The 144,179-nt window shown below is 35.8% G+C and overlaps 3 protein-coding genes and 1 long non-coding RNA gene across 10 annotated transcripts; 2 read left to right on the top strand and 2 right to left on the bottom strand.

Annotated features, from left to right (window-relative positions):
* Positions 1-5,767: 5,767 nt before the first annotated feature.
* On the bottom strand, positions 5,768-26,000 carry hlfb (HLF transcription factor, PAR bZIP family member b). Of its 2 annotated transcripts, none has more exons than XM_015356595.2 (4): positions 25,610-26,000; positions 24,183-24,524; positions 10,641-10,855; positions 5,768-9,061 (listed from the first exon to the last, which is right to left on the bottom strand). In XM_015356595.2, exons 1-4 carry the CDS (start codon positions 25,722-25,724, stop codon positions 8,843-8,845), a joined length of 891 nt encoding a protein of 296 aa, XP_015212081.1. In that variant the 5' UTR covers positions 25,725-26,000; the 3' UTR covers positions 5,768-8,842. The 2 variants fall into 2 exon arrangements, with proteins under 2 accessions (XP_015212081.1, XP_015212082.1); XM_015356596.2 differs by having other exon boundaries at positions 5,768-9,058; positions 25,610-25,999.
* A 14,912-nt stretch (positions 26,001-40,912) lies between these two features.
* Positions 40,913-43,889, top strand: LOC138241270 (uncharacterized). Its single transcript, XR_011190481.1, has 3 exons — positions 40,913-40,958; positions 43,014-43,052; positions 43,560-43,889. It is a non-coding gene; the product is annotated as an uncharacterized lncRNA (long non-coding RNA).
* stxbp4 (syntaxin binding protein 4) lies at positions 42,041-133,552 on the bottom strand. 6 transcript variants are annotated; one of them, XM_069194502.1, is made up of 23 exons: positions 133,304-133,552; positions 121,212-121,285; positions 121,023-121,118; positions 120,795-120,864; positions 120,376-120,450; positions 115,890-115,975; positions 114,251-114,380; positions 113,403-113,535; positions 110,823-110,929; positions 108,146-108,371; positions 107,078-107,156; positions 96,244-96,341; positions 94,337-94,433; positions 93,436-93,560; positions 92,902-92,991; positions 91,530-91,595; positions 79,310-79,486; positions 78,148-78,264; positions 75,726-75,775; positions 71,546-71,694; positions 52,443-52,500; positions 43,483-43,615; positions 42,041-43,017 (listed from the first exon to the last, which is right to left on the bottom strand). In XM_069194502.1, exons 2-22 carry the CDS (start codon positions 121,276-121,278, stop codon positions 43,507-43,509), a joined length of 2,205 nt encoding a protein of 734 aa, XP_069050603.1. In that variant the 5' UTR covers positions 121,279-121,285; positions 133,304-133,552; the 3' UTR covers positions 42,041-43,017; positions 43,483-43,506. The 6 variants fall into 6 exon arrangements, 4 of the variants coding, with proteins under 4 accessions (XP_069050603.1, XP_015212136.2, XP_069050604.1 ...); XR_011190480.1 differs by lacking the exon at positions 71,546-71,694; XM_015356650.2 differs by having other exon boundaries at positions 42,041-43,615.
* Positions 133,553-133,644: 92 nt separating this feature from the next.
* cox11 (cytochrome c oxidase assembly homolog 11 (yeast)) lies at positions 133,645-140,100 on the top strand. The gene is made up of 5 exons (XM_015356653.2): positions 133,645-133,741; positions 135,906-136,303; positions 137,768-137,923; positions 138,855-138,980; positions 139,755-140,100. The coding sequence occupies exons 2-5, from the start codon at positions 135,965-135,967 to the stop codon at positions 139,941-139,943; spliced, it is 810 nt and encodes a 269-aa protein (XP_015212139.1). The 5' UTR covers positions 133,645-133,741; positions 135,906-135,964; the 3' UTR covers positions 139,944-140,100.
* Positions 140,101-144,179: the final 4,079 nt, after the last annotated feature.

Here is a 144,179-nt window from a genome sequence, read left to right as displayed (position 1 = left end):
GTCCTGGCTACTTGGCCATTAAATATTCCATGTCACTGTTCATAAGGGTATAGTGTCCTGGTTAAATTCCACTTTGAGCTTGTTCAAACTGACCTATTAAATTTCCCCATTATTTTAATGTGGGACATACTTGCTCACTTCTCTATCGGATCTATTGTACCATGTAGTGGAGAATAATAGTACATTAAATTCAGTCCCTCCTATATGTAAAGGTTTTGAAATTCTTTGGGATGAAAGGTATTGTATACATGCATAGAATTATTATTACCAATTATAAATTACAAATAATGGCTTAGTGAATTACCATGTAACACATCTATCCTTTTAAAAATGTCAAGGCTCATAACTGAAGAAGTGGTGAAAAGCAATTTCTTGTCTATTTCTGTTATGTTTTGGGGTTTTGTCCTTTCAAAAGGAGTTTTCCTTTGACATTATTTTTGCTCTGTGTGTCACTCAATGCCCTGTCTCGCTTTTGTAACACACAGAAAGGAAGTTCAAGCCTGTGAGAGACAGGATGAAAGAAGGGCTTGGTCTTTAATTCATGTGGCATTTCTGCTATTAATGTCTGATGAGGCAGGGAAAAGGAATGGGGATTAACAGAAATGACAATCTGCTCCCTCATGTGAATAAAATGGGTTTATGTAACCAACTTTTGATAAATGCTGCAAAACTCCTTACAGGAAGACATTTCTTAAAAAACATGGTGTTGTGTTCACTGTTAAGCTGATGAAGGAAGGCTGCAAATTTTATGGTGAGAGATCAAAACAGAAACTATTAAAATTGTTTGAAACTATACATGGCCAATAAAATTATCTACAAGCAAAACACAGAAAGCTAAAAAAAAGGTAATATTTTTGTAGGTAATGACTAAATTCACATTTCCTGCGTACGTAGATTTTTGCTGTTTTCCCAGCATATACCATAAAACACAGAACAGGAAGTGCTTTGACAAGCACAGCTGCTTTAAAATATAACAGGTCCTGTTTAAGCAGAAGATATATTAAATGGAACATTCAAAGACCACAGTGCCCTTTGGTTTATAACACCTATCAATTATTTATCCCATGTGTCAGGGTGTTACCTTGAGATTATGTCAATAATGAAAATTAAGACAGCCTTTCTATCTCATTATGTGTACAGATACTGGCAATAAAAATGTTGTCTAAAAAAGGCCTACAGGAGAGCATGAACTAAAACCTTCACACACATTGCATGTAAACAAGGAGCAGAATGTGCTCCATCTCAATTTGGGAGTGTCTCCATAGTGGTAGGGAGGGTGGATTGCAGTGGTTTCAAGACATTTAAATAACCTGTTGAACAACCCAAAAAAATGCGAATGCATTTTGAAGTGTATTTTGATCTATTATCTTTGCAACATCTAAATCATGTTAATCTTTTAGGTGCTAAAGGGAAACTGCAGTCCCAGTTTCTCAGAGTGGTTATTAAATCGTGGTAACAAAATGAATTCATTGATGATACAGAAAAAAATAACAAAGTTTGAATTGAGCGCAAAATCGTGAACTGTGAGTCGCCATGTTGACCCAAACCCCTGGTCTCGTCACAGGTGAGAACGGGAGTTCCTCTGAACTGTGCTATGTGGCGGCCCTTCCTGCTCGCTAGTCAATCTAATGACTAATGTAATGCCATGTACGAGCGAATTAAGTACAGGCTGTGCAGCAGATATTTCACTGCAGAAAGTTTCCAACTCGATATGCATGCACAGTTAACAAGTTACATTCATCAGCGAAATGTATTCTTTTGGCAAGATGTATTCACAAGCCTGCTTGTTTACAATATAATAAAGCCACTTCAGTCAGTTTGTTGCCTCGTTCTAAATCACAAAATATGTTGCTGAACACAGCTGGAAATGGTGTCTATTTTATGACAACAAAACTGTAGGTTTTACAAGTTACTGTGTACATTTTACTTTTATTGTGATTTGAAATGCCTCATCAATGCTGAATCTTTCTAACCCCGAAATATAAAAATAGCGTTGCTCTTGCCCTTATATATATATATTAAATCGGAATGATCTTGGTCTTGTGTTTGGAAAATAATTTTATGTTATTTCAAATTTTATACTTCTTCTCTACTGAAAGTAGTTTACAATCCTCTTTCATTCTTACCTATTTTTGCAGTTTGCTGTTGGTTGTGATTAAGTTAGTTAGAAGTAAGATTAAATGCATAAAAATCCAGTACATATGTTTTACCAGCAGTAATGTATTAATTAATTTTACTACGCAGTCTCGATATATAAATATCAATCTAGTTTCTGACATAGAAGTCAAAGCTTTGCTAGCGATCTCCGAGCGCCCCCTGGTAATGACACTGATAACTGCTCGCCGCTAACACTATTGAAACAAAATATTTACTGAAAATGCTGAATCTGCCCCCTGATAACTCCCATTGCATTACATTTCTTGTCGTATATTAACATATTATATATTACACAACTCAAAGTCCTACAGAACATACAAATTTATAACTTTTTATAACGGATGCTCTTTCTAAAAACCTGAAATATTTTTCAAACGAATAAAAGTGTATAAATGAAAACTAAACCAGACAAAAATGTCTCATTTGAAACATAAACGAAGCAAACAAGAAGGTAAATACCTTTTTCAGTTTTCAGATAGGCCAGTTCTTTGCGTTCTGATTCAAATTGAGTCTGGAATAAAACCGTTGTCCTAAACGCAGGTCCAAATTCATTTGCGCCAGACTTCTCTTGTGCCAGGAATACCAAGAATCGTTCACCTCAGTATTTTATACGCTACTAATGATAGTTTTAAAAAGTTTATATTTTTTCAACAAAAGACTAAACATTTCAATACTTCTTATCTTTTTAAACAAAAGCTAAAAATGAAGCTAACTACATTAACAAATTTAAAAACTGCAATCATTTAAAAATTCCAACTTAAAATTTAAACCTTAATGGAGTCCGGTGAGGTTTAGTTGCAGGCAGACTGTACAATATGTATCTTCTTCTGACCTGAAGGCTCCTAAACTTAATTTTCACTTGTGTTCCCAAATTCTTGCATTGTGGTACTGTAGATCTGGTAAGGGCATTTAGATCATGGATTTAAAATGTGTCATACAGAGAGACTTGACTTAACTTTGAAAACAAAACACCTGTTACACACCCCTGACAAAACGTGAGCTGAATACTATTTGGTAGTAGCTTAATAGCATACAGCATTGTTAAATTACAACATAGAAGAACACAGCCATCCTGTATTGCCATCCTTTCTTTATACAGAATCTAGCAGTTCAAAGTACATTTTCAGAGATTGCTGAAGCACAGTCCACATTTGCAATGGAAATTACTGTTTTTTGGATAGGTGACTAAATGTATGAACCAGAAGGCTTGAAAGTCTTGAATCTTATTGCACATGCCAGATGTTACAGATGTTTGGACGAAAATAAGGTCTCAGAGGCACCTCTGAGGTGCTACTTGGGCTATTGCTTTATTGCTTTATTGCTTTTTGATTTTTCTTTCATTTTGCAGTATATGATTACTGTGATCAAATTATATGTATTTAATGTTATTGCCTTATTTTTGCTGTACTCTTTATATTGCATTTTGCACTGTGAGAATGACATCTTGTTATTATATTATGTGAAAGATGCAGATATTATAACAAAGTTCAAGCAGGTAGCTGTGTTAGCATGCGCAAGCTGCAAAGGAACAAGTAAATGTTTATTCCATGCTGAAAAAAAGAAGAAAAACATGTTTCAGCTGTTGAGCCTTCTTCGGGTATTATGACGTACTTACCAATATAAATATACACTATAATATAAATCTTAGTTCCTTGTAAATAAATGTATACAGTATTCTTACTTCATTACTATCCAAATGTATGTACTTGGAAATAAACACAAAAACTAGTTACTCTGTTAGTAGATTATTCCATTAGAGGTATCCATTAATATTTTTTATCATGGGGAAAGTTCATGTAATTATAATATTTGACATTATATGTAATATATTATATGTTTAAGCATTTAAATAATAATATTTAATATTATTTTTAGTAATCAGCCATGTATAATTTCATTGCTGATTTAAAAACAAATGCCTTGATCTGCAATATACTTGGAAAACTGGAAGAATACATTGCACCTGCTGAGCTTTTAGAAGTGTCATATTTTCATTTAAAAATATTGAACAAGAATATGAACAGAAAATTAATTTTGAGGAGTTCCTGCTGTATCATACCTCTTGGATTTCTGGATCTACACTGGATCCAATCCAAACAAATTCCTAATTTCCAGGGAACTCCAAGTGACAGCTCTTTAAGCTTCCAAATCAATTTCACCGAATTCTATTAAACAAAGCTTTTACAAATTCTGATTTTTCATCCTGGGCATCTGCTGCTGTGATTTTCTGAAATCAGACATCCAGATTCAAGAGCCTCAATAACTCAATTACGCAGAATACTGACCAGAGCTGTAATTATAAAGTGCACTTTACTGCTTTAAATAGTACTGTGCTGCTTTTGCTAAAGGCACAAATGAAGAAACAGTACTCTGTGCTACCAAAAAGCATGTTTTAAAATGAAGACCACTAATTATCAACAGGGAAGAAGATTTTCTAAACCTCATTTTGTGTAGGTTAAAAATAAACATCTGTTAAACTTCAAACTGGCAGAAAATATTCTGACAACCTATCTTGCAGTGCAGTAACTGCTGCTATTACATTTGACATGGAATTTTCCATGGTTTTAAATACTCAAGTCCATAGTAAAAGTCAGGCATCAAAATGTTTCTTATCAAGTTATTTCATTTTTCTATGAAATATATGTCATGCAACAACAATTTTTAATTTTGAAGATGAATTCTATTTTTTGATGAAAGTAATTTATGAAACCACATAGATAAACTGTCTGAGATCACTGTCTGGGGTGGCTGATTTATTACAGTTTTTACTTACAGTTTTTTTACAGTTAATACTTTAACTTTTGGTTTTGATTTGCCAGAAATTTCTCTCTGTATATTCCCAGGTCGTACCTACAGTATCACACAAATACTGTACAAGACATGACCGATGACAAGAGATGACTGTTTTTTTTATTTTTGTAATTAGCCTTGCGCTCTCATTCTGAAGCTCCTGTAGATAAAGAGATTAGAGTTGGATGTATAGGTTATTCTAAATCATGTTTCTAAAGTTTGGTAACATTTGTCATGTTTGTTATCAAAAAAGCAAATTATTGATTCAGTTAAGGGAAGTCTGGTCCTTGTGGGCTTAAGGATATTCAAATGTTTTTTCCAAATGTTTTCCACACGACCTAATTTAACTCACTTGTTTCATTGACCAGAAGTAGGTTGTTCAACGTTGAGAGCGTTTGGAATTTTATGATGTAATATATCATATAGAACAGATACAAGACAAGATTGAAGACGTATTAATTATGATTGGTTTGTTTTGTTTTTAAGTTATATTTACTGTATATGGTGCATGCCTAGAGAGTACTGATCATCAATAAAGTGTAATAGAATTACATGACTTTTTCTGGAAATTTATTTTGTCAAAATCTTAGAGTAGCTAATGCTTTTCTGTCTTTGCAAAGAAGGACTCTTTAGAAATGGAAATCAAAGTTCATAGCTGCACTACTCTTTTTAAAACCAAAGAAAAAATCAGAATCTTCTGTCAGAATTGTTATAACATTCTACCCCCATCTTGAATCCTTTTAAAAAGTCACGTCAACATAAAGAATCACAGGTAACTACTAAAAAGTTGACAACAAAAAAACTGTCACATTCAAGAGAGTAAATTGTAAAGACTTTATTAAACACTAAGAATTACAGACATAAAGACGGCTTGGGCTGAACAGTAAATGCATCCATTTCATGACATACAAGATAAAATTGTCCTTAATGCACCCTTTAGTGAATCAGCCTAGTGGTGTTGCCAAAAATACAATGGTAATCTTTCGACTACAATGTCAGAGAAACAAAATGAGAAAATAAATTGGAGACTGATGGACTGGACAGCCCTTTAAGTGCAGTTCTGAGCCTTTCCAAGCCATACAGTATGTGAAGACTCAAGTTTGCATCGGTGGTACAACTCTTTATATTGTTCTGTTGACTGAGTAACAGTCATTGTATTCAAGGCACTTGAATAGACTCAGAATCGTAGTTATTTCCTTTATATGAGGTAGTGATATAAATACGAGGGGGGTAATGATAACTCATTGAAATATATTGTGTCCAATTCATCTTTAGTTCACGGAACAAACAGCATTTGCTTTCCTGTCCCAATGTAGACAATCACTGGGAAGAAATTCTGCTAAACTTTGTTCATATAAATCCCACTATTCAGAACCTTTAATGCAATTAAATGCTATTTGTTCCAACAGTGAAGTAGCACATAAAAGTTTTAAAAAACAAAAGAACTGTCAAATCACAAGCAGTTATTCATTACACTCCTGTTATAAACATCATAGCCTGCTACACAAAGGAAAGATTAATAATGAACATGTACTAGTTTACAAAAACAAAAATCTGATTAAGAAAAAATAAGCTTCTGAACAAGCACTGTTACTACAGCATGTGAAGTATGTAGAAATATCACTTAACAGCTTCACTTCACACTTTCCTTAGTTTTGCATTCTACAGTATACTGACTGGTCATTGTTTGGGAGAGAAATCCCAGCCAGATCTGAGTGGTTATCAGCCTTCCTACTGAAAAATAGTGTACTATTAAATACATGTAGGTGACATTCCTTTCTGTTTTGCCAACAATTTTGCTTTGTTAATATTCACAATCAAAGTGTATATTACGTGTAAATATATACAACTATTCAATGCTCTTAAAATGACTAAAGTGACTTTTTAAAGGGCAATAAAGGCGCACCTAGGTGAGTGCCATAGTGAAAATACAGCACTTAAAAATGAAACACAAATTTCAAATTGAAGGTGGGGGGGTGATCTTCAGTTGTGTCTCCCAATAAAAAGATCTGGCTGTCAAATACAGCAACAACTTAGAGCTCTGCAAATGATAAAAGTGACAGCTTCTGGATACAGGCTAGATTGTGTCTTTCTCACGTCCCTTTTGATTCTGTTGTGCTATTTGACTAAAGCCAGGCTGACCTTGGAAAAGAGTAATTTTAATAGTTGGGAAATGCTTAATTACAATTATTTTTTTTTCCAATGATATGAAGCCCAAATGACTGTTACTTAAGAAAGGATTTTGTAGTAAGGCCACTAGTGGGCCTACTGTGTGGTACTGTGGTAAAGACAGGCTAACAGCAGTTCTTTTTTTAACAACAGCAATGATTATATATTATATATTTAAGCATTTAAATAGCAACCCTATTCTTTGAGTCATATATATATGTATATTTGTTTTGTGCCTTTTAAAATACATTGTCAGTATTTGTATAGGAAAAATACTGTACAAAAACAACCTATAGACTTGCTTTGTATAAACATTAAAACTCTTTATAATCATTATATCTTTTGGTCTGTAGTAAACATTAATAAACTTGATTGGATTAGCCACAGTATAAGGACAACACCATCCACCTTACATTTTACGTCTATTACATTCATCTTACAACCATCTTTAAAAGAAGGCAAACACGTAGCTACAAAAATGACACAAAAATATATCCTTTTAAGCTGATTGTTCTAATTATTCATGCTCAGAAAAAAAAAGGTACTGACTTGCTAGTAAATGGTTTTTGATTTGCTTGACATTTGTGTAGTTAAACAAAAATCATGCCAAAATAATGTATCAATAATAATAACAACAATAACAATTCTAAACAATATATGAGTATTTAAAAGAGAATTTTAGATTAAAGCGGAACTGACATAAAAATCAAGCAGGTTTGAATCAAACATTGTAGAAACATTGCACCATTTCAGATTGTAAAACACGCAACAGTGCACAGGTACTTGAGGAGAGGCTCTGATTTACAGAACCGGTTTGAGTCATAGATGGAGAAACGTCTTTCACCACATCAGCATTACTCTCCATATTAATACTGAGCATGATCATGCTATAAACTGGCTCGCTGGTTCTGTTAAAGACGAGGAAAGTCTTACGAAGGGAGTATGTCTACAAGAAATATCCAGGCAGCATGTCTTAGCCTATGATAGGATTATTGCTTTATGTACTGACAGTGCCAGAAAACACGTTTTCTGTGTTCTATATGAAGTAATCCTATATACCAAGATGTGAGAAATTAAAAGACCTAAACGCTCGTCTGAAATAAATGAGCATATGTAGGGAATCTTGGATATTATTATTGTAGCTCTAGTTAACTCTCACAGCACTTTGTAAGTTTGACAACAAAAGACAAAGATCATCAATAAACTAAAGTACAATAATAGGATTGACAACAACAAAAAAACAAAAAAGAAAAAATCTAAAATTCTGCACTGTAGTTACTGGATTAACTTTTTGTCAACATCTGAAAAAGAATGTAATTGTACAAGACAGTGTACAATTAGGTTTCTGAATCAGTAAAACGATTATTCAGACACACAGAACAGGTTGGTAGGTAGCATAAGTACTTCTGAAGCTGAACTCCAAAAAACATAAAATAAAAAGGAAACAAAAAGTGCTACAACAGTTCCCAGTCCAGGTAATGTGTATAAAACATAAAAACAGGAAACAGACATGGCATCTTTTCACAGGACAACAAGGAGTTAAAAGGGAGGGGGTTCCGTTTAAAATGGGAAGTGCTGAACACCAAAAAAAATAATATAGCGATCTTTTTTCTGCTTCTGGTAAAGTGCCGAAGACAGAAATAATGGTGGGATTTGGGGTGGAGCTACTGAACGGGAGACACATTGTCCTTCAAACTCCTCCACAGTGGCTTGGCCCCTCCATGCTTCACAGCGGTCCATGCTGGGCTTCGTACTTGGCCAGAATGTTCTTGCACCGGCCCAGTTCCTTCCGCAAGTCAGCCACCTCCTGGCGCAGAGCAGAGTTCTCCTTCTCTAGGAAGCCAGCCCGGATGGCGATCTGGTTCTCCTTCAGCCTCCTTGCGTCCCGCGATCTCTTGGCAGCCATGTTGTTCTTTCTGCGCCTTGCCCAGTATTTGTCATCCTGCTCAAAAATGGCAAAAAAAGGAAGAGAAAAGTGTACCAAGTTATATTTCATAAGAAAGAAACAAATAAGTCGGGTTAACCTGAAGCACTCAAAGAGTAAATGGAATCGTCTTTTTTATTGACATGTCTGTCATATAAAGACAACTTCACTGTATAAGCAAATTAACATGCACTTAAATAGTGAAAAATGGCTAAGTAACTTACCAAACTTTGACTTTGCTTATTAAACAGTTCAGTGGAATGCTACAAAATCGTGATTGTGATTTTTTAAAAAAACGTAGAAACCTCAAATGTTGTCTTATACTGTCCACAGAATAACTGAAATAAGGATCTTCAGATTCTTGACTGAAATGGGATTGCCTTATTTACTGGCTGTGACAGACATTGTTCCAAAATCAGTTAATTTTCCCAGGCTGCTCTATGCCACAAAATCAGCTTTAAGCAATTTACTATTGAGCAAACCCAGCACGTACACACCATTATTTTAACAAATTGGAAAGGCAAATCTCTTAATCCCAACCTAAAAGAAGCGATGCTGGGAGAACTGAGAATCACATGACAGCCCAGAGACGATTGACTTGAGTTTAATCTTCTTACATCGTCCCCCTTATAGCCGGTTGGCTAATGGGCTCTCTGGGATAAAATGTCACCTGGGGTCAAGCACTGCAGTACGAAGCAAGGGCAAGCTTTTGTGATTATGAGGAGGCAGAGAGATAGGCTAGCCCACACAAATTAATTTACATCTCTGTGTGTTACCCTTTTATTCTCATGCAAATCACTGGATGGCAGATTTGAGGAAACTACCTGTTGCAATAAAAAACGCTATTTTTGTCCTTTGGCAAAACAGAACAGCACATTACTTTATGTATGTGATGTCTGTTAATTTTTGAAGCTAGATTCATCTTCTTCATGGGTTTTAAAATAAACTCCCCCTCCTTTGTATATCTTTTTAAATCCCATGTGCTGCTAATTTAAAACCTCACATCTCCTGTAACCTTAAATAGCCTGACAATGGCTTACCTTAGTGTGTCCCCATTTGAGAAAGACCTTTTTCTGTGCACATTTTATTTATTGATGTATCAATAGCAATGAAGTGCCAACTGAAATTATTCCTAACTTCCAATTAATTTTCACCACACCTTTGTCTACATCAAAATACATTTAATGCTTTTTTGCACACACCCAACTGGTTTTAAAAAGAAGTTTTGAAAATGGGTTGGGTGAATTTCATTTACTGTATATCTAAATCACTATCACAGTAAAACAATTTTAGACCAAAGCCATGAAATTACAAAATTATAAGACTTTACCGTTTGAACTATGACGGTTCTACTTTCTCAAAATTGCTAAATGGACATCAGATAATTAAAATCAAATTAACACTTTAAGTGATTTCACCTTTTTTCTCTGTAGTTTCAATTATTACTTTTCATTCTAGGGCCTGAAATGGATGGAGGGAATCCTCAAATCTAGTATTTTACTGCGCTTTCTTTCAGACAAACAGGAAAAGGTGTATATTTTTGATTAATTACTTTGTGTGCTTTGCGTCCACAAACCCCTGAAAACCAGCTCCAAATTACCTTCATATCATCTGGAATAAAGACCTTGCGGGCCTTTTTGATCATAGGCTGTGGTTTGAGCTCCTCCTCGGAGAACTTGCGCTTGCGGGGATCAAACATCTCCTGTCCAGGGACACTGGACAGGGCCAAATCTGCAGGGTCTGGCTCATAGCCCACAGGAACCTGAATGCTCTCGGGATCAATGGGGCTGGGAGTGTTGCGAGATGATGGCAATACTGTGGAACCAAGAAAAGGAAAAAACGTCAATTTTTTGATGGGTGATAAAAAACAGAAGGACATGCACAGAAGTACTGTATAGGAATTGAAGGCTTGAAGTGCCAACAATTTTTTATTAAGATTGATTATAAGGATTGTTCCCCCTGCCCTTATAAATAAATATATTGCAAGATTCAGTGTGTTCATTTTGTCAAAAGTGCTGACATTAGTAAGAATATTTGGGGGGGGGGGGGGGTTCTACAATAGGTGGAACATATTTTATAATGCTATATAACCACTGTGCTGATTTGTTTTAATGCTATTTATAAGCTGTTAAGATTGCTATAGTGTACAGTAAATCTCTGGAATTTAAAAGTACTTCCTTTACAATGTGCAAATAATAAACATTTACCATAAGTAAAATCTGATTTCCTCAATGCCAAATATGGCAAATGCAGTTTACTTTTTCTAATATCTTCCTCATCTAACAAATCCAAAAACAAAACTAGAGAAATCTGCTATCTGTAAGCTATGTTTTGGGCATACAAATGCATTATGGTTTTCATTTTATTTTGTTGCTTATGTACGGTGATTCCCCCTGCACAGAAGTGTAAGAGTTATCTTTTATCAGGCTACTTCAGAAAAACAACTCCTTCTTATTTTCCACCAAAGATCTCTGTGCACGAAAATATTTCACGTGTCGCTTCAGTAGTCAGCTTGTTACAACACAATTAGCAGTATCGAGAGCGCCGTGGCAAGGTTTTCCCGTTAGGGGGCGCACAAGGCGTACACTTCAATTAAAGTTAACTACAGATTTCTGGAATGAATTTTCGCTTGCAGCCTAGACTTTTGTCACGCAAAAAAAATAATATTGCATATTTTGTGGAATTCTTTTCAATGTTAGAAATGCAGCCTTGAATATAATTCTTTAAGAGAAAAAAATACTCAAGTTCGTACGAAAGAAACCATCCATACTATGACATGAATTTCTCAACACAGGCAACACAGTTATGCTTTGTTGTTCAAAATGATTGTTTTTAAATCATTTGAAACTCTGTCCAGATCTAACCCATTAGTGCAAGCCAGCCTCATTCAAATTAAAAGAGGGACAGAGTGACGGTAACAGAAAATGCTGCTCACTTCAGTTGAAATGAAATATTAATGAAGTTTGGTGTGAATTAGCTGCTTCTGTGTTCAGTCAGAAGTACAGTATCTCCGTCTTTCAATAATACTGCTTATGGAGTTGATTTAATTATTAAGAGATCGAATGAATATTGGATCTTTTTACAGTAAGATCTTTAAAAACATCATATGTACAAATGCTGATCAGAGCTTAACATTTTAATATTACACTGTGCTGTCTGTGGCAACACCACTTCCAGAAAAATATGCTCCCGAGGTGTTTATACATTCAGTACAATCTGTATCTTAAACTGATTGAACGTGTGGGACTAGGTCAGGCAAAGTGAGCAATTTCCGATCAGGAAGCATTTTCAAAATAAAAGCTTTGTTTTTCCTCATTTAAGAGTTCTTTCATCATCATCTGCTATGGAATTATGCAAAATGTACACAAGTTACAAGTATTACACTTCAGACCCTGGTATTCTTGTACCATCAGAATTTACAATAAGTGAACAGGGTATTTGACAATTTTGCTGGTGTGTATTATTTACATAAAATTACCTTATCCCTATTTTTTTTCTTTTCACTTCTAAACACTCATGTTTTTGTCATCTGATTACCAGGCACTACCCAACAATGTTATTTCTCACCTACCATATCATTGCAACCTTCCCTCAGTGCTTAAGAGCTCCCATAATGTATTGCAGACAAGGTCTTTTTTCACACTTATCATATTCAGTATATTCATTTCCAAGGTCACCTTTAACCTTCACTTGTGCTCAAACAGATTTCAGTGATTAGAATTTGAGGCTCTGAGCAAAAGATGCTTTTAAGCATTGCCTTAATTGCATCTACTGTATGCTTCCCCTTTCTGAGCTCTATCAAATCACACAGAAAATTACCTGACTCAAAGTGTGAGCATTTAAATACAATGCAAATGCTGCACTGCTTAGTGCTTGTGTTTCTTCCAAAAGTAATGTATCAGTGTTTAAAGAGCTTCCTTTAAAGATGATATGGAAATGAAGTATGGGGCTTTGTTAAAATTGGGGGATGTAAAACCACTATGTACTACTTATTTGTAAACTAGCTGGGACTTTTTTGAATTTGTGTGTGTTTGAAACCATATTTTTATAATTATTCAGAAGCCTCAACTTTGATGGTACCTGGAGCAGTAAGATATATTTGTCAACTCATATGAAAACAAATACATTATATCTCTCAAACAAACTATAACCATTTGCATGACGGTTCATTTAGAACATATTTCAATTTTTAATTTTTACCATACTGGAAGACCATTTCCCTGTTGCATCATATTAGCAATTAGAGGAAGGAACAACAACACAGTTCTTTTGAGAACAAGGTAATGTCGATTTGACCTTTTACTCCTATCTTAATTCACCTAATCACAGCATCAAGGCTTACTATCTCTGTGTCCTTTAAGATAATTGTTTAAAAATGTAAATATGGAAAAGCAGCATGGGTGCCAAGGTACTGTAGGAGAAGCCTGAAATTCAGTTTCAAGAGTTAGCCCTTGGTTCTATTTTCACTACTTTTTTCTGCTTTTGTTGAAAATCTGCTTTATAGTTCTCATGTGTATCAATTTAATTTGCAAATTCCCCTCAATGGTATTTAGCACAGTGTGCAACAGAAATTTGATTAATAGTTAGCTTTTGGTCAAGTCCAATATACAGTAAGCCATTCACCTTGAATACCCAGTAAACAAACACAGGACCTACAGTTCCCATACTCCCCAGATATCTCACATTCCATAAGTGACAAACCTAAAGTGATTAATTAACAGTAAAAAGAAATATTTATTTCAGCCTTGAGTAAAAGTTACAAAGGGCTTATCACTCATTCAATGAGACATACAGTACATGATTTGTGTACTCAAACTATCAAACGTCTAAGACAGTTTTAATGCTTTTCCATTCCATTATGATGTGCTCAACAGAATGTCATGGATCTTTTTGAAATAATCTGTAAAGTGCATGTCACTAAGGATAGAAATGGAGCAGTGGCACTGTGGCTAAGGATCTGCACCTGTTGCTGGAAGGTTGGTGGTTCAAATCCCACTACCAGCAGAAAAATCCTACTCTGGTGGGTCCCTTGAGCAAGGCCCTTAACCCCAGCTGCTCCAGGGGTGCTGTATAAATGGCTGACCCTGTGTTCTGACCCCAAGCTTCTCTCTCACTGCCTGTGTGTCTCATGGAGAGCAAGCTGGGGTATATGAAAAGACAAATTCCTAATGCAAGAAATTGTATATGGCTAAAAAAGTTATCTTATCTTATACTAATGAAAAGTAAATAAAATTCAGATACCTTATTGTTTTCTCTTCTCCTTTCTTTTATCATGACAGTTAAAGCAAGCAACTGCATCCAATTAAGCTTGGCAGTTTGTGATGAAACACTCCAATCATCCAAGATGTGTAATGTGTGAATATAATGCTTTATAAGTCAGGCATTTGTTGGGTCTGCATCTGTGAAATGTGATGTTACATGCTTATTAAACTGAGGAGAGATTACTGAAGCGACAGAAGGTATTTAAGTTTTTATAGAACTTTGTTCACTCTTAAAACTACAGGAGGAGATGAACTGCTTCACATTTAAATACCCTTACACCCATACTGTAACTCAATGGTCATGTTGCAAATATGACTTAGACCAAAGGCTTTCAAGGTCATCTGGCTGGATTAATGATTTTGAGGCTATTGTAAAAGGAACCCCCATTTTACAATGACACAAATAAAGGCAATTAAGAATGAACAAAATACTTAAGTTTTTAGGATATATTTGATATTTTTTATAATATACACTATCCATCCATTTTCTAACCGCTTCATCCAATTCAGGGTCACAGGGGAGCCAGAGCCTGTCCCGGCAAGCAACAGGCACAAGGCAGGATACACCCTGGACAAGATGCCAGTCCATCTCAAGACACAGACACAGACAGTTTTCCCACAAGCCAATTAACCTTACTGGTATGTCTCTGGACTGTGGGAAGAAACCAGGGCGCCTGTTTTAAATCCACACAAACACAGACAGAAAATATCAACTCCACACATATTATCACCCTAAGTCTGGAATTGAACCCAGTGTCCCAGCACTGCAATATAAGTAATTCACTATTCAAGTCAATACTATATTCTATATTCAAGTCTATATTAGATGTGAAAGATTCCAAATGATTCAGTGCCGAAATGACCATTCAGTGATTCTGCCGATCTGACACATCAGGGGAATCTGAATCTTTACAAACTTTTCTGCGGTTCCCTAACGGTGCCATTACAGACCACTTTGGGAACTATGGCTCTTCACCTCAAGCCCAAAATGATTGAATAAATGTACAGTATCTGTTCCTGCTTTGTTAACACAGACCCATTAATCTTGAGGAATCCATATCCACACTAATTGTAAATGTACTGTGTAGTAATATTTCTGAATGTCCCTGGCACTAGAAAGGTTAATACCAAAAAACTAAAAAGATCTATAGGAATGAAATCGTTCTCTGCAATACCTGTTTTGTGTAAAACAGCAGCCGCAGATACCGACAGTACATAAAATAAACTCAGACAAACTGACCAGATTTTGAAAATCTAAACTCAAAATTCAATTTCCTGGATCATTTACTAAGTAAGACTTACTTCACTTTCAGTAATCCATGTAAGAAATTGTACTTTTCTAAATATTTTCTTTATTATAAAGCTAAGGGAATGCATTTCCATGCTAATAAATCAATATCTACACAAATAATTTTAAGCTCGCATTCCAAACTGGACTGCAACTCATTTAAAAGTTCTACTCATATAACATATATGACATATATAACATGTAATCATACAAAACAACACCTCTACTTTAAAAATACTCTGAATGCACTAAAAAGGATTTTAGCTCAGCCGGCAAACAGTTACGTTTGCTCAAGGGAAGGAGAGATGAAGCATTTCAAATCTCCCGAGAAGAGAAGAAAGCAGGAAAAAGCAGTGGCTTTTCTTCAAAGCAATGTTCATAGGTATGAATGAAAGGATTAAGGGCACATGGACACACAAAAAAAAAGAACAGAAATCAAGTTTCAAAGCATTGCTTAATTATGTGAGAGCACAAGGACTGTCCATCGGGTCAGCTTCCCAATCACAGTCAATGTGGTGTGTGGGGCCCCCTTTCCATTTCTGTGCTATTAGGGATGTCTGACCTGTCACAGCAGTAAGTTTCCATGCACATGTATTTCACATCCAAACTGGCAACTTGCCACTCATTGCAGCCCCTGTCTGCCTCTGCCTATTGCGGTGGAATAACCACAGGCCCACAAGGAAGCTGGCAGTATGTGGGCGTACAGAACAACCTTCCTGACTAATCACACTGTGCCTCCAGAGGTAGCTCCTGAAATAGGAACGGGTTGCTGATGGACAGAAATACAAAGAAGAATTCGCACCAAACATAACGTGGGCATGTTTTTCCTGTTCTTGGTTCTCAAAGCCTAGCCAGTTTGTTCACACCAGCACCACAGGCTACCACCTTAAAACCTTATATTTCACTTTCAGCATAGAGGCTGCTAGCTGTATCTTAGTTAGACCTCAATCAAACCAGGAGCCATCTTAAATATAAGCAGAACTAAAACTGGGCCTTAATTTTGTTTTATTTAAATAATTTGCTAGATATAAAAACATTTAGAATTTTTTCCTGATATGCAAAAACTGGACTGACATGATACTTCTAGAATAAAGCGTTACACATTATTTCCTGGAATTGTTTTTTCTCCTGACTACCATTTATGTAAAGATAAAAAACCTATATTTAACAGTAGTAAAAAACACTATATTTAACAATTATTAAATATGTAAGTTAAGTAAGCTTGAGTGTAGATCTTCGATGAAACCTGCTTAACACATAACACTATGTGCAGTACGTGTAAGTTTACAACCTGTATGTGATTACTATTTAACCAAGATTTTCTTTAGAAAGAGCAGGACCTACCAGTTGTAACATACGGTCTTAGCTTTTAGAAGCTTCACTTTTCATTTGTATAATGTGGCTGTAGTGTTAATCTAAAATGTGACTGATTTCATTGGGCATGCGTACTAAGTGACCTTAGAATTCACACTAATTCCTTGCTGTCACTTTGCTGCTATCTGGTGAAGATATCAGCAATATGTTCTGGTATATATCTGAGCGGTGAACTATGTATGACCCGCACACAGGATGCCCGCCTTTGCACACAAGAGAGCTAATTCAACCAAGCCTTTTTCATGGGCAAGTACCACTACAACATCCCCACATTCGCATTGTCCTCACTGACTCAAAAACCTCTTAAAGACTATCATATGCCATTGTACTCTCATGCTAATTAAACTAGACCTGCTTCTGTTCCTTAATCACTGAACATGTTGATGGAAAAAAAACCTCCTGAGATACAACCACTTCAAAAAAATCAATCTTGTTTCCTCTAAAATCCTTAAAGGGATACCAGGGATTAATTTAGCACATATTGTAACACATCTTTCCATACCTGTCACTGCTGATGAAGATAGACAACAGAGGACAACACAATCCTTAAACTGCCCTTTCTCAGTCATTTTACCTTATAACTATTCTGCTTCCTTTACCACAAAACCTGGTGTAGTGATGCTAGACTAGAATGTTTTGTAAAAGGTTTTAATTTGAGATTCAAGACTTAATTCAATGCAAAGCCTATGAAGAAAATACATTTTTAAGTTTTAAAGTTGAACATTTGCATAAAAGTCAACAACATTCAATTTTCTAAAACAAATCATTTTAGTCAAATTTTGCCAAAGTGAGTCTTCGCTTATACAGTGTTTTTATTGGAAATATTATATCATGAGGCTGAATGCAACTGGGAGTGTTCTCAAAACTTCACTACCGTGTTAAATTGCTCGTTTTGTTGGGATACTCACAACAAACCTTAGACCTACACTACACATTAAACATTCTTGTCAATTTGGAAACAATCACATTTATTTTTAGACTTTCATTTTGTTTTGTTTTTTTTAATCTTTAATATCTGTCTGCACAAAATTCCCTAGGTATTAGTTCAAACCTATTTCAATTTTTTAAATGTATAAACGTATAAAGCAAACAACTTTTATAAAAACAAAACAGCCAAGTTACCAGAACATCCACGAAAGAAAGCAGACATAGCAAACGCTACGTTTAAACTGAAGTTATGTAAGGTTATGGAGACGTATCGACAAAGCTCTCCTAAAAATATTATTTAAAAAACATTCCTGCCTCTGCTAAGCCAATAGATCGGAACATACTAATATAGAGATTTCTACCAGAAGGGGGGCATACAGTACATTCACATTGTTCTCAGTAATCATTTCATAGGTCGTTGAATAACAAATTCTTAAATTGTTTCCTGGTATCCACATATAATTTCAAATAAGAAAACGGCCTACCCTTTAATAAGAGAAACGTGATCCTAACGTACCATTAAAATCTACTAATAATAACATTTAAGTAAAACATCACATAAAATTAGTAATGGACAATTCCGCTGCATAAAAGCAATATAAAAACTTTAATGTTACCATTTATAATGACCAGTTGTCACAACGAGTTGTAAAATGAAACAATTTTAAAGAAAGCACACTTGTAAACAAAACAATGTTTTGTTGTTGTATTTTTTAAAGGGAAATTATAATGGAAACAGACGCGCACAGACAGCTTAGAGATCAACAAGCTTGCGACTGCATTCCTCTTTGAGTTAGACCTGGGTATTCTGCCAAAACTGCCTTTTACACTAAGTCATTCTGGACTCGCATCTTAAAAATGCAAGAGCAATACGGGGCTTGATAGGAATTAAATAGTAAGAAAAAGAAGAAGACCATTTCCGTCCATGTCAATGTTACTTTGTTGTCCAAACTCAATATTTTCAGTTGCAGTCATTTGATAGTTGTTTACCAAATAGCACGTACACAGTACGATGACTTGATATAGTGGCTTGAATACGTTAATATATTGCTACGCATCCAAATGTTGTCAGGACTTAAATGGGAATATGACAGAAATGAAAAATACGGCTAGCCGCAGTTTGACAGCTTGGATGTTAATCTAAATGTCAGCTGGTGCGAGTATGGATTTTCAGTATGACTCTGGCCGGCAGCCCAGTGGTTTCCAATACAATAAGCTGCATTGCTTCCCTCAAACTGGTATAAATCGGTCGTGGCTCAAAGAGAGGTCAGGTTGAACACACGTGACTGAAGGAAGGCAGATGGATCAAAACGTTTTGCGCTGCATGCATCTAAACGTGACCTGTACCCTTCGCAGGCTTTAAAGTGAGTTTGCTGAAGCAATGAGTGCGAGCTTTAACACGGTCCTCAAGGACTTCTCCCGTGTAGGATAGCCGCAAAAACCTAGCACCTTAAACTGAACAATACAATGCAACATTCCAAGGTATATAAACTATAGTTCATAGGTTGTACGACGCAAAGTATAAAAAGAGCGTCTAGGGCTAACTGAATTAAAACTGTAATCTAGTAGGTGAAATCCTAGAAGCTCTTCAATTCAGTAAATACTAGCGGCTTCAGGCTACCTAAAAAGTCCAATCACGAGGACAACAAACTTCGACGTTCCTAGCACTATAAACAGCAATAATACAACTTCGAAGTACATGGTTTGTGCAAAACCAAACTACAGCTCTTGTCTTGACTATATTATGAACAGTTTTAAACTGCACTCCGAACAGTTGCTGAAAAGCAGGTAAATCTCTTGGGTATTTAATCACTAAAACACTACACTGGGCCTTATATATTGTAATTGTCTTACATTGCAGCAGTTTTAATGTCCCGCTATAGTATACCAAAAACGCTGTCCCGCGCAACCTAATGTCAACAAAATGAATAACACTTGTAACAATTTCATGTCATCAGATTTAACGATTATAATAAATAAAAGACATTAAAGCATTAGTGTTTATTTAGGCACTGGCAACAGTAATACTATGTTATTGCAGCCTGCTATGCAAGAGAAAGTTGCCGGTAGCTACTAAACTGAGATTTGCAGAACGCACGCAGCACGCGAGAGCGGCACGGCTCTGCCAATGTGATTGCTCTCGGTACAAACTGTCCTTTTTTTTTTTTCTGGAGGGATCTCTTGCGGAGACAGGCGAGTCTCCCAGCAAGAGCAGCACACGGCGCCTCCATGTGTCTGTCACGTGGTCCTACACGCCACAGAAATATGAGCCTGTTTCACGTGAGGTTTAATGTGCAAAGGAGGGGAAGAGGTCCGGAAGCAGACCGAACCAAACAAAATAAGGAAGGCGCACACACAAGGCAGGAAATTTCGTGAGAAAACTGGCTTTGCAGTAATCGGTGAACAAATGCTCACTGCCTTCATCCAAGGCTATTACTGCTATATTATATATTACCAAACACGAACTGACTCAACTCTATTATTTCACTCATTTGAACGGCACTTTTATATTAAATGAAGGATTTAAGTCTTAACCTAATACAATTATGGTTTATTGTTACTTAATAATACTAATTTAAGATGGTTGTGCGAGAGTTGAAAATATCACAGACTTCCCCGAGAGGGATAAAAATTAAACATTAGCAATTCCTGACATTTTAAATCTACATGCAAATGATAAAAAAAAGTTTTTCCAGTAAATCATTAAATGCGCTGTTTATTTTGTTTTGTTCAAAATTGTATAAAACCGATAATAACATATCTTACAAACTCGCATTTTCCGGTGTCAATACTATTTGGCAAGCAAACGTGTACCGTAATGAATTATCTTCTCGCTAGACGCTTTTTCCAAGACCATTATTTTTATGTAGAAAGGTAAGTTTGCTATTGCTGCTGTATTTGCATAAAGCTTGGGCAGGTAATTTCACTGTAATGTGTAATACACTGTTACATTGTTAATGCTCTCTTTATTGTGCTTCTGATGAATATGTTCACAGACTTACTCCAAAGACAGTAAGGCACTGGAAGGATTTAAGAGTCTCAAAGAGGTGTGCACCATTGGAATTGAACGGAAGGCTTAACGATGGTTTACTTCTAGCTAAAAATTAAATTAGACAAAATGGTTATGCTGTCAACCAGTGAAATGACTACACACCAAATTTTTCTGATGCAAAAATAGTTTTGCATTGCAGTTTACATTCCACATCTAAACCAACAAGACCTGTTTGAACTGATAACAAGGCTGTATAAAATACTCAAGATCACAGCACAGATAATACCACCACATCAACACCACATTTATTTGTTAACTGTTAAGGTACCCATAATCACAGCTACAGTATTGTGGTACAGTCCTACAAAGGCTGACTTTTGGTGGCATAGCATATGGTAATATATTTGAAATCAGAACATACAGTATGTTCTCTTTGCTGTTTTAAAGAATGCATTGAGAATATATTTTGCTTTTATTATTATTTATTTAATAATAAATAAATTATTTAATAATAATAATAAATATTATTATTTATTATTGAATTTCTCTGCTCATGCAGTATTATTCCTTGCAGCAGTAATCCTGAATTGTAATCCACATTTAGTTTCCAGCATGGATAGGGTGTGCAAGATATAAATTAAGATTATTCTTTTAACAGTTTAAAATGTTTGCCATTATAATTTTGAATGATAGGAAATAAAATGTCTAAAATGCAATAATCTTCTGATAATGTCACTAAAGAAACCATGTACTGAAAATGAACTAGTTGGTTAATACTTGGAAGTGTTCATGTGTGCTAATTTCAATGCACAATGCCTTTGAGGGATAATAGAATACCTTCATTAACATTGAAATGGTTCAAATTAAAAAAGAAAAATACAATAGGATAAATCAACTTTTAAAAAAACTTGTAACTAAGAAAACAAGAAAACCTTATAGTTTTCTTGTGAATTGAGCTGTGAATGAAAGTTACGATGAAGGTGGTTTAATGTATACAGGCTGCAGTTATATGCATATGTAAAATAGAAAGATTTGTCTTTTACAGAGACATAATACAAACATACAGTAATGCACAATCATTTTCATGAACGATATACACAGCATATTAATGCTGTGTTAGTAAGTGAGCTGCAATAAAATCATAAACAAAAAAAAACAATACATAGGTTAGCCCACTAAATAGCACCTCTTTCTGCAAAAGGCTTTTCAGACAAAGTAGGCCAAGCTAAATAGGAATTCCGCCCACATCAAAGTAGGACGCAAAGTGTACTGACAATAAAAACCTTTGAACTTGCACATTACTGTACCTCAGAATCAAACACCAACCGCAGTTCAAATACTGAGATTGATTTCTGCAGTACTGTGTAACCAGACTCAAAAAGTTAAAGTTTGAGCTCGTCTTCCAATTTGAACTGTTTTTCCATCACATAAATCTGTAAAGAGACAAGTCCAAACCATTCTCCTAGCTTTCTCTCATTGAAAAATCTAATTACTGTGGAACACAGCTGGAGCAGTCAACTGTCAAACATACATAGGGCTTACAATCCTAACATAAAGACATCATTGTCATTTCTAGGGTTTAACTAGAATTTCTTTTGAAACTGTACACCAGTTTTTGACATTCGTGGATACCATGCATCCTGAGGTTATCCTTTGAAGGTTAGTTACAGGTTCTTTTTTAATATTTTTACATAAATTGAATATTGTGAATTTAGTTACTAATGGCATGTGCAGATGGTTTCACATAAAGGCATGATCTGTCAAAGCTAGCACAAAAATGTAATACAAAGCACTGTTGTGATAGGTTTACATTCTGGATAACATTACACACTAATAAGATATATTCTGTCACCCTGCACAGTACTGTAGTACTGAATGCTGACTTCTGTTGCCAGTGATAGACCTATTCTTAGATTTTAGCATATTCATCTAGTCTTGAGTCACCCTGTAACAGTCCAAGTAAATAAGAACTTTAATGATACTTAAAGTTTAGAATGCACATTATATGTATTTTTGGAAATTCAGCCGTGTGTGCTTTTAAACCTAAGATAAATTCTTGGATTGGCGACATAAAAACAAATGGGTAATTTTATTTGTTTTGGGCTTGGTTGGTTAAATGTATGCAATTTAACAATTAAAACCCCTGCAAAAGGAAAAAAAACATGGATATCAGTACCTTTTTGCTTATTTCCAAATAACAAAATAAAATATTCAATAAGACCATGGATTTAATTATGCTGCAATAAGTCACATCCTGTTAATGTGAACAAATGATAGTAATACAAATATATACCTTTTATAAATAATATTTGAAAACAACATTTTATTAATCAAGGACAGACAACATTCAGTGTCAAGGATCAGAATGTAATAGTTGGTTAAGTTAAACTGAAGAACCATTAGAAAGTCTCTATGGATTTTTATTCAATCCAGAGCACATTAATCACTTGAAGAAAGATACTGTAAAACAGCCTAGAAATCGTAGTAGATCGATAAATATCTTCAAATGTCCAGCTAAGGTATTTTAAATGACTGTGTATTGTATTCTTCATACTGTAGACACAGATTGTCAGGGCACATAAAATACAAAATTGAAACGCTAATGCTAATGAAAACATTCTACTAATCTACCACCTAAAATTTATTTTAAGGCAATTATTTTAGATGAAAATAATTCAGTATTTTCTTTGTACTTCTTTCAAAAGTGTAGCTTTAGAACACATTTGAAAAAACTACAAATTTGTTACCATAGCTAATCAGTATTATTACTAGTAGATAATTACTTTATATCTTAGCTACCTAATCTACTGTAACTGTCTTCGGTTATCTTTTAAGTTATATACATACTTCAAAGTATCGCTAAAGATTAAATGTGTGTCAATATTTAGTTAATTTAAATGAGTGGCTAGCAAGGTAAAGGCTATTTGATTTTATATCAAATAGCATGTGATAAACCCATCATGACACGCTGGGCTCTGATCATGGTAAATCATAACTACCTACATGAACCCAAGATTTCTTTCAATTACATTACTAACCTTGCTTGTCTCATAGTCCTTGCTGGAAATTAATTACTTCTTAATGTCAAACTTCGCAATTGTCACTGAAGAGGATCCTGAGATACTTGTTTAACTTGTGTGTGGTTAAGTCATGCATGTGTCTATAGTCAAGATCTGTACCGCTTCCTTTTTATAAGATATTTTCATTTGTGAATTCCCGTATTATACTGAAGAAATGCACATATTGTATGCAGACAGAATGCTGTACAGTATATGGTTTTGCATAATTTGGGCACATTACCTGATCTGACAGGACTGTGAATGCAGTTTGGGGAAACCATGGGCGTGTGAATGGAGGTGGTGGCACGATTGCTCAGGTCCATGACAGAGGGCGCTGGCGGGGGCGGTGCTTGCTGCAGTGCTGGTTGCTGGTGTTGGTTTTGGTCATGTTGAGAGGGACTGGATGGGATACCATTTTCTGAGAGAAATTCCTCAAGGTCCATGTATTCCAACTGAAAAGTGTCTCCATCATAAGGCAGAGTCTTGTCCCACAGAGTTGGACCCAAGAAAGCGGACTGGGGTACATTTGTTCCACTGCCTTCATCGTCTATTTTCTTCTCCTTCTCCTTCTCTTTCCCAAAGCCTATAAAACGTGAAAAACCTTCATTGCACACACAGTATGTGAAGTGATATTGGCACAGCAACCTAAATCCAAGCATTCACTTTTCCTCTCCACCCAATTATCCCAAATGGAGTTCCCGGCAGTTTCTAAGGCTATTATGCAGTGTTTGACACAGACATTAAAAGATATAATGCAGTCCCACAAAATGAAGTTTAAAGCACCCTTCTAATCGGAACACTTGAGGTAACAGTTCACCAAGGGATTTCGCTGCCAGGCAGACTAACAAAATTGAAAGCAAGCAGTTAAAGAGTGCAGAAACTACACTCTTTACATTCTACGAAGTGTTGTCGTTTTTGACTATTATCGAATTTTACACGTTGCATTATTCGATATCTTTTTATGTGCTGTTTAAATATACGAGCATAAAGGCACGCCGATTAAGATATTTCATTGCCGAATAATTTTAGTTCCAAAGGTAGTTTCAAATTCTACCCATCCAACTCTTTGAAATAATGTTACTTGTGGAGTTGGCGTTTTCTAACCATAGTCAGAAACGTTCAATAAATAGTAATTAAATATGTGTATATTTAAAAGTGGGACGTCTTATGAATAAGACGCAGTTTCTGGATAGTCGAAGCACTCATTCTTATTAAACAGTAGTTTAGCAAACCAGTGTTGATGTCTGCCTTAATGCCTTAACTTATCTTCAAATAGTTACTCAATTACCGGAATTTTAAGATGCCCCCAAAACGAAAAAAAAAACCAAAGTACTAAATACTAAAGTTCTCAAGCTTTCCACTTGAACGTGGCACAGAAACAAAACATGCAGAATTTACATTAATTTATTCCAGAAGTAAGGACAGTCAAATTACTTTTTTAGTATTTCTAGCTATGCCTGTGTGCCTTAACCTTACAGTATGTGCATTACAGAATTGTTTAGCACTGGCAACTGAACGTTGTCCTTTTAATTTTCGAGTTTCTTCATCATTACCTTTTATGTTATTCATCATTAGCTAGACTAATTTGTAGCCCTGTTGCATTTAAAGCAAAAAACATTTCCAGTGAAAAGCTTTATTATGCACAGTACTCATACTGTTTTTATTTACCCTCTTCGTGATGAAGCGGCAGTTTCAAAGGATTCTCCAGTAGCGATTTCAGCACGCCATGGGTTGGAGGTAGGAAAGTTGGATTTACAGGGAGAGGTCTAGCCATTTTCTCCATCTTGCAAAAAGGAAAAAAAAAAACAACTCCTCTTCCAACAATCAAAGAATAATATATATTTAAAAAACGAAACAGGTGATCCCGGAAACAATTCGACTCGCTCTGCGACTGCAATCGAAGAAAGATTAGTCCCCCCAAAAGGTCGGGTATGTTTACGTTCACACAGGTTGGGACAATCTGCGAGACTGAATCCAGGCTGAAATGATTCGCAAATCCATGTGCAGATACTGACAGCTGTGACGTCAAACCTTTTGGCAAAACTCATGAATACGAATAAGGAGGCAGGAGAAAGACAACCTGGACTGGGCCGTGCGAATGCGTTTGCTTCGCGTCGCCTCCCTTGATGGAATTATTAGTTTTGCTTTTTGAAACTGCTGTGATATTATCATATTCGTTTATCTTTGATTTTTCTGATGCGTTACTGAGGTTCCGTGTCCATTGTGACTTGGAGTAAGCTAAGTGGTTGAAAAACATCAAACTGCAGAAGTGACAATGCGTAAGTTCATATATGGGCAAATAGTAGGTAATCAATTATAAACTGTAACTTCACACCTTTCTTCACAGTTATATTCAGTTCTTCAAGTACATTTTTAATCAGTAGTGCCAAAAATTGTGGAGTGCGCCGCTTTGGGTATTCAGATAACTTTAAACGTCTTAGCTCAATAAAAAAAACTTCAATTAATCGCATATTTTCGATTATTTTTTTACAAAAAAACAAGAAAGCCGTACTAAAGAATCTTTAAAATTGTAAAGGGGTGTTTTAAATAGTTTCATGAATAGCAGAATTTAACGCCATTTATATATTTAAAAAAGGTAGATTGTGCCTTATGTATTATTTTGCGATACAGTGTGAGGTAAGCAGGAATGTTTGCATGTCTGACTTTTTTATAAAAAAGGTTTTAAAACGTCTCCCAACATAAAGCGAGCATGCAGTTTTAGTATTAGTTATGATATTTTGATCTTAAAGATGTAAATATGGTGGTGGGGGAATACCAGCAAAGAAAACATTGCATGGCTTGAACACACTGCCTTAGAGGTTTAGAGTGTGAGCTTTGCGTGACAACACACGCGTGCACTTTATAAGCAGAGCTGGGTAGGAGTTCACAGAAGCCTACAGACACTAGTATAAACAAGACGTACTTGTTTGTAGAATAGAGCATTGAAGATTTTTTTTTTCCTAGATGTGGCGTTTTTGCAGTAAAGTAACCTGTGTATATACTTTTCTGTTCTGTACTTATTTAAATTTATTTAAAGTCTTATCATTTTTCATTGGAATTTATTTCTCACCCGCCTACTTCAAATACAATAGAATTCAACCCGTAAACCAAAAAAAACAACACAGCTTCCGAGGTGAATGATTTAGCTCTATCACACGTTGTCTGCACGGATACAGTACAGAGGGCTGCGGGAATGGGTTGTCACGTGAGGAGGCTGGGTTGACCTACTTTTATCCAATTGCAGCAGGAAAGCTTAAAACGCCAGTGTTTCTGATCCATGGTCATGTCACATTGAACTTCATGTGTTCAAGTTGGAATGAAAAATACCCACCACTCCCCCACCCCCGAAAAAAAGTATAGGCATTTTAGTTATCCCGAGTTGACTGTACAGACTCTCTGTTAGTACAGTTACAGAATCTGCACCAAGCACACTTTTGTTCTTAAGTTAATATCTTGATTTATCTTCGCTGCTGTTCATTATTTTAAAGTTTTTAACGAAACAAATGAGAGAGAAAGCACAATTCCTTCGTTGAATAAAATGAAAGCTTGGCTCCGTGATTTTTTTTTGTCGTGTATACCGTATATCTATCCTGTCAACAGTGGTAGTAACTATAGCAAGACGGTACTGTTGTGACGACCTGCGAAGGAACCAGAACGCACTGTGAGCCACACCTTACCTTGGTTGAATATTGCTGCCTGTAGTGGGGAAGACTGAATAAGCGAAAATCTTTGCTGATACAGTATGTCACAGCTTTTAGGAACACCTGACCTCAGTCATTAAAATAATAAAGTAGTTAAATATACTACACGCTTGATTTCACTTCACACAATGGCCACCAGGGATTATTAGACTCTACACCTGCGTTTTATACCCTGCAGAAAATACATTAAGCTTTCCTTCCACACAAATTAATCTAATTGTGAATTTAATTTGACAGAGATGAAATTGGATTTGAGAGGAAAACATCTGCCCAACTGTGGATTGCTTTTAAAAACGGCACACATTATTTACACTCTGTATTGTTAAAGATAATTAGTTTATTAGTCATACATTAACTGTCAGGGAAGCTTACTGAGAGTACAACAAACATAGATGGGGAAAATTATTATGACGAAATATTTTCTCTATTTTCAGTGGAAATAATAATAAAAACATGAATGAAAAAGCAAAGGAGTTTTCGAAAGCATAATAATACATTTTCTGTTACTTCCACACAACTGTTGGTAACCATGGAATATGTGCACTGCTTTGGAGTGTGTCTGGCAAATTCAAGTATAGCTGATACTGTTGAACAAGGGAACAAAAAATTATACATTACATTTTGTTTGTGGTGCATAGTAATCTGCAGTTGAATTCAAAGCCAATCTGAAAGATATTTATAATAAAATAAAGATCTAAAAAAATGATATTTAAATCAGTGTCTTTGACCCAGCCTGCAAAATATTTCCCATTCCTTCCGTAAAAGAAGAGTGTGGTTTTATGCTTGAGTGCCTAACATATTTTGATATATATGTGTACTTAAAGAGACATAATGAAAATGTGTCTTTTCATTTAACAAATGCTATATCATTTTCTTTATTCAGGCACCATTAGAAGGAAGCACAAAATCGGGGAGCTTACACTATGATATAGACATAGGCTTTTTGCCTGTAGTTCAAAACCAGTTTATATCCTTTGGAAGTACAGTCTTTGTGGTGCAGCAAAGTGATATTCTTACTTTGGTATCCAATGCTAAAATATCCAAATAATGTTTAATATCTTTGTTTTGAGAACTTAATTCAGCCTACAAATTGAGTAAACTGAGCTTTGTTAATTATTAGCATACTAAATTAGCATTTATCTTCGCTGCTGTTCATTATTTTAAAGTTTTTAACGAAACAAATGAGAGAGAAAGCACAATTCCTTCGTTGAATAAAATGAAAGCTTGGCTCCGTGATTTTTTTTTTGTCGTGTATACCGTATATCTATCCTGTCAACAGTGGTAATTAGCAAATTAACATTGTAGTTTACAAAGCAAGCAAATGTATGTGATGTAAAGTATATGTAGCAAAGACTTGGCACACTGCAGAGAAACCTTCTAAAACACTTTAAAAAATATTGCTATTGAAGTCTAAGGGCACTGTTTGCTATTGAGAAAATCTATTCATTTAACTGGTGTTCTTAATATTTTGGAAAATCAGTGCAATTATACTTACAACACTTTTGTTTGTGCTTTACAAAACTGCAGGCACTCCAACTGAAGCATTCTTCAAAATGCAAGGTCTTTGTTTAAGCTGCTTGTACTGTATCTGAGAACATATTACCAATAATAAAATAACATGAACACTTACTGTAGGATAACTGACTGATGAATGATCATATGCAAAGTTTCTCTCCAATAGTAATTGCAACTGATGTAGAAATAGTTTTCTTTTATAGTTAGCTTTATGTAACTAAAATAGTTCCAGCTTGTAGGTGTCTAGATGTAAGCAACATTGAGGGACTGGTCAAGGACGTATTGAATGAGGAGACAAGGGTTTTTATATTTGTGTTGAACAAAATCTTGTGAATATTGATTCAAATCAAATGTTCATTCCAGACTCTTCCACCATTGCTGTACAAAATGTGCCTGTGTTTTACAAACTTCTTTCAACATCACAAGACTGAGCATTGTTTTTCAGGACACTTATACTAACTGCTGAAATGCTACAGATCTGTCATTGGGAATTGTTAAGTGTGATAGGACATGAATCAGCCCTAATCCCCAAAAAGGCCAGACTTCCACATCTATGTGAAGATCTGCATGATCAAATTAACATATCTGAACCATGATGTTGTTTTCCTAAACAGAAAGCAGTCACATCATTCATTGCCCATCTCCTTTTTTCCTCTGTGTATTTCATACAGTATGTATTACTTAACTAATAAATAAACAGATAATGCTTGTAAAGAGGACTTGTATCATCCCAGGGAATATCACACTGAACTCAAGAATGTGATTTAATAAAAATGTCAGGTATCAAGTGTTTGGTATCTGAGATGAGTTAAACGTACCAGAATGAGACAATTAAGAATCTGTTAAAACAGCCATTCACAAAGACATAACATTAACTAAAGCATAGAATATTATCTCGCTTTTATTGAGTAATGAAGATCACCTGGTTGAGATATTAACAGAAATTAGTTAAAAGAAACCAGGAAGCTGACTCTGGGAGGCACAGGCTATGTTCCGGAAACGCCGAACACGCTAACACAGATCCATCTGTGTTATCATTGTCAGACTGTAGAGGAATTCCAGGGAAATAAAACAACCCACACGTCAGCATAAGGACTATAATCTGTGATCTGCATCGAAATGATCTGTGTGGTGCTGTCTGTTGATCTGTATGATAACACAATCGCTGTTTAAAAGTAACACATACAAAATGAAAACAAAAGAACACACTTCATCGGGCTTAAAATGAGCATATTATTAAGTTAGTATTGGGTGTGACCTGTCTGAGCATTAACACAATCCTGGATGCCTTGACACATGGACCTGTTCAGCTCTAGGTAGGCTGTTGTAGAATGTTCTGCCACTCTTCCTGTGGAGCAGCGACTTTCATCATGCTTATGAACACAGTAATTCCCCAACTTCGAACTGTCATTTTTCCATCAGGAAACAGTGTTAGGATTACAATGGAATGGAACAGTGGTTCGCATTGCTGCCTCACAGTGCTGTGGCCCTGGGTTCAATTATGGACCTGGGATGCTATCAGCATGGGGTTTGTAAATTTTCCCCATGTTCCAGGCATTACCAGTGTCTTCCAACAGCCCAAAGACATACAGATAGGTTAATTTGCTTCTGGGAAAATTGTCCCTGGTGTGAGTGTGCACCCTGGAATAGTCTGGTATCCCCTCCAGGGTGTACCCTGCCTTTCCCCCTTTGCTTGCTGAGATAGGCTCCGGTTCCCCCACGACCCTGAAACGGATAAAGTGATTAGAAAACAAATGGATGGATAGAATTAAAGGAAATAATGTCAATGTTTTGTTGTGGCTTATTTCTCCTGTCTCTTTGGACAACCTATCAATTCCATCAAATGAGACAACTGTGATCTCCCAACCTGTGCCAGCAGGTTGCTGCTGCACAGCACGAATGGCAGAATATGCCACAGCAGGCCGCCAGAATTGTGTTAATGCTCAGAGAGGTCACACCCATTACTACATTTGTAATGTGCTAATTTTCACAGTGTGAACTGTCAGAATTCTGCTCTGTTTCACACTGAAAAGATATTGTGATTGATTTATAATTTTTCCCAACATGTCCTGCTACTGTTTCTGACATCTACAAAATATTTTAATATTTGTGATGTACTGTCTACATTGTGTGGTGCTGTCTGTTGCACTGTGTCATCTGTTGTACTGTGTATGTCCTGAGAGATCAGTGCAAATATGAATTCCAATATACATGTACATATGGCAAGAAGCTCAGCTACTATACTCTCTTTGATTAAATCTATTAGAGCTGGATATTGCATTTCATTTAAGCATCATTCTATGACAGAAAATCAAAATAGAAGCACATCATTTGTCTTTATGCATGTTGTTATTTTGTGCGGTCTAGATCATTGCTCTGTGAAGTGCATTTTCACTTGTGTAAAACGTACCATTTTATTTCCACGACTCTTGTTTGCAATGAGTGTTATACAATGCACTCCCAACAAAAATACTTTCACTTTTGAAACATTTTGATGGATCTTAATACTTAATACAGTATCCTCCAACCACTTTGAGAACTCAGGTCTAAATACTTTGACTGAGCTGTTAAACTTCAGATACCTTTCTCTATAATGTGCAAGATTATATTCTATATTTAGAGTGACTTTTGTTATGCAACTGTAAAGCAGCCACATATTTGTATGGTAAAGACTGTGAATCATATGCCTAAAGAAACACAGTTAAGACCCTTGAGTTTTAGAAAATACAGGCAGATTTCTCTCTTGCCTAGCCAAATATTGATTGCCAGAGCTAAACTAAGTTTCAAAGAAATTATTCCCTCAACCTTGTGGCCCAGAAGGCCCTATGGAATAAAGAACATTAGGAAAAAAAGGTTCTCCATTTATACATATACAGTACCATATATCTGTTAATGCTTACCGTATAAAGGTTAATGCTTCTAAACTCAATAATATACTTGAAATTCAATGCACTTCAAATTTCAAATTGTATCTCTTTTAGCCACGACAAAAAGTCATGGTGTCAACACTAGGGATGTCCTCCCTTTCTGTTTAGTTTCATTTTTTATTATTTACACAGGATTTCCTGTTCCTAAAATATTCCAAGGCATAACAAAACCTAAAAAAGTCTGCTCTCTTATCATACATCTGTAATAGAAAGTATAAATCCATCCATTTTAAATAACAGCTAATATTCTGTAGTCAAATACAGCATCATAGTGAGTTGAAGCCCAACTCAACAGATGGTGGGTACAAGGCAAGATACACTCTGGGAGATCTAATGGAACAGATTCCTGGTCTTCCCATCATACTGACAAGTCCTACTGGGTTAACCCAGATCTCTTCTTCTCAAAGGAAGACACATCTTTTTCAGAATGGATAGCACCACTGTTGCGAGATACAACACCTACCAAGTGGGACTCCACTTGCCCATTCTCTTAGTGGTAATCTGTTAAGGTCCCAGCTTCCAGACACAAAAACTGAAGACACAGAAACACTTAACCAATCTGATCCCTCACTCACCACCACACCTCCGCCGTTTAGTATACTTAAACCTAGGCTACCTTTACCTCCTCGCTCAGTATTGGTCTTACCTAGTGAGCTACTCTTCCGGTTTGCGATTGCTCTTCAATTTGTTTTCCTGGTTACGGTTTGTGTTTCCCCTACTGACTTTGATCCTTGGATTATGGTTTGGACTTGGCTTTATACCTTCATTGGTTATTTGGACTCTTGGCTTTCGTTTCTTGGCTACGATTATGGACTGCCTTTTGGATTTACTCTAACCAATTCCACTTCCACATAGGATCCCTAAACTCATCTCTAACAGCAAATCACAAGCTCTTGCTGTGGGCTCAGTCTGGGCATTATACATTCCCCATGTGTGGAATGCAGTGAGAGATCTCCTGTCTGGGGCTGGACAGGACAAAGCCAAGGCACCAATTTCGACATGGGGACAGTGATATCTGTGATCCTTTTTGTGATAAGGCAATGAGTTTATCGTAAAACTGTATAATGCACTAGTAAGACTGTTGTATACACTTGACCACTGTTATAAAAATATATTGTTGTTCTAAAATCAGTTCACTGAACAGCAATCAGATTTAGGGCATGTCCTACACTGAAAGGCTAGAGAAATGAATCTTTATAGAGTTAAACAGAGCAGACTACACAGAAACATGTTGCAAAAATCCACAATTCTCAAAGGCATTGACAGTGAATAAACAGGGAAACACAAACCAGGGGACACAAATGGACATTGCTTGTAAATGCATTTAAAATCAAGAAACATGAGATACTTCCTAACCCACAGGGTTGTGGAAGAATAGAAAAAGTTCCCCAGCCATGTTCTAAAGCAGATACCCTGGCTTCTTTCAAGAAACATCTGGATGAGATCCTTGGATCAATTAGATACGAGGAACCACATGAGCTGGATTTGCCAAGTGGTCTTATCTCATTTGCAAACTTTCATGAAATTGGCAGTCTGTATTTACTAAACTCTGAATGACTGTCGATGTATGCAAAAAATATTATTGCCTTTGAAAAGGGAGCCGTGACAACAATACTTGCACCACAAGGGGTGAAATACGAGTCTCTACAGCAAGAAGAGCAAACTTGAATGATCGTTTGTTAAATATAGACATGGGAGGGCTAGGTAGAATATGTCATTGTGATGTCTGTAGGCAATGTGGTGATGCAGATTGCAGAGTAAATGGAGCAAAAGTAACAGCAAAAAGAGACCCAAGAATTTTCAAAAGAATTTTTCAGAAGAGTGGCTGTGATGATGAGTGACTATAACCAGTAATCCTTTCTCTTTAGGTAATCGGCGCATTAAGTAAACGATCATGTGTACTAATACACCACCGAGGATGGACTTGGAGCGTGGTCCAGGAACGAGAAAGAACCCAATTACTGGGTGCAGGGCAGCTGGGTTGTGCTCCCCAGCTTGCTGCAGTCTGACGTGCCGAACAGCCACACACCCAAACAGATACAGTACCACATCCAACCAGGTAAATCATGGGAACTCACATTGGACTAAGAGGCTTAATCCAGGGGTCTGGGTCAAATGATCCATCCAAGTTCAGAGACAGGCAGACACTGGGAGATTACAAAACATAGGGCAGTGGTTCCCAATCCTGGTCCTGGTGACCCACACACCTGTGTGCTTTTGTTCCAGCTAAACCCTCAGTTACCTAATCAAACCCTTTATTGAGTAAATATCAATAACAATAGTACTAATACAAGTAATAATAATACTACTACAGTAATTTAACCTGTGTGTTTCCATCTCTTAAACAGCTTTAATCACTGCGTTTTGTAAGTGAAATAAAATTCCAAACGTGTAACTAGAAACAAAGTGCAAATATTCCAATGAAGCACCTTTTTAGATCAAGTAAGGTTTCGATTATCTAATTAAGGTGGGGTGAAATTAAAACCAACAGGTGTGTGGGTCACCAGGACCAGGATAGGGAACCACTGCAGCATGGAATCTGAGAGAGATGTGAGAGATCTACAAAGCAAGCAGAGCTTAGTAGCAATAAGCGCAGCATTGAGAACAAACCAGGGAAACACATAGACCAAGTTCGAGGGGTTCTGCGTCAAAGCACAATGGCAGAGCCCCAATCCCCATTGGATCCAAGTCTTGATTGGACTCTACACCTGGTTGGAACATGGCAGTAAACCTATCCTAGGTGCTCAGGGACTCGGTTTCCATGGTGACATAGGCAGCTGATGTTACGCTGCTCACTCGCCCCACAAAGTGCCTGCCGGAGAGTTCATTACACCCTGTTACTTCTATAGACAGACTTTGAGAAATCAAGCTTGCTGCGTTGGTGCACTATGTCTAATTTAACTCAGACACGCAACTGGACACTACTCATCACAAAAGAACAATTGTGGTACATATGCTAGAGTTCAGTTTTTCTAAAGTGTGTTAGATGGTTTCATTTAATACTAGTCGTGTAAACTATGTTGTACCATGTAATTCGGTACCTATATTTTCCCTAATTTTTATTACTGAATATCTTACTTTTTATATTTGGAACACTTGTGTTTGACACACAAACACAAAAACCCTGAGTGACTCAGAGCTGAAGACAATTTACAGTATTTTCTATAAATAAGTAACAGAAAATATGAGCTGCATGACTAAGAGTGACCTACATTTGCCAGTCTGTTATGCATTAGGTACTGTACTGTATATCCTCTGGTGATCTCCTGTTATGCACCATCCTGCACAAGAAAATTCATTTCAGTGGCATTCTCTTTTTAATTTTTCTATAATCCTGATAATCCATGTAAGGCATACAGCACTCTTACAATTGTCTTACATAAGAACAACAATAAAGACACATATTCTTGTATTGTAGTGTGAGGTGCACTTTTCTATGTTTTAACATATTCCAAGACACATTCTTGTTTATCTGTGATTAGTTTAGTTTTAATGTACTATGCTAATCAAAACGAAACCTTAAACTCTTTATGTGGCATTTACAAACATCCATTTACTGTATGTCACTGCCTGAACAGAGCATGTATATGTCCTGTGTCCTACTTCTAGCAATGGTAGGTGTTTTCTCTGCTTAAACCCAGCATTTATGAGGCACTTCCCCAGAGGAAAATGAAATCTATTTTAAAATATATGCAGATGTGAGTGGTAAATTACAGTCAGACAAGAAAAAATGCTGCATTGCAAACAGATTTACCTGATTCCCTGACATAGTGACTAACATTAATCACTCTCCGTTCAAGATGTTACAGCATGTTCTGTTTATATTGCTAGGAAATACACAAAAATGGGTCATGTATTCACAATTTAAAGATAACGATTACAGTAGTTTATGGTCAGTAATTTTTACAAATATTTCAGTGGAAACGACCGATTATATTGTTATACTGTAGATATGTGTTGAAAAACGTATGTCAAGACAATGGAAATAATGGTTGAACCTTTCACAAAAAAGTCTGTAGTAAATGCAACAAACGTTTGAGAATACTGTGTTGTTAACACAAGACCACAGTAACAAACGAAATAAACTTTAAACAAGACGTTTCCCATTAAGATATCTTTAATAAGTATATACTGTAATATATTGTCACAACTGTCACAAAATAAAACGTGCTATCGTAACAGTATTCTACTCAGGAAAAAGTCGAATTGTTTGTTAATAAAAGGTAAATTCGTTATACCTTTTAAAAAAGCATCTTTCTAGTTATAATTTGGTCACCGAAAGAAAGTTTATGTTGTGTTTACCTATCTCTACGCTTGAAATAAATGATGGACTGTCTTTTGACAGTTAACACCTAAAAATACAGAATTGTTCATTTCTTGCCACCGTGAAATAATGTTCACTGATATTTGTAGGTACTTTTACTTGTTTTGTAAACTATACCGTTAGAGAAATAGCCAAAAGACTAAGAGTTTATTTCGTTAATTTTGTATGTGAAGAAGATTGCTCGTATTGGCGAGCGTACAACGTTTAACGTGCAAGTACGTTACAAGTTGTAGTTCATTGCATCAATATATATTTCACTACTCTATAGTAAGTACTGTTTAATTTTCTTTATTTTTTCTACGAACAGAAGGATAACAAATATGTAGGAAAAGGCGAACAACTGCATGATTTAGTGTCTGATTTGAATCCATGTACAGTATATTAGTTTTTGCATACTGGCTCTTTCTTGTGGAAGATGTATTGTACAACACAAAAGAGATAAAACGTCTCGGCCTTAGTCAATGGTCTTATTTAGTTTGTGACGGGTGTAACCTGGTTGTATTGAAACCTTTTTTTCTCGCAAAGCAAGTTTAATGTAAATATAGTAAAATAAGAAGACTACAGCCGTCTTTGTTGATTGCTTTCATTTCTGATATACTATTTTTATAAATTTGCCTGTTTCTGCTTAGTCTTAAATGTTTGTGTATTCGTTATGCCCGCAGATATGTTTACTGTATATAAATATTTTTGCCAGTTTGATTGATGTTTAGTCAGGATACCGCTAAAGTGTCAAATTCGGGATGATCCAAGGATAATGTGTTGGTCTGATATTGCAAAGCTTAAAAATCCTGTTTACTAAAATATGTAGGTTCTTTGGTTATTTTTGTTAATGTTGCGGTTTAAATTGAAATGTTTAATGTAATACAAAGTCCATCTGAATGTTGATATATAAATTCATTCCAGTCCTTTCAAATGATCACACGTTAATTGCAGATGCAAGGCGTCTTCGTCTGTTATTTCTGTTAAAAAGCCTTTTTTTTTTCAAAACGAAGAACTGCATTTAATTACGTCAATACTTAGAGATGATGTGGAACTACTAGGCTCAAGAAAAAAGTGGAATTTAACTTTTTCATAGAACATTTAATAGTAGTTCAGGTGGGTAGCTGCGTCAGCATGCGTAGGCTTCAAAGGAACAAGTAACAGGTTTATTCCATGCTGAAAAGAGAAGAAAACACAACGTATCGGCCGTGAAGCCTTCTTCAGGTGTGAGCCTTCTTCACACCTGAAGAAGGCTCCACGGCCGAAACGTTGTGTTTTCTTTCTGGTCTTTTCAGCATGGAATAAACCTTTTACTTGTACATTTGATGGTATTCAGATTGGTCTTTGTTTATTTAAAATCTATTAACCATAATGCAATTTTGGACATTTTATCTGGACATTTATTGGGCATTTTAGAGTCCTCAGTGACAAACTGCAATGTCTACAGCAATGAACAGTAGGTCTAGTTTTGCTTGGAGGAGAGGACTGTCCCGTAGTGATGTCACTGCAAGCATGCGTGGTTCACACAGGTGAAATGTAGGACACTCAATCCCATGACTGTTTTCCTTCATCTACTGTAGTTCAATTTCATGGGTTCATTTATTGTAGCTGAACCTTGCTGAACACAAAGGATAACAGTCAATTATAGCAGAAAATACTGTTAGTGCTGTGCAGCAAATGTGTCCAGAGGCATGGACAACACTTTAACATTAGAAATATCACAAAATAAGGGTCTAGTTGGAGTAAATATAGTTTCAGACTCGTGGTGCAAGGCACATATGGGGTGAAGATAGCTTTATTTACTGAAATGTGGTGAATAAGCAACTAAATTGCACTTAGAGCCAATGGTGAAAGATTACTTTTAAGCATTAATTTTTACCTTTTATATTAGACATCAAGCTTTTTGCCACAGCTAGCAGGACATCAGGGCGTCATTGCTGTCTTTTATTGTACCATTACCCTTCCTGGAGAGTATACATTTTTTTTATTTAATCCTTTAAATTTTGAAAAATTACATTTCACCACATTATATTTTATATCAGCCAAGTGAGATTAAATAAACAATGAGTACTCCCAGGTTCCGGCCATGGCTTCAAAGTATTAACCAACAGTTTGGTTTCATAGTCCTATGCCTCTTTATCAAAGCTGCTACCTAGACATTAATAGGACTCACATTCACTGGGGACACAGAGAGACATGGCTGACTAATTCTAACCTGGTAGGACAGAACCTTGTGTGTGTTTCAGTGATGAATAAAGAAGACCCCTTCCTTTATGTGAAATGCTTTGGGATGACAAGCATTGTATAAATTACAGAACATACACCTACAGCACCAGATGTAAATATTGTCTTACTTATTTTCAACAAATTCCCAAAGTGTCATAAAACAAATTTTGCTTCTGTGATTATTAAACACCCATTAATCCTAGTAGTAAGATAGTTAATTTATGACATTGGCTAGCGGTTCTAAGCCTTGGTCCTATATAACACTTGTGTCTTTTGTTTTTTGTTCTGAGCACTTGATCACTGAGGTAATTGAATCTCTTGGCTTGGTTTAAAAATATTCTGCTGCATGTTTGTAGTGAACTGTGTGGTGGAATCTGCTTCCCACAATAGTCACAACTGCTTACTCCCTTACCTCCTTTAGCACATGCTCAAGACTCAAGACACCTATTTAAACATCATCTTTGGTCTCGGAGCTCCCAGTTGCATTCTTCGGTGTGACCATAGCTCTCAGAATGGCATTCTGGTTTGGTTGTCTTTCCTGTTCACACTAGCCATGGAGCTTGATGGCCACACTGTCTGTGTACTGTTTCTGATCTTGGTCTTCCAGCATGTGCTGGTCTTATTTTTCATTTTGTTAGCTTGTTATACTGTATGTATACAGATGTGTAGAACTTGCTAATTAGGTGTTTGCTGTCTTTTTCCTGGCTAAACAACTGTTAATAGGTGACTAATTAGTGATGTCCAGTTACAGGTGGAAATTGTACTGTATTAAACACTCCCATAAAAGTCCAGTTATAATTGTTGTATATAACTGATGCTTATGAAAATGGTTTTAGGTTTTCCAATGATAATAATTTCCTAACTAGCACTTGCTTGCTGCTGATTTGTACTTCAAATTGAATCTTTCTGTATCAAAGGAAATAGACATGTTCAGGAAACTTTTTTGATGGCGAGAGCTGAAGCGCATTTTCTTTTTGCTGAGATGAGGAGAACATGCAAAAAATTAAGTATGGACGTTAAACCATACACATTGATGAAAAGATTAACAGAAAAGAGTATTACAGATACATGATTCATTGTAAGGAATAAACAGAATTTGAGACTAAAAACTGGTAGTAAATGCAGTACCTAGAGGCAGAGGTGAAACCTTTTAAATTAAGATTTGGGGTTGTTACTGGTGCAGTATCATCTCCATTCTCTGTCATCACCCAGTTTCCCCAGGATTTAACTTACATGTGAGCATGGTAATAACCCTAAACACGCTGCTAATTTAAACTGAAATAACTTGAATGAGAAATAATTGTTATAAAAATCAATATGCTGGTGGCTGGGAAACATGTATTAAAGCCTTCCTGAAGACAGTCAACATAGAACATTACCAATAGTTTTCCTCCCAAGTTGATGTTTTTACAGCCCATTCCTTAGATGGCCTCTATGCAGTCCAATCTATGAAAAGAAGGCTGTTTGTTTGGTGCTACATGAAAGATTCAGAGAGCCTACAGCTGTGCTTGGCCTCAATAAGAAAAGGATCAGATGACTTATCTAAATATACTGCACCGAACTGCTCTTCCTTACAAATCTTTAGCCAAACAAAAGTTCAATTCTCATCGAACAATGCTTCATGCTGGCACATTTTCAAACAAAAAATCTTCAGTCTTTTGTAATGGCCTTATGCTTTAAGTACAGGGAAGAATTGGTAAATCAGTCAAACTCTTCATCTCAAAATATCTGAGTTATTTCAAGAAAGATCAGTATATGTACAGTCAGTGGAAAAATTATTTGATTTTCTATGTAGTCAAATTCATCTTGGAAGCTGGAACAGTACTGAATGGAATTCTTGTTAAACTGCAAGACAACAATCAATTATTGCAGGGTATTCTCTTTCACTGAATGATTGCTTGTTTTGGCAACATAGTTTTATTTTCAGTCCTTCAACAGATTGAAGAGGACACCTCTTTGAAATAGAAAGAAAGAGATTGTGAGATGATCATCACCACATTCCAGTCCTGTAAGACTCACTAAAATTGTTGTATAAATTATTTTGTTATATATATTAAAATATGAAACATCAGTATTGTTTTTACATTTATAAGACCATGAACAGAAGAAAATGAATGTATATCCAGTAACACTGCACAGAAAGAGAAAAAAGCCCTTTCTGTGTGATGTTACTACTGTAAATCCATTTCAAGTACACTTAATACACATCACTATGATGTGCATGTATACAACTTGTGGTTTAAAAAAAATCAGTTATACAGTAGTTAAACAGTTTTTTGATCCATTTTGATTTGTTCCTAGGTTTGGACCAATACAACAAGAAGACAGTTATAGACATCTAGAGAGTAAGTAGCACAATAAGAAATGCATGTTGGAATGTTAAGTAACTTCAGACTGCCCACTGAGTGACAGAAAACAAAGTTATTTCTCTAAAGTCTGTTTCACTTTTAGAAAATACATAAGCCTGCACTTATTGGAGAAATGTCCTTTTATTCTTCCAGAAGTTTCCAGTAAAACTACTAACACCATGTGTATCGAATTATTTGTTTCCTGCTTACCTGTTTTTTAAGTACAAAAAAATGTTGTCTACCAACTTCTCTTTTAATTCTGTTTCCTGAACCACACAATGGTTCCAATTATACACACATATAAGAATACATATACACAAACGTATTTCCTATCCCAAATATGTCAACTTGCTGTTTTTGAAAATGTACATCTAAAATGCCATGGGGTTTGGAGAGAGAAGAAAATGCAGGAAGTGCTAATTCAGCAGTGTTGGGCTTTAAGGAAAAAAAAAAAACAAGGGTAAAGTCCAGTATAGCAGCCTGGCTGAACTGATCCAAAAGCCGAACAAGTTCCTCATCAGCATGTGGGAGATTTCTGGGATTCAAGATGGCACTAAGGTTCTACAGTGTTGCTCTACCAGTTATACAAAACTGTACAGTTTGGTATCCCTTGCAGAGGTCCCATGTATATGTGGCATGTTATTGTTATAATTGATGTCAACTGAAGATCCATCTCTCAGTCTGTTTCTAAACACTTTTTTCAATTCAGGGTTGCAGGAGAGCCAGAATTTATGTTGGAAAGCAAAAGCAGCAGGTGCACGGCAGGGTACAGCCTGGATGGGACACTAGTCCCTTGCAGGGCAGATAGTCACAGACAGAGACACAGACACACACACTTACACCAGAACCAGTTTTCCCAGAGGCTGGTTAACCTAACAGTATGTCTTTGGATTGTGGAGGAAAACAGAGCACCCTGAGGAAACCCAAGCAAACAAGATGAGATTGTACAAAATACATGCAGATAGCACCCCAGGTCTGTAACTGAACTGAGGGGTGTAATCCAGAGATAATGTTGAATATTTTACATATCACCTAATTCTGTACAGGTTCATGAAAAAAAACTTCTAATACAGACCAGATTAAACATAACGTACTTGTTTTATTCAGTACATTTTGGTAGGCATTACTCCACATTTTTAAAAGCATACTTCTAAAAAAGCAAAAATAAATGACGTGTAGTAGAGTATATTAAAACAGGACACAAGAGTCCTATACAACCCACTACCATCTACAATCATCATTATAATGGCAACATCAAGAAATGACTTCTCAAAAGAAAGAGGATGAAGGAACAAATCAAGACTCCATACAACGGTTAAGAAAGGAAAACTATTAACTGAAAACTGTAACTTTTTCTATAGCTTCTACATTTGTCGACCTTTCCACCTGTACTTTTTTAGCCTTGTTTATTTTTTATTATTCTAAGAAAGCTGCAATAAAAAAAACACTGCAGTGCAACAGTCAAAAACAGCACTGAGAAGTGATTCACTGTCAGAGTAGTTTTGGTAAGGTTCAGTTTTATCTAGTAGAGAGTCTCTTAATTTGAATCTGAAATTCCTATTTACGAGTGCTAAATTTGAAACACCACAATGACAGCTGTATGTAATCCAATAATACATTTTTTCTGACTGTGGATACAAGGCATATCTTCCTCCAACATAAATTTAATTGAAAAGAGTTAAAAAAAAAACAAGCCAGTGTTTATTTTTAGAAGTGGAAATCAAACAAATGTCACATTTGGCAGCAGTTCTTTGTTACTGTTATATGGTTTCCTATTATGACTCAAAAAACAATTAAAGTACAAAATGTGAGTAGAGTCAAAAGGAGTTCAAAGCTGTAGTTTAGTAAACCTGATTACATAAAAAGAAGCTGGTATGTTTCTCTTGGTAGTGCTTTGATTAAGTTCTTAAACTGCAGAATCCAAAGATGGGTTTGTTCTTCCTTCCTTACAGCTTTTTTGCTTTTGTGTTTTGTACATCAAAGCGCTTATGAATTCTGACTTTGCTTGGGTAGCTTGAATGTCTGAACATTTTCCTCTTTTTCACAAATAAGATGTCTACAAGAAAAGACAGAAAAAGGAAGGCAACTTGGGTATGTCCTTTTTTTAAAAAAGACTGTGGATTTAACATAATTAAAATGGATAGATGTATAACATTATTTTGGATTAATGTAAAACTGTGATATAAAGGAGAATGTATAAAGCATTTTCTGTGATCTAAAAATGTAGCCGTATACACATCTGTGAAACTTTCACATCAAGTTTTGCTGCAAGATCTCTCCAATCATAGGTTTTCCATGTTACTTTTTTGAATGCTGATACTTGATCTACAGTAAGTATCACAAAGCCACAAAGCTAGAACGCTAGCAAAGCAAAGATAGCAAAGCTAGAAACGAAGTGGAACAACAATTTACTAAACTGCACCTAAATAAGAGAAAATACAACCGTGGTTGCTGGGACCATTTCTTTTTCTAGCTTTGTGGCATTAGGCAGGTCAATTGGATTGCACTTGGAAAAAAATACCTAATAACAACTCTGGTTTACAGGTTAGCTCCTGTGTTCAGGAGCATCTCTGGTCATGTCGTCTCCTTCCTTTTCAGGGAGGCTGAGGCTGCTGGTCACTGGGTGAATCCATGACGTTGTCTGAGTCACATGGCTAGAACAAAACAAAGTATCATTAGATAGTGCTTGTGAAAAAAAAATAACAAGTGTCATCTTGAAAGATATTTTGAAGAAGGAAAACAACGCACAAGGGTTTAAAAATATTTTTTTCCAAGAGTTGTGATGTAAAAGAGTAATGCAATGAAACATTTTTTTTAAATTAACATTCTTGCAATGCCAGTTAAGGAAGTACAAACAGTATATAGACAACATTCACAAAAAAAGCCTAAGAATGTGGGTATTTATAGAATGATAGCACATCTTAACCCTTAATAAAAGTGTTTCCTCCAGAACAGGAGCTGTAAAAGTCATTATACATGAGTTTTAAGCTGCAAATGAGGTCTGTGAATGCAATCCTCAATTCAAAATAGGAGCTAGCAAATTCTTAAGTGATGTTTTACCCTTAAGTGCTCCACTGGATAAATGCTCAGGAACTGTAGTGTTTATGATTAACAAACATCCCATAAGCCCTTTTTGGACACAATCTTCAAAATAGGAGTTATATATCATTTCTTAACATCCAGCTGCAAGCTAATGTAGTAATACAATGAATGACTACATAGCTCAGTATTTGCAAAATTGCTACTTAATAGGTGATGCTTCAAATGGTGTGACCAAAAGGTAAAGTAGCATGTGTTGAAAACAAAATCTTATTTTTGAACTTTCTGTAATTAGGACAATGATGTGAGTGATCATTTATATGTTATTCAGAATAACCCACTAATCAAAAGGTTCACAGTGAGTAATTAGCTCCCCATATCCACCTGCATCATGGTGTTTTTTCACAGCCTTCAATGTACATTCTTTATTCTAGAATAAAAACAGCTTCAGTGTCATTTTCAGCTTGTGATTCCAGTCTCTGCCTGGTTTCTAGTATCTCAAGCTCTGCTGCTTGTTAGCACCCAATACAGGAAACCACACCCAGGTTCGTGGCTAGACAGGTCACCCTTCCTTCTGACAGGATAGCATAATATTTTACATAGTCCCTGAAAAGGTTTTATGTGAATCCCAGTCTCTTCAAACCACTGAAAGTGTTCTAATTTTAGAACTTCAAATATTACAAAGCCTCCCCTCTCTTCCAGTGTGAATGGTTCCCTTTTTAGGTTTGAAGATTTTCAAGTAAACCATGTTGAGTCTAAATTGATTGAGTGAACTAACAATTGTTTACCTTGCAAATATTTGGCAAGAAATTGATAATCATTTAAATCTGATGCATCAAAGGGGTTTGCAGAACAAAAGCAAGAAGTTGTAACTCGACATCACTGACTCCCATAACAAAGAAGCAGCCTTTATCCTCAAAATAAAAACCTTGAGCAGCACTTCAGACTTGAACTGAATCGACTGTAATAACTGTAGAGTAATAACTGTGGCTGCAATACAGTTCTCAACATGTTATGCAGGATGTTATTGACCATGAGAAGTGAATGTTAAAACTATTTCTGTAAAAAACCTACTTGAAGTTTTTCTTTAGTAAAAGTGAGTGAATATAATCTGCATTTGGTATTATCTGAAGTGCAGATTTGTTAATATATACATGCCTTGGAAGTTACAAGCAACAGAATGAAGGAGATATTTTTCCGGTTACTCTATACAAAGTAATACAGGTAACTGTCTGTACCCAAACACTTAGATACAAGGCAGCTGTGCTGTTATCGAAAACATGTATCTTCCAACAGAAAAGCTCAATCCCTACTATTACATATGCAGGACTAAACACCATGTCATTTGCAATGAACTGGTGTCAGCTGATACTGCGTACGTGGTCATACTCCACTCAGATGATTTTATTTGCCTCAGGAAGGTAAGGGAAAAAAGGGAAAATATACAAAAGGAGGTTTGATTGTATCTACATTGATATTGCCCCGATTTCACAAGGATCTGAAGGAACTGAAGATCAGACAGAAGATAGCACATACTGTAGGATGATAGTAAGGCATGCTGTTTCAGTATACACTTCAAATATGAATATGTATACATATGTACTGTAGCACTTCTAATGAATTTCTGTACTTAAATATAAAATGACTGAGGGGAAGGAGGGTCTTCCACTTTTCTGTTTTACAATGAATACCTTTTGATTGGAGAATGCAGTCACTATAGAGGAACTGCTATAACTCACTGATGAGCCCTTCTAAAGGTGTAGGTTTTGACTTGGTATATGCATAACAGATGATTCAGATGGTTCTGCTTTCTTGTTTTGTGAAACAGTCATTATTAAATATCAATTTCTGATGGCACAGATGACTAGTGATACAAAATAGGAAAATGGTAATACTTCACTCAGATTACTATAAAAAGACTAAATATGTAATTAATCATTGTGTGTAAACAAGCCAGAGATTGGTACATTCTGACAAAGGCCATTATAAAGTTCATATCTGCACCTTACAATATGAGCATAGCTGTAAAGTACTGCAAATGTACGGACCCATTAGTGCCAATCAAGGGGGAAAAAGCAATGCCTTCTGTTCCTCAGATGCTGTTATGTAACACAGGAATCCTTTTATGCTTTCACTCTTAGCAATTACTTTTAGAACTATATACTGTAGTTGAATGCCTGTGTATATTTGTCACAATCATCTACGTGCTAAATTATACGAACTACAGGTATATGCCTATACTGTATATAATAAGAGTACAACACAGCAAATACTATTGATTACAATACTTATTGTTGCATTTTTTGTGCTGTTAATATACACAAAATAATAAACTTCTAGTTTATTTTTAACAGGGCAAATGTACTGTGTCTAAATGCTTTTGACACAGTCTCCATGATGAGACCAAGAGATAATCTGAGATTATTAGGACACATGACCCTCCAGGAGGCCAGTATCTTGCCTACTATGGGGAGATACAGCTGGGGCTCTTTGCAATCCCAGCTTCACAGAGAATACTATTCTTTCGTCAAAGTACTCCAAACTGACATGGAGAATTACTACCCTCCCAGTAATTTAGCAATAATTTAGACCTCCATTTTTATCAGTCATTATGGTTAAGAGTTAAATAAGCACTTCCATTCATTTTCTGTAATCAGACAGAACAAAATGGAAAACTGGAATTCAGCAGTAAATTCATATGATTTAGGTACTTGCCACAAACCTATAGTATCTGTCAATTTTTTGTCTTTAGGAAAAAATCATGAGGATATGGTGAAACCTGTGTAACCTCTGGAGCACAGCCTTTTTACACAAAAGTTTATAAAAATAGGTTGTGTAAAGAAATGCATAAAAAAAGCCTTTCCCCAAGATCTGGAACATGTTGAAATAGTTTTCCATATTTTCCAGATTTCTCAAAACATAATATGCAATCTTGCTGTGAAGATTTTTTTTAATGTAACATGGATAATATGTATACACATATAATGGCACCAGTTCATCAGAATGAGAACTTCAACCTTTAGAGCTTAATCTACCTAAAGCAAACCCTTAAGGGCACATGGCTTTTGGTTTTATTTTAAAAATAGCAATAGAAATCACAAAGCTTACACTACACACTTCTTTTAATAAGAATTACCTTTAATCCTTAAATGGGCTTTGTTAATTGTCAATTTAAATAGTTTACTAGGATTAACTGGTGAATCTCTGAACTGAGCATTTTGTTCAGGTGGTTTTACAATATATGAGAATAAAAGAAAATGTGACACCAGTTGACAAATAACTTTGTATTGTTTAATTTAACACATCACATAACACATTCATTTGACAACTAAGATATTCTTGAGAGCCAATATTTTACATTCTGCAAATTGTTCGGGCAGACAATTTTATGAAAACATAGACTTAATAAATGGTGTGGGACATTCATTAATAATTAAAACACACTTTCAGATAGTTTAAATATGGCACATGCAAATATGTTCTTCTGTCTGTTATAGTATTCATACAGAATTGTGAATAAATATATTGAAAGTAAGCAGTAAACAGCAAATTTAAATGATTAATTTCATGCAAAGTTAAAAGATTTCAAAATTTTTTGCACAAACTACCACTTGTTAAAAAAGAACCAAGTCTGCTTGGAAGTCTGGAGATTTCTAGTTAATTCACAATCTAATGTACTCTTACAAATGCCATCTAATCTTAGCATGTTAACTTAATTGAATTAAAGGAGCAAATGCAATATTGGATTTTATTGAAAATTGCTTAGGGGCTAGATGAGGAATTTTGATTTAAGATCTCTCCCAGAAAATCTTCCTTTCTGTGCAGGACAGTTGAACCTCAAAAATTCATATAATCCTGTACACGCATCCTGTACAGTATATACAGTATATACAACTATAGTATTGTAATAGAAATAAGTATGGAATAACATTTGTGTTCTTCATTGTTACACACAAGATGGGAATGTATCATGTTATTTGTATTTTAGATTTATGTATCATTTCACTAATTTCCCATACTGTAAACTCACTATATACTGTATTATGAATAAAAATTGTTATATGTAAAAATATAAATGTATAAATAATGGATATAAATAGAGGGTGACACAGTGTTTAACTTTGCTGCCTTGTAGTGCTGGGGCAGGGTTCAACACCTGGGTGTAATCTGTATGAAGTTTGTATGTGCTCCCCATGTTCACATGGGTTTCCTCCCACAGTCCAAACATACAGTGCCTTGCAAAAGTATTCACCCCCACTGGACTATTTCACATTTTATTGTGTTGCCATGGTGCCATGATGTTTTTAACTGAGACTTTTTGCCACTCATCAAGACAAACAGAAAAAAAATCCAGACATTTTCCTTAATTACAAATAAAAAACAAAATAATTGAAAAGGGGGGTGAATACATTTGCAAGGCACCGTATACTTGTGGGTTAATTGTCTTCTGGGAAAACTGGCCCTGGGGTGAGTGTGAGTGTCTTTCTGCCCTGTGATGGACTGGTGTCCCATCCACGGTGTGCCCGATGCTTGCTGGGATAGGCTCTGGCTCCTCCACAACAGAAAACTGGAAGAAGTGGTTAGAAAATGGATGGATATAAATAGCTCTGAGAGAAAGTATTTTCAATCACTGAAAGCTAAAAAATTGGCTGGTTGGACACAGTGCAGGAAGGAAACAGCAGCGGTAGTCCAAACTAAAAAGAAAAACTATTTTTTTTGTCCCAGCTAGACTTGTTTTATTTAATGAGGATATAGGGAACAACCAATAAGACCACAAAGAGGATAAGTGGATGAGATGAGATGCTTTTTCTGGAGTGGCATAGAAAACAAAAGTATCAGATCAGAACATCAGGAGTCATTAGAGAGGGCTTCATCCATCAGTGAATTAAGAAATGGTGATGACGTAATTTCATATAATGTTTGTATTAATATATACTGTATATTACATGTACTGTATATGCACATACACATTTGCAATCAGTGCTCAATATAGTGAAAATAAATTATTAACAGGTAAAGCTTCATACATTTTATTGAATTTGTTATTATATAAATTTTCAAAGGTAGCTAGTATTGTCTATCACTTTGCATAAATATGATAATATGTAAAATAACCAGTCAATCTATACATTTAGCAGCTCACCAAAAGCAATCATTTTTTTAACATACCGGTGTGTCAATCTGTAAAACTGCTGTTTTAAATGTACAGTAGAACATTTCCAGCTCATCAGTCAATGTATAGATCAGCTATTTTGTGACATTACTATTGCATGAGAGTCTGGAGACTTACAGAGACAACCATTTCTAATAAGGGTGTCTGGATATGCTGTAGATATTTAATTTTTCATAAAAATATGAACTTATTCATTATTATTCACTGGAATGTTTTGTAGACTCTAAGTTTCACTATAAGAACATTTTTTTGTAAAATTATTTGGCTTTGCTATGTAGTATAGAATATGTTCCACTGTGCCGGGCATACAGAATAGGCTAAACACTGCGTGCTAGCTTGTATTGCCAATTATGGGTGTCAAACATAATGCCAAATCACCTTTTTTAATTAATCCAGCAGGATTTGTAATTCGCAACAAGTCACAAATGACCTATTATTTTTATTTTTCAAAGAACATATAAGATATATAAGAACACTAAGGAATTTACTATTCCTAATAATCTCCACTACAGTAGCGTAGCCACACTGTCAAAATGCGGTACACGATTAAAACAAATAACTATACTAACAACTTTTAGTGCTCTTTTATAGTTCTCTGTAAACTGGGGTGTTAAGTAGTGCCAATGTTTATCTCCTGCAGCACTTGATTACATGTAAGCCAGTTCACATAAGGATAAGTATATTTAGCAGAGTATCTTTTCTAATCTTTGACAAGCAAAGAACTAAAAGACATATGGAAGAGATAGTGAAAAGTAGAATAGCAGAAGCATTTTCTATTATTTCGTTTTATCACTGTAAATTCTGAGTATATGAATGTTTATGTGTATACACAGTACACTTAAGGTATTCCTACAGTAGTTCCAAGCCAATTTACAGATTGCTGTTGTCATTTATAATTATACTGTAACAGAAGTGAAATCTGCATCTGTGAGATGTAATGAACGATAAATAAAAATCTTTTAAATGTAGCAAATACTATATTATATTAAACCAAAAGAGATCATTACAGGCGGGAGGAAAAACAATCACTGGTAGCGGAAATCAGAAGTTTAAGGCTAAAAAATTAAAAAATTATGGAAATGTCCTGGCCTTTGCTAGGACACATCCCAAAAAACATCAAGCAAATTTACACTTATTCTCATGATTTCTTTCATGTTTCATACTTTTAAATCTGATAACTGTCAGAAAGTAACATTAAATGTCAATTGTCCGTTTCACTTATTGCTCATTTTACTTATGTAGGATTGGCTATTAGGGGCAATGTTATTTCTGAGCAGGGTACAAGGCAGGGTACAGCCTGGATGGGATGCCAGGCCTTTGCATGGCACCCATACAGAAGCACTCACATCATGCCAATTTTCCCAGAAGCCAATTAGCATACCAGCATATCTTTGACCTTTGGAGGGAAATTGGAGCGCCCAGAGGAAACCCACATGAACATAGGGGGAACATACAAACACTTTGCAGATAGCACCATACTGTAGGTCCAGAACTGAAGTGCAAGGCAGCAGTACTAACCACAAAAAAAACTAGACAATGAAGTTAAAAGTCTCCAAATAGACATCCAGAAATTTGTTTTTCAATGTGAAACATCACCAAAAGGAACAAATATTAATGGAAAATAAGAAAAAAAAGTCTCTTTCACAAAAAAACAAAAGTGACCACTTATTTTGATAAATGGTGAACATAATGACATGGCATTTTTGAATGACTTTGTGTAGTGCCATATACAGTAATTTCAAATTCCAAGAAAACAAGCCAAGTAAATGTTCTTTGGTTGGAGGTGGCAAATTACACTCACAATGTGACTGCAGAAGGCAAGACAAATACTAATTCAGCATTCTAGCAATTAACAATTGCTTCAGATGCACAAAAAACCTGGGTTTCCCAAAATTGGACTTCAAAAGGCAAGTCTGTACACCTAGTGTTCACACGACATTGACAAATTTATTTCCTGCCACACGTTGACAAGAAGGTACAAAAATGTCTTCTAGCATCCCCTTTGCAGTCACTTTGTGAACGTAATTTGTCATCTCCAACAAAAGAACATTAGACTTCCTTATGTTTTCTTGGAACTTGAAATTATATGGCATTACACAAAGTCATTTAAAAATGTCAAGTGATTATTTCCACCTGTCAAAATGACAGGTCACTTTTGTAAACAAATGGAAAAGGCAGCCAGCTTTTAAATGGCAGACCTAATGTTCTTAAAAAACATAGGATACATCTAAATCCACATGATATTTCCATGTCAGTCAATACTTTAGAATGCTACCAGACTGCTGAAAATTACATGAATTTTAGTATAAGGTAGGATGTATTAAGCTATATAGGTTGGCACAAAAAGTCATTTGCATTAAATGCTTGTAGGCAGAGCAAACCAATTTACATAAGGCTATGAACTCTTCACATTCAAAAAGCTAATTTCAGATTACTTTAACAGCACTTTTTAAAACCAAAGATAGTTCACTGTATTTGTGGAATTTCAATGTGATACCTGAGCATAAAACATGCCTGAATTTAAATCTTTCAGCAAATGCACCTCAGTTCTTTTTGCTTTGGACAATACTTGAAAGCAAAATCTCAGTGTTATAATATTTAGAAAACATTAAATATCTTGTCATATGCAGAAATCTCAATGATAGGTGTGACTATATAACTTTAATACTTAAGATTTGATTTTTTTAACATGCCTTGGGAATGATTCAGTCATTAACAAGATTTGTTACCTTTCATTTTAAAACAGTAAAAATACATCTCTGCTTCTTTTATAGGAACCTGCCTAACACATACATCTTTGACAGCCTGAGCACACCTCCACAACCAGTATACCGACATAACAAATTGTGAAATGTTCTCCAACAAGCTACCCATTTATTTTTATGTTTAAAGCAAACAAAATAAAACTGTGTTCTCATTGTAATAATACAGTGAGCCTACAGTAACAAGAGCAAGTGTAAGGTACCAGAGAGAGCTCTACTGCAGTCCTTACTGATCACAGCAAAGTACTGCAAATCCTGGTCAATTTCAGCAATTGTCAATTATGTTCCACACCTCTGCTTAACTTTATTTCCCAGTCAGCTGTTGAGCCAATTATCTCTAAGCTGTGGTGGGGCCAAAATTTATTTCAAACTGGTACTTTGAACATTGGGCTTACTTAAAGGACCCATTTCACACATTTGAGCCTTTTCTATACAGGACCCTAAAGTCCTCTCATTTTTAAACTGTTATCTTTAAATTCACTTCCAGATGCAGATCAAAGAACTTACTTGATAAAGTACTTGATTCCATCTGCTGTATAAGCCTCTTCCCATCCATATGGCAGGCCTGAAGAGAAAATCATACAGAAAATAGTTCAGACCGCACATGCTAAACTAGGAAACCAGCTCTTACAATAATTTCTACGAAGCATATTATAGTGTAGCTGACTACACCTCCTCTAGCTTTTGGAATGTGCATTAAGTATTTTAAAGTCAAGTCCTGCCAACACTAGGAAATTTGACTTCTAATTTCCATATAGTTTCGGAAAGTAAAAATGTGTGTTTTGCTTCAACATTGTCCTGAAACAAAGATTTAAAAAATGACCTGGCACATTTACGTTTAAGAAAAACAAGAATTTTGATACTTTATCTTCTTATGGAGAACTGTGGCCTTAGGGTCATTTTTTCATGTGGTGATGTGGTATAGTTTCAGATATACTGTATTACTGAAAACCACTCCACAACATGTTATGAGTTCCTGCATACTTACATTTTTGTTCTGAGTAAAGTATTATCATAAAAGTCTGTTACGAGCCAAAATATATCAGACAATGGAGGTGTGACAAAATATTTCATTAAGCTTCCCTGCAGTTACTTCTTCACTTAACAGTTTAAACTGATACTCTGATTTGCTATTTTCCTCAGATTTCCCAGGTTCTACAAATGTTGTAAACCCTGGAATTTGTGAAACAGAAAAAAACACATTCCATTTAAAAAAGTGTGCACTTTTATCACTTAGAATTATAGAAGATAAGAGATACAGCAAAATGACTAATTTTGTTAAAATGTAATATCAGGTGGCATGAGACTAATATTCAACATTAGGAAAGAAGTGTTATTTAGGACTTTTTAGTTAAAATTTGATTTTACTAATATGATTCGTTTTTTATTTGAGAACAGAGTATAACGATTTTGTGGTTGATGTTTACAAATATTTGCTAGACAGAGTTGCCTCATAACTCTTGGGTCCTGGGTTTGATTCCAGACTAGAGAACCTTCTCTATTGTGCCTACATGTTTTTACATGTGCCTGGGTTTTTGCTGGATGCTAGGGTTTTTTCCTGCCTTCTAAAGAAATGCAGGCTAAGTTCATTGGAGCATGTATGTGCCCTGTGATGCACTAGAGTGCCTTCTCCGGTTTAGTCATGATTTACAAGCCTATACCTCTTAGATGGGCTCTGCTAGGAATAAGCAGCTTACTGTTTGCAGATGGATGGATAGATGCTACAGTACATGGCCATCCGTGGCCTAAACTCTATGAGTTGACAGTGGCCCAGCTCTGCTGGTTCTTGAAAAGAGTGCTTGATTGCGAGAAAGAGAGAGACAGAGTGGCCTGAAGTGGAAATCTTAATGTAATGTAGGCTGGAATCAAAACTGTAGCTTGGAAAAATTGGTATGCAGCTTTTGTAACATTGCCTGTGAAATTAGGTCAGACAGTTTTCACAGCAACCACAGAATCCTGCTAGTGCAACCCTTTTAATAATTATAGGTACCCAAACTTTGCCCAGTAGATATTAATTTCCATAAATATATTACCCATGAGACTACATGATTTTGCAGCATTTGTTAAGAAATACCTTGCACAACAGTTTAGTTGTCATCCATATGGTACAGTATGCTATTGCTATCTGTATTTCTTATCTATGTATAACGATCTGGGTTGGGGCTATTGTACTCAAGTATTAGACAGAATCTTTTCATGCTCAACATTTTTAATAAATGCCACCTGACTAGATTAAATTGATGATTAACATGCCCATGATGAAATGTACACTATTAAATTCAACATTATATGTGGTCCAGAACTGCTTTTATTACCCAATTAAAATGGGAAAAGAATATATAATTTGAATTGGTAATTTAGAATTGAGTGTTGAAATATGGGAGTTGCACTAACATGTCACAAAACATGTTATAAATCTGTAGAATAAGTGACATTTAATAATTATGGATATGTTTAAAAGACAGACTGCAACGTGTACTTCTTTGCAGATTACATTGACTGCCCTGGTTGGATACGTTCTTCTCTTAAGGTTAGTTAATGCAGAATGTTTATTAATATGATTGATATGTCTTGCAGTCCCAGTGCATATTACAAAACTTTAACAATCAATATACTGTAATTTTATTATGTCAGGTGGTAGTCATGAAATTATCACTTTTTGGATCCATTCCCCCTCAAAGTTTAAAGGATGCAATAGGGATGCCCACTGTCTTCTGGAGAACAAACACTATAATTAAAATAAGTGTATGTGAAGGAAAAGTTGTTTTTTTCTTTATCGTCACAGCTGTATGCTGTTTAGTAGAGGAACATTATAACAGATCTGTGATATGAGAATAGCAAAGTAAAAGGATATTAGAGTATATTAAGCTCTGAAATTTAACACTGAATCTAAAAAAAAGTCATGGATGTCAACAATTGTCTTTCAGTGATTAAATATGTTTGATTTTCCATTATTACACAGAAGCAATGATTATTATTAATATTAACAAGACTTTGCTGCTGCAGTAGTAGCAGAAATAGTAGAACTAGAAACGTCTATAATAATGTTTAATCATGTATTGCCCAATTAGCTATATAATATCTATATTATATTTTTGGAAAATGGATAACTAATGCTTCTGTAGTGGTATTGGGCCTTTTTCTAGTTTCTTTACAATATAATCCATTATGGGTAGCAGTGTGTAGTTATTATGGCTCCAGACCAGAGGGTCAGGGGTTCAAATCCCAGGTGGAATGATGCTGTTTGTACCCTTGAGCAAGGTTGTTGTTGTAAATGAGATTTTGTTCTCAATTCACTTGCCTGGCAAAATAAAGAACTAATAATAATACCGTGAGACCTGCCTTAGACATGTTTTTTTCTAACGTTTAGAGCAGATAAGATTTCAGAGGCAAAGTTTGAACATGCAAATACATTAATGACTACAATGGTGCCAATATTAATAAGGTCATATTAGTTAAAGGCGAGTTTGATGATAAAACAATTGTGAAGTCCACTGCAGAGACATAAGCTCATAACATAGTCATTTCCTTGTTTCTGTGTTATGTGAAGATCCTGAACTACCAATGCCTAATGAACCCCCAATACTAAGTAATTTATGAGATTTGCTTTGGCCAGTAGATAGTGGGCAGTTTAGTTCCCACTCAGTTCAGTTCCTAATCAATAGGAAAAATGCACAAACAGGTGCTCAGCTCTCACTACTTAAGTGATACTAATGTGGCCTGACAGGAATGCAGCATATATTGTTAAGAGAATTGGTGGAAATTAGATCATAATTGAAAAGGTCACCTCTGATGGCACAGATGAACAGGCCAGAGGCAGGGCTGAATAACCAGGAGGTCTTGTAACCTCAGGAAAAAGGTGTTTGTGTGAGCAGGTCCTGGAAAAAATACTCAGTAATGATCAACTTTAAGAGTTTCACTACAACATTAATAATAGCATTTTATAGTTATGTTCATAATATTATCTCTGGTTTTGAACTCATACATACTATACAGTATGCATACATGCAATAAGGAATAAAATAAGGTGTAATTCCCATATTTTCAGGGCTGAGGATACTTCGTTAAAACCGCTGCACCTCTATAGCCAGTATGAGCACAGACAATTATGATTGACAATTTCTATATTTCTTTTACAAACAACAGGGTTAAGATTTAGGCCCATAACCCCAGATGAGACCTTGTTCTTGAGCTACTGACCTTGTTGATATGCCTTCAAAGTAATGCATCATGTTCCGCTGCATACTACTTAATAAACTGAACTTTGAAAACTCAGACTTGAGTTTTGATACCGGTCAAGTAGTCATTAGCTAATCCACATGGGTTTGGTACCTTGCAGCTCTGGGGTCCTAGGTTAAATATCTGGACCTGGGGTGCTATCCTGTGGTGATGTGGGTTTCTCCCGGGTGCTCTAAATTTCTCCCACATTCCAAGGATATGCTGGTAGGTTAAGTGGCTTTTGGGAAGATTGGCTCTGGTGTCAGTGTGTGCATGTCTATGTCAGTACAGCATGTGCCCTGTGATGGACTGGCTTCCCATCCAGGGAGTATCCTGCCTTGTGCCAGCTTGTTGCTAGGATAGGCTCTGGCTTGATCCTGAATTGGATAAAGTGGTTAGGGAATAGATGGCTTTATGTTGAGGTTTAATATCCTATTCATAAATTGAACCAACACCTTTCCCCGTGATACTGTTCCAAATCCTTCCCTCCTCAACAGCCAGCACCTTTTGTTGTAGCTTCTTGGCTCATTCCAGCTGGTATTGGCATAGATGGCCTGAGGCTATCATCCCCTCTCGTTCTTTCAGGCACATGGGTTAAATTCGAATCTTGATCTCAAATTGTTCACTTAACTGTTACTACTGCAGGGATATTCCAATGGTACTGAATTACACTTTAAGGGATCTTAACCTGAAGTTTGGGGAAAACAAATCTGTTAGGATGTCTGTATCTCCCTATGATCAAATTGTCTGGGTTGTTCATTTCGGGTATTACAAGTTAAAAACAACCTATTTTGCGAAATCATCATAAACAGAACTGTTTCACAGATGAGTACATTTATCACATTGGGAGATTGCTCCATTGTGCCTCCTGAGATCACTTTCCTATGCAAGTAAATGATTATTCTGTGTTAGTTTGTTTTAGTTTAAAATGATGAACGTCCATCCATCATCATTCACTCTTCCTGGCAAGCTCAAGGTGATCCAGAGCCTCAGTGCTCAAAAAGGGAGCTGTGTCAGCCTTCATTGTCTACAAAGAAAGAAGTAAAGGTGAACTACATGCTGAAAAATAGAAAGGAGAATCAATGTTTTGGCTCTTGACTCTCCAGCACACCTGAAGAAGGCTCAACACATGAAACACTGTGTTTATCCTTCCTTTTTTCAGCATGGAATTCACCTTTATGTAATCCAAACCTATCCTGGAAGCATAAAGCACAAAAACAAAATGAGAGCACACGGCTACTCTCAGGTGTGATGCAGTTCCATTGCAGGGCAACAGAGAAAGGGACCATTAAGAACAGCCAATCAAATCCACCTCTTTGGGAGATGGGTGGACACTGAAGCACCCAATGAAAATCCATGTAAACAGGAAGGTGGGCAACATGAAGGTTGCACCCAGAAAAAAGCCCAAGGCTGGAACACAATCCAGGAAGCTGAGTCTGAAATCAGAGTGCTAACCTTTATGCCACCTGCTGCCCATAAATGGTAAATGTTGTCTCCGTATTAACATTCTCTCTCCTGTTACACACTTGTGTTCCAGAAAAGAAATATGAATGAAGGCCTCAGTAACATTTTCTTATGTCTTTGTGAACAAAAAGAACACTTGCAGCTAATGTTCCCCCATCTCTCAACACCTTCCATAACCAAAACAATTTCTGCCTGTGGAAAAGGGGGTCTGTAGTTGAATGTCTAGTGCATTTGACACCGTTTGATGTACGGTAGCAGAAAATAGTTTTATTGCTACAGGTAGGCACCCTTTAAACAACACTATAGATGCAAAGTAACGGACATTAAAAGCAATTTCCCACATGCAGCTTAGTATAAGACTTGCACTGAGAATTCCTGCCACAACAGCTTATGATCTATTTCTTAATAAAGTCTGGTAAATTAAAATGTTTATATCTGATCTCTAAACAAATTGCACTATCACCGATTTTACAACTGGCGATGAATAAAATGGCACCCTCTACGTGTCCTCTAAAGAATAGTTTGTTAAGACAATAGCAAGGAAGCTTTGTGAGCTTCCTTGGTGAAGTACTGGAATAAAATGCAATGTGTGCTGTTATACTGTACCATGTGACTAATAAGATTAACCTGAGTATCAGAATCTATTACTGGGCAATTCTAAATGATAAATGTCACAGAATGTGAAATGAACATTTCTAGTTAGAAAAATTACAAAAACTGCTGCAACAGAAACAATCTGAATTGATTCTTAATTTGAGTTACCTTGCTATTAAATTATATTGCAATAGAGTATAATTCTCATAATATGAATAGTGTATCTCGCTTTCATCACAGTATTATGGCATAGCCCAATGAACTGAAAATGATGTTTTCTGAATTCTAAGCTTTGCTTTTCAATTTTTGTCTTCAGATCTGTAGAAAGTTGAATGTTTCAATTTACTCCTCTTTAATGTTAACCTACTCAGATTTTATTTTAAGTTGGCACTGGAGTTTATTTCTCAAAAGCACTGCTTCCAGTTATTGTGAATATGATTTCATTGGTCAGTTATGGAAGTCAACTCAGATTTATGGAATGGAGATTACTCATACAAGGTATATATATATGAAAGCCAAGGACAAAATGTATTCCTAAAATACTATTATGAAATTCTGAATTCTGCAGCTATGTGTACTTTAGTGTCTTAAATATGAAGCAAATATTATTCCTTGGAATCTCTACATTATGTTATAGTAATAAATTATAGTACTGTATAGTTCTGCTCCTGTTGCACATAAAAACAAGCTTTTTACTCAGCATAAGGTGAGCAAGAAAAATTCTGAATCTGTCTCCCACTAACATTTCTATGGGGTACTAACCCAAATCAGACATCAACACCATAACAAGTTTAATTCGAAGCGTCTCGGGACTCTTTTAGTCTCATGAATAAACGTAAGCTGGGTCTATGACGTGTTTCAGTCACACAAAAATTATTACTTCCTCCAGTCTCATGCCCTTACCATATGTGACTGAATAAAACCTTTGTTTCTAAAGGCCTTGTTGAACAGATTCAGCTGTTGGCCTTAGAGAAATAAGTCAGTAAGCTGCTTAAAGCAACCCCAGAGAACGAATAAATACTCCTGAAAATAAAATTTGCTACCATTCTATAACAGGCATAAATCATTATTTTAAAAGGGAACCATTTTGCCAATAAGCAAATATAAGGAATTACTTAATCTTGCCTAATTACACAGGCCTTAGTAAAACATACATGAGACAGAAATGTAATTCAAATACAAAAGCAGATTACAGGGTTACACAATGCCAAGTGTATCATAGGACACAAACTGTAAGAGTGTGTCAAAGTAGGCTTGCCACCTTTGGGCTATAGTGAACTCTATGCTCTCCTGCACATGTATATCATTAAAGAGCTGGGGTAATTTGCACAGTGATAAATTGTCATTCTCATCAATGTGCTGAAACAGATGGATGTTGTCATATACTGTATAAATATGGAATGACTCACTATGCATTAAGAGGATGATCCCAGCAAAATAAAATGCTAGGTCAGCAACATGACTGGCTCCACAGCCAAAATGTTGTTTTTTCTTATCTTTTCAGCATGGAATAAACCTTTACTTGTTCCTTTGAAGCCTATGCATGTTGATGCAGCTACATACTTGAATATATGCATATCCTTGCAATTACATTGCCATTACTGTATATGACCTCCAAAAACTATGACCCTTCACCAAAGAAAGGATTCCACAAATAAACACACACCTCACAACAACTTGTGTTTTTTGTAATTTTAACATTTTTCTTCTACTTCTGTGTCTTGAATACTTTTGCTAAATTCCTTAAAGATCATGCTATAGTTTTTAAATAAATACAATTCGATATATTCTGTAATTGGTTGTACCTTTAGACCCTCACTAGTCAGAATGAAAACCCCCACTAAAAACTGTGTTGGACATCTGCAAGCGAAGAATAATATGTGTCATGTACTTCAGAAAGTATGCAAATATTTTCAACCCAAACTAATCACATTTGTGCAACAGGATCATCTTTATTTAAAGCTGGGATTAAGAAAATTGGGTGGGTTAAAATGGATATTTCACCAGTTTCACCATTTTTTAGGTTTGAGATCTTGAGAGTTTTTCGATGGAAGACTGTATCATGCTCCTCAAGACAACCATGTCTGCCATTGAGTCTATTCATTTTACTTGGTGGTCTTAATAAAATGGATGGAAATTGCATGTTTTACAGATAATTATATAATAAGTCAGAGCTTTCTTAAGAGCACTAATATGTTAATATAAATCATGAATTAAAAATCATAATAAATTAAAGCCACAATCTCCTAAGAATCCTCACTAAAGAGCTTGATAAGAAACAAAAACTGAAAATCTACTGGTGTCATTTTTAAAACCAAGTGTATATATACTCGGCATGATACAGCCTTGCTTTTATTACATACTCTTTTGTAAAACAGGTCACCTTATGTTGTTACGTTACACAAATCGTTTAATCAGATTGAAGGTTAGACACTTATTCCTAACAACGATAAGAAAATTGCATTTATGTTTTTCAGAAAGCCATAACAACCTAGAAACTAGGTTACAATGAATACAGACTTACACAACAATCATTAAAAAAGGTCTGTATTTTGTTGTTACTAAAAAAGACCCTGAGAAAAAACCCAAAGCACACTGCAACAGTATCCTCTCACATAACTAATTCCTTTCCTCTCAATTAACATTATAAAATATCCGTAATTAAAAGAGCACTGTAAGATGATATTAAAAGCTTTACTTTAAAACCTAGAAGAGTTCTTCTACTAGAACATTTTTACACCTGTACACAAGCTTTTTATTATTTGTAATTAGCATCTTTTTATGTTGATGTAAATAAACTGAGGTTTTAGTGTTTTACTCTGGTCTTACAAGTCAGTCCCATTGTGTTCTACAGGAATAGAAACAAACTATGCTAAAAAAACTTCATTCCAGTTTCATAATACAATCAGGAAACACAATAGAATGAGATGGAGTTTTATCAAATATAGGCTATATATATTTATATATCAAGTGACTGTTATGACTTTTAACTCTCTTGAAGTAGTTGTCTTCCTTTATTTCATCCATTGTGACAAAGCAAATAATAACGTTAGCTAATAGTTAATATTATTACTACATAGTTAATCATTGTGCATGTACTGTAACAGCTGGAGAGTGGTGCATTATAATAATAATAATAATAATAATAATAATAATAATAATAGCTTACACTTATATAGTGCTTTTCTGGACACTCCACTCAAAGCGCTTTACAAGTAATGAGGACTCCCCTCCACCACCACCAATGTGCAGCATCCACCTGGATGATGCGACATCAGCCATAGTGCACCAGAACGCTCACCACACATCAGATATCAGTGGGGAGGAGAGCAGAGTAATGTAGCCAATTCATAGAGGGGCACTATTAGGAGGCCACGATTGGTAAGGGCCAATGGGAAATTTGGCCAGGACGCCGGGGTTACACCCCTACTCTTTTCGAGAAGCGCACTGGGATTTTTAATGACCACAGAGAGTCAGGACCTCGGTTTTACATCTCATCCGAAGGATGGTGCCTGTTTACAGTATAGTGTCCCCGTCACTATACTGGGGCATTAGGACCCACATGGACCGCAGGGTGAGCACCCCCTGCTGGCCCCACTAACACCTCTTCCAGCAGCAACCTTAGTTTTTCCCAGGAGACATTATGAGAAAGCAAAATATTACAAAGCTGATGGTTCAACTTTATTTATCCAACAATAGGGCATCTTGTCTCTATCCCACCCCAATGCTTCAATTCTTAACAAAAATATACTGAAAATAATTTGATTGAAGTTTTATACTCGATTCAGAATCAATTACTATTTAAATTTAAGTATAGTAAAACTATGTTTTTAAGTATTTGTTAAATTGTTGTTTTTCAGGACATCATAGAACTGTGTTCTGAAACAACATTAGCTATGTGCTATATAGTACTGTACATTCTACCATAAGAAATAATGTTAAAATAATCTATCACAAAATGGTGTGCATTCAAGTTTATTTTCACTTACATAAAGTGAAGAAAACATTGCTTATACTTTGCAGCAATATGCCCTGTTTCTAAAAAGACTTTCAGTGCTAAAGAAGGACTCATAAGTCTAATATGTAAATACAGGTAAAAATTAAGATGGCAGTGATGTCTGAAGGAAAAACTGAAGGACAAGACTTGAAATAAGAATTAGAAAAATAAGACAGTGCACTGCAATGGCTCCTGTATGGTAGGAGAATGAAGAATGGAATCCATGTCTACTCTTGAGCCTTTCATCTTGTCACATGTTGCCAGCTCCACAGCACCATAGAGAGCTACACATACTGTAAGAAGTCACCATGGAATGGTGCCATCTTGAGTATATCCATACTCAAGTACTGACTATTGATATAGTCAGCGCTGTCGCTATAGAGGAGCGCTGGCACTGTCAGGGGCGATGCAGCAGGAGTCACTGTTTCACTGGAAGTGTGAAGAGTTCACGCCAACTAATCCCAATCCCAATAGTTTGGCAACTCTCTGCCGATTGTACAATGCCCTTGCGGAATCCCAGACAGTCAACAAGCGACGTGACCCAAACTCAAACTTGTGGTGCCTGGATCATAAAGTTCAAGAATCAGACAATAAATAAATACATTTAAATGCATTCTGGATTTAGTTTTTTGTTACAAGTTACAGGTTTTTCATATTCTCATATTATCATATTTCTCATAGCATAGAACAAAGCATAGAAGAATCTGGTTTCAATGGTATGTCTTTGTTAATTAGACATGACGATTATAACCACTGCTGAATGTGCACGACACTACAATGAAAACATAAATACACTGTTACTCATGTTATAACATTAGCATTTAGTTTGTCCCATTTCTTCTGAAAAAATTAAAAGGATATACAGTATCTACTAAGAAACTGATTAATTCCATTTACTGTATAAGTCTATATGATACTGTACAATATGATAATGCAATTTATTTTTATTTAAAATAGAAGCACAAAAAATTGTGTAGCATCCTTTCTTCACATTTCAAGTTATCAGTACTTAGTGGAGTTTGTGGTGAATTTTTTAATTCATATTACTCTCCTCTGTCACGCCAACATAAAATGGTTACAATTAAAATAATAAATTAGAAATAAAAATCGAATTTCTGTGGCAACTAACAATTCTTTTCCAAAACGACCATAGTTGTTTCAGAGACTCATATAGGAAAGTAATGATGTAGCATTACAATTGTAATCTTCTCATTAGAATATACCAATTATACAGTCTAGTTCTCTAAAACAAAACAGTGCATAAAAATGACTGTAAATCAATTAAAACCAGAAAATTATTACATACGATTACTTGCTAATGAAGAATTTTCTTTGTATTGTACAAATCCACCATATACTTAATTATAAATAAAATGACACTAAGCAGTATACAAAGCCTCAAGTAAACTCACCATTCAAATATTTACTGAAATAGTTTGGTCGTCATATCCTGTGTATTCACATACAATGGGATTCAAAAAGCTAAATTAAACAGCTGTGGAATTCTTCCAGATTATATTAATTTTTATATTTAAGAACATAAGAAAGGTTACAAGTTTAGGATGTTCAGTTGTTAGTAGCTAATTTTAAACCATGCATCTCGTTCATTGGTTTACTGAAGAAAGCCAGGATACTGGCTATTAGAAATATCTAATACATCAGCCTTTCCTTTTCATCATGTAGTTGTGTCCTGGGATTAACCCACATATATTTTACTTCTTTTCAGTCTCTATTATGAAATTTCATTCTTTCTCTTTTGGCTTTTCTGACACACTTTTTATCAAGTTTTACCCAATTAATTTGACTACTTCTGTCTAGGTTGCCCTGTCATGATCTCATTAGAATGCAGGAAATGTACAGTATACAAAGCGTGAAACAAAGGTTAAATTGAAAAGATGTAAAAAAGTAAAAACATAGGTTAAGGGGTTATCAAAGTAATCGCCACTTTGAAAAATGAAAGTGCATTAAATATACGCACAAACACCCACAAGTACTCAGCTGGCAAGCATAAAATTAGCTGAATTACTCCACTGCTAGTTTCTTGGTCTCAGATTGCCACTTCTAAGGTTTATCTAAAGTGTTAAAAACATGCAAACACACATACTCAAGTAAGCTTCTCCAGACCTTAATTGTTTAACAGACAGCATTTGTTCCAGTGTTACTGTATGTTACAAATGGGGAAATAAAGAAATGAAGGTTGAATTTCTTCAAATGTATTTGAAAGTTTTTTTATTCCAATTCCAGTTCAGACAGGCAATCTCTTCCACAATTTACTCTTGGCAGAGCAGAGCAGAGCAATGACCCTGAAATTCCCCTTTGTAGTAAAGGTCATCACCAAAGCCAGAAGGCAAAGAGATTTTATAAAAATGGACCAGCATACGAAATATTTCCTTGTGAGGTCAATCTTTGTATGATTGGGAAAAGCACTTTCAAGGAACAAGGAAGAAGAGGTATTATTACCGTAATTTCAGAAAATAAAAATAGATGTTTGACACGGCAAAGCTGCTAAAGATGCTTAGAAACCTGTTTCAGGTGGATGATCCTGTATAGGGAAGATTGTTTCCAGATCAAGACTTGATTAACAAGATGATGTTCAGAGTTTCGCCCTTCAGGGCAAACATTTCTTTTTTCTGTTCTAAAAATATATACCCAATCTCACGGTGCTTATCAAGCAAGAGAAAGACATGCTGAAATGGAGAAAAGGGAAGAACATTCTTCTTGCTTTGTCTTAAGAGTTTGGAAATTCCCTATGCTATATACTGTATATATATAGCAGAGCTAATTTGGCTGCTGAGTGGGAAGTTTCCCAAGCTATTTTACAAGTCTTTCATTCAAGGAATGGCCCTAGAAACTATATATGTGTGACTGGATATATAAAGCAAATACTGAAATTATAAAAGCTTACTTGTCTTTTCTGTGGCTTCTTTTATCGCAACATATTCGTTGAGATATAGAGAATTAGGTCCTCAGCAATGATTCCACTATTGGCCTTTTAGTACAGTATATTTGAAATGTTTATTTTGAAATTGAGAATATACATTCTAACACAACCTTGCTTCCTGTAAGCTGATAACAAACGTTATGTTCCCTTACCACTTAGTACAGCAGCCTTTCATCCTGTGGCTGCAGGAAATTCTGTGAACAAGTTAGAATGTAAAGCAATTTGATCCTTGCAAGACTTGCAGAACTCTAAGTCTTTAAGTGGAAAAATAAAAGGGTTAAACTAACAGATGAAAATCTTTGCCATATTGTATTAGGCCTACACGGCTTCTAAACAATAGCTTTCCCCACCTGGCCCACTCACTTCATCTGTTCTCCTTTAAGGTTTAATGCTGTTTTATCTCCCTCTGTTTTCTGTTTGATGTCTTTGCTAAGCCCAACCCTGAGTCACATTGCTGCTCCTGCATCCTTCACGTGGCACACAAAACACTGCACTGCCAGCTGTTGTCCTGGGGTAGTTCTCCTGGGCTCTAGCTGGGTGCACCATGTGCCTGGAAAATCCACAGCTGTCATCTAGCGGGCAGCACTCTGCAAAAACGTGCAAGTCCCCTGTCCTTTCCAGTCACATGCAGGCTGGTGCTGCACACACGTTTCGGCACACTCTCTGTCTCGCTTCTGTGTTCTCCAGGAGCAGCAGCTCCGAGGAGCCAGGGAAAAGATGGTTATCTCTAAGTTCTTGTTTATCTGTAGCGACCCGTTTGACAATACTGAACATTGTGAGCAAAGGTATAAATAAGAAAAGAATCTGCAGAAATAAATGGTGGCAGTGATCATGCACATAAATTATTTCCAATAGGATTATAGCGTTTTTTACAAAACAAGTAGGAAATTACCTGATTAATGAGTGTTCATGATAGTCTAATGTCATAATTTCTTTCCTAACATTCTGCGCTCACAAGTTAAAATCAGCACTGCCTCTACACAAAGCAGTTTTGCTGACCTTTTCTCATTGATTACATTTATTTTACAAACGTTGATGGTGCTCTTTCCTTTCCTTATATGGATGCAACTCATTTTAGTTGTTCACCTTTTCCACTAAGAAAACAGTTGGGCAGATCAGCCAGGAAGACTCCAGCTGCATCAAGATAAGATGCAAGCTGCTGACAGGATGCAAGCATAGGGAAAAAAATGTCAGCATTAACCCCGTTATTGGTATTATTTCAGCAGCTGCTCTGTGTTTTCGTGGGCTGGTAAAGTTAAATCTTTAATCCGTGTTTTTTTCTGGGGCTACTACGCTCGTGTAGTCCTTAACGCATTGTACACTGCCCATAATCACAGTTGTTTTGCTTTTTACACACACATGCACACAAATAGCCAATTTGTGTCGGAAAAATGACAAAACTACTATCAAGCTGTTCAAAAGTCTGCTGAATAACTGGGACGCAAGAAAGATGAGATCCTTGGATCTAATAGGTACTAACTACCAAATGAGCCAAATGTCTTTTGTTTGTAAATTTTCTTATGTTCTTAATTCCTGTAGTTATACCCCTAAGGTAAAACCTTTGTATCACTAAAGGCACAAAGAATAACTTTAAAGGCATGGAAACAAAGGTGTAACATGTTTTGCCAAGAGTTTCCCTTAAAAAGAATGTAACTAGTTGTTGCACTACTTTTATGCACTATTAGTGAGCCGTAAACTGAAAAGGGATTCATTTAATTTCACATGGCCATTAGTTTTTGTCATCTTTCCTTTTCATGAGAAATATAATATTTACCATCGGTGATGTAAAAGTATTCTTTATTAACTTTTGTCAATAAAGCAGAATCCCTCTCTTTTGTCTGAAATTATCAATTTCTATATAAATGCTGATGATCTATCTGCCCTCCTCATCACTGTATATTTTACAGCTTTTTGAGCTTCACTATCAATATCCCCATGTTCACCAAAATAGTGGTTTCACATGGCAACTGTGCATTTTACTTAACAGCATATATATAAGTACTACAGTTTTCCAGACGTGTAAACATCTAGTAGGCTAGATAGTGCAGTATATCTGTTTTTTTAATGTATTCTTTATAAATGTGTTATTCCTAAGACTGTAAGACAGATGGAAAGATGCAGATTTACATTACACGCTTTGCAAAAAATACTACAATACTTCCACAACTAATGCAATACAATGAAAAGAAAAAATGGCTTATACAAAAAGCAAAATCTGTAAAATTAGCAATAATGTGTAATGTAATGATGTTTCTAAAGGCACAAAACAGGTCCATGCTCTTTACAATATTTGAAAGAAATATGTTTCTTCTCAGCTTTTAGGGCAGCGATAATTTCCTGCCTGTTCTGACAGAACTACTCAAATCTGACATAGCAGCAGGAACCCCAGTGGTAACTACTGACCTTCACTGGTGCATAAACATTTTGCCACTCATGCACAACAAAGCTAATGCAAGCTACTGTAGATCATGTCGAAACTACACATTTTGCCATACAGCAGAAACCACAATAATAGGACATTGTTTTTGAAACAAGGTAACATCTTTCAGTTCATTTAGAATAGCAATCATTGAGACATCTAGGAACATCAGCCAGTTACTATAGAGACATATAATACAGTCAACGTGATGCTATATATAATAAGGTACAACATAATACACAGCACTCACACTTAAGATAACATTAGCTGTTTCAAACAATTTAAAAATCTCTATTCGTTAGGACCTCAGTGTGAATACATTATTGTGGTATTGAGACTCTCCTAATTGAATCATTACTGATCAAAGCACAGATATATCAATGAAAATAAAATTTGTGAAATTGCTTTTATCTTTTTCATCACTAATTCTAGATATAATGTTCCACATCTTTATTTAATAAGTTACCTTAATTCATTAAGCATCACTTAATTAGAGAACATAATCAAGAATAGACCCAGAAATATTATCGGCTACTCTATGTCTAAAACTTTCACCCCACTACTACCAAGTATCTGGTTTCAGTGTGTTTGTAATATTAGTGTTAATTCAGTGTAAAGTATCACATATTTTCTTATGCTGTGCAGAACAGTTCCTGTTCACGCTACTGTAATTGTTTTGGTCTTATAAGCACTTGCAAACACTGGATGTTTGACGTGTGAACCAACAATTGAATAGAAATAAATGCAAGAATCACTATCAAAGAAAATCTATGTACTGTATGACTGGATGACCTTATAAGGGAGCCTCATTAGGGTTCCCAATGAGTTAAGAAACTCACATCAGAACATCTGTGGTCTATCTGAAGATCATTTAATTTTCTTGCACAACATGTACAGAGTGATGTTGCTTGCACAATTGTGTGATTTATTTGTCCTGTCTGTTAAGAGGAAGAAACAGGTTATTCTCAAACAAAAATGCATATTTATACAAACACTGCCCATCCTGTCAGATCTACTTAATTCATCATTCTAGGCCAGCATCCTGGAAAGAAATACTACTGTCACACAATCCTATTTCTTAGTGTTGGCATTACATTACTATAAAATAGAAAAAATATCTGGGAAAACTTCAACTTGACAGCAAATGTTCCCCTAGCCAGAATGTACTGCTGATACAGTATAAAACAAGAGGATTAAAAGACTACTAATTTGTGGGATAATGCGTTTTTCAAGAAAATTCCTCATAACAAAGGCAGCTTTCTAACTTAATTGTATAACTGACAGGGCATTTTACATATAAATGCAAAAGCAATTTAGTTTTATGCTCACTTAGCTGCAGGATAACAAGTTCAATTCATGTGGGTTCACTTACCCATATCCTGTCCTCACACAGGTCAAGCAACCACAGTAGTGAACAGTTACTGTATTGTAATGTCCTCAGGAACTACAGCAGTAAAAGGTGACAGCTGAATTTCCAAAGATCTATTTAAACATTATCCCCTTTAATTTCTGTCTTATTGTTTGAAAGGTGGAACTTTGTCAATCCTAATAGCTAGAGGTACACTACATCACAGCTTCTTACATTCAATATGAACAGCACTATCACTATTCAACACCAGCTACTGGTAACAAAAAAAGACAACCCGTTTACATGGAGTGCTTTATTTGATATAACTTTCACCACTTTCATATTAACAACTTAAGTTTATACACATTTATTATACAGACATAAAGATATAGTATTCTAAAACAGCAAAACTGCACACCTTTCTTTCTCCACAAAGGAAACATAGGACCAGTGTAATGTAATGTCTTCAGATCTGAGAACCCTCAAACCCGAAGTGCAGTTTATTTTCTGCACCAAATTTGTCTGAGATGCTTTTTCTGACCTTTGTCAAGAAGAAAAGAATAATACGCTTACTTATTTACTTAATATCACTTTAGGCATTAAACACACATGTAGTACAGTATGAGTAAAAGGAAATAGAGACCAGTTAAAGCATCCTTCAATAAAAGTGTTATCACACTAAATCTGAGTCTGTTTTAGTGAAAGGCATTTTCAGAAAGCATTATCTAGTAGAATCAGAACAAGATTACTAGCAACAGTTTATGTATTTTGAGTTGTAAATTACATGTCCTGTGATGGAAAATAAATATGTAATTTTAAAGCTCAGCTTTGATTAGATTCTCAAAGTTAAACTTTTTGTTTGATGTAAAAACTAGTCCCATTTTAAATATTAATTGCAATCCTAATTAGTATCAGCCTGTGAATTTTTTTAATGTGTCCCTTGGTATGTTACTGTATGTTCTTGTTTCTACATGCCAGACCAAATATTTTTATCAACATTCAGCTTTACAAAAACATTTTTAAATAACTTAAAACATTTATTTTCTACAAAAGCAGTTTTTTTCCCCAAAAGCCAGAAAAAAAATCATTTACATGCTGGCCTTTAACAGCAGAAAACATCCAACATAAAAACACTGAGTTTGCTTAACAAATATCAACAAGGCTTCCGCTACGTGACTCTGGGGAATGAAAAAAAGGAGAGACCTGCACTACTTACATATCCTTGGCCTAGTTTTTTTTTCTTAACAAACACATTCCTTTCTGTAATGTGGCCTTTCTTTGGCCTAATTTGAAAACAAACAAGTAAAAGCCTGTGTGATTTTGAAAAGACCTTAGCTTTGCTCACAGCTTAACCCTCAATACATTAGGAACCTGAGGGACAGTTTTACATTCACTGCTGTATCTAAGCAACGCTCCCCCTGCTGATATGATTTCAATCAATAAACCTTCTAATTGTCCTATTGAAATACTCCTTGCATTGTACTTCCTTCGGTGGCCTACTTTTAAAGCAGTATATCCACTGAAATCAACAGTTATTTTTTAACTTACCTTATTTAATTGTCACAGTTAAAATGAAGAGTTTCCTTTCCTCAGTTTCCAGTAAATGTTAAACTAAGAATGGATTTTTCCTGGAATTAATGGGCCCCTTTAATATGTATCCACACTTTTTAAGAAAGAATACCAACACCAAAATACATAAACTGTAGGGTTCATACTTGCTGTGAATTCAACCGATATTTATCCATAGTTATAAACAGAATGCATTAGAGTAAGAATGTTTCAGAACCAAGTTACTTACTGAGGGAAAATGAGCAGAAAATTGAAAGAATTTTCACACGGCAACTTACTCTGCTAAGTACTAAAAATAATGTAAAGCCATTGTCAAAAATATCAAAAAGTAGCCACCTTCAAAACAGAAACAAAATCTAAACAGGTTATAAAACAATCCCACAAACCTTTATATTTAAACTATAAAATACAGTTCCTGTTCCTGAAAAAGTATTTCCATGCTCAAATGCATCCTGAAAGCTATACATATTTTTGAACCACATGACTCACCCTAATTGTTCTAGATGCTAATTAAAATGCTTAAACAAAATTCAAATAAAAATGCATTGCATTCAATCAGCTGAACTGAAACCGCAGACTGATACCATCACAGATGTACATACAGTAGTCAACTTCCATCTCCAGCAATGTTTAACAATTATGGAGAATGAAAATTCCTTTCACTACACAATTGTCATTTAATCCTTTTAAAACTACCCTTGAAGTAGGAATGACACAAAATAAACATAATTTTAGCTTGCATTTATTTATTTTTTTCAGTTGAACCATAAGAAATAGGTACTAATGAAGCTTCCCAGCAAGTTGTTTATAATAGAAATCTCTCAAAAATCTCAAGCACATATAGATAAAAAATTCCTTTTCATAAGTTATTCAAAATCAGCAAACATGGCTGTTTACTGTATCCTTTTTACAAATTAAACAAGTCTAAACAGTACACCACCTTACTGCTTGGCCAAAGGGTTTTCTTAGAAATATAAAGATTTTTGCACAATGTCATTATAGAAAATTAAAGAATATTTTTCATGCAGTGTAAGACAACATGCAATGCCAAGTCACTTACAATCTACTTCAAGAATGGCTCTAACAGATCTGCTAAGTTCTCTGGCTTCTAACGCAAGTGCTGTTACTGTCCAGGGGCCTTTTCTTCCAAAACGTGTAGCTATCGCTTGGGAAGAGGAAGACATGCCAATCTTTTGGTCATTGGCAGAACTGCAAGACAAAACCAGTATGCTGCTTGAGTTATTTCAAATGAAACACAGAGCAAACAAAAAACAGATTAAGCATTTTCAGATAAAATATTTTAAAATATAAAGTATAAGCTAATGAGAAAGCATACTGAGCAATACCGGCACCTTAAGCAATCAAATAGTAACATGAAATACTAGTCAGACTTTGCTGGACAAACGCATCCAAAATGCAAAGTTGAGAAAGACAATGGAAAGAGTCATTGGCAATAATACAATCCACCAATTTAGTAATTTCCTAACCAATATTAGTACATTTTCTATTAATGGCAATATTTTTAATCACTCATTTTCAAACAGCCTTTTTTGCCAGGAGTAAAATGTGCTCTTTTAGTTTATATTTAATACTGCACTGTGTTCCGATCCACCTACACATCAAGATGTCTTTTTGTTTCCTCTAGAGGAAGATGCAATCTATCTGCACAGATAACTATTCTTGGCATCTTAAAGTGAAATGAATACTGAAGGCACTGATTTGTATATTGATGTGGGTTTGATCTTGCTGGTAAACTTCTGAATTGCTGTGCAAATTTACTCATTAGAGCCAGAAAACAAAACAATAACTATCTAATTTATATTAACATATTAAGCAAATATGTGTGCAGATACTTAATTAATCTTTTCATTTCTGCTGACTTTTCTTTTTTGTCTAGACACTTTATTGCAAAACAATTTTGAGCTAGAAAAAATTCTTCATACTCTACTATACTGGTTGCTAAAACTTGTTGCTTTGGAAGACTGTTTGCTCAGTACACAATTAAGAACATCTGTGTGAACACAATTGTACGTGGTTATAAATACCCTTTATAATGCAAAATAATCTAAATTATAAAAGGAGTTAAATAGTACAGAATATAAAGGAGTACACATGGACTTTCAGTGTTCAGCTGCATGTGGCCTTATAAATATCATAGAACTGCCTGCAAAATTCACAAACGATTACTGCCAAATTGGGGCTTGAACTTAGAATATTATAATAGGACAAAATGCTTCTGTAAATAATCTCCATTGTTTTTTTACTTGTCTTACACGACCGTGGTTACAAATATTCAAGTCAACAAACCCTAGATTTGGATTTATTGCCTTGCATCTCAGCAGTGGGTACAATTTGAAAAGAGTTGTAAACTAAAGGTGTTTCTATTCTTATTCCTAATACTGCATTTTGAGTAATACTTATGTCTTTCACTGCAACATTAATCCATCCATTTTCTAACCCCATCATCTATTTCAGGGTCATGGAAAGCTGTAGCCTATCTGAGCAAGTAATGAGTACAAGGCACGATACGCACTGGATGGGGCGCCGGTCTATCGCAGAGCACACACAGACACAAACATAAACACACACACACACCAGTGCCAGGTTTTCCAGAAGCCAATTAACCTAACAGTAGGTTTTTAGACCGTGGGAGGAAACTGGAATACCGGTAAGAAGCCCACGCAAACACAGGGAGAATATACAAACACTATGCAGGTACTGTAGTAACCCAGGTCCAGAATTGAACCCAGGCCCCCAGTGCTGCCTGCAGCAATGATAAACACTGTGCCACCCTCGTAACAAATTTCACTCAAATTCATAGAATCATAACTGTAGTTGAACAGTTGTGTCCCTAAATTGAACAAATTTGACTCTTCCCAATATGGCCTTAAACCCCCAAACATGATTGTCCCAGACACCACTTGCAAATTACATTTCTCTTCCACTGAGTAAAAGGAAGAGATCTCTTGAAAACAAAAGGGCATGTTCCTGTACTGGGTCTATAACTTGCTATTAGGAAGGGGATTTCTGATTGATGTACTACACTACAAGCAGCAAGAACAACTGCAAATAGATATTGTGTGTATTCCACAAGGTTATGAAATATTCTAACCTGTCCCAGATGTTCTTTTAGTAGGATCTCCTACATCTGAGGTTGTGATGAGGGTAGTGGGTTGTGGGATTGAGATGCAGATACTATTGGTGTTAAATTTCATTGAGATTAGAGGACTGAGCTGACTAGGGTAACTGATGAACATCTGTCACGTGATGCTTAAGATAACTATACACTGTCATTACTGTGAGTCTAATCATTTGACTGTGGATTCCTAATTTTTTTGTTTAGTCATGTAAAAGTGTTTGAGGAAAATTATAAATGAAAAGGAGGCCATTCGGTCTAACTCATTTGGTTGCTAGGAATTAGGTGTCCAAGTATCTCATCAAGCTGTTTCTTAAAAGAAGTCAGATTCAAACAATGCATTGTTTTAAAAAAAAAGGTCTTCTCTGTTCAAGACTAAAAAGATTTAGTTCTTTTAGATTATACATCTGCTGATGTACCTGAAATGTTGGATCCTTTCAGTAATAAAGTTATACGTTTTGTTTGCCTTTTTTACATGCTTAAATTTACTAAATAGAGAACTATTTGGAAAAGTGTTGTCTAGGAATACTATACCATTAATCAGTTTTATATCTGCAAGGGTCATCGTTATACAATCTCAGATTAATAAAATCTCTCATGCCATCAGAGGAGCCAGGATCATCAAGACAGAGAGAAATTAATAAGGGCATGCAGGCAGCATCTGTACCAGCTAATTGGCACTTGTTAAAATCACTGCCAAATGCATGCAAGGATATGACACCTTTCAAAAGAAACTGCTTTAATTTCCCAGTTTTACTGAAGTAGAGAAAACACCTTTCTGTAAAGCAGCTGCTGTCCTGTGCAAGCAATGGAAAAATGCTGTAGTTTTTTCCATCAACACACCTTCAAAAGCAAGGTATTTAAACAGGGATTTGTCCATTAAAGACACTTTAAATGTTTGAAAACAAATACCATCAAGAATGTGGTAAAAAATATGTCTGAAAATGAACTTCTACAGTATGGATTTTATACTGTAACTTCTTTTTACATATAGCTACATTCTTATAATTATCTCAACGAATCCATGTACAGTATTTTCAATAACTGTTTAGTCCAATACAGGATTGCATAGAGCCAGAGTCTAACTTAGCAGACAATGGGTGGACAGTAGGACACACTCTGGATAGCATGTCTGCCCATTACAGAGGACACACATGTACTGTATACAGAGGGGCAATTTAGAAACACCAGTTAATCTAGAGAGCATCTCTTTGGATTGTGGGTCAAAACCAGAGCACCCAGAGAAAACCCAATGCAGAAAGCACCATGGGTTGGACCTGAACACAGGACCCAGTAGCTGTGAGGCAGCAGAACTATGCCATCATGCCATATGTGATGATGATTTTGAAGAGGTTTGATAAACAGTGTTTCCTGTGATTATGGACATATCATGGGGCATATCATAGGGTTTTGCAGGAGACTGTTATAGGCTAACACAAGCTACGGCTCCAAACTATGGCTCCCTACAAGGATGCATAAAAAATTTGGTGCCAAGAAAAAAACACCTCAGAGGTATTTCTAAATCTCAGTTCTGAAATGGCTGAAGTGTACTTCAAAAAAGGCATGCATTGCACTGCTGAAATGCCTATGGTTCTGCAAGAAAGTCTGAAGTAAGCCCGTGTTGTAGAATTTGACACTCTTTTACAACAAAGTAAATAACACCCAAGATGCCTAGCAGATCCAGAAGTGTCGCAGGGGAATGTGGAAGCTGCTTCTGCTGTCAGAAGGTTCAATAACACGTTGCTATTAGCAACAAGTTAGAGTGAGCATTTTCATTTTATACATATGGCACATTGTATCTGAAGGTTATTTTACACTATTTATCTACCCATAATAACCTAAAAGGCAATTCAGTAACCTGCTAAAATTTAATATACTGTAATAATGTTTTATCAGTTGACATATGACTTTTTTGAACAGGGGAGTATCTCAAAAAGTAAAATAAATGTTAAAGATGTATATTGCATGTTACCAGTGATGAGATGCAAAATAACAATTTAACCTTGAATAGATCAACATGCCCTTACAAAAATCACCGATAAACCATTCAGGAATTTGATTAGTCTAAATTTCTAGATAAATACAGTATCTATGCATTTCTTACCTAAAATTTGTCAAAGAACCTTGGTGGTCTGAAAGGAACTCTTGCATGACCTGTGAAAACAAACAACAAATAATTTTCAAAAATTTGCATTAATTTGCAGAACAAATAAAGTTGTAAATTGTGAGATGCAGATAAAATAAGATAATCAATAATGTGTATGTCACAATAATTATGGGATTTTAATCAGACATTTAAACTGTATCATTTACAGTTTTGCTGTGTCATTAAACTGTATTTCCACACTAGTCATGTCAGTCAGTAAATTGTCTAAGAAAATATATTTTTTGTATACATTCTTAAGTATAGATACCTTATACCATTTTTACAATATGTTTACAAATAGACTGATCATTACAACTTTAGTTTTGTTTAATTTATCATGAGGCCTTTTAATATTCAAAATAAGTGAAATGTTGTGTCACCTTGTCCCTATTTACAGCTAATGACTATATGACAAAAATGTCAAATACAGGCTTTAGAGGCAGTGTTAAATATAACAGCCTCCATTAATGTCTATGTGATTTACTTTATACAGCTATTTTTGTATGTCAATTTTAGAAATAAAACAGCACCCATGTTCTGAAGGCAGAATGAGCTTACTGCAACTGCAGTTTCACAGCACTTTAAACCTGGATCCCTGTCCTTTTTGTCTTGGTACTTGACACTACCAATGTTGGGTTAAATTCCGCCTTTATACAGCTGGTGAAGCAAATTCTCACTTTTTTCCCTGATCTGCTGTGTAGTACAGACCTTCAGACCCATACAATGCATTTCCTTAGGTTGAATTATGAAATATGAAAAGATGTCATGCTACAGCAGCTCAACAAAATAACCTTAAAAAATAAACTGGACTTTCCCATCCAGCACAGCAGAAACAAAGATATGACATTTCCTTTCACAATGTATTCTATTGCATTTTATCAAAACCTGGATGCATGCTTGTACTTTTGAATCAGCAAATCAAGTGAATCAGCAATATACTGTAATTATCACAGTTTTATGCAGGTGCGGGAGATTCACTTTAAAGCAGGCATGCTGTTTAGGTTCACACATGTTAATAATCATGCAGATCACCAGCACTTTTAGTGTGTACTCTTTGCAAAGCACCAAAGCTGGACAGCAGGTTTAAAATATCACTTTTATTACCCCAAAAAATAAAAAGTGGACATTCACTTGAACAATCCTTTAAAGCCTTTAAAGAATACAAACGGGTATTATTTTTCAGAATCACACATTCCTGATGCAACACAATACACAAACAGATGTGCAGATGATATTACTTTATAGCAGATTGTCATTTACCTCAACTCTTTTGAAAATTTTGGAGCTTACTACTAGTGGTTCTTACAAAAAAGGCCCCTCTGCCCAGGAATTTGGAGAGCTGTCAAGGAGACCATGAGACTGGAGTCTTGCTGGTTCAAAGGGCTCCTGCAGTTACTTTTCCCCTGCAGCTCTGCAGTAGAGGGATTTAATTTGAGCACAGGAGGGATGGAGAAAGCTGTCATGTTTCACTTCAGTTCTCATTATAAAGAATGTGCAGCTATTTAACAGCTTGCAACATTGCTTGGAATATATTAGCTGCGTTTGGTGATTTGAATGCTTTTTGACAATTTGTGCTTACACTTAATTGTTTTGACAGCATAATAAAAACACATTAAAGGGGTATACAGGGTACTCAGGTAGATGGTGACACAGCAGTTTCATTGTCTTTCAAGCCAGGTTTTTATAACCTTTTAGTTCTCCAGGTTAGTCTTTGGTAAGATAATTGAAGTACACTGGAATTATTAAAGCACTGTGTTATTAATACAGACATTATGCACTTGGCCCATCACTTGACAGCAGAAGCAAGAGCTGGGTGCCAACATTCTGAAACGTTGGCAGTATTTTTTCTTAAACTTTTGAAGTGACAGTTCAGTTTTTTGTACACAGGTTAGAATCTCCAAATGCCAATAATCAGTTAAATCTGTAATCATGCACTCACCACTAGCACCCTTGTACTGGATTAGGAGCGAAGAGGATGACATGCACAAAAGGACAGCATTGAGCCATCTGCCTCTTTTTACACTGAGAGCTTCACAGTGCCTACAGCAGCTATAAGAGAACGGAGGACTTGGGCAGTGATAGCACAGCAAACTCTAAGGCTCCCAACTAGTTAAGAACACCCTCTGTGGCTCAAAACTGCCCAAACTCAGGAGTTGATCTTATTTTGGGGGGATTCCTGGTTAGAGCCAGATAGTGATGGAAACCTGACTCAAAAACTCTTCTGCACCTCAGAAATCAACCTGCACTCAATGGGCTGAGCCATTTGAGATCCACCTCTACCACTTGTTTGTAGTCTGTGTTCCTCCAACTTCCTGTCATGCAACTTTCAGTGTATAAACCAGCCATCACTTAATCTAAAATCAAGAAGGTGTTGATTTACCTCTACGAAGTGCAGAAGCTTTTGTGTGGACACCTCAAACCCCTTTTTAGCACCTTCAGATTTTCGGAGTTGACACTCCAGCACAGCAATTCTCTTTTTAAGGTCCTGTGTCTCTTCCTGAAATGACAACATCATTTTTAATGAATTCCATGACCACGTACTGTACTTACTCATTTAAAGACATAAGATTTTTGTGTCCTTATAATAAACTAAACATCTTCATGGAAAACATCACTACATGGAAAGATTATGGAAGTCTTCAAATCATCTTTTGCAGTCACTTAATGCAAAAACCCAGATAATTGTGACAACAAATACAATATGTTGGGCATATATGAAATTGAGCTCACTCTAAATACTCTGAATACTCTTACATGCTCTAAGGATAATAAGGTAATAATTTAACTTTACGACATTTTTGCATTTTTTTATACATCAGATCAGAAGTATAAAAATAAGATCAGAGGCACACAGTGTTTGTATGTATACAATTCTATATATTGCATTTTTTACATTAGAATATTATGTATAAAATGTAAAACTCCTTGTATCAACTGCATGCTTCTCATACAAGCTGTTTTAAAAGTGAAATTATATTTACATATTTATATACTGTATAAAGTACTTCCTTTCTAAGGAAAACAAGTTATATTTGCAACAATATAATAATCCATAACCAGAACAAGCAGAGGATTTTTTTAGGGTTTTTTTTGTGTTAGTCTCTCTGAAGTAAGACTTTATGCAACTGGTATATAGATCAATGCAAAAGTTGAAATATTACAATCCATTATGATCTTAAAAAAGTGGACAAAACGCAAAAGCACATTTCTGGAAAAACAGGATTCTGTTGACAAAATCCAAACTATATTAAAATTATAATATAAATAAAAATCAAATATTAATAATCTTTAGGAACCATTTTATGCTCCAATGACCTATAAGGTTGCTAGTCAATTTTATTTAATCCTAAAAATAACAGCCTAAATAGACGTCACAAAGATCACATTAAACCCTTCATTGCACATCATCCCAGTTACTGAATAATACAAAGCAAACAGTGACCTACTTTACAAGGAACATGATATGAGTAAAAAAGGGAATGGATCTGCCTGGCAGGAGCAGGGACTGATATGGGGCTTAAACAGAGGAAAGTTTAAAATACTTTAGCGTGGGTAGGCTGATCAGCGAGCTGCAATTTCATTTCGGCTATTTCTGCCTCCAGCAGGTGGATGACTTCTTCGTAGTCCATCTCCATCCCGCGAGCCTGCCTCTGGGCTGCTTCAGCGAGGTGGATTCGGGTGCGCAAGGCTCTGGTCTCTTCCACGGCAGCTTTTGCTTCCTGCAGTGCAATTAAATCACATAAGCAGAAGAATATACCAGTGCAAGCACCCATTAGGAGGCACACATTGCCAAAGCTGGCAGAGGCAACACGGTCCACAGAATGGGCTTTAGATCTGCTGTGCATGTCAATTAAAAATACTTTTCTTCATACATGAGGAAAGTGCTCTGAAACACCATGCTTTTTTTTATTAAAAACCTTTCAGTGGCACCCCTTCATCCTCTATTTCTAGAGGCCCTACTAAGTGCACTGTAAAACAAGAACAGAAAAGCTTGGCTATGTCAAGATATGCAGTATAACTCATATTTAAAGAAAACGTCTCTTGATAAACATCCTAGAAAAATGTGGAATAGTTATTAGGGCTATAGACTCCTGACCAAAGGGTTGTGGGTTGAAATCCTTGGAAGGATACTGCTGCAATACTCTTAAGCAAGAGTATTGCTACAGTACTATAGCTACAGTAAATTGCTCTATCAAAAGCAGACAGCAATATAATAGTAATTGTAATTTATGTAAATAGCGCTGGATTAGAAATGTCATACAGATTAAAACTATTAGCAAAATATCAACAGTAATATACCGCTACTGCTTTTATGACAACTAAAACTGGCTGCTACAACTATTTTCACTTCTTCTGAACACAGAAAAAGAGTGAAGACAAATCATGATTAAATGGATTTAATGCGAAGCGAAAGTGAAATATTTAATCCAAAAGTGATGTTACATTTTTGTAACTTCAAGAAAAAATAAAGTTCTGTCCTCTGTTCCTAGTTTTTTTTTTCGTTGTAAAGTCCACAGCATTGAATTGGTCAGCATCTTCGAGGATCTGTTTAAGACTTAAAAGGTTCAGTTTTATTAATACTGATTATCAAAAAAGGTTTTTATTAAGGTTGGTGAAATGTTGATGCAAAGAAGATGAAGTCCTTTCGAGATCTACTGTAAATTGTCTGGAAGTAGATGGGAAGTTAATTTTATTATGAGACAGAAAATAAAGTAACAAAATCTGGGAACTGGTCACCCCTTTTTTATTCTAAACACTTTTTTCAATTAACAAGGGATGCAAGTTTCCCTTGTGTAACAAATCTTTCTAGTCCTGATGTTGCCAACACAGAATTCACTTACAAGTCTACTAAAAACACATGTACTGTACTTCAGCTTCCCTTTCAACTTTAGAAGTGTACATGTGCATTGAATGACAATACCAAACCTATTGCATTTATCCTCTATAAAGACATTACCTACTGTACCATATAGGTTGGCATTGCTTTCTCCACTCTGAAGAAGCTCAAGAGTTTTAAAAAGGTTATCAGCTGTAAACCTTTAGAACCTCATCTCCTTCTATGCACCAATTTAAAGTCTAGTCTAGCACTGAAGATGTGCTTGTCTGGATTGTGAAAATGCTTTTTTTGTATAGAACCTGGACAACAGACTGAGATTTCACAGATTACATTAACCCACTTGCCGATTTTAGATTTGTTTTCAACCTAGCTGCAAACCTTTCAGTGGTCAAATCCAGAAGGTAAGTTGTTGCCTCTGCAAAACTGAACCCAGATGAAGTTATAGAACAAAGATGTCTCAAAAGTCTAAAATTAGCAGTCTGGAGCTTTTGAGAATTTACTTGCACAGGAGCACCTGTGAAATAAAGGCAGTAATGCTGTACTACAGTATGTGTATTGGCTTTGTTTCCCGACAGGGCATATGTCAGTTTGAAACCTGTGTTGCTTCGACCTTGTCTCCCAGATTTTCCCTTGGTGCTTTGGACTCTGCTTAGCTTGCTTTTACCAGCTTTGATGCCTGGGTGCTTGACCATGATCTTGGACTGTGCTCATACCCAGATTTCTAATCCTGTTGCCGCAGCTGTCTGTCTGCGCTCACCACAGCACTAGAGCCCCACACCACCTGCATGCAGAGCATAAGTGCCTGAGCAGTTCCCCTTAATGCACCTCAGCCGGATCTCCATGTGCACACAACACTGTGCAGTTTCTTGCTCGAGTGTGTTGCCTGTGCAGTTTCTCTCTTGCCCAGCTTTGGCTTGGTTTGCTCCAAGCCTCAAGATCTTCTACTAGTCTTACCACAGTAACGCAGTATTTCCAATACATTTTTAATGTTTCAATAACATTCTAGAATTTTTACATATTTAACAAAATATCACAAAATGTAAAGCTGAACCATAAGAAACACATGAAAAATGAAACACCAAATGAACAGTTAAATATACAGTCATTGGGTATCAGCTTCCCCCTTGGCAATATTGGCTTTTTTTTTGGCAGAAACAATAACACCAACATTTTATGGCACCAATCCTTATAATATTGTTTAATTCATGAGCATATGATATCAATATTACAAATAACTTTACATTTATTTGAAAGATAGTGGTTTTTGTCAAAAATAAAAAATGTTATGGACAAAATACAGACGTGAAACATTTGGACTAAAAATAACTTTCTCTTTGGCATATTCTTTGGCAAATTTAAATATCCTTAAAAAACGTATGTTGATGGTACGCAGTTTTTAACTATCACTTGGAATCAAACAGTTAAGAACTAGAGTATGAAAGCTTTCACGTCTTTTACAGAAATACAATTTGTATGAAACACTCGCCCACTAAAGATTTGTACTGGCCACTGCCCTTGGGGAAGCCGGGAGAAGAACTTGAAGTACACCTCCGCATTTATCAGGTTTGTGGTTTAGCTCGGGAGAGCTTCCGAGAATTATGCTGTATTGTTATTGGGCCTGCAGTAAATGCAGTATTCTTCCACAGTAGCAGGAGACTAAACAGTATTTTGAAATACTGCCCATGTCCTTAATTCTTATGGACCATTGGCCATTACATTTTTCAATGTATATTTACACAAACTTTCTGATGTCTCAGAAGATCCTCTGAGATTTTTATTTTTGTAAGGGAAATTGTTTTCATTCAAAACTAAAAAATAGATTAAATAATTGAAAAACCTAAAGCTCCAAGCAGAATGACCTCCAATTTTGATAGAATCCTCCTTTAGTTTCCTTGGGAACCAAAGTTAGTCAGTTCACCCTGATCTAACAACAGAAGAGACAAGTGAAACTATCAGGATTAGCCAATTAGAGCCCAGCATGAAATGCCTGTGTCAATGAGTGAAAGTTGCTCTTTATAGTGTATATGAATTACAGGGAAAGCCTACTTAAATAGAGTTCTGCATACATAGGGATGGAAAGGATATAAGAAAGAAGTGCACATTAGTAATACTTTAAAAATTACAAAGGACTGCATACAATACAGAGCTTTTGAAATCCATCCTAATTGTGCAGTCCTTAATTAAGGCTTTTTAAATATAATGAACTACTGCCATTTTTCTTACAGTAAAAGAACCTTAATTAGACTAGTAATCAGAATTTAAATGGACAAATATTAAATCATTAATTGCTTGGATGACTTAGGTCTGTAAATTAGATGTCAGAAAATAAAATGAATGCATCTATTGATGAAAAGAGAGCAGTCTGCCTTTATTTCCTAGCTCCTCTAACCTTTTTCACATAATCAGCATGGCAGCATTTCCATTTAAAATCTGTACAAAATATTCATCTTCTGCAGACTTGGTTCATTGCCAGCCAGGTGAAATATTTCTCTGTTTATTTAAGACTGTTAAGATTGCTTACTTCTCAAGTTCAGATTTTTGTTAAGCAAGAAATACAGTAATTAAACACCTGCCTTTTAATCCAAATGGTTAATGCTAACTCATTTATTTTAACTATCCAAAACATGTGGGTGTTTGTGCAGAAAGTTGATACAAATCACACTGCTTTTCCTTTAGTTCTTTACCTTTTATTTGCACATTTTTTTTCAAAAAATGCTTCTCTCCTACTGTGACTAAATTAAGTGATTCAAGGCAACTTTAATTTTAGGATTAATGCATAAACAATACACAGCTAATTAATCAGCAGCTATCTCTTTTAATGGACAACCTCTCCAACTGCTGCTCAATTCAAGAAAGCAATTATAAGGTGTCAAATTCTTAATTCAAATGCTTAATTCACCTTAAGAGGTATGGCATCAATTCATTTTAATATGGCATTTTGGCACAGGACAAATATAAACATTCAGGTTAAGGAAGCTTAAATGAAAAGAAAACATAACAATGTACTGCTATATGTAAATGGTCCTGCTATATTTCCATATCTAACAGCATTGCTTCAGCAGAGCCAGATGCATATGCTCACACAGAAGGCTGACACTTATATCACCCAAGATTTTAGAAATCTGGACATCCCTTTATACATCCGTGTTTACTGAAGAATTATGAATGACACTGCTTCTTACACAATAAAGGACAGGAGGGAATATATAATATAAGATGTTTTGAATCTCTGCCCCACATTTGTGCAAGAAAATCAGCACAGTCAGAAAGCACAAGCTGACTGGCTGAAAAGTGTATATGGCAAGTGTCACGTAGGCATTTTTCACTGCAAACCATCCTGTGTGGTTCCCTTTACTGGTGGTAATGTAGGTCGCACTAAAAAGTGCTTATTTTTAGATAACTGCACTGAGAATTACTGAATGGATGATAAACCAGCCTCCAATCTGCAGTTAGTCCTACAGTATACAGGCAGCACCCACATAAGACATCCATCTGTTCATGAAGATTGCTTGAGAAAAGCATTGTATGCTTCATGATAAAAAGGTGTTGGAACAATGAGGAAAGAACAGTCTGATTTGCAATTATTTGTGATTGTACTGTATGTTTCATGGTTTGTTGTTATGTTTTGCTATCTTTTTCATTTTGATATTCACAGAAGATTGCAACACAAACTTTCAGGAACAATCCAAATAAGAAATACAGATGCTTAACATTTGGACTTCTGAATTAAGGAGTGTCACAAAGCAAGGTGACATGTTTCTTACTGAAATACATTTTTACTGGTGTACTGAAAATGAACTGCATGCAACAAAATTACACAGAATTAAAATGACTAGACCCAACTTATAAGCAATTGTATATCAAGATTCAATAGGTGAAGGAATACAATAAGTTAAATAATAAATTAAATTAAAAAAATAAAATTTGAAAGAAAGTGTTAGAGTTTTACTAAATTTTACTTGATTTTGTTCATTACACTGAAAAAGTCTTATCTCAGTAAAATGCTTTAAAATTTAAACAAAAGCATTCTTAAAGGCATGAGGTTAAAGTTGAAAACATTAGTCATTCGAAAAAGTATACTGAATTTAACCCACAATATCATCGGTATTTAATTAAAAGAAAACACAGTGACCTTTACGCTGTACCACATCATATTACATGGCAAGTAGGAGTGTGTTTTCAGGTTCGCTTTGTCTGGCAGTTAGCTGTAATACAGCCAACGTCTAAAAAAGACCTGTGAATTTGCTACCTTCTTTACTATTGTAACTGTGTATAAATAAAACATAATAAAAAAAACAACCTTTTCTGTATTCTTCTGTACTTTTTTGTAAATTCTATTGAAAAGACATGACAAAAGAAGTAGGTGCTTACAATAACTTGTTTTTGCAAATCCCTTAATTTAAAATCTACTGTGTTGTTTTTTGAGAGCATAGACACAGTTTGGTTCCTTCATAAAGCTCCCAACACATGTTCAAAGACCTGAAGTCATTCAAGAATTATTCCTCCCATCTGCCCTGTACAGTACATATGAAAACTGACGAGGGCAGAACTTTGACTTTTATACTAAGCATAATAATTCCCATTCTTTTCATGTTTGATAACCTTTATGTAAGCCTGTCACTCTGATGACAACTGTAGCATGAAAAGCAAAGGCAACAGATCCAAAAAGCTTGGCTTAGAATGCAAAGTCAAAGCAAAAAGACTGCTGTGGATTATAACACTCTTAGACACACTCTACTGCGCCGATAGTTGTTTTTGGTTTGTTTTGTTTTTTTGGTCATCTTTTATAACTCATTGTGTATAGAACAGGACACACTATGACCAAGTATAAGCTCATAACTTTGACATGAGAGGTCACCACAACAACCAAGATATGGCTGACTGAGACTGCCTTGTCAGGTCACCATGAAATTGAAAAATAAAAATTCACCCACTGTAGATTTTCATCTCACCCTTCGCTTAAACAAGATAGTTCTGATTAGAATTTTCCTTTCCTTTTACAGGTCTCTTTTTATATTAAATCCCACCCTCCAAATTTCAATTTTCACTCTTCTGCTATGAATTGTAGTGGTATCGGAACCCAAATTTTTTAATTCCATGCTATGATATTTTCCTCTATACTATTTCGATATCTAGGATATTATATTAACACAGTGTGAATTTTAAAAATCATGTCTTTTAATACTCTGCAGCATGTGATACACTTTTATGCTGATGATCTATGTCATTTTCCTAATTTCAAGACTGAGGCAATTTTCAACCTCATAAATATTCTTTGATTTCCTGAAAACACAGTCTTCCCAAACATCGGCTACAGAAACATCAAAGCAGCACCCACAGCCAGTTCACTTTGGCCACCAAGATGTATCAAGTCCTTAAATCAAGTCCCAAAATAATGAAAATGTCATGTTGTGGTCTCATTACATGACATGAAAAGAAAGAAAAATACCCCAGTACACACGAGAATTGTGCTGTTGTTTACCACATACTGTAGCAAATCATTTCTGAAAAAAACTAAACATAGCTATACCACCAAAATCAACATGAACATAAAAAGGTTAAGGTTACAAAATTTTGAAAAGAAAGCATGAATGAAGCCATCTGTTCCACTATCTGACATTTTCTAAAGGAAAAGCTGGTCTCTGGTGTCAAAGCAATCTTTTATCTGATATGACACTTCAAACAGGACCAGAGTTCTCCTCATGGTGCAGCAGTCTTGAAAGCAGATCATTCTTATGGAAAGGGTATTATTCATAAATTCATTTTAACTAAAACTAAGCAATCCTTCATGGATGTGTATGAAGCTGTAAGTAAATGCTGAAGTAATGTTAAAAATGATCATAGGGAATACATATTTTAAGAAAGGAAAATAAAACTTCAACAAGGAACTGAATGCTGAAGATTTTTGTACAGGTTAATCTTCCTGATCTTCTCTGCTGGACCGAAGCACATCCTTTAGACACTTTAATATACTGTAACACTACCTTGACTGTAATATTATATTCATGTAATAATTTTTTTAACATTTTGAAGCATTAAACAAATCTCCAAAAAGTGGAGAAATAAAACAGTTGTAAAAAACAATTTTGAAACAACACATAAAAAGAAAAGAATAAAAGTGACCTCTTTGTTTCTGACTTTCTTTTAATTTGGTACCTCAACAAGTGTTTCCCTATGGGTTTGCTTGACATATAATTGATCATAATTCAAACCTGGGGCTATTGAAGAGTGTGTTTTAAATCTTAAATGAGGCAAAGTGTTTAGTTTAGTAGTTTTACTTGATGCCCAGCTACAGTACCATCTTTTAGTTAACTTCCTTCTTAGCAATGACTGGAGCTAGCAGTTGAACCAAAAAAAACACAGGAACATGAGCATAGTCAAGATATGGATACACTGCACTGATAGGTCCCTATTAGGGCAAACCAGGCCTATATTTCCTGAATGTTTTGACTGCATTGTGTTGATAAGGTCCCCGTGTCCCCTTAACTCTTCTAATGGTTTTTCGTATCATTTTTATGCTGATGAGGCTCAGATCTTCTTCTGTTTTCCTCCCTCTGATACTCTGAGGTCTCCTACTGTATTTCTGCCCGTCTCACAGCCATTTTTATCCTGGATGCACGCCATCATCTTAGACTCAATCTGTCGAACTCTGACCTCCTTTTCCTCCCTTCCTCCCCTTGCCCCTGTGCAGACCTCTCCATCTCTTCACCTTTTGACTCCACTACCACCCTTCCCCCCCCTCCTGTGCCAAGAACATTGCTTCTCTGGCATGCTCCCGCTGCTTCGTCTTCAGCAACATTTGCAGAATCCGCCCCTTCCTTATCAACTGTTTTCTACAACTTCTAGACTAGTCCCTGGTATGTTCCTGCCTAGACTACTTTAACTCCCTGTTGGCCAGATTCCCTGCCAATTCCATCTGCCCACTGCCAATCCAGAATTCTGTGTCTTGCCTTGGCTTTTGTCACGCTACTCCATTACTCCAATCCCTCCTCTGGTTCTCTAGTGCCATCGCCTCAGCCATTGCTCTCCTGCCTGTCTTTAGTCTCTTACATCTCCCTACACAACACCTTGCTCTCTCTGATTAAGGAAGCCCAGAAAACAGAACCACTCAGTTCCTGACCACCTTGCCATGCCTCAGATGCCAGGCATCTGTTTAGACGGCACCTATGAGCTCTTGTGTTTGTTCTTAGTTCTCAGACTGGTAAAGTAATTTGCTAATAGCTCTTCACTGTAAACAAGGAGTATATACTGATACTGTACTTACCGGGTGTTCGCATTACTGCTTTGTATCCGTGATATTAATAGAATGTTTCAGTTCTTACAGCTTCACCTTGTTAGGAGCCACACTTGTGCTGCACTTCCAGTTTTGTTAATAACTCAAGGATAAAGAACACATTTAGGGAATTTTGCAAGATTATAGTGAAAAAGGAAAATGATAAAATACTCTTTTAACTTTGCATTTAATAATTGCCACATTATGCCTTGCTTAGTCACAAAGACATCATTGTAAATAATTATGAATATTAATATTATTATGTTATAACTAAACTGAACTACATTTCAGATTGTGAAAAGTGACAATTCAAGACCTGACAGATAGTACACCTAGTACACCTTTTCAGAATTCAGGAATTCAAATCTTAAATTTCACTGGAAAGTAATGTTATTCTTTGGGCAAATTGCAATTATAACTTTGACTTAATAATAAAGGTTAACATAGGGTAACAATATTTATTACCCTTAATAAATTAAGGGTTTATTAACCCTAACCCTATTAACTTGATTCCTAAGTTGTCATCTCCGGAGCTATAAGTTTGTATTTAAAAATCTGAGCAGCCCCAACGCGATGAAAAACATTACTTTTCACAGACCAAAAAAAAACTAAACACTAATGTAAATGAATAAAAAAAAATAAATTTACAAAGCACAACATTATAAAGATGACAGGAAAGAAATTAGGAAGTTTACTTTATTATCTAAATAAAAATAATAAGAAAGATAAGCAAATGTAAGAAAGTAAAGTAATTTATAACATTCGTATTTTTCTGAAGAATACTAAGCCATGTAGTTTGTGACAGGCTGTACAAAGCAGCTACCTCACGAAAAATCCATAAGCACTTGAAAAATTAAGTTGAAAACAAAATAATTTTGAAAAATACACAAAAGCTTTAGACTGACATTTTAAATTCCTCTTTGGCTTCATTAATCATTTTTTTGGAATAAAATCTTGAATTTTTCTCTTTGGTTTTAGACCTCCAGCTCCTACTCCTGTGTAAAGCAGATTTCATACAAACCCATTTTTATGCCCAATAAGTACAGTAAATCACAGAAGCAAACCAAGAACCAAGCCCTTCACTCATCATTTAAATGACATGATAATGCAAATCCATCTGAAGAGACCTTCAGGCCTGGGAAGTGGATCACTTTACAGCAAAAACACCCACACTTCCGAACTTCATATCACTTGCCATGCATTCAGCAAGAAATAGCACATGACAACCAGGTTCTTTAAAAGCACAATAGTGTGCAAAAGTCCAGCTTTCTGTAACATAGAATTTTCTTGCACAGAAGTAGGGATTGTTTAGTCTTTTTTTAAACTATTGGACAGTATCATTTCTGTCCAGCTTATCTCTAACCACTCTACTCCAAAGCCCTCTGTGCTAGTTTCCCACAGCACTCAGAGCTTTTAATTCTCTTCTGAGAACGACTAATCTTTAGCCCTCTGGGCACCGCAGCAGAAAACCTTTGATGCAGTGCTGACCAGCGAGCTTGATTAAAAGCCTGCTACTTTGTAACCAGCTGACTTCATTATATCTACAGAATGCAGGGACCTCAAATGGTCAAATTCAGAACTGCGCACCAAAAATGTTCATGTAAAAGTCAGTGCCTGGGACCAAGGTTCGTAATACCAACTAATAGAGTTCCTCATCTCCCTGTGTGAATAACTGAGAGAATTACGCTCAATTGCAGTCTGAGGAGAGGATAATGTATAATGCAAAACATCTGAAAAAAATATGAAATATCGAATCTGAAGAATGGCTCACAGATTCTTCCTCATGACTGGTAAAAAAGGAAAACATTAAATACTGTATATTGGACCAAGACCTTGTGTTTTAATTCCCTTTAGCAAAGGTTAATATTTTTAATTTTGAAACTTTTGCTTTCTATTAAAATCTATGGGAAATCAAGCAAGAGAGGTAAGAATATATCAAGTGTTTAATGCTGTATCAATAATACATTAATTAAAATGAGGTACAATATTTAAACTTAAGAAACTGCATGCACAGGTTTGCATAACTTTCATAATACTTCAATATTTTTAACACATTTCCAATTCTTACTTTTCATACAACACTTGATTTAAGGTAACAGTACTGAAGAGAGCAAGATATTTTTCACAAGAAAATAGACAATGATGTGCCATATTTAAATCGGTGCTTTTCCAGAGATACTTCATTGCCAAAGTCTACTTAAATCTCATTCATTTCCATGTGTTATTTTACTATAAATGTCCAAACATGTGAAGGGCTGGCTTGTATTAAATAGAAAGGCTTGTGAGGATATTTGTGTTCACTCTCAAAAGCAAAAACTGCTTTAATGACACTCATAAAAGCATTTTTGTGTGAAAATTGTAAAATGATACAGGCTCTCACTGTATGTATGTGTGTGTGTATGCTGAATTCTGGGAAGGCAAAAGCATTATCTTCCAAACAATGTGTCACATTTCAGAGTGTTAATACTGTATATAAGGTATAAAGATGAAACCATGACTGTGTGATCTGGATTATTTACATAAAATCGATTATGCATTTGAACTACTACTTCAGGACACACAAACAGTAGTCAAACTAACAATGCAGTTACTATAGGAACAGCGCTGTTAATTGAAAAAAGGCAATCTTTTTTCAACTGCATTTTTATTGCAGTCCCTGGAAAATAAATCGTTCCTGTGCCTTTTCTAAGAGTCAGCATATCGGCAAGGTAATTCAGATACAAAATTAAACATGTTTAATATTAATAAAAAAACGTAGGGAGAATCAATGCTTTTACATATGATAATAGTGTGTGCAAAGTAATCAGGCAAAACCAAATGATAAAATAAAACTTGTTTTTACTTCTAACAATTAATAAAGTCTGGGCTTTCTTTGCCTCCAGAATAAGGTTGTTATTAACTGTGACAAAATTCTAACTAATTATAAACGAATTCTAGACTGGATTCTTATGCACTCCTTTCCCCTGCAGTAAATATAGATTTCTATGAGGAGGACCACGAGATGCATTTTTATGTAATTTGCAAAGACAATCATCTTTTGTGTTCACTATCTTCAGAAATCTAAATGAAATGTGGACTACTGGATCATAAAACCTAGGGAAGAGTAATGCAAGCAATCTGGGCACAAATGATCTAGAGTACATTTTAGCTTTAATTTCCTTTAACTGGAATTCTTAAAGGAAATACTTGCTTAAAGGAAATATTTGCCCTCAGGGAAAAAAGTTATTGTCTATGAAAAACAATAAACAACTCCAAACCGTGGTTCTTATCCAGCACCATGAGCTTCATATTTCTCTTTAAACCAATTTTCTTTTTTGTAGAACCCAAGGGATTTATTGCTTTATTATCTCAATTCATCATTTGTTTACTTCTAACATCACAACCACAATAGGTTGTAAAAAGTACTGGTTTACTATTGTTCCGATATTTGGGTTCAGTATTTTGCAGATGGGCACAATCTGTTTTTCTGCTTTAGCATTTAATGAGCCCCTTTAAACTTGAGAGGCTCACACTGTTGTGTTGCCCCTGCCACACTGAAGACACTCACTACCATAAGCTTGTGCGATGGGAGCTCCCCCTAGTGGTTTCACTGCTACTAGCACTGAAGAATGTCAGAGAGGAATTTTTCTCAGTCCATAAACACTAATTTTACCTGTTTAATCTTTTTCAATTCCTCCTGCATCTGAAGGCGCAGATTTTCCGATTCATTTAGTTGATCCTATAGGAATAAAAGAAACAAGACCTCTAATAAATTCTCTACAGTGGCTCTTCATCAGTACTCATTTATTATTATTTTTAAAATGAGTCTAAATCAGCCAAAATAGTTCTGAAATATGTGCTGGGTAATGTGATTGGAATAGGAGTGTCTATAAAATTAAAACTGTTCTAATCTAAGAAGATTTCAAAGCTTTTAATTTAAGAAAATATCTTTTAGACAGCAGCTTCACCATATTGTTTTCTGATCGTTGTAGATCTTAAAAGTTAAGCAAGGCTGGGCCCGTGTCGATGGAAAAGTAGGTGACACCCTTTTCTTTGGACTAGAATCTCCAAACCTATTTCTTCAGTATGGGGAAAAGGTACATTGTACTGTAGGAAGTGCAGTCTTTTGGATGAGACCTGACTACATGGTCATTGTAGATGCCTTAGAACAATGTGAACTTGTTAAATTCCACTTTGGGCTTGCACAAGTTTTCCTACCTATGTTTATCCCTTAATTCAATTGGTGGAGTAATTTCTCTAAATTCTCCACTCAAACTGATGTGCACTGGGGCTGTTGGCTCAGAATTGCTGCCACATATCACCTAGGTTTATGCTGCACTTCACTGGTGGATGAAAACCACTTTAGGATCCATATCACACTTTGAATGTGTGATACAAATGCAGTTTGTATTAGGTGACTGAAGTGAATACTAGTGCAATGTATAAAATTTCAAATTGGCTTTAGTTCTAATAAGAAGTTTGCAAAAAAAATTCATTCAAAAATATACAATGGCCGTTACTAGATACTTTGCAAGTCAAATGACAGCATGTCTTGAGGCAGTAAAACATGAACCATTTGGCAGCAATTGTCTGCATGACGAAACGCAGAGAACAAATAACAGTACTGTGGATATGTCTCCACTTTTAAATCATGAAAAAATTATACATGTATTCATTTATTGTGTGCTTGTTATCACTTGTAAAGTGCTCTGTGGCAACACGTTGCAAAGAGCACTACACCACATAAAAATCGACTGAACTGGTTGATTGAGTTTTGAACGATATATGCTTCACTTTTCAATAAAGTAACAACTTCTTGATGAATAATTTTGGCTCAACATCAACTCAACAATGTTACAAAACCACAGCAGCTGGTGTCTGAAGCTTTTGGACGGTGGTGTTGAAAACATCAAAAACAACAGGAACAGAAACAAAACACAAAACCTCACCTACAGGTAATAAACACTACTAAGTATACTACTGTGTGTGTAATGAATAAAAGGATACCATTACAAGAATTAAACAATTTTCAAGAGTGCATTTACCTGCAGTTTCTTCACCTGTCTGAGAGCCTCAATGTGATCCTTTCTCAGTGACTCCATTTCATCCAGCTCTTCGGAGTCTGATGTTGTAACCTGTTACAAAACACCACTGATTCAGGCAAACACTACATGCTAAAAACTTTTTTACTAACGTCTCTGGAGCATGTGGGTTAATGAAGGCATTTACTGTATTTATACTCTGTTTTTTAAATGTATGCATACAGCACTTCATTTACCTTTAACCGACTTGACTCTGAACTACTATGTAATAGTCTTTGTGTAGGTTTGCTCTGTGATTTCATTTCTATGCAGAAAATATTTAAAATAATCTATCAAAACATTCAAATTGAAATAATATATACGTACATCTATTTCTTTATCTTCAGTGGCTATTTCCGAAACATGTGAAAGCACTGCATTAGCTAATTGGATTTGAACAGCACTACTCCTAAGAATCTCTGCCTGTTTCCATGGAGAAAAATGTACATTTGGCTACAAACAAAAGACTCCGTTTACACAGGCAATTGCTATACATACCTGTCGATGGGCTGCGGGTTCTAGAAGGTTTGTAAGATTACTTGATGCAAATCTTGTTATGCCATGACTTAACCCAGAATCGTCAAGCTGTAACTTGAAGAGCTCTCTGGTAACTTGCACAAAATCTATGCAGAAATCAAGACATCTGAGAATTAATACATTAGTACCTCCTTTTGCAAGGCCATAACATTTAAAAGTATCTATTTTAAAATATTGAAAGCTACTAATAGGATTAAAGGAATGCCAAAGAATCAGTCTCTGTCAGTATGAGACCTGTAACACTGATGAATGTAAATAATAAAATCATAAGTAGTATAGGTGTAATTAAGACCACCTTTCATCTGGCATGCACAGTCATAGTTAAAATACTGTAGGTTTAAGTACAGGCATAATTGGTTAACCTATTTACTCATTTTTACATGCATATGATTCCTTTAAGAAAGAGACCAATGGTATATTAATGGACCTTTTTTTCTGATGAGTGGAATTCATCTAAAAATATTATCTAAGTTGACTACTTTTCGCTATTTTTCTCATTTTCTGTAGAGCGTTTAATCACTCTACAATTTGTATTTGCATGTCTTTTCTCCTTTCAGAAACACATTCTCTTCCATTCTACTGTGTGAGCACAAATTGTTTTTAAACTATAAATGTTAACACCCCAAATTTTATGGTGGGTTATAATTAGTGTAAGAGGGGTGGGGTGGAGGGTACAATGGAAATCATTTTCATTGAGAATAGGTTAAATATTTAAAAATAAAATACTCAGACAGGAAGACAACCAATGTACTATATCTGCAAATCATTAATTTTTGGTACTACAATAAAAGAGTTCAGAGCAGTCAGAGAATCTTTGCAAAACCACAAGACATCAAGTATAACAGTCAAGCTCCTTGCTCACCTCCGTAGGCCACTGTTCCTTCAGAGTCAATTTGTAAACGGTCCCTCACAGCCTGCTGCTGGGCATCTGTAGGCGTTATCCCAAGATATCCCAGTGCCTTAACGGAAGACACAAACATTTGTTAATTAGCAGGTCACTGCATTAAAGAAACAAAAGTCTTTTTAAGCGGTGATTTACAAGGAGTGTTAAAAAGCCTTGAAAAAAGCACAGATGTACATATGAATGAATATGAAGGGAACACACACCTCCGGCATCTAAAGTTTGGAGGAATTATATTTGACCTTTTTTGGTCTTGATTTTAACATTTAATAAACACTATCATATAGCCATACTAATCTCTGTATAAAAATCCTACCTTAAATGATTGTTTCAGGTAAATTAAATGGCCTAAACTGTAAAAATTCAGAGCAAAACTGTCACGCAAAGACTGTTAATGTTGTTTCTCAGTATCGATTTTCTGCAGTACACCCAAGAGTTTCAGTACAGACTGATGCTGTAACAGAGCATACTCTGCAAACCATAGACAAGTGCTCGATTCAAGTTCTACCACATGATCACCATATAATAATAGTTTATTGAGCGACAAGTCTGTGAAAAGGTTGCAAAGTCACATATAATTATGCACAGCTGGGTGAACAACCTTATTTTTGCCCATCCCTGATCAAGATCAGATTGGATTGTTATTGCTTGCTACTGTATGTTATGTAATATATTTGCAATAACAAAAGGCAATTTTGCAACAGTCATAGGGTGACCCCAATCCTTTCACTCTTTGTTTCTCAATTACAGTACATTATACTTCACAGCTACGATTCAACTACTGTATATATCAGACTTTGCTTTATTTTACTAATTATGTTTAAAATTTCTATATTACTTCTTAAGTCACATAAAAAGAGATTTTTAGGAAGCATTTTAAAAATATTTTCTCACAATCCAATCAGTTAAAAATTTTTAAGCTGATCACGACAAAGCCATTTCTTCACAGAAAATCAAGCAAAAACTAAAGTGCAAGGGTAATATAGAGTAATATAGCATGCCTCATTGATTGTAACGCTTCGAAATCTCCTTGTCAGATAAGGGAGTGTGTTAGCTGAAAATATGTTTCATGATGAAATTCAGATCCATCTGGGCAAACTGAGTTAAACTATCTAAGCAAAGGACAAGTACAAAATAATCAGACAAATGCTGCCTGAACAAAGTTTCAGTAACGATTTTTCTTCTTCACTAAATATGATCATGTTGAACTCAAACAGTCTAGAACTAGTTTCACTGACTTTTCACCTCTTTAAAATAGTCTGTGAGATTGAGGGTGTGTCAGTAAGTTCCAAATGGAAGGGCTGCTGTGGGTTTACATGGCAGCCATACAGCTTTTAGCGTCATGAAGAAACCTCCGCATCTATAGGATATACAGTATGTGATGCAAAACCCAGAGAAATCATGTACTGTAGTCTAGTAAATGATACCTAGTCACTAACTTGTTTAGTTTATAACTGAATGTAATGTATCAAGTAGTTTCATATTAATGTTCCCTTTTCCAGTTTTCACTCTAAATCCCTTTCTCATTTTATGAGGCTGGCCAGGACTGGCTACTTCTCATTCACTCTTGAGATTTCAGGTGGCATATCAGGACTTTGCACTTGGGACTGACTCAACATTTCAAAAAATTGATTTTTGAGAATGTAAATATAGCATACATGTGAAACTACTGTATTGTAAAATTACATGACAGGAGAATGGTAAACTTATATTATGGGATAAAGGGATATTTCATTCCTTACAAATTTGCATGTAGTATACTTCATATAATACTACTATTTCCATACTTTAATTTAACTTTGCTTTTCTCTCTACTCAGTCCACAGTGCATACAACTTGTTATTTTTACAAGTCAGAAAAAAACTGACCTGTTCCAACTTCTCAAGCTTTAACCGACTTGCATAGCTGAGGGCAATCTTGTTGTCTGTAGTTGAAAAGTTTTCAGTCTGACGGCCAGACATCAGCTCTGTAAAATAGACAGAGGTGTTAGGAAGAACTATCAAAATGACCCATTAAATTAATTGTACTGGTGAGCAATCCACTGCAGTTAAATTTTACTTGAAGTTTTAAATACTGGCCTGAAATTCTCTTTTGTCAAAGACAAAGTTTGACAAATAGTAAAAAAGTTTATTAAAAACACCTTTCACAGATGGCACGCACAATCCAGATGTTCAGTGCTTCACTTTTCTTAAAGATAGAGCTGAAATATACGGTTGATAAAACAATGGAAATATAATGTCATATTAAGAGTGGGTGTCTAGCATCTGGGTAGAGTTAAAATACTGCATAAGAGGAATATAGATAATGAAGAAAAGCTTTAAAGTAATCTTTAATAGGCTTCAAATAATCATTATGAAGTGCTAATCTTCTGTTCAGGGATAGAAAAAGTTTTGAATATCAAGTTCTTTCATAGTAGCTCGTCAGTTAAATTGAATAGTTTTTAAAAGTGGTTTAAGTAGCACAATATACTTACACATTTACATTAGATTACCATATGTATTACCATATGTAGTACAGAGGATATTTAGTCTACTTCCATATGGCATTTAATATTTTCCTGAATTGGCGGCACTTAAAAAGAAGTTTAAGAGTTTCATAAGCTTCAGGAAACAAAGCTTGATTTAAAAAAATGAGCGTTGGATCATGTTTGTTTCTGAAATCACACATTGTCATAATGCAGTGTAATCATGAGGCACTACAGTAAAAAAAGTCAGTCGTTCCACAAACAACCACCTAAACTTAAGACAAACTGCATCTTCCACATTTCAAGACTGGAGACTCAATTTTAGTATCCTTTTAATACTGTATTTAACTTAAAAGAAAACAAATAGGAGAAAGTGCCTTTTCAAAAACTATTTGTTTGACATGGAATTCCTTGTGTGCCTGCATTATCCTCAGTATTAAAATATTCACAAGACAGGCAGGATGTTCGACACCTTCCAAGTGAGCAGTCTGGCAGTCACTTGTACCGCCTCCATCGCTTCCTTCACAAACAGTTTGTGATTTGCCATCTGTCCTGTTTTCAAACCAAACCAAGATCATCTTCATAGCTCTCCCTCAAACTTCCTGAAGACAAAAAACTCTTCTGCACAGCTATACTTTGCCATCAGTCTGTTTCAACTTCCCTTGCTGACCTTGTGAGCTCTCCTTAAAATAAAAATAAAAAATGCTGGTGTGCAGTAGCTACTAAAGGGAAAAAGTATGATCCAACAGAACTCTGATCTCAAATTAGCTACACCATGGGCTCCTATATGCGCTACTATCCAAACCTCCCCATGACTCATTCCAAACTGATCTGCCGGTTCAGTAATGTATCTTGAGATAATCATTACTTTTGACTAAAACTTTCATATTTTCATTCCTGAACTAATGAAAGAGCATATTTTCAAGGGCACGAGTACCAGACGTACAGGATAAACTTTTAAACAAAAAAGAATTATCACCCCGTTATTTCAGGTGATATTTAAACAATTACAGTAGTTCGTTTTTTTTGGATTAGGATTGACAGGTTAGACACAAGATGACAGGCTTAAAGTTTTGAACCAAACTGCTTTTTTATTTACTTTTTAAGTCAATTTTTTGTCCAAGAGAAATAATGATGTCATAAAAAATTACAATAAGCACCCATCCCTCCTTTAATTTAACCTTTCCTAAAATACTCCTGCTAAAATCAGTACTTGCCATTCTACATATGAAAACAAAAAATACCTCAGATAAAATAAGGAAATGAGGTGGGAATATTTTGCCATGTTTCCATAGTCTTTAGAGAAAAATATTCCACTAATGAGCTTAAGAGCACAGCTAATACAGTACAGAAAGACTGGAAAGAAATAATACCTCTAACTATTTAGATATCTGTAACTTCTTTATCTTACACTATGTCATTTTTTATCTCTTTATTTTGTAAAGTCTTAAAAAGATACACCAAAAAAGTACAGACAAGACAAGAACAGCAAAGTGAAGCTGCAATTCCCTTTAATTTACTATGTATTTTATTCTGAAGTAATCGGACAAAGGGATGCTTTTTATAAAAACATCTTATTCTCTTTAATTCAAAAGGTTCAATTCAATTCTTCAAAAAGGTCTTCAATTTCATTCAGTATCACAGAAACATTTAAAGAAAAATATAACTTACTTCAGGTTAGATAAGTCTAGACACTATTCTTTCTCTAGCCGTGTGAAAACAAAATGTTCCTTTCTTGGAGACAAAAAATATATCTATAAAGACATAAATCTGCAAAAAAAAACTCCAAGAGCTAAAGGATAAAGACGTAATAAAACATGACTAATAAAAAGGCAATATCCCTTGGATGAGAACATTGAAAAAGACTGAAAAAGATAATTCTAGATTCAGGTACTGTACAAATGTAACTACATCTAACAGCATGTCCAGAAGATAACATTTTATAACAAGCACTCTCTGGAATTCCATATGTAAGTGTTAATGTATAATTAGGGATAAGGAGGTCCAGGAAAATTCCTCCTTGGCCCCTGCTGGCAACCAGAAACAAGTTCCAAAGGCAAAGTAATTTTTTAACTCAAACTGAATCACAGAAAAACACAAAATAAAGAAAATAAAAATAAAACAGTAACTGACAATAGAAAACAAACACTGTAACACCTGTTAGAATCCTAGCCTTTCCGGTCAGAAGAACTCCCTCTGAGGGGAATTTTAATTTTTAATCAGGTTCCAGCACCAGCGGTGTCTATCAGATTTAAGGGTACAAGGTGTTTTTAAAGCCAAAGCAGAAATTAGATCTTGGGAAATTTCAATCAGATTAGATGAACTATTCTGTGGAACACAGCTGTAAAAGGTAAAATAATCGACATTCATGTAAGGAAGCAATACTGCAATGTTTTTAATAGCTTTATACAATTATAAAATAGTTTTGGTTTAGTTTTCCCATAGCATCTACACAAGTTAATTAATAAAAAATAAATTGAAATTAGAACTTTGAGAGACACAAGGACTGAAGATACAGTGCATAACAAAAAAGAAAACTGATTGAAATCCAGAATGTGGCAAATGTTGGTGGTACTGTACATGTGGAATTTTATGTGGAAGTCAAGATGATGCCCTAGCATACCTTTTTGTTTTTGCTGCTTTCTGTTCTGTTATAGCTCTCGTCATTGCAAGCTCATGATTTTATTTAATGGACTCAGGATTTAATGACATGAGCATTTAAGAATACTGTACATAAAACCAAAAATCTGAGTACAATGTTGAGAACATTCCTACAAGCACACAAACATTTTAATTTAGTGTAAGATGCTGATGAGTGAATACAGTACAAGCAAAATAAAATATTTGGTTAGCAACATACTGCAGGTATGGTAGTGCAGTAGTGTGTAATGACTGGACATGACCCCCAACCTTACAGGAAAGTAGGCTTCTTTGTGCCTAATTTGTGCCATCTTTGTACCTAGAGACACAAATAAAGTCAAAGTCGTTATGTCTGGCAAGCATTGATCGGAGGAGCAGCACGTCCTTCGTCGACACCACAGCAAATTCACAGGCACCTGGCACAGTGTGTTTCATGGGTCATTCCTATCTCCTGTATTAGAAAAATCACTGAACACCAGCAGCTCTTGGCCAGTTCTGTACCTTCACTTGAGAAATCCTGGTCACAGTCAGTTAATGACACCGTCCAGACCAGACTAGTCCATTCTGGACCACTGCGCTTAACCTGTGATCTGAGAGAGTGTGTATACAGGCAGATGGTTGTGAAAAGTATGTTCCATTGAACTTACTCTACTGTACTTCTTTCCAGTGAGCTTTAGATTTCCCATTGATTTATCAAGCATCTCACATAGACTGAAGCACATACACAAAGCATTCTTGGACCTCTTTACAACCTCACTCCCTCCGACATCCAAGCTGAGATCTGATTTGCATATCTTTTCATCTCCTATTAATCTGTGCACCAACATCCCTCTAGGTAAAGATCAAGAAAAAGCATTATACCAGGCATAAGAACTGTCAAACAACAAACAAACATGCCCCGCAGTATTTTTAAATAGCTAACAGGTCCACACAGAGATATCTGAATTGGTGAGTGGTACATATATATTTTAATTCAGGTCAAAGTTCAAAACATCAGTTTCTAGTTTGTAACTTCAGACTGGAAACACTCTTACAATAGTTAACACACCCTCAAGGCTCTAAAATGTATTGCGACCTGCTTTATCTGAGGTTTCTTAAAGGGCTGTTATGTGTTTTTCAGAAGCCTACAGGATGTTTAAACAGTATGATATAAATAGCTGAATAAAGCAGATTATGATGGCGTACAAAATAGGCATCAGATGAGAAGTTTGGATTTTTGAGCCACCTGAACTCTCACTGACATTAATAAAATTGGAGTTAAGAAGTTGGGAAAGGAAGAAAAATCTAGACCTACAGTAGATGTAGAAATTTCTATTTACAGTCTTTATTGGTTTAAGTTTTTTTAGTTATCATTAGTGACCATAATGTGGGATATTATTGTACAAAGTAAAGATATTTAATTCTGATCCTTCGGTAAACCTTCCAACTACAAGACAACACATTATTTTAAAATAAAAGATGGCAAAAAATCATATGGAGGCTATCAAGTGTATAGTAAAAAGGCTAGAGGACATCCTCTGTAACTTTTCAAAACCACATTTTATTCCTCTTCATATGTACATGCATTGAAATGAACTTTATTTATTCAACTGATGGAATCATTTATTGAAACTGCATTGTTGGATCTGTTCCACCAAAAATTAGAACCTTTTTCTGGGTGAGGCAATGCAATAACATTATACAATAACAGGTGTTGTTACACACTTTTAAGCATTTGTTTTGTGCATTTTCATTTTTCTCATGAAGTGCTTCAGAAGTGTTATGTTTCTTTCCCATACAATGTGTTCTGTGTGACTCGCTGTTGTGAACTCTGATTAGACTGTTACTTGCCATGTTAAGTAATACAGCAAAGACAGCTTCTGAAAACACCCCTCAGGGTTATGTCACACCCAGTACACCTAGAGGGTGCTCTACTTCTCTCCTGTTCCTAGTTCCTTGTGATTATTCATGTCTTTCTGGTGTGTCTTGTTGTGTAGCCTATTTACTTCCTGCTTCTGCTCTGCTCCTCGCTCAGCATTGAGGTTCAGATGTCCTGAGACCCGCCTAGCACCAGGTCACTCCTGTCCATGGCCTGAGGGCATAGGTTTCAATACAGCATTTCTTGAATAGCTGAGCCCGGGCTAACCCCCGTCTCGCCGCGACGCGAGTCTTTTCGCTCTCCTGCCATTCCACGGTTCGTCCTTTCCGACATCCGTGACAGGTTAAAAGTGATGCAATGAGGTGGCAATGAAGTTACTAACGTTACTGATATGCTTTAGTGTCCAAGCCTTGTATCTTATGTTTCACAACACTACAACACGTATTTACTTCTTCACCTTTTTGTACTTTTCCTGCGGTGAAAATAAGTCAGAGCCAAGAAAACACTAGAGATGGTAAACAATGAGATGGAGAAACAATGCTAAAAATGATACAATGTGACACTCACCCCCTTGGGTCACAGACAAAACTTCTGTCCTTTTTAATCTTGATGATGTGACACAAACATTTCAGGATCTTTGCAAGCACACAGTGCAAAGCCATATTTTGAGAATAATCCTCAAAGTGCCTCTTTCTGGGAGAGCACTTTAAAAATAAGAACTCAAGCTAAAAGATTAAAAATCAGGACCACAGGTTTAACAGACACTCTCTATTTGATACCCAATATGTGGCCAGTCAGCACAGTCATTTTCCAGATCTCAATTCCATTGGAAACTGGTGAAACAAATGAAATATGTAGTTCAGTCCCACACTTCATTACTCCTATCATAGCCTCATTTTAAAGTGGCCCTGCTAGAAAAATGGGATAGGCTTAAATATGTTTCAAAATCTCATGGGATATGAGCCTTATTCAAGTAGCTTTTGCTACTTGTCGAGGATCAACATTTCACTCGGTGGGGTCCCTAATATTTTGGCAACTGAGAGTGCAAAGAAAATTCTCCATTAAAACATAGTAATTGTCAGGGGATTGGCCACCCAGTAGTCTACATTTTTACGGGTCGCTGTCCTTACAGGACAAGTTAAAGAAGCTCTTTGCTACAGGGATCTCACCTCAAGATTGCGAAGCCTGTAAGTTTCTTTTTATGATTAAAACTGAATAGACCTTGCAGTACCCATAGCAGCCTCAAGCCTACATTAAAAAGCCATTGTAATTCCAGCCGCATTTACAATACAAATTCACCCCCCTTCCATATGCCATTTGCTTTAGAAAATGAAGGATGAAGTGGGCGTCTAAAAGGCAAGACACAGTCTACAGTTGTTAAGAGCTGTGTAGCTGATGTGAATGACAATCCCCGTGGGAACAAATTTTCAGCAAACAGAAATAATAATTATCAAATAATAATCACCTAAAAATTCATAATAAGCGGTTCCTGAGTAGCTCAACAACCAATAAAGAAGCTTATGACAGTATGTTCAAGCCCTGTAACCTGGGCATTACTATTTTAAGTCAGGACCATTTCATTTTTGCTTGATCCCCCTAGAATCCCCGTCACTGAACTGGCCAGGCACCACGAGGGCTGGGTGAGTCTGAATCAGTGAAACATTTAACAGGAGCTCCTGGGACTTGCAGCATGACTGTGAGCTTGCAGTGATGTCAGTGAGCTGATTAACAATGTGCAATTGAAAGGGAATGAGAAAAAAAGATTGGCAATTCCAAAATGTAACACATCCGATCCAAACCACAAGACCACTGTACAAATAATATTTCTATTTAAATCTGGTTTTGAAGCTGAGGTAGGTTTAGCTTTATGCTTGATTAAAATTACATTATATTTTCTGTAGAAAACGGATACAAAGTTAAAAATATTAAAAATAGTTCAGAATGTGGAAAATAACTGGAATAACAGGAGATGCCTACTAAATAGTTTGAGAATTTATTATTTTACATACTTAAAGATATGCATAATAATACCTGGCTTATCTTTTTAAGTACAGACCATACCAATTATCGTTTTTACTTATTACTGTTATTTCTTACAATATGTAGATTCTAAACATCCACCTCAAATAAAGGGGGTACATAGAACTCATTTTGGCTTAAGGTTTAAAAAAATACGGTTATTTTCTCTAACATTTGTACTACACTTCAATATTCACCTTACCGGATATGTGTTCAACTTCAACTAGATGATCTGAAAAGCACCATTTCATTATTGCAATTTCACTATGTTCCTGGTTTCTATAGCAACTCCACCTACACTAAAATCAGAAGAAAATATGGTCTTATTATGTGGTCCTTACCAGCCTATCGAATGCTATCAATGCCTACCTACCTTTCCAGGAGCCTCTTTCTGTTTGATACATAAAAGCTTTGCACACATGATAACATGTACGTGAGCATGAAAATTGCTTTTACACCAAATTAATATTTATATACTGCATAAATCCTAATATTTATCACAGTTCTATACAAAACAAACTGATTTATTTCAGGTTTGCTTGCAAGCCTTCATCAGAAGCTGGAAGCACATGGAATTCTATCTTCAAGGTCAATAAGGTTCACATTCTGTTTCGAATATCATATTTTTTCATGATTAGAAAATATAAAGTTTTATATAAAGTCTATAAAGTTTTTTTTTCAAATTTATATACAGGGCAATTGTTTATTACATTTTGTTAAAAAACAATTTTAATGTAAAAAGCTTTGAATTTATTCTGTTTTCTTCTGGTTTGCCTATTTTTCACAAATGAACACACAGTGATTCTAATTCTCAGAAGTTACAGAAAAACAAACATTTATTAAGGATATATATTTTCAGAAATATCTGGCAGCCACAAAACAGTTAGAAGACAACACACTGACCAGCAGATGTCTTCCCTTTCACATCTGCATGTCTATAACAAATCAAGTGTCTACATAAAATTATGTCTTAATGCATTTATTAAAGGCTGAAGCAGGCAGCATATTTGGATATTTCTGTGAGCTGATAGGTGACGACTGTATTAAATTACAGAAACCTACGCAAGCATAACAATCCGACAGACATAAAAACCTTTAATTGCATCATGAACGATATGTGAAGACTGGAGAACTTGCTTAGACTTGGCTCAACTTCCTAATTTAAAAAAAACAGCTAATTAAACAAGGGGATATGTACAATATACATGATTTCATTTCTCAGTCAGCATCTGAGTCTTTTATGTTTTTCATTACTGTCACGGACATCCAAAGGGACTAACCGTGGGGAGCAGGAGAGCGGAAAAAGACCTATATGCGTAGCGGCGAGACGGGGAAAAGGCCCGGGCTCATAGTGCAAAGAGTTTCGGAATGCCGTATAGAAACCTATGCCCTCAGGGAGCGGACGTGGGGCGCCCTGGTGCTAGGCGGGTCTCAGGACATCCGAACGTCAATGCTGAGCGAGGACAGAGTGCAAGACCCGGAAATATATAGCCCAAGGGAAAGAGAGGGACAGGAAGGACAGCAGACCAGAAACTAGGGACAGGACAGAGAAGGAGCGCCCTCTGGCTGCAGAGGGCGTGACAGTACCCCCCCCTTCATGGGCGGCTCCCGACGCCCATACAAATAAATAAGCTGCACAGCACTGGGGGGAGGAAAAAACTCATTTAACTGAAAGGAAACCTCCGGGAATCCACGGCTGAGAGCTACCCCTTCCTCCGGGATATAAACCTTTATTGGGTGGAGGAAGGGGGGGTAGAGAAGAGCTCCGGAGACTTAAAACAAAAAAGTACACAAGCACAAACCCAACAGACAAAAACCTGGGAAAGACCAGGGAGACAAACCACACAAGACAGATAGGAACCAAAGTTCCGAGACACAGAGAGCAGGGGGGACCAAAAAGGAGGGGAAACCAGGAAGAAAAAAAAATCAAAACAAAAGGCAAAAAACAAGAAAAAAAACACAAAAACCCCGGGGAAAAATACCGCAGACTGGGCAAATGACACGTTCACATTCTAACGCTGATATCGGAGTGGACAACCTGAGGAAAGCCAGACCGAAGTCCGCTCACAGACACAGATGCCCGGAGTGATATCCAGCGAAAAGAATGGAGGAACGGCAAATGGGCACGTTCACATCCTAACGCTGATATCGGAGTGGACAACCTGAGGAAAGCCAGACCGAAGCCCGCTCACAGACACAGATGCCCGGAGTAATATCCAGCGAAAGGCATGGAGGAACAGCAGAAAGCTTACCATTCTATCACTGATATCGGAGAGAGCAAGACCAGGAAGAGCCAGGCAAGAGAACCCGCTCCAGACACAGAAGCTCGGAGTGATATCCAGTAATAAGAATAGGCAAGCCAGCTCAACATTCAAACACTGATATCGGAGTGATCTACCCGAGGAAAGCCAGGTGCAGGACCCGCTCACAGGCACGGAAGATCGGAGTGATATCCAGTGATTAGAATAGAGGAACTGAAAAAAAAAAAGCCCAGAGAAAAAAAGAAAAAAAAAACTGCGGCAAGACAAAAAAAAGCGCCTCTCGCGGGGTCAGTAGGTGGCTCAGCATTCTGTCACGGACGTCCAAAGGGACTAACCGTGGGGAGCAGGAGAGCAGAAAAAGACCCATATGCGTAGCGGTGAGACGGGGAAAAGGCCCGGGCTCATAGTGCAAAGAGTTTCGGAATGCCGTATAGAAACCTATGCCCTCAGGGAGCGGACGTGGGGCGCCCTGGTGCTAGGCGGGTCTCAGGACATCCGAACGTCAATGCTGAGCGAGGACAGAGTGCAAGACCCGGAAATATATAGCCCAAGGGAAAGAGAGGGACAGGAAGGACAGCAGACCAGAAACTAGGGACAGGACAGAGAAGGAGCGCCCTCTACCTGCAGAGGGCGTGACAATTACAAATTCAGAATTATCAATTATTTCTTTATTATGTACACTCCCAACTGGGAATAGGTAATTGAGTCTTTCCTTTTTCATACATAGTGATGGCCCTTATGCCCACATGGGTAGGACAAGTAAAAGTGGCAAATTCCAATCCATCCTTTCATTGAGTCCATCACCTTTTTGCATGCTTTGCGGTGACTGCAGACCATCTGTGTTGATTAGAGGAGTAGAGGCACACTCCTCACTGTTAGCATGCATGATTGGGGTGCTATATTTGTGTTTACTATTCAATGGGTTATATACTTATTATCTATATACTATATATACTTATTTTGTTGGATGCAGCTGCTTACTAAGTCATACAGATCATTGCTTTGCTGGGAGCTGAGAGAGCCCTGATTGACTAATTACAAGCCTACCCCGAAGGTGCCACTTGTGCACTGCCACATGGGAAACTCTGGTCACAGTAAGCCAGAGACACAACACATTTTTAAACTGTTACATCTGGGTCGTAAAACTCAATCCACACTGGAAGCAAATAATTAACTGACTGAACCACTGGGGAACCTCCAATATCTGAGTCTTTAATTGTAAAAATATTAAACACGTACAAATAGAACTCTACAGTCTGAAAGCTACATACCTAAGTGAAGGTAACAAATGCGAATTTAGTGTTGGCATTTGGAAGGTGTTGTTCCAAAAGTCTTAGGATCAACATTTATTTTGAACTATATTTTACAATATACCCTTTCTTTAAAATTTCCCTGCCTTAGCTGGAATTGAAATGTCCAAATGCTGCAATGAGCGAATAAAAAATAATACAATACAGTACCTGTACTGGGGTCAACTGAGGGATTACAGTCTGCCGAGATAACAGGAGACTGATCTTTCTTTGCAGGAACAATTCGGCTCTGGAATAAAAAAAAAAACAATTCTCAGAAGCAAGAAACATCTGTCTCAACCTCTTATTGTTACTTTGTGTTACAAGAGGCATCATCAAGCCTAACAAAAGCACACTGATTCAATTTATTACCATCTACAAAAAAGATATTGCAAAATATTTAAGAAAAATCCATACTAAAAGATGGATGTTTTTTCTTTTCAATGGAATTAACCTCAACATGTTCACAAATGAAAATAAAGCACAGTTTAACTTATTAATACAATCATCTTTCTCTACTAAAAGGTGAAAAATATTAATCTTGCTTTTAAAAAAAATGAAATTGCCATTATTTTTATACCTTCCAAGTCTGGAACTGACAATTGTTAACTAACCTGCCTTGTACACCACTGACACTGAAGGACCGAGAACTCCCTAGTAATTTACAAAAAAGTTAGCCTCGTTTGAATTTACAAAGAAGCTCTCACTGATGACAATGACAAGGTCACAGTGGTTGCTACGACAAACCAAAGACACACTAGCCAACTCAAGCTCAACCATCCACAGCAGTACTTGGGCAACTGTACAGTATCACTTGAAGAGGCCTGGTCACAGTTAATTACTGAGTCCTTACTCAAAATACCCTCTGAGAGAACTCTGTATAGGCTCTATTACATGGGAGCACTTTCATATTTCTACAAGCTGAATAAAGATTTTGAAAAAAAAAGCAATCCATGCTCTGCACAGATAAACAAAATCAAAAAGTTAGCCTTAAGAGAATACAGTATTGAATTGCAAAATCATTAAGAATACATTTAAAGACCATTAGTATTCATCAAGGAATTACTACAGTACTTATGAAGGTCAACGGAAAATTCCACATCATTTTAGGAATCATTTAAGAAGTAAGACTTAGTCAGAATTCTGGCTTTTTAGCCTGTGTGCAATTTGACGTGTAAGAAAAGAACCAAGCCTAAGCATTTCTTTCAGCATTCTGAGCCCAGGCATCCGTTGTCTTACTTGGCCTAGTTTCACAGAAGGCAAGGTCTCACTTCCTGTGTTAGGGGTGGACGACATCTTTGGAATAAGGTTCACTGGGGGAGAGAGTATTCCCAACCCTGTGGGCCTCAATAAGTGGCTGTTCCCATTCACTGAAGGCTGCATGGTGATGGGGCTCTGAGGGCCGCTGCCAGAACCAGAGGAGGACCTTCTACGAATAAAAGCAATTTCCACCGTGGGGTTTGGCCTGTAGTAAGAAAGAATAGATTTAGTGGAATCTGTGAGCTTCTAGCCTTTTAATAAAACCACACAAAAAGCTCTTCAAATCATCTGATACCTCGGTTTCCCATGAGAAGTAACTTATGTAGTATTCACAAGTGTTCTACTGTTATTAATATCAAATGTGCCTCTTCCTGATGGAAAAACGGGGCTGACGTTTCTCATGCAATCTGTAATCGCACCACAGCATCAATAAAAATGATCACTCAGATTTATACAGTACTTTTCAGTACAGCACTTTTCAGTGCAGCCCTCACCTGGGGTGCAGAGACACCAGTATACAGCAGATTAGGTAGAGAATTGAGAAACTGTTTGAAGGGGAAACATTAGAGAGAACACACTCTGTGAGTTCTAAGTGGAACCAGGATACTGGGGTTAACAACCCTATTGTGAGGATATCTTTAATGCAGAGAGGACTTTGGTGTAGCATCAATTAAGCAGAGAGGACTCTGGTGTAGCATCAATTCTTAAAGACAGAAACCATATACACAAGGCATAGCATGTATATTTATGTGAGTACTGTATATAATAGAACAAAAAACTGCAGAAATCTCAAAGGTGTTTTGATTCCCTGAATATAAAGAAACCATTGTTCATTTCATAATATGCACATATGAAAGAATTCCTGATCCATTTGGTAAAAGAAAAAGCTACTTCAGACATGTACTGTATATTATAAATTCCAAAGGTTTTGTCAAATAACTGAACATAACTTATATCTTTAAAATAAATTATAAGAAATAATAGTTGTCATGACAGTAGATATACAGTAAAAAAAAATAGTACTGCAATATATTTTCAAGAACTTCTCTCCAGAGGCCAAATCTTCTATGAGGAACTAAGTGTAAAGTGTTAAAGGTGCAAATCTAAGAAGGAACTCTTAAGTGTAGGATTTATTTTGCATTAGAGGTAAAAGTGCTGAAACCTTCCCTTTAGCCTTTTGTATTTTTGGCTGTCTTCAATCCGAAATAAAATCAATCTTGCACTATTTTAATGTAAAAAGCATTTTATTTTATTTTAAATGTAGAGAGCAACAGAAGAAAAGTAAATGTTTATATTTATTTTATGATTTTTTTAAAAGAAAAGGCAGAAAACATGATGAACAGTTGAGATGACTAGCAATGTAATGTAATAATATCAAGCAGGTCTGAAAACACTAAGCATTTTCCCTTCTGTATACACCAGATGGTTCTGCTAACAACATCTCAGTAAAGTCTGCTGTGTAGGAGCGCCGGACTGTGCAATGGACTAGGGGTTTGAAAAGGACTCATAAACACTGGAAGAACAGAGTCTGGTAAACAAGCATTTAGCACATCTGAATCAGTATGACAGATGCACTGAAAAAAGAGCATTTTTTTGTTTGTTAAAATATACTTTTTTACTGCCTCTTCTAGAGTAGGGGGATCAAAGTTTTTTTTTTAACTAAGGACAAATGTCACACAACTTCCAGCCCACTCAATGAACATTGATTAGCTGCTGATTAATTGACTGCACTAAAAAAAGCACACCACATTATGTGCTTGTATGCTTTATACAAAGCCACTTCTTGTGCCCTTATCAGTCCAAATTCCTGCCGGGAAGACACTTTAGCCATTTCTGAAGATCCCACTATCCGTGTGTTTTAATAAGAAAGTAATAAACATTGAATGAAATGAAACTAAATAAGCAGTTTTAAAGTTACTTACAGAAGCAAATACATGATTTTCACGCTGGAAAAATGACATAGCAGAAAAACATCCGGGCAGGGCTGTGTTTTTAGGACTTTTAACTTTTTTATGTTTCCTCTTAAGACTATAAAATGGAAATTCTCCAGTCATGGTGCTGTTAAGCAAAAAGTTATTTCAGATATGAAAACCGAGATATATATTATAGTGCAGTAAATTTGCCACTCAAAGACTGGAATAAACAGCTGTGATATAATAAAAAGTCTGGACTGTGTTACTCTTTCTCTGACTGGAGTGTTTCATTATTTTAAATGCCCTGATTATGACAAGTACCTACAAAAACATCCTCATCCTTAACTTCTCAGTCTCTACTCATACCTTATATTAACGTGCATATTCCATAACAAAATGTATATGTAGATTTTATTTAAATACAGTAATCAGGAAAGGGCAATCTGCAGTTTCTTTAGAGTTCCAACAGTCAGACCTTTATAACTGTTAAATACTGGGAAATCAAAGGAACTAACTGATCAATTTTGAGAGCTTTTTTACCGTAATAACTATATAACATAACCTTACATCTAAATTTGAGTCGGCCTTGAAAGCATGTGGAAGTTGTTGATATTAACTGGTGATAAAACCAGTTTGAAATAATATATTCCCTCCAAAATAGTTATACTGTGTTGTCATTTGTATGCTTTTGCTCAAATGAAGTGCAAATGATTGTAGCTTTGCCATTAAATAAAAAAACATACCTTAGTTTTGTCCGGGTTAACATGCTTTTTGCTTCCTCATATGTAACTCCTATTAAAGATTCTTTATTGATTGATACTAGGTGGTCTCCTGGTTTAAGTCTTCCATCCTATTTAAGGAAAGTATTTTTTTTAAAAAAGAGACACATTATTCAGTTACCATCCATTGTTTTTCTCACCCAAGAAATAGTCAAGTGCTATTATGCAATGATCATTTCTAGTACAATAAAATATTAGTGTTTTTTATATTTATATTTTGTAAAAAAAACCTTCCATCTTGACAAAAAGTGAATCAGAACAAGCAAACTACAAATATTAACAGATCGCAGGCATTTCTGTAGTATTTAATGTAAGAAAATCATCCAAAAACCTCTGATATTCTGATACCTAGAGTATAAAAATATGATTGAAATATTAATTTAATTATGTTCTTAAGTTTAAACATATATCCAATGTTTTCATTTATCTTTAAAAGTGATATTATTTACAAAGCAACACTGCGAAAAGCCTCAGAAAAATCAATAGAAGGACTACCTTTACATCTGCTTTCAGCTTAACACAGTAAAAAAACACCAGCTCTCTCCTTAATGAGGAGCTAAAACAGGTTAATTTACACAGATTAGACAGGCAATTCTGCAAAGTCTAGATTTAAAAGATAACTCCAGCTTCAGCGGTAACTCTTCAAGAAAAAGAATTAAAGCCAAATCCTTCCTTCAGTGGCTAGTGTGGCTTAACAGGCTTTCCAGAGCATAATTTAATTTTAGAATACTGTCTCTAGGTAGGAAATCAATTTCAGCAAATAACGTGGTTCCTAAAGCCACTTCCAAACCTACAGTATGGATGTGATTACTGGAGTACACACAGTTGTGTGCAGCTTTAAAAAGCTTTTAAAAGCATAAATTAGTCATCAGTGGTTATTCTTTCTGAAACCCAATTTAAATGCTAAGAGAGCTATGTTATATTTGGGTTTATTAGTTGATGGACTATATACTTAATTTTGATGGCTGTAGTCAGCTGTACTGACATATCTAAAATATGTGAAATATGATGCATCTAGGGGGGTTTTGTGGATCATGTTATTGAGGCAGTCTGCCCTTCTGTTTACTTTTTGTTAGCAAAAATAAACTAATGCATATTTTCAGTTTATGTTTCAGTAGGTCTGCTGATATGTGAGTCTTTATGTCTTGTCAGTGGACTGTCAGAAGGCTCTGAGCATTTGGACTATAAACATTAGTTAACCTAGCACTAACCTAGTCAGATCTCACACACAGTTCCTAGGACTGACAGAAATGAAACATTAGAGAAAGGTTTATCATTTTGATGAGCTTATCAGCCAGATATTAAAAGTCTGCTTTGTAATTGAACATACAGTTATTCTAGAAGGTGAAAAAGATGTCTTCAACATACACTATATTTTAGATTACTTAATTCATTAAAAATCATAATTAACACAACTAGGATAAATATTTTTCAGATAAGCACAGTTTAGCACACTAGGATAAATCAATGTTCAATATTGTGAAAGACTGTAAGTGCTGGTTAACAAACAGTACCTAATTACACTTGATGAATTTGCAATGTCAGTATTTGACATCCTTGAAGGACTCAAAAGAAATGACAATAATAAAGGTGTATTATCCAATATTTTTTGGTAGGGTTTTTCTCCACTGTATAAAGAGCTACCAAAATACAGTACTTTTGCATGCACTTTTCTTTTTGCATGCACTTCGATTTTAATCAATTACTACATTAGCATGATAATTTGTGCCAAACGTTAATCCCACATCTTGCAAAATAAGTCTATTTTGTCTCGTTGGTTAAAATATCCTGTATGTTTTTAAATAACTGGCCATAACATATTCTTGAGTAGTGTTTTTGTCAATAATGTTTTACTCAGTGGCTCCAAGTGGTTCTATATGAAAATATATAAATAAAATAGTTACAAAACACAATAAATAAGGCCAAAACCAGGAAAGAGGTATCCTGAATTTCCCCAGTATTGAATCAGAGTCAAGCCATGAATACAAGGAGCAAAATGTGACCCATAAAGATCCTGAACCAGCTGTTCATCTTTGCTTTCTTACTTCAAATACATATACTGTACTACATCTTATAATGGATCACCTTTGAAAATCATTTGAACTAGACCCCGTATTGTAATTATTGCTTGTTAATTCTAGCTTAGTTATTTATTACATTTACTTTTCTTTGATTCTTTGAATTGCACAGCCTTTTTTCTACTGACATTTTTGTCATGTTCATTACCTGCTGCCTTTCTGGTCTGGGCATCACTGAAAATGAGAATTATTATATATTTATCTTTTTTTTTGTTAAATCTAAATTTAAGGCAGAAGGATCAGTGAGCACAGCTTTTAAAACAGTAAGTGACTAAAGATACAACACAATTGTTTCAGCAGGAATGGAGAGCACTAGAATCATTGCCCTACCTGCAAAAATTTGGCAAACAGAGACTATATTTTTGTTCTGTGTTTCATGCCCTCCTGATGAACGGAAATAAAACAGCTGATTTTCAGCAGCACCATAAACAGAGAATGAAAAGTAAAGCTGGACTCAGATAATCACCTTGTGGCAATCACCACCTGGTACGATATCCTGGATGTAAACCATAGGCCCTTCAGCTCGGTTTGCTCCTCCCTTGATGTTCAGGCCCAGACCTGTTCCCTTGGCAACACATATCAACTGAATTGCACTGTCACTGCATGAAGAGACAGCAGAATTAAAGGTCATCAGGGTAGAAGATATTTGCAGCTCGATTAAAAAACGGTGCAATGGGCTTCCGATTTTCTTGCTGACCCTGAGCTGATGTTTGCATAATCTCATGTGTGGGAGGTTTTCATGAATTCCTACACCTATACAGCAAGTAAATTATGTATCAATGCAATCACCCTGGACCAGGACTAATCCTTCTGGCCTTCTGTCTGATATCTATTCATAATCTATAAAATCTATTAAATGAGGGCTTAAACTATTTAAATAGCAATAAATAACACACAGGTAAATCCTGAAAGTATTTGAACACAAATAAGAGAGGCAAGTTTTGGGCATCACTTATTAAGGTTACAGCATGGGATGTTAATTGAGGTCAAAATATATTTTTTTTCAAATAGAGCTCTAATTCATCTATATTTATTCATCTGTTTGCTATTTTCATATTCAGAAATGTCAAAGTCTAGTCAATACAATCTCATTAGAATGAGATTTTAGTTTGTTTTCTGCAGTACCTTAATGACAGTATTGTACTGTACAGTATATGGACCTTTGCAAATGAATAACTGCATTTGATTATGACAGATTGTATAAAAAAAACAAATAAACCAATGTTTCATTTTAATTGAAATCTCATAGTAAACTCATAGTAAACTTGCTTTTAACACATAACAAGATACCTTTTTATTTATCCCAAAACTTACGTCATTGCTTGCGGTGCTGCAGGGGCAGCATAGCTGCCAGAATAGCTTGTGACTATGTCCTTTGGACTTAAGAGCTGGGGGCTGGTGGATCTAGATGATGATGATGATGATGCAGTTTCAATCACCTTTCCTGAAAACCAGAAGGGCAGACCTGTTTAGAATTACTCTTGGCCTCTGTGGTGGAATGGATCTAACAGTATATTTTTGTCAAAAAAATAATTTGTCATGTTCCGTCAAATGTTAAAAAAGCCAAATGTCTGTTGTTCCATGTTTTTTTTTCCGCTTCAGGACGCAGTCTTTGATATTTATTCTTATTAATACATAAATATAGAATTTATTCTACTAATGGTTATAATGTACTTGAAACCCTGCCAATATAAGTTACAGCAGACAAGACAAGGTGCTGAATCGAGCTCCTTCTTCTGACACAGTATCCCAGGCTACAGGGATCAAGCACCGTTTGGTGCCTCCCTGGCACATCAAAATTACGAGTATCTATTTGACGGCCAGTGCTCTCATGCCTCTCAGCGACACAGCGACCCTGCAGCCAGCCGGGAGGCAAGCGATGCTGTTGGTGAGGGAAGTGCTTTTGGTCCAGTCGACCCCTGACTTCCAGTATGGGGCTGTGTTCCCAGTGATGTGTGTGAAAGCAAATACCTCAAAGGTGGACAAGTTGGAGGTGTGCCTTTATCTTTTTAATTCTCACCTGTTGTGGGGTTCATAGCTGTGAGCAGAGGTTTGAAACACTCACACCTACAGTAGCTAGTCTATACTGGGTGGGTATAAAAAAATGATTGCAAAGGAACAAGTAATAGGTTTATTCCATGCTGAAAAAAAGAAGAAAGAGAACACAACGTTTCGGCCGTGGAGCCTTCTCCAGGTGTGGCACACCTGAAGAAGGCTCCACGGCCGAAACGTTGTGTTCTCTTTCTTCTTTTTTTCAGCATGGAATAAACCTATTACTTGTTCCTTTGCAGCCTACGCATGCTGACGCAGCTACCCACCTAAAAAAATGATTGTCAACTCCAAGTTTAAAAAATGACTTGAATTTGAAACTGTGCTTTTTCAGCTATAAATAATATTTTAATACAACTTACTGTATAAACAATATATGCATCCTACATAGCGCACTTCAGAAAACACACTAGATACAGAAATGAAATCCAAACAAAATCAAGATTTCCATTACTGATATGTCAGACTGGGATGGCACAGTTTTGGGTTAGAGGTATAAGTGGCTCCAGTTTGGAGGTTACAGGTTCTGCCGGTGTCTGTGTGGATGTGTTTTGCAGTCTGTTTGATATTTTAGTCTTTATCGTATTCCCTTTTAAAATCCAATTCTTTATATAACTGGATATTTTTGTTATAATGGAAAAAAGCCAGCTAAACCACACCTTTGCTATATCTGTTAAATAAAGTAGAAGTTCTACAATTTCTGCGTTCTTGTGAAAAAAAATAGAAAATCAATTTATATTGTGCAGTAATTTAAATTAAGCTGATAGGAGAGATCAATAAAACACAGTGGAGACAGCTTTTTAAACTATGTAATATAAACATACAGAATTCTGTTATTTATTTACTACTTAAGTGAGGACTTTTGTAATTGTGTCTAATATGAAATGAAGTGTAAGAAACCCACCAGGAGCTAGAGGGGTTGGGGAACTTCGGTCAGAGCCTGTACTATTGCTAGAGCCATACTTCTCCATTAGTTGTTTGAATTCTCTCCTGAAACAGAACAAAGATTAATTATATTGATGCGTTTCACCGAATTCTGATCACAACAGTGACACAACAGTGCCTTTTCAGTAACCAATTTAACATAACAATATGTCCAAGAATGCTTCGAAGGTCACCAAGACTTGTTCTAAAGAAATACCTAAAGTTTGTACTGTATATTGCCATTCATCTTCACATTAACACTGCATTGAGAGAGAGGGGTTAATACAGACCCACTCCCTTGACACTACAGTACATTAACACTGCACTGAGAGAGAGGGGTTAATACAGACTCACTCACTGGATACTACAGAACATTAACACTGCACTGTTTCATTTCAGTTTTCCAAAATGTGTTTATTTCACAAAAGCTAGAAATATGGGTTATACTGTAGCTACAAAGTGCTGGTTGAAAGGTTTCCAATTTAAAATAGATTGTAAATCAGACAGATGAAATTACTTCAGACTTTAACACATTTAATTAAGTAAAAGTGTCATGTGAACATTTTAACAAATCATCATACTGTATTTAATATGTTTATATTATCAGCTGAATGAGTTCAGCTTCATAAAATTAGTGACTGGGCATAAATTATATTCTATAAAAAGAAGCAAATTACATTTACTCTTAAAAGGTAATGTGAGGACACAGGATATGTTTGATACTAAGTACTCCTTTTTTCCAATTGACAAAATTAAAAGATAGATCTCGCCAAAATTGAAGCGTCCTTTAGTGATCAGCTGCACGCTCCTGTGAACAAAACTAATGTTTTGTCTCCATCTGGTGGATGTACATCACAAACCTGAGATTTTAATGATGATCACCTTAATTTTATTCAGTGCTTTCAACAAAATGTAATCTCAGGGCACTTACAGTAAACAAATCAGCTATACAAATCAAATAAGGTCTCTACAAATTAATACAATACATTAAACAGATTTAAAAGCTTGAATATAAAAATGAGTTTTAAAACACTAGTTGGGAGTGTTGACTGACTTATAAAATTAAATTTGGGGTGAAAGATTATTACACAGTCCTGGAGCAACAGAACAGGATTAATTGTCTCCAGGTGTTTAGAGCATTACTTTGAGAACTGAAAGCCAGTGGCCAGAGACCAAAGAGAGCAAATGATGTGAAGACGGAAAGGGAGTTAACCATTCACTGTTACTGGCAGGAGCCAAACTATTCAAGCCCTTAAGGATGAGGATGCTTAATTTGAATTATATTCTGAAACCCACAGGGAGCGAGTGCAAGGAAGCTAAAACATATGATACATGCTCATCCATTTTTTATCTAGTTAAGATCTGAGCAGCTGAGTTCTCAACATGAAGCTACTTGTTAAGAACGTGTTTGGATCCACAAGCCAACAGTGCATTACAATAACCAGGCCTGGAAAGGACAAAGACATGTATTAACTTTTCTGCATCAGACTGTGAGAGTAATGTCAGAAATGATATGAAAATGAAAAATGTCAACCTCATCACATTGAGAACATTGGCTTCAAATGCATCAAATATGGCACCAGGAGCCTTGCTCTAAGACTATCAACACATTTTAAGACCACTGACACATCTGCGGAGTGCCAATAGCACAATTTCAGTTTTGTCAGAATTCAGATGTGAAAGGTCTTGTGGCCTTTTTCAACATCATCTATGCACAAGACAATATCTGCTTGTATGTGAATAAAATTGGCTAAATTAAGCAATATACTAACTTGATGCTAATATCCATACTTTTCTAAATATTTATTTTACACAATGATGAAAATCAACACTAAATTCAAAAGTAATTATTAGTGACAACCAAACAAGGACATCCCATTAAACATCACTCCTTTGCTAGTCCTGGAAAAACAGATTAAAAATAATTAGATTACACTGGTAACTATACCTAAGTTTCAGTCTTCAGAAATACAGACTGAGATACCACAACATAAGAAAAAAGATTTCTGCTCCTTCAATTCCATTCAAAAAGAACATTCTTTCAAAACAATAGACCAGGATAAAATAATTAGTTTAATGGCTCCCTAAGACTGTTCAAAATTGTATGACAAAAATTACATTTTCTGTACAGTTATAACTATTTTATGTACGGAAAAAACTAAAGCATACAGTATGTACAGATTATAAAACACATAAGAACGTTAAATGTCATTTAGTTTAAATCTGAATTCATCTATCAACATGTTTTCTTTTAATAGTATTGTTCTTTGTAAAATTGTGATTATAATAGTATATCATTTGTAAATTAATTCAGAATTGTAAGATTATGGTACTGAATATGAGGTCCAGTCCTGAACATTCTACTGAAAATTCTGGAATGCTATGGATAACACAGATAACATTCCAAAGTGGAATGCTCTTTTTTAGGGATGAGAAGGAAAGTTTTGCTTTTTCCTCTAAGGAAAATATACTTCCCTATAGGTAAGTTGTTAATAGACCTGTGCCCTGAAAATGTCAATGTGTATTCCCCATAAAAGCAGCCGCCTCAAAAGTAAGCCAGCTAGTTTTTTTCTATTGAAATGCACAGGGGACTGCAGTGTGTCATTTCAGTTTATGTCGGTCAGACACAATTGTGCACATTTGACATCTCGGCTAAATATAGAATTATAGTGTCAGCAGTTGACCTATAAGTCCTGTTAACTGCACAGCTTTCTGTTATTATAGTCAAGTTTAAGAGTTCAACTGAAAAACATTCTGGTTCAGAAGAGTGGCAAATAAAAAACTTGTACCAATGACAAACGCAAATAATACAACTTGTACTTAACTATTTTTTCCCTTGGCTGGGTCACATCTTTATTGAAAAAATGTAATCCCTGTTTCTGAATTCACTCCACAAATAGAAGTTTTTTTAAAGATAAAAATAGAATACAGCTAGAAGTACTGTATAAGGTAAATTTCTATATATACGTCATGAAATATATGTCCTACAGCAGGTTAAACCTTTCTTTGCATTGTGCAGTAATTAATAATACAGGATAATGGCATTATATACAAGTCTTGTTAAAGATAACAAAATCTTAGCCCCTCTACATTTAGATTGAAAGTGTGTCACAATTTTAAGAAACACTTATATAACATAATATTTTTGTGGGGAAATATGGGTTTTCTTTTTTGGCCAGAGAAGTTTGACTTACTGCCAGTTTGGAACCATAACTGGAAGTAGATAACAGGATTTCATTGAAATTAACATTCTGTCAGTGTAGCATAAAAACTCTAAATACTTTAAAATCTCTAAACAGACAATTATAAAACATCTAGTGTACTAACTCACTGAGAACAAATGGTCTGTAATTTGTATTCTGTTACATTCAGAAGCTTAAGTGTTTTATGTTTTTTAACAGTGCAATTTGGAAATTGTACCAGCCATTTAAATTTTGTGCTATGCTAAAATCTCTTCAGCTATTTAAAAAAAGATTATACAATTTGCAGCCTCATAGGACTCTGAGCACAGGTAGGTACATTGTGTCACTTGAGAAAATGTAATGACTGAGAGCTTGATATGTGGGCATGAAGAGCACTAGACTGGGTCCAGGAGCACACGACATAATATTTATGTAGAACAAAAACTGCATTAACTATTATTTGACAAGTGAAAAGGGGAAGAGCAAAGTGCTATAATCACATGTCCAGATCAATCACTTGTATTAATATTATTATCCATTTTTAGCACTATCAGACAAAATCAAGACCTTAATCACTTATCAGACTTAGAAAAAGATTAGCTGGTAATTTAAGGATAGCACTCGTTAAAGACATGCGCCTACCAACCAAGCGTTTAGCCCTGAAGCACGATGGACAAAATTAAGAAAACAACAGAACAGATCTTTTGGAATATTTTTAGCCACATTGAAGTGCTCAAAGAAGACTAAAAAATGGAATATGAAGGAATATTTTCAACTGAAAGCATTTGCGACTGTTTTGTTAATCTAAATTCAGTTTTGTAACTGAACTACAGTAGAACAGAGTTTAAATGTTGTCCAGCTACTGTTATTGGCAATATTGTGATGTTAAAAGTAATCACTTCTAGTCTGGGGGAAAACTGCCTGGCTTGAACCTTAAAAAAATTTGCATTCAAGATGTTTTTTTCTTCTGATCCAAGCATCCAATTGCACTTCATCTACAGATCATCCAAAAAACAACAGTAGTGTGCAAAAGGCCACCGCTTCTGCAGTCAAACACCACAGATTTTTACTCCGGTACAAGACACAATGGCTCCATCACAGGAACAGTTCAAAAGGGTATCAGAGTCAGGATTGTGAAAGATGAAACAATGAAATTGTCCTACTTGAATTAGAATTTCGCTGATGAGGCAAGATTATTTTAGAGTTCCCATTCTAAATTCATGGTCTCATTTGAAATATTTCTTTCAAGGGATTTTTAAAATAAATGTGGTAGCACTTCCTTACCGAGATTCATCATCCCTTGCGATCAAGAGGGACATGTGGTTGGATGCCGAAGCTGTGCGCAGGATGTCGACTGCCCTGCGGGGTGAAACACAAGTATGTGTTTTATTTCCTTCATTAAACATTTGGGTTTGATACTGTGCTGCAGCAAGTTAGAAGTGAAAACCCAGACTTGATTGTATTGGTTTTTGGAGAAGTGGTGACCCAAATTGAAGTACTGCAAAGACCACCCTAAATGCAAAATCAAAAATGCTATCAAAGTTATTTAAATCAGCATTTCTTTTGCAAACAAATTACTAATGCAAAAAAAGGGACTGCGAAGAAGACATTTTGGGGTCATTGTAATTTCTAATTATACTTCTGATGGATTCTAAAATTAGTAGATGAAGTAAGAACAATAAGTAGAAAAAATATATAAAAACCTTTCATTGGTTACGCCTCCCAAACTCATATTATTGACGTCCAAAATAAGGTCACCTGGCTTAAGTCTTCCTGCAAAAACAAACAGACTGTCATGAACATTGTAATGTGACAGATTGAAGGCTCTAAATAGACAGTCAGATTGACAAATACAGCTGTGACTGTTTAAAAACATCTGGACCTCTGATTGAAGAGGTTTGTGCTTTCATTTTTCTTTCAACAATACATACCATCCAGAGCAGCCACACCACCTGGAAGAATCCTTTTGATATATATGCCATATTCTTCGCCTGTTATCTCCTTATATCCTCCGATGACTTTAACACCTGTGTGAGAGGAGGCATTAGAAAACAAAAGGAAGCACAAAGGACAATAGTATTAAGAGCACAAAAGCTCATGGGTCACGTCAGGAAACTCACCTAACCCTTTCTTACAATCTGAAAACTCGATGCGCTGCACTGCACGGTTTATTCCATGTGGACCCATTATTGTCCTAAATCAAAAATCAAAAAGACATGGTTTTGCAAGTTTTTTTCACACTCCAACATTTCAGTTTCTCCAGAATAATTTTCTGACTTTACTTTGTTCATTGGCTTACCTTTCCACATTTAAATATTCTAAACATTTAGCAATTTTGTTTTAAAAGTATACCTTGAAGGGACATTCCCATTACTCTATAAATGTTTTTTACTGTATGTACAGAAAAGACAAGTAAGGTACAGCATAATTCTCACAAATCAATTAAGGGATTCTTTCTTGAAAAAATAATTGAAAAACATATTTAAACACCAAATTGTTGTAAACTAAGTCTAATTCTTAATTCAATACAGTATATGCTGAAGTCAAGCAACGGTGCTGTGAAAAGTTTTCTTTTTACTTCAGCTGGAAGCAAAGATTCTGATGTCCATCACTTTTAATTTGTCTCCCAATGGGCTGTAATGTATGAATTTGTTGCATGAAATAAGTCCCAGCACTTACTGCAATATTTAAGTTTCCATTAATCTTGCAAAAGATTCAATTTCGTGAATAAATTAAACAAGCCCTCACCATAATAGAATCCCCATTATGCTCGACGGTTTTTCAATAGCACTTTTGCTATTTTACCAGTCTATGTACTTTGGAAACGGTTTACTCATCAGACCTCAAGAAACTGTCAAAAAGCTTACTATTAGGCTTACTACTGAGTACTGATAGGTGGTAAATTTAGTGCATTGACTTAGGAAGTTGCTTGCGTTGATTTGTGTGTGCTATGGAATCACTCATGATGCTGTGCTCTGCATCAGTACTTCTCATTTGTTTTCTGAAGGGCACAGTCTTTAGATTTTGACAAGACTAGAACTCTCACTTAAAAACTTAAACTGTTAAACTGTTCATAGGATACTCTTGGCTTGGAAATAAATAGTGAGATATTTATCCACTATTTATAAGTCATTTAAAACTTAATAAAAATTAGCTTCTAATACTACCCACCCATTATATTTTTAATATAATATGAAACAGTTTGTCTGTAAACAGCAGTTGTGTTAAAAAAACACTTAAAAATGCTCTACACTGTAAGATAGAGTTACATATCGCTTTATGTTTCATATAAAAATGTGATTTCTATTTTTATTTTGTTGATTTGTTTTCCTTAGTTAATGCTGGAGGTAGAGGCTTTTTGTCTTTGATGTAACGCTATACATTTTTAGATGAAAGATCTGAATTGCCCAGCGTTATGTGGAAGAAACTGGGTTATTCTGTATGATGTTTTTTCTAAAGAGTCTTTTATTATTGCAAAAGTGGGAGTGCAATTTATAAAAAAGCCATGTTGCAGTAAATCCCGATAGTCTAGATAGGTGTCTGATCTCTGTTGTGTTTAATCCTCCCAACAGACAGTGAGAAATATGAGACAAAAGCTCTGCATTGAACTAGGACATAGACTACAGGACATTAACGATTTCTAGGACTCAGGGACACCAAACAACACACTGAGTTTTTTCACAGTGCAACTAGTAACTTGAGGTTTATCACTTCTTTCATAGATCAGTTAAACAAAATGTAAATTTAAACTTAATTAACTCACTTGAAAAACCATTTAATATTCTAAACAATGGAGTTATATGTATTCATACTCTTTCTTTAATTTGTGAATTGGTGTCTGTCACAATTAGTGATGTTACCACTTTATAATCCTAACTTTATACTCAGGATATCTTTACAAAGTAGTAATACTTTCAACAAAGTTTAAACAGACTCAGGAGTATGTTCCAATTTTCTTTATGTAACTGATCACTGTTTATTAAGGTTTCAAGCACAAAGGTTACATGAGTACAGAACATGAAACACGTTCCGAGAACCCTAGTACCTGCTGTTTATCCTAAATACTATGGACATTTCGTATTTAATCACGTCTGTTATTTAACTGACATTACTTTTAAGGTCCCTTTGAAACAGTCAAACACAAATTGATCTCCACCATAAGTAACCTCGGAGAACACTTGGAAAACTGCTTTTCCTAACCAGGCTCAAAGCTTTTATTCCTCCAGCAAATGTCACACTAATATTTTCTGGTACACTGCTTGGAAGCAAATAATAAATTATTCAAACCACACAGAAAAGATAAATGATCAGAAACATTCCCACTTACACAAGATACCGTAAATGTACACTTTCACATATTCTACTTGAACTTAACCAGTAAATAACATGTAATAAACACATAGAATTACAATAATAAAAACAGCTATTGAGATATAGGCAGTAGAAGGTATTAAAAGATCTATTAAACTATAAAGGTCACTATAGATACAGTCATTAAAATCATTCAAATCTCCCACGATTCAGATTTTATACACATCATACAGATCTATGAAATCTTTGTCAAATTACACCTCACAAACTTTTCATTAAGACTGCATCGTGAAGTTTTTTTCTCTCATCAAGAAAACTAAATAATCTGTAAGTGTGTAGGTAAAGAATTGTGTTTGAAGGGAAGCACTATATACAGCACTAGGAATGCCCCTGGGATATACAGTGCCTTGCGAAAGTATTCGGCCCCCTTGAACTTTTCAACCTTTTGCCACATTTCAGGCTTCAAACATAAAGATATAAATTTTTTATTTTATGTGAAGAATCACCAACAAGTGGGACACAATTGTGAAGTGGAACGAAATCTATTGGATTTTTGAAACTTTTTTAACTAATAAAAAAATGAAAAGTGGGGCGTGCAAAATTATTCGGCCCCTTTACTTTCAGTGCAGCAAAGTCACTCCAGAAGTTCAGCGAGGATCTCTGAATGATCCAATGTTGTCCTAAATGACTGATGGTGATAAATAGAATCCACCTGTGTGTAATCAAGTCTCTGTATAAATGCACCTGCTCTGTGATAGTCTCAAGGTTCTGTTGAAAGCGCAGAGAGCATCATGAAGACCAAGGAACACACCAGGCAGGTCCGTAATACTGTTGTGGAGAAGTTTAAAGCCGGATTTGGATACAAAAAGATTTCCCAAGCTTCAAACATCCCAAGGAGCACTGTGCAAGCGATCATCTTGAAATGGAAGGAGTATCAGACCACTGCAAATCTACCAAGACCTGGCCGTCCCTCTAAACTTTCAGCTCAGACAAGGAGAAGACTGATCAGAGATGCAGCCAAGAGGCCCATGATCACTCTGGATGAACTGCAGAGAACTACAGCTGAGGTGGGAGAGTCTGTCCATAGGACAACAAGCAGTCTTACACTGCACAAATCTGGCCTTTATGGTAGGGTGGCAAGAAGAAAGCCATTTCTCAAAGATATCCATAAAAAGTCTCGTCTAAAGTTTGCCACAAGCCACCTGGGAGACACCCCAAACATGTGGAAGAAGGTGCTCTGGTCAGATGAAACCAAAATCGAACTTTTTGGCCACAATGCAAAACGATATGTTTGGTGTAAAAGCAACACAGCTCATCACCCTCAACACACCATCCCCACTGTCAAACATGGTGGTGGCAGCATCATGGTTTGGGCCTGCTTTTCTTCAGCAGGGACAGGGAAGATGGTTAAAATTGAGGGGAAGATGGATGCAGCAAAATACAGGACCATTCTGGATGAAAACCTGTTGGAGTCTGCAAAAGACCTGAAACTGGGACGGAGATTTATCTTCCAACAAGACAATGATCCCAAACATACAGCAAAATCTACAAAGGAATGCTTCACAAATAAACGTATCCAGGTGTTTGAATGGCCAAGTCAAAGTCCAGACCTGAATCCAATCGAGAATCTGTGGAAAGAGCTGAAAACTGCTGTTCACAAACGCTCTCCATCCAACCTCACTGAGCTCGAGCTGTTTTGCAAGGAAGAATGGGCAAGAATTTCAGTCTCTCGATGTGCAAAACTGATAGAGACATACCCCAAGCGACTTGCAGCTGTAATCGCAGCAAAAGGTGGCTCTACAAAGTATTAACGCAAGGGGGCCGAATAATTTTGCACGCCCCACTTTTCATTTTTTTATTAGTTAAAAAAGTTTCAAAAATCCAATAGATTTCGTTCCACTTCACAATTGTGTCCCACTTGTTGGTGATTCTTCACATAAAATAAAAAATTTATATCTTTATGTTTGAAGCCTGAAATGTGGCAAAAGGTTGAAAAGTTCAAGGGGGCCGAATACTTTCGCAAGGCACTGTAACCTTTAATTCTGATACAACAGTAGAGTATATGCATCAACGAACCTTCTTGTTTACCTTCTTGTTTCTAGGAATGCACAGCTTTTAGTTGTTTCTTGTACATGTAATGGACTTAACTAAGACCTCATTTGTCTCTCCAATATCAAAATGCTATTAACAGCAGTTGGATGTGCAAACCTGTTAAATATCCCTTTCTCCCAAGCCTCAGCTTAGCTCTTCTGAATGCTACTCTAAATCTACAGTACACTTTACAATAAGGTTAAGTAATTCTAACAGGAGTCCTAAATCCCGGAATCCTCAAGGCATATTAAAAAGATTTGATTTCTACACCACAGTTAGTACTGTTGCCCACTCAACATGCTGAAGGACAATATATTTTAAGTAGCCCATACCACCCAAGCTCATTATCATAACCTCCATCTCTCTAAAACAAGCATAAGTTATAAAATTATAGTAGATGGTAGGCAAAGTTCTGTTTTAAAACACAGGTTAACACTATCATATAAACCTTAAATACAGCTAATTTTGTAGTCTGAGATATATATTTTAATGACTTGCTGCAAATGACACATTCCCAAGGCAATCCGTTTACAAGATATCTTTAGCACTCAAACAGTAAACAACACATCATGCTATAAACTACACTAAAGAACAGATATATTCGTTCATTTGACTACTAGAAATGCCACCTCAGAATACGAACCTAGTGAAAACACCTTCCAAAACATTAGTACATGATACGAGATGAAGACCAGATATAGAATTTTGTTGAAGCCTGTTTAATTAAGCTTGTTTCTTAAATCTATGCCCTAAAACTAGAGATGAATCTAGAAACTTAACCCCAGTATATCTTACCTCTTTTTAATTTTATTGGCATAAAGGTCAGACTAATGTGTGTTAAAAATACTTTTTTGAATATGGAGTACAGAGACAGAGTTTGTGAAAGGGTTATAACCAGCTTCTTTTTATGTACACATTACTCTTTAGAGGTTTTACTTTTCATGACCAGTCCTTTTTTCTTATTGCATGTTCCCTTAAAAAGAAGCGTAATAACACATCCAGAGGACATCCCTTTCAAAAACTCCAGTGCAGAACAAAGCTTTAAAACAATTCTCAATTCCAAATCAGATGAGTATACAATAAAACTATTCTGTTGTTCAAAAGATGTATGGGTGCAAAAATCTGAGAGAATTCAAGATGTATTAAGACAAAGGGTAGACTTGCTCCATGTAATATTGTGCTCTATGAGCAATTAATGATATAACATCAATGAGACAGTTATTTATTTTTGAGCTTGTTAAATAAATAATTTTCTTATTTTTTAAGTGGTCAAAAAATCAAGTCTTCCTTCATCTGAATACACTCTTAAAAAATGGCTTCTTTATTCTGTATAATTTAAGCTTTAGGCTAAGTAAGATGTAAAAAACAAAACAGAAACTCACTGAAATTGCATGCAACTAAAACACATTTCAAAACCACACAATAAAATGTCAGAATGGGTTTTAAATTACTCTGTGTTTGATAATGGGATCATACTATCGAGTTTTCTCCTAACCAAATCTTCAACAATTACATAACGCTATAGAAACCAGACCAAGAAAATTTAACAAATAAATACATTTATTTTCCCAAAAATGTCATGTCATACATGAACATATATATATATATGTGTTTTGTACATATATAGTATGAAAAATATTTCCTGTTCCTTTAATTTTCTTATATAATCACAACAGGGAATGTAGGTATACCTTTTTTGCCTGAATTTTTATTTTCATGTAAAACATAAAACATGCACATGTACTGTAGGAATTTATTGTTTGACAGAAAGAGAACTTTAAAAGTTTTTCATTGTTGAACACAAATATTAACAGGCATTAGGACTTAGGGTCCCATCAGGCCAGAATCTCCAATTCAGAGTTCATAGACTTTTTCTACTGGCAAGGTCAGATCAGGTTTGCCATACTTGTAGGGATGCTTGGGCACTGATTGGGCATCATTTCCGATTTGGGACAAATACCAAGCTATAATTCTTTTGGATGAAACTGCTTGTTTATGAAGCTTGATTTGAATATTTTTGGAGCTTGTTTAGGATGGATGCAAAAGACAACTGTCACTGGGTAGCAAAGCCCAAGTGATCTATAAAATCTGTGGTATATCTTGATGACTAACAGAAATATAAGGGAAGGTATGATCTGACCTGCTGTATGTGTAACTGCACTTTTCCCAGTAAAAGTAACTGGTGGAGGCTGACCTATCAAACAATTATCAAAATACCAATGGGGTAGGCAAGCATATCTATCCATATCTACTAAGCATTCAACTTACACAAAGACAATTTAATTAATAAAACATGCATTCTTATTGTAAGCAATGAATATTTGAAGGCAGATAACATATACTTTCAGAGCATCCAAAGATTCATTAAGTTTCTTTATGTTCACATGGCAAAAGGTACTGCAAAAAATAAAATCAAAATTACGGCTACTTATGTTCCCAACTGCCTTTCCTTTTTGAAGTCTATCTGCTAACAGACAAAATTTGAATACTCAAATAAATCACTGCAATTAACCTCAAACAATATATGATATAGAGTAGTTATAAGCAAAGCACCACAAGAAACAGGGCATTAAACTGATCCTTTAATACCATATAATCTGCCTTACCTTCTACACACCCCAACAGGAAACACTGTGAACATAGACAGACACACGCTGGGATGCCAGCTGCTCCATTTCTATTAATGAAACGATTGTAAATATCTGCAAACTTCCCTGATTCTGGATGACATCACGCTGGTAAGCAAGGATTTACGATTTGTTCATAAAGACTAGAGCATGAAACTCAAAACAAGAGCATACAGTACGTACAGTAGATGAAATTAAAACGAATGCTTATCATGGTATCTTTGTGCCGGAGGTTGAGGAAAGTTCAAGAGTGCCAATTCATATAATGAAAACTATGAGCTAACATCCTTATTTAATAGGTTGTCTTTTTTCTGAAAAATTAAGTAGCAAGCTGGAAAAAGAAAATATAATAATGAGAAAGTAGCACATTTTCACATCACAATTTATTTTTCCTATTCTGCACACAGAAACATGACAATCTCATGCAAAATCAATAAGCTCATAATGGTTTTCCTTTGTGGCTTGAAATACCATACATCCCCACAGAAAATAAATCTATCTCAGGAGAATCAAAAATACTACAAATTGCTTAAAAGCAGTGCAACAGTCTTATAGTATAACTACAGCCTTAATTTTTGCTTTTTATTTTCACAAAGTTAATTTAAAGAAGCCAACATACCAATACAGCAAAGACAACCCATCAAACCGCTCAGGCTCTGCCTCATCTGACTGTGGAAGCAATGACATTTCAAATCAAGAGGCAAAAACTGAAGTACTAAAAAGGCACTGAAGTCACCCAGTTGTAGAGAAGATGGTTCAAATCAGGACGGTCTCAGTATCGAAGAGACAAAAATCCTCCCAGACAGTGACAGGGACTAGCCTACCTTTCTATTTAATCTTTCCTGATACCCTCCCGTCACATGGTCTGCTTCACCTCTCCTGCCGAAGGCTCCCTGTTTGTCTTGCTTCCCGTAGCACCTTAACGTCTCAACGTCTGACACAGAACTAACACTACAATTTGATTTCTGTGCATTGTTAAACTGGAGGATTAAGGGGAAAAAACATATTAAATGTCCATCTGGCCTTAGGCCCCATTATGATAGGCTCCTCTATTCCAATCCCACACAGCATCAGGTTCATTCTTTCTCTAGCCTGCTAGTCTGACCCTGAAACATGTTTCTGTTAAAGTATCAAACCCTTACACATTTACTTCAAAACAACATGTACCACCATGCGCCTGCTGAATACAAGAACTGGATTACAGATACAGAGTTTTATGTAGTTCTGATTTGAAACTAGCTTTCTAAAAAGAAGAATCAATGGAAAACACAAAATAATACAAAAATAAGAATGATACAGCACATAACCAAATGTGGTCTGTGCAATCAGACAGGTTAATATCTGTATTTTATTTCACACAACACTTGTCTACTCTTTATTTAAGCTTTGAATGGCTTTTTTGGGTAATAAAGAATCGTCATGAAAATAAATTCCTAAATGATTGCATTGAGTTGTTTTGTGCTAAGGCTTATGATATAAGATTTATTGGAAGAAAGTATTTACCTCTGTTATAAGGTTGCTGTTGTGCAACAACTGCCTCAGCGCCATTGAATAGAAAGCTATGCTTGCTTGTTCCCATAAAGAAAAGAGGCAAGTTTGATCAATTCAGTATTGCAGCTATTTTGTTTTTATAACCGGTTTGAGTTTGGCTTAGAATAAGGTGAGATTTGCAGGATTTATATTACTGTATTAGTATTAAGACCTTTAAACGCATTGACGATTTGCAAAGTCATCTAGGGCTACAAAATTTACTTGGGTTTTCTGGCTGGCAACCAAATTACAATATTGCAGGATTTATCCCCTCTAGTAAAGCAACTAATAGCAGATATCAATATAAAGTGAAGTATTATGGAGATCTGTGTATGCAGACTTCAAAAATATTTGAGCCATAAGAAAAAATTAAAAGTCAATAGTACACAGTTTCCGCAGTTACAATAACTTCAGAGTGGGTTCACTAACATTTTATCCCCACTATTATAAATATCCTATTATAAATATCACAAATATAAATGTGGATAGAATGTTTATGAACAATATGAATGCTATCATCCAGTGATATTAATCTACAAAAACAAACGAAACAAAATTCAGTTCTTGTTTCAAATTTATAACGCAAACTATTGGAAATACTAAACCATGCAGAATGTTATAATAATTGTATATGCTACCAATACAAAATATAACTTTCTAAAATTACAAAGCAATGATAGCTATATACTTTACTAAAGTGTCCCTGTTTCACCTAGCACATCACGCTGAACAACAAAACTCATGTCAAGTTAAACACTGCATTCCTGCTACAACACTTGCAATCCATGTTTTAAGTAACTTCACTTGTTGCATATCTATAATCATAGTAAACCACAACAAAATTCAGGGATAAGCTTAAAGCTCTTCAACGGTTGTGTGCATCAACACACTGTATACCACAGAACAAAATACTTAAACTACAATATCCATTAACCCAATTGGCAAAAGAACTTGAAACTATACTGTAGAAATTATTAATTGAAGAGAGGAACTGAACTATGAGAATTGGAGACCACTACACATGGAGGATGAGTGAGTCAGGATGTGATGAGGTTTTTTATCAGGGCGAGGGCTGGCAGGGCCTTAGTGTTGAACCATGGAGTTACCATGGTTACTCATACAGGCAGAAAGGATTGAGTTTGGAACCATGTACTGGAGGGGAAGAAAAAGTGAGCCCTCTCCCTGAAAAGAGAGTCTAGACATGCAAGGTATAATAGAGTTCTCAGTTTTGTGTGTCTTTCTTTTTTTGGTGTCATCACAGCGAAATGATTAGAGACCCACCAGGTGGACAGTAGAGGAAAAATGACTGAGAGCAGCAGAGAACTGCTTTACCAACACTATGCAGGGCAGGTGGTGGAGATGAAAACACACATTCATAGACAGTCACTAGGAGCACTAGAACCAGTACAGCCAATGTCCAAGGCTACATCCTTCATCAGAGCCACCCAGGGAGAGTGTGCCACCTTGAATGGTAGTTAGTGAGCAATTGTCCATGTCAGTCATTGTAAACACTGGCCAGATTGGTGAATAAGTGAATATCACATATATCCTGAGAGTCACAAAAGGCATGCAGTTCCAGCTGATAATAGCTCCACTGTTTTCCTAATCTCTCTGGGAGGTCTGCCTAACTGATGTTTGGCACAGTGCTACAGTATACACCATGGGGTGGACCTAGGCTCTGGGAGACCATGAAGGAGGGAACAACAAGGGATGGCCAGTCTTCAGATTATAGCAACCTTGCAGGAGCAACTAGACTATGTGCACTGGTTTACTTAGAAGCACTTGACTCCTGTAAGCATAAGGCAGATTATGACCTACATTCCAGAGCCAACAACTTTGGCCTAGTAAAGTCTGTGTGGATGTTCTGTCCCCTTGGGTAAGAAGGACCGTCTTCCAATACATGTACAATACTGGATCAATTCTCAAAGGTAGTCTGAGAACTGAGATCAGATAAGATCTATGGCGGCAGACTTAGTAGTAGCAGGCTCCAGCTATTAATACTATGGGTACCTATTAGTAATTGCTGGTTCAATATCTGAGGTATAATTGGGCCAAAGCTTATCTTGGTTTCTGTAGCTCTAAGCTGAGGAAAGAGCACAAGACTTTGCTGCCTGGACAGTCTACCAGTCCAATCACAGGGATCAACCCTCCCAGCAATGCTAGTCCTTGTTTATATAGCAGTGTGAACTGAGGCAAAGTACCATTCTCAAGGTACACTAGCAGATCAACAGTGGAATACTTTTGTCTGCCAGGCTCTACACCTAGGGAAATGGTTGATCCAATTAAGATTTAACCAAAGCACCCATTTATCCCTTCTCAACAGTCTTAAGCTACTGATGATTTAAAGCGACGTGGAAAACCTGCTGGATTCCATATGCCACGGCATAATGGTATAAATTATAGAGACATCCACTTTTTCAGGGAGTCTTTACTTTATTCGTGTATGGGGTACATAATGTAACAGACCTCTTCTTGTGTCTTCATTCCTCAGAGCCCACGTTAGGGCTGGTCAGTTACTCAATTATTTCCAAATAAGTTACTTTATAAGATACACAAACCCATACACAGAAAGGTGTGTTTATTTGTTGCCTATTATATTTCTTATATGTGACTTTGTCCTTGTTCGATACGCATACACAAACGTAGCGGGCGGAAATACGAAAACATATTGCATACCTTCCATATCTGGAAACTGGTGCTTTTTGTTCATAACATATAAGACATCTTGTTCCTGTACTGAGCTCCTTAACACGCTTTTCTGCACAGCCGTGCAGGACTGCGGTTTAGCAACAAGTTCATACATTGATAACATTTTGAACAGAAAAATAAGTCTGGAAACTATTCATCAATAAAAATAACTGTTTTGAGCAATACTCAATATGAATTATAAAAACTAAAATATTAAAGTCTGTTTATTACAACAAATTAATTGTGCACATAAGGGAAAATCAGATCATCCAATTTCAAGTGTATCCAGTAATTACGAGCAAATTCAACACCCTTAGTCATCTAAAAAGGCAGTTAATGTTAACTTGCAATATTTTGTAATAACTTCTCTTCATTTAAGCTACACAACTTAACACCTAATTTTAACATCTGTAGCGATCTTTACAAAAGTGATAAAATAGGTTCGATTACGTTTCTACAGTGTGGGCAATTATGCGCACGGTATAACTGATGTACATCCTTTAATATAATTAAAGTTGTTCTCGTAGCAGAATAGTTGTTTTATGTAAAGTAAATCAAACTACTGTTTAAACTACTACGTTCGTTTCGAGAAAAAGGACGAAACAACGATACTCATTAAATTCCTCCGAATACTCCGACAATTGTGCATTTAACAGTACTTTGAATTCAATTCAGATGCGCGATGGACAAAACCCGCAGCGTTTTTCTAGATATCCAAAAGATAAATGTGAGCTCACTTTTCAGCACTGACTACAAACAATAGTAACGGTGTTACTAACGTCTCAGATGTTACTGTTTGATACGGTCTGTTCAACAAGTTTTCAAGCTGTCCATGAATTTTAAAATACAGTAGCAATGCTGGCAACTTAGAGTTTGCAAAGAAAACACAATTGAGCTACCTTTAGTCAACCTTTCCGTTATTTTGAAATGACTTGCTATATATGCATGATAAAATAAATTCTTACCTTTTTGGTTTAATAAGTAGCGCTTTCGACTAATTTACCCATACTGCCTAGCGCTTAACATCAAACTACAAAAGCGTGTGCGCCTCGATAAATTGCTTTTGTTGTTGGTCATTATTGAAAGTTAAATTCATGTAGATAATAACTGTATTTTGCGAGCTATTTTATTATTGAGCTCCTTTATATGATAATGATTTAGATACACGTCTTCATAAAAGCTATATTTGGGGCATCTAGTATTATATGAAACTATTTCTTTACGTTTCCATTCACATTAAAAGTTTGAACAAGGTCAATCCCTATGTTAGGAGTTTCGGAACCATAGTTCCCCAGTTTTGGTGCCAGGAGGAATAGTTAAACGTGTAGGACCGTAAACCCTGTACACTGTTGAATAACCTATCTTTGTTATATTATGATATTTAGGTACATCTTGTATCTCAGGTTAGTATTTGGTTTATGCAATTTAACATTTTTGAAAACTGGGGATGTTTCCATTACGCTGAGTTTTGTGGATAAAAATATGGATTACAATTTATTGCATTGTCTGGATTGTCATTTTAACGATTGATTTGACCCTGAGAGCTTAACTAAGCTGTTAGTTTTTTACTTAGGTGTCTAATCAGGAAAATGTGGCATTAATGGTGGTTTGAATTAAATGTTGGCTTTCGTGGCTTTACAATCGGAGGTAAGGCCCCGTAATGCTGTCAATTTCATCAGGAGTATTGTTACCTGGTTTGGCCGTTTCTGTTTCTGGGACATACGAGTTACTTGACCTATTAAAAAAAGAAACGAATTGTTCTCATTTGTTTGTGAACTGAATCTTTGAATTAACGTCGAAGGAAAGAAAATGGAAGAATCGATTGGTTTACGTTATTGATTGAAAACCAAGGATTCTCTTTAATAGAAATACATGTTTTTTACAATGTATTTTTGCTCCAGGGGTGATTCGTATCAGCCTGATCACTAATCTAGTTGCATTTTAACGGAATTAACTCGTTTTTTGTTGTCGCATTCGGTATGAAAAGCTATTACTGTAGTTTTAGAATGCACTTCATGTGCAGTTTGTGGACATTGTAAAAGTGGACAAAATGTACAGTCCATTGAAATTTAAAAAGAGCAACAGTCCTAACACGCATTGCAGAAAGAAACCATATTTATAGAGAGTATCGAAAAAGGGGTAATGAAAGAACTTGTTTTAATTAAGCTTTTTAAAAAGAGTTCAGTATGAACTGAGTAGGAAAATCAGCTCAGGAATGAAGAGTGCTGAAGCAAACGGTCTAATCTTCTTAGATCAGATGGCATAATAAGGAAACATCTAATGTGATACTTTTTATTAAAAATAGAAAGGCTGAATATTTGGGGACAGTTCTAACCTGTTTGAAAGGTAGCAACTATCTTTTGATATTCATATGGATTGCAAGAAAAGTTCTGTTAAAAGGCTTGGCCTTTGCTGTATATAGGTTAGCACCCCAATTAAACTTATTTTCAATCCTGCAAGAGGCACCATATGGTAAATGTCTTAGCAAACAGGAACACAACTTTATTTAGATCTAAATAAGGTCACCATGTTTGTGTGGGTCATTAAGCTGGTCATCTACTATGGGCTTTCTAATCTTTTAATAGGGTGTTCTTGATGACCGAATGACTGGTGTTTTAGCTTGATTCATCCCTCCAACTGTATAACAGAGACCATTTGTGAGACCATTAGTAATATTATGCTGTATGCCTTTATTATGTTACGAAAATGTTTCATGCTGACTTACCTTTCTTTCATAAACCCTTAAAGGAGAGTAGGACTCAACGAACCATATAAAATGGATAATTTTGGAAGTTTATAAGTTCTCCAAATGTAATTTTATAAACCTCAAAAACTTAGTACTTACAGTCAGAACCTGTAATGAATAAAATCAGTTTTCAGAATCTCTACTTGACTGTAGGCAAAGTTTCCTGTTCATGTCTTGTTTTAATATGAATGGGTCAGTTCCATTACTAGTGCTATTGGATCACCTGTTGCTGTGTTTACCTTTTCTAACAGTTACATGATCTTTGCTATTAATATATCAATTAATCTAGCTTCCATATACCTCCTTTGAAGCATCTTAGTTCACTAGTCTTGCCGATTCTAATGTTGTATCCTATTTTGCTGTATTCCCCACCTTCAGTCATGTCAGGTACAGGTGTGTGAGTTATCTCGTTTGCAGATAAAATTACAATAAAGCATTCTGTTTTTGCAGGGAGGGTGGCTCCTAGTATTTTGACCACCCACTGTGTATGGCAGTGGAACAATGTGTTAAGACTCTTTGAGGGAAACTATACAAAATGTAAAGCTTTGGTTTTATGATATGATGCCCAGCAAAATCTCTAGCAGTTAAATTTAACCAAATTTAACTAAATTTAACAGCTCGGCTATCTTATTTGCACATTTTGGTTCACTGAAAGGATATGACTGCCTGTTGTAAAATATGCACTTGCTATGACAACAGCACTGATAGGTGGCCATGTAGTTGATTTTGTTACTTTAATTTTCGACTTGGATTCGGAAGTAAGAAAAAAAAACTGGAGATGTTTGCTGTATTGGCTCTCCTTATTGATTTTTGTTTTGTAGGTAGGCAATCTGGGACCAAGGGCTGCTCGAGAGAGATAGCAGCGTACAAACCTCTCAACATGCTTGTGCACCTTCTCTTCCGCAAGTCCTTCTGCTGGTCAGAGAACTTGGCAGCTTTAACGTCAAAGTGTCGCCTTTATCACAAAACCTTTCAGAATCAGGTGGCTTCAAGGTGTCAGCATGGCTCTCCAAACCACACCCCTTCTCAGAAAACAGGCCTCCAGCACTCTGGAACCCAGGTTCGAGGAATGAAGGCCCATAGAAATCCGTTTACCAAGGACCAGCAGGAAGAATGGAGGAAAAGAAACAAGACCATCCTGACTTACATTGTAGCAGCTGGAGTGGGCATGATTGGCATGTCTTATGCTGCAGTTCCTCTCTACAGACTGTACTGCCAGGCAAGCAGAGAACATTGTGCAGTTTGAGTCATGCATCTGCACTATGCAATGTGATGTCTATTTTTAGATCTTTCCATCGTAAGCCTCTTGTGTTTATCATTCCTCTGATTTTTGTTCCTAAAGGACTTTATGGAATTGTTGGCTCTAAAAATGTTTATTGCTGCACATACAGTAAACTGTAGTATTCCCCTTTGTAGCGTAAGGATTTATAGGATGAGAGTTATACCAAAGGATATCTGATCCAACTTGAGACCATGCAGCATGTAGACATTCTTAGATTATGACAGGCTTGAAAGTCTTGGTATAGGATACAAATTGTTGCAATAATGGTTCATAAGAGATTGTGTATTAATTACTTTGTTCCACTAACATATTATCTTATGGTCATGGTTCTCTTTTGATTATGATGGAGAGGCAAATTACCTGCTGATAGCATTAAAGGCACTTGCCAGAAAAGACCCCTAAAGTTGAATGTACAACATCGTCATACCAATTTTGGGCGTCTTATTAGTTGTGTAAATTGAATTTACAATAGTAAGCTGATGTTCTGTCATGAAATTAGTTTAATAAGCTATTTGGTCAATATAAGTCATGTCTAAATAACAGCATTTTCTGCACAACAGACAATGTGCCATATTGAACAAAAAAAAATATGGGAAATTGAAGATCATAGACCTGTGCACTTGGATAAATTCAAACGAATAGGCTATATCATGGGTACACAAGACCTGTTCATGATGATTTTAAGGTCTAGGCTTTCTTTCCTCCTTGTCTCTTACTGACCTAATTTAGCTGCTATTTTATTGTAATTGGACCAATTTTACACTTTTCAAAGGACTTCAGTTATGGATGATTTGAAGAAACCTAGAAAATATGCAGGATTAATGTTTTTAAGAACTGCAGCTGGGTACTTTTGAGCTGCAGTCTAATTGCATACAATTTGGCTCCTATAATCTTTATAAACCTTGTAAATGATTTCTGTGCCGTTACACAAACCATTGTAAAAAATAAGTTTAAATCAGGTCTGTTAATCCTGGTCTTGACTGTATCTGCAAGGTTTCTAGGTATCTTCAAAGCAGTAGCACCTGCAGAGCTGGGTAGGACTGCTCAATTAGTTACCAGTAACTGTCTGATTTAGCTTATTAAGACCTCAGTTGGATTGAAAGCCTGCAGCCTAACTGGACCTCCAAGACCAATATTTCACTACACTTTGATGAATCAAAGATGTATTTAACTGTTTACAACAGGTGTATTTATAAATATCTATGCAAATATGAGCTATATTCATCTTGATCATCTAAAAATTTGTATACCGCAATATTTCTGAAGGAACAATTACTTAAATCATTTTAACGAAATGCTTGAGTCAGTCACATCTCCCTCCTTTCTCAACATTCCTTTCAAAGCATACAGGGGAAATGAGGTTGTATTGATCATGTGAGTGAGTGCAAACCTTTTTTGCAGGCTTCAGGTCTTGGAGGGACAGCAGTGGCAGGTCATGATACAGAACACGTTGCCACAATGAAGCCTGTAAGAGAGAGGGTCATCAAAGTCACTTTCAATGCAGATGTGCACGCCAGCTTGCAGTGGAACTTCCGCCCTCAACAAACAGAGATCTATGTAAGAATTAGACCTGGTCGGTGTAGTAGAAGAAGCAAACTCTTGTCTATGGGAGGAGAAACTGACAGTTTAAAGGGGAACTGCAACACTATTTTTATGTTTTGGGGTTTGAGAGAATCAGCATTGATGAGTGTATTTCATACCAAAAATGCGGACATTAACTTGTAAAACCTCCACTTTACATCACAAAAAAGACAATTTCCAAGTATGTGCAGTGCCATGTTGTGCGATTCAGAACGAGACGTGTAAACCTCTGGTGACGTGTTGTGGCCCTATTACATTGTAAACAAGCAGCCTTGTGAATATATCTCTTTTAGTCCAATACAAATATTGCCCTTGACTTTGAGACAGTTTACCGATAAATGGAATTTACTTGTTAACTCTGCATACTGATCATGCTGGAAACGTTCTGTGATGAAAGGTCTGCTGCACAATCTATACTTATTCGCTTGTACATCTCATTACATTAGTCATTACAGTGACTAGGGAGCAGGAAGGGACTGCTTCACGTCTCAGTTGGTGGGAACTCTTGCTCTCACCTGTGGTGAGACCAGGGTTTCGCATGGCGACTAACAGTACTTTCACAAAGTTCACGATTTTGTGCTTAATTCAAAATTTGTAAACTTTTTCTATATCGTCAATGAATTTATTTTGTTACCGAGATGTAATAACTGGCCTGAGAAACTGGACCTTTAGTTCCCTTTTAAACCATTTTATAAGTTCTGTTTATTGTTAGCAATACTATTGGTTAGCCTTACTTATCTTTACTCCTGTTTTCTTTCATTTAACTAAATGAAAAAAGCTTTGTATTTAGTCTGCATTATCATAAACGGCTAGACATGTGGCTGCATATTTAGTTGTGTTGTCATATTTAGTTTTGTACCTTTAAAACTGAAATGTAAGGTCAATGTCTCGAATTATTTATTTTCAGCTTGTGCCTGGAGAAACTGCACTGGCATTTTACAAAGCAAAAAATCCCACGGACAAGCCAATCATTGGAATTTCTACCTACAATGTGGTCCCATTTGAAGCTGGCCAGTACTTCAATAAGATCCAGGTACAGATTTGTAAAAACATGAAGGCTGCCTTCCAGTGTTGACAGAACTGGTAAGAACTGTGTCAACACGTGTGTTGTGTTTAAAGGGATTTTTATTAAGTACACCTGACAGAATTCTTCTTACCATTTCTAGTACAATTCCAATCTGAAACAGATGAAATTCAGGATGTTGCCCCTAAATCAGAACTACATTTATAAATAATGGGTGACGATAAACTGTAATATTTTGATTGACATCTTCTAACCAAATATGAAAAAATTATAAAATTAAGGAAATCTTTTTTATGGAAAAAAAGATGCCCACTTCTGTTTATACAACTGTTACACTCTTAATAAGTAACATTTTTAAATAAATAATTGAGAGCCCTAAAATGTTTTGAGGAGTACTATTTAAATTTAAGGAAACAGAAATGAACCTCTTAGGAAAGTTAACTAGTCATAAGTCAATACTAGTTAGTTTTCTTTGGAAAACGTTCAATATATGGAACTGCTTAGGCTGTGGCATTTCAGAACAATAGTAGTTTGTTCCCTAAACTGAGGCAGTTAATTAGATTGTCTGGCTTACCAAGTATTTCCACCAATTTCTAATTAATTTAGCATCAACTTCAAACTCTAGATCAATCTGTATCTGGAGCCAAACTGATCTGAACACAAAGATTCTACTTGAGGACAGTTTAGGCTAACTGCATTTGGAGATGCAGCAGTCCAAACCTACAGAAACCAATGGCTGTAATGTAGACCATTAAGTCTGAAGATGTTTCTGTTCTCTCCCAGTGCTTTTGCTTTGAGGAGCAGAGGTTAAATCCCAATGAGGAGGTGGACATGCCTGTATTTTTCTACATTGACCCCGAATTTGATGAAGACCCCAGGATGGCTCGAGTGAAAACAATCACCCTCTCTTACACATTCTTCGAAGCAAAGGAAGGACAAAAGTTGCCCCTTCCTGGCTACAGTCAAGGCTGATACGGAAATGCTATATAGAGGAACCTTCTGTATGAAGACTTTTCCACTAACTCAAAGGCTGCTTACCAAAATTGCAAGTGGGTTAAATTGTTTTGTAAAATAATGGGTAATGTATTGAAATAAACATTTTAACAAAATTAAAGGGAGGATTGTAACATTTTGGTGTATATTTTTTTTAGCTATTGTGCAAGGTTAAAACTCAGCTCAAGACTTTCGGTTTACATGGATTGTTGAAATATCAGTGTCTTTTTTATTAGAAACTTTTTCAGAACAGTTATGGAATTACGAGTTGCAAATAATTACAGTCACTTGGCCCCAGGGTACGCTGCCAGGCTTTCCATGTATTTATAACTTTGATGAACACAACACACCCAATGGCTATGATATATTCCATTAGCTCGACTTAAAATTATTCATGACCTCATCCTACAAGACCCTTTAGTAATGCAACACATCTGTATATTTTATGTTTATTCTCTTCTTAATTTAAATGGATTACAAACATTGGAATTTTTTTTTCACAAATATTTTTATCAAAAGTAAAAACAATAGTCCCATTAATTTTGAAATGTAAAGGAATAGGAAAAAGATCTGCCTCATTGCTAATGCTCAAATGAGGCTTACAGCTCATTAAATTCATTTTGTGCCCAATATTAGCTGTATAACAAATCCACCTTTCACAACTGTTTGCCAGGACGTAGAAAGTGTTTAAAAACAGAGTGTATACTACTCTGTTTTTAAACACTTTTTATTACTACAAGCAGTTCTAATGGGAACTGGCACAAGAGGCACAGTGCGTGTAACAGGGCAGGCAATAAAAACTGAAAGATTGGACTGCATCCTACTTCATATTGTCTGAAAAGAATTTACAGTAAAAAATCGTTACACAAGAGGCCATTTGGCCTATCTTATTCATTTAGTTGCCAGTAGCTAAATGATCCAGCCAAGTAGCCAAAGTATCAGCTTCAAGAACATGGCTGGGTTGTTCGTTTTAGACTCCCACAAGACTTTGTGTAAAACAGCACCTCCATTTCTCATAACATGTCACTGACCTAGCTTGAGTGTAAGCATCCAAACCTCATCCTTCCTTTAGGGACTTATGTTCCTGATTGTCTGGAAATTGTAAGGAATCTCTTGACCACACTGCTGTAAAAAGGTTGGATTTCTCCCTTTAATTCTCCCAGTGGTGCAATTGCAAATTCTTTGAACATGATGACAACAGATCTGACTGCCACATTTTGTAAATCTTAAATTTCCCTGGATCTCAGATGACTTTATTTTTTTTCCTCCTCTGTCTCTTGTTTTTCAGAGGATCAGTGTTTAAAGATTTGTTTTCCTGTATTCCAGTTCACTGTAATCTACTAAGAGCCTCTGATATTGTTGTGCACAATGCATAGTAAGGTCACTACAGTAAACGGACTTCAGTTTTGAGTTTCACACAAGTTCTTAAAAATAATATTTCTGTAGTTCTGTAATTAGTATTGATACAAAGTTATTCCTTTTAAGGTCAAATTTGGACACATTTTTGTTTGAGTAAAAAACTTCAGGCTAGGTCTAGATATTCTTGCACGTCTGCATGGATGTCCTATTTTCAAAAAATATGAAAATGGGTGATTGTAATTTTATGAAATACTTGACAAGCATTGTGAGTAGTGACTTAAATTGTAGTAACCAAGTTAAAACACAAGGTGGCGGGAGTGCGTTGATTTAAGTTCCTTCTGAGTTTGTGAAGGAATAAAAATCACCCTGCTACTGCTGGAGACCACGTGCTGGCCTGCCAAAGGTGTATTACTATTCTTTACATTAAAGTAAAACTACTGTATCTATAAAGAAATATGTGTGGTGCATAGCAGTAAATTTGCAACCGAGCTAATACTGAACTTCAGTGAAGTGAAAAAAAGTGAGCACATAATGTTGATCTTGACAACAGATATACTGTACAGTACATTTTCTTCATAGTGATCAGAAAGGTTTCCTTAGGCTTCCCAAAACTTCTCCTTACTGTATAGACTTAGAGTATGTTTTAATGCATAGAAAAGTCTTGCTTTACATAAAATGCTTGGGTTAGGCATCAGAAGTTATTGACCACTTGGAAATTGCTCATGACCAAGCAACTTCATGGAAATCTAGAACATGGCCCACTGTTTGGAAATAATTTTAGATACAAGTTAATTACAAAAAAGCAACAGATGGGAAATGCCGTCCAGTATGAACAGGTACAAAAAAAAGGGGTCAAAACTGAGACATTGATTCAAACCAACCTGTACTAAACTTGTAGATTTCAATGTACATTAATCAAATCTGAACCTTATGATAATTGTATGAATAATAAGATTGTATTTAGAAAACAAAGTATACATGGCCTTTGTGGCCCCTAGAAGCAAGGAGATTATACCACCCTATGTTTTTAGGGAAGGGCTTTTATCTTAGTTACCAAATTCCCCTTTCAATGCAAATCCCACAAAAAAGGTAAATAGGATAACTTTATTAGCCATATACAATTTCTTGCATTAGGAATTTGTCTTTTTACATACCCCAGCTTGCTCTCCATGAGACACAGACAGGGAGAGAAGCTTGGGGTCAGAGTGCAGGGGCAGCCATTGATACAGCACCCCTGGAGCAGTTGGGGTTAAGGCCTTTGCTCAGGGGCCCAACAGAGTAGGATTTATCTACCAGCCACAGGATTTGAACCAGCAATGTTCCAACCACAGGCGCAGATCCCTAGCCACAGTGCCACCACTGTAGATGTGGTGTGGAGGTCAAAATTTGTAAAACTGGCAAAGATGTTTTTGCAGGACAATATATTGTAATACATTTACAGGACAAAACCTATGTAGCAAAACTATAAGATCAAGTAGTTTTATAAACCTGATCCAATAAGCAAACGGGGAGATTGGATGATACTAGTATCTTAATTATCCAAGGGCCATGTTCCTGTCCTGAAGAAATCCAGGGAATCTAATTCAACAACATGGCAGAACAGCTTGTTCCAGACATTCCTGTTTTCATTCTGAAATGCAGACCCTCCTGCTCTCCACTTATGTCTCAAATTCCAACTTTCACTGTTGATTCTTAAGAATCAACCTCTCAGGACTGATTTTGAAGAAACAGGTCCTCTGGGTTTACTTTGCCTTTCGATTTTGAGTAATGAAATCGTTGTATCAAGTCTTCTCTTAGTCTTCTTTAATCCAAAAGAGAAAAGAAAGGGATTCAGTCTCTTTAATCTGTCTTCAAAGGACATTCCTTTTAAGCCAAAAATTAATCTTGCTGCCCTTAGTCAAATTGCACAGAAAGCCTTAAAAATGAAATCTCAAATAGAACCCTGTAGGAATCTGATATATTAAAGTGCGGAAATGTGATTATAGATGAGAGCTCTGACTCAGGTAACAAACAGCAGAACATTTGATAGAGCCATTGTTCCTCGTAATTTATATCAAATATCTGTACTCTGGCGTAGCAAGCTTGTTAAATTCGCAGCTGATTAAAAAAAAACCTATTTAAGGAGCAATGAAAACCGGCTAAAGTTTACAAGAGTTAAGCTCTGCTTACAGGTTTGAAGAATACACATTCTAAATATCAAATGTCTGGTCAAGAAAATATTGCAACCTTGTTGGCAGACAGGAGGTAGTGCTGTCACTTGAATCTCTGGGAAAGAATTTTGTTCAACCCCACAGTTTCATTTTTCTCATTTTGTCTCATTCCCCACAGTCTTGAAATGAGAGAGTATTCCTTTTTCTGACAATAAAAATTATTTTTAACACACTACTATCACTAGCTGCAGCAGTTGCAATACCTAGATATTGATGGCAAAAAAATGGTTGAAAAACTGTAATCTGACTGAATAAATTGGAACCAAGTTTGAGCAACATGAAATTACCAAACAAAAATAATTTTGTTAAAAATTAAAAATAATGAGTTTCCTAACCCTAACTGTCAAAGAAGATATGCTTGATATAATTGAGTTTTGTGAATTATTGGTTGCATTTTTCTTTAAAAATGGGATCCGTACTGACTCCTGGTTGACTGCTTTTTCATGTTTGGTCATTATAAACCAAATACTGTATATAGTTTCAGAAGCCAAAATTGACCATATTTCTAGACTCGTTTATCTGAAATAGCTTTAGGAGACCAAAGCTAGTGATAATCATAGTCTATAAGACCACTGTTCAAAGTTCTGCTACCTCATAGTTCCAGTATCACATTGTGTCCGACAGGGATTCACTGACAATGCAGATC

Source organism: Lepisosteus oculatus, chromosome 9 (assembly GCF_040954835.1).
Source record: "Lepisosteus oculatus isolate fLepOcu1 chromosome 9, fLepOcu1.hap2, whole genome shotgun sequence".
NCBI lineage: Eukaryota > Metazoa > Chordata > Actinopteri > Semionotiformes > Lepisosteidae > Lepisosteus > Lepisosteus oculatus.
Note: the sequence above shows the minus strand (reverse complement) of the source record. Positions and strands in the feature narration are given on the sequence as shown.

Bases quoted from the DNA above. Each gene is read 5' to 3' on its own strand.
- hlfb (XM_015356595.2), bottom strand. From the start codon at position 25,724: ATGGAGAAAATGGCTAGACCTCTCCCTGTAAATCCAACTTTCCTACCT. The intron at 24,525-25,609 runs GTAAATAAAAAC...CACGTTTTATAG, and splicing joins GCCGCTTCATCACGAAGAGG to GCTTTGGGAAAGAGAAGGAG. The intron at 10,856-24,182 runs GTAATGTGCCCA...TTGGTTCCACAG, and splicing joins TCACAGTCCTGTCAGATCAG to TATTGCCATCATCTCGCAAC.
- stxbp4 (XM_015356650.2), bottom strand. From the start codon at position 121,278: ATGGGTCCACATGGAATAAACCGTGCAGTGCAGCGCATCGAGTTTTCA. The intron at 107,157-108,145 runs GTAAGACAACGG...TTTTTATTCCAG, and splicing joins CTTCTGTGAAACTAGGCCAA to AGCCGAATTGTTCCTGCAAA. The intron at 52,501-71,545 runs GTAAGTGACTTG...TTTTCTCTTCAG, and splicing joins AGCCATTCTTGAAGTAGATT to GCCTGCCATATGGATGGGAA.
- cox11 (XM_015356653.2), top strand. From the start codon at position 135,965: ATGCTTGTGCACCTTCTCTTCCGCAAGTCCTTCTGCTGGTCAGAGAAC. The intron at 137,924-138,854 runs GTAAGAATTAGA...ATTTATTTTCAG, and splicing joins CTCAACAAACAGAGATCTAT to CTTGTGCCTGGAGAAACTGC. The intron at 138,981-139,754 runs GTACAGATTTGT...GTTCTCTCCCAG, and splicing joins AGTACTTCAATAAGATCCAG to TGCTTTTGCTTTGAGGAGCA.